The sequence below is a fragment of the Urocitellus parryii genome, chromosome 3 (assembly GCF_045843805.1).
Source record: "Urocitellus parryii isolate mUroPar1 chromosome 3, mUroPar1.hap1, whole genome shotgun sequence".
NCBI lineage: Eukaryota > Metazoa > Chordata > Mammalia > Rodentia > Sciuridae > Urocitellus > Urocitellus parryii.
Window position 1 is genome coordinate 181,334,489 of NC_135533.1, and position 144,179 is coordinate 181,478,667.

The 144,179-nt window shown below is 38.5% G+C and overlaps 1 pseudogene; it reads left to right on the forward strand.

The window, feature by feature from the left end:
* The first annotated feature begins 20,773 nt into the window (after positions 1–20,773).
* Positions 20,774–21,496, forward strand: LOC113194391 (GTP-binding nuclear protein Ran-like; annotated as a pseudogene).
* The last annotated feature ends 122,683 nt before the right edge of the window (positions 21,497–144,179 follow it).

Below are 144,179 nucleotides of genomic sequence, written 5' to 3' on the forward strand. Positions count from 1 at the left end.
TATCAAAGTACATGTCAGAATTAGAAAGGTTCAGTAATAAATAGAATCATGACACATATGTCAATTCACCAAGAAGACGTGACAATCCTAAGTAAATGTGCACTTAAAAAGATAGCTTCCGAAAGTGAAGTTAGAGCCAAAAGGAGAAATTGACAAATAAAGAATTACAGTCAAAACTGTAACATTCATGACCCGGTATGGTAGCACATGCCTGTAATCCCAGCAGTTGGGGAGGGTGAAACGGAAGGATCACAAGTTCAAAGTCAGCCTCAGCAAAAGAAAAGCATTAAACAACTCAGTGAGACCCTATCTCTAAATAAAATATTTAAAAGGACTGAGGATCTGGCTCAGTGATTGAGTACCTCTGAGTTCAATTCCCGGTATTTAAAAAAAAAAAAAAAAAAAAAAAAAACTAACTAAAACACCCTCCTTCAGAGTTAGTACACAGAAAGTCAGCAAGGATATAAAAGACCTTAACACCTTTAAACAGTTTGACCTCATTGTCATTTTGTAAACACTTGTTAAACAAAAGCAGAGTACACATTTTTTTCTGGTGTACATGAACCATTTACCAAGGGAGACAACATGGTAGTCCATTAAACAAACCTTAAAATGTAAAAGAATAGCAGTCCTACCAAGTGTATTCTCTAGCTACAAGAAATGCATCCAGAACCCAATAACAAAAATATCAGGACATCCTAAAGTATTTGGAACTGAATTATACACTTCTAAATAACCCAGGGATCAAAGAGGAAGTCACAAGAAAACAGGAACGTATTTTGAATGGAATGAAAATGAAAACAACACATAAAAATCTGAGAGACACAGCTAAAACAATGCTTAAAGATAAGCTCATAGCATTAAATGTTTATGTTAGAAAAGAACAGTGGCCTCAAATCAATAATATAACTTTCTACCTCCCTAGGAAAAAAAAGAGCAAACTGAACTCAAAGCAAGCAGAAAGAAAACGGTAAGAACATAAATCAGTAAAATTGAGAGCAGAAAAACAATAAAGAAAGTCAATGAAACTAAAAGCTGCTTCTTTGAAAAGATGGATAAGATTGATTAACCTCTGGCAAGACTGACAAAGGAAGAGATGACACTCATTTCGATTCTGGGAACAAAAGAGAGGACATCACTGCAGATCCAAGAGGCATTAAAAGAATAAAGGGATATTTTATGTCAAACAACTATACAACTTAAATAAAATCAAGAAAGGCCTTGAAAGAAATCAGCTATAAAAGCTCACTCAAGCTGAAATAGATAACAGGAATAATCCTATACCTGTTAAAGAAATTGAGTTTGTAGCTTAAAATCTTCCAACCAGATACCTTCCAGTACTAGATACCTTCACTTGGGAATTCCCCCAGACACATTCAGGAACAAGTCACTCGGATCTACACTGACCTTTCCAGAAAAGAGAAAAAGGAAGGCACACTTGCCAATTTAGTTAACGAGGCCAGCCTAACCTTGATACAAAAAATAAGGCAAAAAATGTCACACACACACACACACACACACACACACACAAATAAAACGACAGACCAATACCGTTCCTGAGCATTGACACAAAATTTGCAAATTGAATCCAGCAATGCATAAATTTCAAGGGAGAAAAATAGAAACTCTGAAATTGTAAGAGACATAAGATATATGTCAACTAGAATCTCTGTGTGGATCATGTTTGGATCCTGGTTTAAGAAAAAGAAGAAAATCAGGAAAGAGAGATTTGGACTCTCTCTCAATGTGTTGATAAGGACTAGTAGGCTAATGGTATTGTGATTATGTTTTTGAAGAATGCTTTAGAGCTACATACTGAAACAGCTTTGCTGAAAGAGCAAAGATCAAATGATATAACCTCTAGAATTTTCTTGGAAATAATCCACATAATGACGGTCATGAGAAATGGGCAACGATGTGGGGGAAACAAAATTAGGTTTATGTTAATAACTGTTGAAGCTAGGTCTGCTATACTATTCTCTCTACTTTTACAAATGTTTGAAAAGTCCATAAAGTTGAATAAAGTAACTTTTAATAAAGTTACTTTAATAAAGTAACTCTAATGATAAAGTTTAATAAAGTTTTTTAAATAAGGTAATAAAAGTACTGCTTCTTAATACATCCCCAAGAGGTGCTTTCCACTGAAGAACCACCACAGGTCTGCTAAGCTAAAGATCTTTTTATTTTTTTCCTGCTCCCATGAAAAGAAGCCATTTGAAGTCTAAGCACCAAGCACATGCTCATCCTCCTGTTGGTTCAGTAAGGAAATAGTTAATAGCCTTCACATTTCAAGGCTTTTTGATATACAGGAGGTAGAATGAGACTTACTTTGTTACTGATAACTTGCTTCTTCTCCTTTCCTAGGCAAATCATTTCATAGTTTTTTTTTTTTTTCTTTCATACAAGGTGCCAGATACTCTGCAAAGTTGCAGAAATACCAAGCTGAGAAGAATGAAAAGCACCTTTCTATTCAGTATCTGCTGGGCAGCAAACTCAAGGACATCTCTCATTTCATTGGGAGATAGTATTGTTTTCAATTTGTAAATGACAAAACAGGTTTAATAACATGATCAGTGGCTTTCAATACGTGTCATTGTTCAAACAACTTGTTTTTCAAGATAGATAGGATGCCACTTCATTTTGTTGTTTGGGCTTTTTTCTGCATTGTGAATCAGTTCCATTGTTTCAGGAAAAGGCTTTTAGTAGATAGTTTACACTTCGAAGACCATGTGATCTCTGTCACATGTTCTCCTTTATTTTGTTTGTTCACAACCTTTTAAAAATGCTTTTTAAAAAGAAGAGAAAGCCAGGTGCTGTGGCACAGGCCTATAATCCCAGAGGCTCAGGAGGCTGAGGCAGGAGGATCACCAGTTTTAGGCCAGCCTCAGCAATTTAGCAAGACCCTACGCAACTCAGTGAGACCCTGTCTCTAAGTAAAACACAAAAAAATAAGGCTGGGGAAGTGGCTCAGTGTTTGAGTATCCCTGAGTTCAATCACTGGTACCAAAAAAAAAAAGAGAGAGAGAGAGAGAGAAAGAAAAATTCTTCACTCTCAGTAAAACACACAGGCCCTGGGCTGAATTTAAGCAACAGGTCACTGTCTGCCAACGTCTGGACTAGACCATAGTATGTTTCATTTTATTTCTTTTGAAATATCTCAATTAAAATAATTAAAAGAATATACTACTCATACAGTACTAATCATAAAAGGCCCATCATGAATGTATTATGTTTGCCATTTGATTGCTGATCTTCCCTAAAAATTTATTAAAGGACTGCAAATGTTAGAAGCAAAGTGATATCAAGTTGTAACCTGCCCCATGAAGCATGATTTGTGCTATGGTCATGCCTGTGGCTGTCTGAATTCTAGGACAACTGCAATCAGGGAGGGAGATGGAAAGTTAGGAATCAGTTCTCCTATTCAAGTACTCCTGAGGCCCATAAACTAAGTCAAGGTTGTGTGTTCTCTTGTTGAACTAACTGCATCAAAGCAAAATGGATGCTAAATTAAAATAGATGCAGCAAAAATAAGTAAGTTCTTCTCTCTTCCCTCAGGTTCTCCTAGCCCCACCTCACTGCCCTCAGGCCTCACTTTTTCGTAGGAGGATCAGGATCGCTCAGCAGGAGGGCAAAAAGAAATAGTGCTCAGGTTTTTCCGTTTCAAAATCAATTTTAAAATCCATAGCAGACAGAGTCATCTTAAGACCAAAGCATTTTATTTTTAAAAGCCAGGCTTCCCAAGGGAAGAATGATTCGAAAATCCAAAGTAAAGTAAACCTAGATTTTTATGCCTGGAACAAGAGTTGTTGGAATAAGGAGAGAAAAAGATACAGATGAAAGAAAAAAGAGAGTTGCTTTAGCAACTCAGGAGGTAGGAGAAATGGAGGGGCAGCTATCAGGAAGGAAAGTGGTGGGGTGAAAGGAGCGGGATCCATTTATTTATTGGTGCATTGTAATTATACAAAATAGTGGGATTCGTTGTGATGCATTCATATATGCACATAATTTGGTCAATTTCATTTGCCCAGTAGCTCTTTTTTTCTCTTCTCTTGCTTCTTCCCTCCCAACCCAGACCCTGGATCCCCATCTTCTAGTGTCCCTTCAATTCTCATAAACACCTCTTTTTTTCTGTAGCTTCCACATGTGAGAAAAAAAAACATATGATGCTTGACTTGGAGTGTCCAGCTTATTTTTACCTAATATGATGTACTTCAGTTCCCTTTATGTACCTGCAAATGACATAATTTCATTCTTCTTTATGGCTGCATAAGACTCCATTGGTATTCTTGCCACATTTTCTTTATCCAGGGTATCCACATTAAAAGAGTATGAGCCTCTCCCTGCACAGACACTTCCTTTTCTGCAAGTGGTATATTCCCATGCCAATGAGCCCTGAGAGTGAGTGCCACCAACAGCTGTGCATACTTTCCATGCACAGGGGCCAGCTGGTCCTTTGTTCACCCTATAGTAACCATACCTGCTGCTGTGCTGAAAATCTGCTTAGCACCATCCAAACCAACCAGGTGGGGCAGACTAGAACCCACCTGAGGCTCACTCCTTACTCCAGTCTGCATGCCACCTTCCAGCAGGGACAGAGTTGAAACCCTCAATCCAGACATCACCACTGAGGTTCAGAGAGTGTCAGATACTTGAGTAAGGACACACTTCTAGCAAATGACAAAACTGGGACTCAACCCCACACTGATTTCACTCCAAAGCTGCTTCTCTTAACCTCATCATCATCCTGCTACCCAAAATTCATTCATTTCAGGCCTAAACTTCCATATGATTTTTTTTTTTTTAATGAAAGTCCATCTGCCTAGAACACACTTCAGGAAAAATCTCATTTGTATCTACACCTGAAGTTCCTTATGTATATCAATAGTATACCCGAAGTTGTATAATCTACTAGCTCACTGAATTCTCACAACCACAGGCAGCATAAACATTGTTGGGAATGGGAACAGTGTTCTCAGGCAGGTTAGTTAATTTAACCAAGGTCATGCAGTCAGTAAGTAGCAGAGCCAGAAATGGAGCCCAGATCTGACTGATATAAAAGACTCTTTATAGCTCTTTTCTACTAAAGCAAATCTGAAAACAAACATGTATATTAAACTTATGAAAATAAATTGCATTATATTTGCAAGTGTGTTGTTTATTTCAAGTAAAACAAACTGTCTACTGAAACAAATGTCTGTCCATTAATTATCCTTCAGTTTCTTGGCCTTCAACTAAATACAAACTTAATTTGTTCTGCTTACACTGCTCATCTTTTACAAATAACTTATCTGATTAGATTTGATTCCAGACTTTAAATATTTATTTGCACTAAATTCCCAGCACAGGATTCAGACACATAAATAATAAGAAAAAAGTGAGAAGTGAGTCAGAGAAAGAAGAAAAAAGTCAATGATTGAATTAGGAATAAAACAGATTAGAAATATCTGCCTAAAATAGGCTTCAAAAAAAAATGTTCAATAGTGGCTTAAGATTTCAAAAGTAAATTTGTAGGATCTTTTTGCAAGGCAAACCCTCTATACTGTCTTCTGTGCACAGTGTCAGCTTTACCTACGACTGACTTAACTCTAGTTAATTTCAAGACCAAGTGCAATTACCTTTAGTCACTTTTCCACGGAAGGTGAATTGGCCTCCAACAGCTCCCCCAAGTGGCCACACATCTAGAGCTCTACAAAATTTTCCAGCTGATCTTCATTTTGTTCAACTGATCTGAAAATTATTTTTTAAGGAATCTTCCTTAGCATTATTTACAATCTCTTGTCTGTTAAATAAGTACGGATTTATTACATAGGAATTTTTCATCTTTAGCAATGATGGATATGATTTCTGTTCTTTGCTGTTACAAGGACACTATCAATGGGCTATCACATTTTTTTAAAGATTTACTAGTTTATAATGTATGCTTTTTCTTGGCCCCAGCCACAGAATATTTACTGGAGTAACTAATGGCAAGCACATGAAATGGGAGGGCAGAGAAAACCTAATTCCTCTCCAGGACAAAATGAAACACATTTTCTGCATCTGAGTTCACTAAATCTACTTAACCAGATTTCCACAAAGCCATGTAGTGATTACTAATCCAGTGCAAATAACAGAAAGCAGCCTTCATGCTGGCAACCCCACTTAGCAAATTGCTTATCTGGCAAAGTCTTTAAATCTCCCCCGTAGGACCATTTGCCTTTTACCCTTGGGGTGAATTTGTCAGGGTCAGTACCAGGGAAAATTGTAAGAAAAGAAAGCTGCCGTTCCTGTTCCAATGCTTCTATTTTCCACTCTAGGTGACTTTATCCCACCTCCTGTATCAACCCTCCCCATCCCATGCCAGTCTATCTTACCTCTTACACGTGGTTCCCTTCTCAGTCTTAATCTATGATCAGCTCCATTTTAATCCCACACAGGCCCTGGCTGTTTATTAGTAAATGTGGAAGTGGGTCTGCCTCCTGCAGTATTTGAATGGGAGAGAGGAACCTTTAAAACCTTAAGTGTTCATTAGGAATCTCAAAAGCATTTCACTGAAGGACTGGGGTGTTTTTGTTGTTGTTTTATTTTTGCTATTTTTTTTTAAATCACCACTGAGAGGTACAAGAGGTTATAGAAATCAAGATACAGGAGCTGTTCTCCTCAAATGACCCTCCCCCTCTCCTCCCCCCTCCTGTCTGTGCTTCATGCTGGTGATGCCCAGGCTGACCTGGCCTGAGCAAGCTGATGGTAACTCACATCCAGTAGGATTCCAAAGAAGGACTACGGTGCAACCCAATTTTTTCCTCACAGAAGTTACCTACAGATAAAACTGTAGTCTGAGCTACCGAATGCAAAATTTCAGGTAAATTCTGACCACACATTTTCAGGAACACAAATCAACATCATCTCTGGGTTTTATTGCTCCCCACTTTAAAAAATTGTCATCCAGAGCCTATATACAGACTTTTCATAATTTCACTTCCTATTTCAGTTTGGTATGTGCACACACTGTTTGAACTCACTGTCTCATGAGCCCATATACAAGGAGACCAAGATAAGAGTCTCCCCGATGAGAAATTTGTCTTTCCAGGTAGACACAGTGAGCTGCAATCTTCCCTCTTCTGTTTGTACCTTCTGCTTTTGCACGTGATGAACCAGAAAACCGTCCGACCTGGGTGAATCCAATACTAAAACACGGTAGAAGCTACTGATGAATGGGGACTTCCAGGGTGGTCCTTGCCTAGCTGCCCTCAACCCTCTGCTGTAAGAGCTGGGTTAAAATCCCATGTAGCACCACCGGGCAAGTGACACTTCCTTTCCAATTAAGAAAGGACATCAGGAAGCTTCTTGTGATAAGCTCACCCTTTATTTCTTTATGTTTCTATCTTTTCTGTGAAAAGCCGTAGGGGGTTTGTGAAGGTGAGGAGATGAAATTTTAATGTTAAGCTTTAGAAATGTCCTCAATTAAAATAATGGCTGGATGTCAATGTCTAAGTCTTACTCAACCATCTGTGGGTTAAGACTCTCCTCTCTAATTCAGTTCATCGATCTCTGGGTGTTCACACTGGCCCACTCCAACCTCCCCGGACGAGGCCAACAACAGAGAGAGTGATACTTCAACATTTCATTTTTGCTCCCAAACTGCTTCTCACATATCCCAAATTTATACCAGCAAGTTCTCAGATTAACCAGGAAACCAGAGGACAGAGACCACACAGAAAGGCCTCGTGATGTCAAGTCCATTATCATATGCCCTCCATGTTCTGTATAACACACTAAAAACCGTGATGTCAAAATGAGATAGTACCCAAATGTCTCTTTAAATGAGATGACCTCTGACTGTCCAAAGGAAGAAAAAGGAATTATTTGGAGTTAGTAATTAATCATTTGAAGAACAAAAAAAATTAGTTCTGGAAAGCATTGAGCTCACTGGTTAAGCCACCATGGACTGACACCTGGATAAATTGTCCCTAAGGAGTTAACTGACGTGGTGTGGTGCTATAAACCAAAGGTTCCTACTAGGACTGGGCTCAAAAATGATTTTATAGCTCCATCTGGATTCACTTCCAGGAAAGTCAAAGAAGACTCAAGGCATATCTGATGTGATTTTTTCCACTCATGAAATTTTGTGACTTTATGAAAGCAATGTGAGAGTATTACACTGAAGTTTAATATAATGCATGCAGGGAAACATCATGGAAAATTCAGCATGTCAAGTACAAGACCTTCAGCTTTACCACAAAAATCGACAGTATCCAATTTACATAAGATTAGGACTGTTGGATGAAAGATGACAAAATTGATCTTCTATCCAAATATGTACACTGGCCTGAAAGAGCCCTGTAATTTCATACCTGCTTATGTGCGACTTCAAGACATCGCATCACAGAGTTATGAGACATCTGAGATAATCGTTTCTTCCATCCTTTGGTGAGATGAAGACACAAGCCCCAGAGGCTCATCCAAATCTCCTTTCCTTAGCTGCCGCCACAGTGTCCTCCTCCTCCTCCTCCTTCATCCAGTACTGGGTCTAAATTTAGACTCCCCCAATCCCACCACCACCACCACAGGAATTTTTTTTCCCCAAATGACATGACTTTCTATTCACTCTGCCTTAAAAATTCTTTTCCCTTTACTTACAACAAACATTTCCCTGGTTTTTTTTTTTTTTTTACTATCTCTGATGACCTTGTCTTAGAGCACTTTCCTCCCTTACATGCTAATGGTGAGAAGCCCTTCTCCTTCTGTACTCGCCATTAAACCAACTCTTTTCAAGATGGATCACCTCCATTCTCTGTCTTCCTCCAGATCTCTCTCCATGGAGAGAGTCAGTGTCAGCCCATGTGTCTCATGGCCTTCTTGAGCTCTCCACCTGCACATCCCACAGATTTATCAAACTTATTATATCCCAGACTAGAGGGCCATATCCTTCCTAGAATAGGGAATGACACCCTGGTTGTCATTCCAACTAACATCTGGCATATATCCTAAACTCTGCCCTCTCTTTCTCAGCATTATATCTAATGAAGAGATAAGCCTGATAGATCCTATTTATAAAATGTTTCTCTAAACTGTGTATTTATCTCCTCTCAATAGCCTCCACCTTCGCCCAAGCCATCACACTGCTGACCTCCTACCTAGCCGTCTACTCAGGTCTTTTCTCAACATATTTTCTTCAGAGCAGCCAAAACAACTTTTCCTGTCATGTCTCTCTTAAATCCCTTAGGTATCACCCCAGTCCTCCTGAAATCAGCCCAAATTCAAACAAGTGGCAAGATTCGACACAGTCTTGCTCCTCTGACACCCCAGAAAGCATAAATATTTGCCTCAGTAGTTCTCAAGTGTAGCTTCATTTATGCACCACGTTTTCCTGAGAATCTTTATAAACACATATTTTTTAAACATTTGCAAATGCTTATACACAACCTAAAATTCAGTTATGGGTTGGAAGTTGGCATGTTTTCTTTTGCTGTTATGCCTTTACTTGCTATTAATTCTGCCATAGCACCAGGATTGAGCCCACTAATTTCTGTACACATTCTGAAGGACCAGAAAAATAATTACTGGTTTCTAGAAATATAGCCAGCCGCTATTTATGTTTTCTCTTTCAACACTTCTCTGGATGCCCAAGTTTTATGGAACAGCCCCTTCCACAGAAGGGAGCTTTTTAAGCAAAGGAAACATCTGGTATCTTTTTTTAAACTAGGAAAATGCCACAGTGGAATAGGGAAGAGGGGGAAGATGAAAGAAGCAGGAGCTGATGCTTCTGGTGCATGCCCTGCCAGTGGCAGTTCTAAAGCCACAATTAAGCAACCTCAGATTGCCAATGGTTTGCCAAGTGACCTTGGAGTTGGTGGGGTGGTGGGGTGGGGAAGGTTTCCATTGTTAAAATACACCAGAGGCTGTAAAAGACCATGGTATTTTCAGGGCCACCAAAAAAAAAAGTGTTTGTAAAATACAGATGGTCTGGTAAGATCCCCGGGTCCCCTGGTTCAATAGTTCCAGATGATCCTGAGCTCACATTTTTAAAGCCTTCCAGGAAATTCTGATGCACAAAACAACAAGATGAGATGCAAATTGGCAATGAGATCCTGGAGTCTTGCGGGTTGCTAGGTCTCTGCAGTTGCCTTAGGAATCTTTACGGGAGAATTCCAAAATCCCAACTGGGAGGTGAGGAAGATTTTCAGGGGTCCCACAAAGCAGCAGAATGCCAGTCTGACCAATCAATACTCTCAGGCATAAAGATCCCCACTCAATCCCTTCCTCGCCTGTAAATAAAAGACCAGCTGTAACTGTATGAAGCCAATAAAAATCTAGGCTAACGAAAAGAGAAAGTACATCAATCAAAATGGTAACTGTCTTTGTTTCTGTTGACAAGGATAAATAGATGACTTTCTGGCTTTTTTTTTTTTAAGCATACAGATATTTAAAATCTACATTTAATCTATATTTAGATTATAAATAACATATAGTATATAAAATATATGTCTATAAATAATAGTATAAATATATCATTTATATTAATCTATATTTAAATGTAGATTTGAAAGAACGGTATAGGTATTTTTCAAAAATTTTTTTCCCTTTCACATTTTTTATTGGTACATTATAGTTGTACATAATGATGGGATTCGTTGTTACATATTAGTACATGCACATGATATAAAAATATAATTTGGCCAATATCAGTCCCTAGCACTTCTCCCCTCCCTCATCTCCTCCCATCCCTGGGTCCCTTTCCTTTTCTGATCTCCCTTTGATTTTCATGAGATTCCCCACCCCTCCACCTTTCTTTTCCTTTTTCCTCTCTAGATTCTACATATGAGAGGAAATATATGAACCTAGACCTCCTGAGTTTGGATAATATCGCTTAACATAATGTACTCAAGTTCCATCCATTTTCCTGAAAATGACATAATTTCATTCTTCTTTAGGGCTGAATACAACTCCATTGTGTATTTATAGCACAGTTTTTTTTTTATCCATTCATCTGTAGATGGACACCTAGGCTGACTCCATGGTTCAGTTATATATGTCTATATGCTATAGACATAGGTGTGCATTGAGAATATGTTGCTTTGTAGTAAAAAGCAAGTCTCCAGACTCATGCATATTTAGGATCACATCCTTGCTTTTCTGCTTACTAACGGTGTGACAGTTGGTAATTTGCTTACTTCTTTTGAAACCGAGGTTTCTCTGTATTAAAAACCAGGAGAATGATAAATAGAGAAAGTTCTTAGTGAATCTAATTGGCCCAGGGATGTCTGTGGAAAGGAAGGAACTTACTGGAAAGGGAGGAGAGTGGTGGGTAAATCAGAAGTACAGATGGGTAGAGTCACTTGTGGGAAGGCCAGGAGATAAAACTAGAGATGAAAAAAACAAATATTATAACAGCAATTCAAGATTATTGAGTCTCTGATTTATACAAATTACCAAGACTTTCCACCAGTCCCACCTCTGTCCTTGGCACAAAGTTTGTGTGACAAGATGCGGCAGGAGGATGGGAAGTAGGAAATGTTTCCAAAGCACTTAAAAGCACTGGTGAGATAGATGCTCAGATTTGATTGAGAGGGGCTACCTTAGCAGCCTGGAAAATCAAAATGCTAAATGGGAACCAGAAAACTTGAGTCTGAAACCCACCAGGGGCATCTCCTAATACACATATCCATCAAGTTTGGGCCAAAGACCACCCAACGGCAGAGAAGCTGGGGAGACACTCTGCAGCTGGTGCTGAGCCCTGAAGTCAGTTTTCCATCAAACTGATCAAATGTTGACAAGTGTATTCCCTAGGTCTATAAAGCTTCTATCACATTTAAGAATATCTACTCAACACTCCTCTTTTAGGAACTGCCTCTCTCCTCTTCAGCATGATGGAATCCAGAGCGACTATCTTAATACAAAATGATCTCATATGGCCCCAGGAAGAGGCAAACCTGGACGAGGGTCCCTTCTGCAGGACTTTGGGATTTGGAACAATAAAAAGCTGGAGAACAATTTCAGGTTCTTCTGACATTTCATGTTTCCAACTCTATGAGATGAGCTAGTGTGGAGTGAGCCGCAGAGGTAGGGACCTAGCAGCATCCAAGCCCCTGGATCCAGGAGCCTCAAACCCAGCTGCACACCTGCTCTTCCCGTGACTTGACTTCTCAGGTCTTCCTCCGCCTCCATGTGACCCCCTCCCCGGAGTTATCTTTCCTGTTGTTATTTGAGCCAGCCAAAAGTCAGTTTTTGTCACATGCATTCTAAAGAATCTTAACTAATGCTTAAATAATAGTTGCACTTGCTGTCTCAGCAGTTATCTAAGTCAAAAATATACTACGTAAGAATCATGCAGTCTGGTCTTATTTTTAATCTCCTTCTGGAAATGTTTCCAACCATCTGACCGTATGCATGAGAACTATTTATTGTTATTTACGTACAACAATGTACCACAGTGTTTAAGAACCTGAACCCTAAGGCCCAAGGCCCTAGTTCTGAATCCCAGCTCCACTTTCATAGTAGACACCATGACATGTCACCCCCTTTAGAACTAAAGAGGATTTCTTTCCCCAGCTCTTGGGAATGTTGCCAGCAGACTGCTGTTAGCTGTCAGCCCTCCCCAGAAGCTATCCTCTACTGAAGAGAGCTGCCTCACTCAAGGTCACAGCCCCAATCCAGGGATGACTTGCATAAGATAAAGGCAAACCTACTCATCCCAATTCTGGAAAACAGTGCAAGGCCACTGCTACTCCAGAACTGCCCACACGGTTGACAGCAGACTTTGTTAAAAGTGTATCACACCCCAACTTCTCCAGCCCATTCCTGATTCCTTCTCCTCCACCCCATGCTGATACTAGGAATGCTCCCAAATACACTCCCTGCATGCAAATCTCCACATCCCAGGGTGCACAACCTGTGACAAGTCACTCCAAACATCTTACAAGTCACTCAACTTCCCTGTGCCTCATTTTCCTCATCTATAAAATAAGGATGATAATATGACCTACTTTATTGTAATTGTATAAAGAGTCATCTGAGTATTATAGGTACAGTGTGGAGAGAATAATAGCATCCTGTATCTGCCAAGTGCAATTTTCCTTTTCAGTTATTTTTACATCTAGTGTTTTTAGCATTATTTTCATTATTACCATACAAATAGTAAATTGACTCTTAATTTCCTTTTATGCAACTTAAATAGATTATTAATATTAGACCATGGGCTGGGACTGGGGCTGAGTAGCACAGAGCTTGCCTAACATGTGTGAGGCACTGGGTTCGATTCTCAGCATCAGAGAAAAATAAACAAAATGAAGGTTCATTGACAACTAAAAAAAAAAAAAATTTAAAAAGAAAGATTAGACAAGTTTCCAATGGAACCTAACTTGGAAAACACACACAAAAAAGTTGAGTCTTTCAAGGTCCCTGAATTGAATATTTGCCTTCTGACTCAGTTCATTAAGAGTCCAAGGCCTGTGGGGCTTGCAGAAGGGAGGCTCATCTATTGACTCAAGCATGAGTTGGAGTCAGGGCGCTGGGGGTTAGCACGGAGTCTGATTTTTGCCAATCTGTTGTTTTTGTAAGTGGTGCTTTGTACTTGTGCCCAGAGGTGATAGTGATGAGTGTCTTGCTATAAAATGACACATAAAACATGTGAAATGAAGCCTAAATCACAAATAACGAAAATCCTAACAGCAGGTTAGATTTTATTGCTCTCATTTGTCTTAAATTGACATACAGCATTGCTCCTGGCATCCCTTCGAGTGGCGTATGCAAATCAAAGGTAAATATGTGCCCAGACAATCCAATTTAGTTCTATGATGAGGTCAAACTTGATAACTGAGCACTAGCCATTAACTCTTGATGAAGGGGAAAAAGTGTTCTTTTTATTATTCCGTTAGGGAGATAAGTAACATTATACAGTCGTGTTCACCTAGAAAATGATGAGTTGAATATCTTGACAAACGTTCCCTATGACTTCAAGGCAAAAAGCAAAAATGGGGGTGCTGTTAGGGAAAGAGATAGGACCTGGTCACCCAGAATTTGCATTCTCTGTAAGTTAATGACATCTTTAGCTGAGAGTCCTGATGTAGTCACAAGCAAGGGGGAGGCAAGGGAGGTAGCCTGGCCATGGCTTTGAGGAGGAGGTTGTCCTTGGCCCATTGCTCTATCTAGGCTCTCACTGACCAGCAGCGTGACTTTAAAGGCCATCTCTATGGCCATCAGTTCCAAATCTGCATCCATGTCCTCTCCCAGGAAATAGGAGTCCCCTGTGTAAAGTTCCTCTTGGGTGTCTAAGTATCTCAAATAATGCATAATAACCCATGTATCTCCAAGATTTCTCCATCTCAGTAAATGTTCCCAGCTTTCTTGCCCAAATCAAAACTCTAGGAGATATCTTTGATTTCTCTTTTTCCCTACACCCAGCTCATCAAATATATCCTGACTCCATCTGTCACTTTTCACCTTAACCACCATCCATCCCCCCAGTGCAACCCCCCACCCCTTCACTCTCCTCTCCTATGATGCTTCAGCCTCTCCTGCAGTGGTTTGCTATGTTCTTTAACTAAAGGTTCTCTGCCCTGCACATGAGTCATTCATATCACTCCCACTTCCATGCATTTGTAAGAATTCTTTCCTCAACCTAGATTGCTCATACCTCTGATCCACACATAGGCAGCTCTTCTCACCATTCAGATCTTAGTTAAAGTGTATCATCCTCAAAGATGCTTTCCTGACCGCCCCCCAAACCAAGGAAGATACTGGGAATTTTTATCAAGCCATATCACTTCTAAATTTGTTGTCGATTCCTCATCACTGCTTAGAGAGTTTTTATGATTTGTTTATCCACTGCCTGTTGTGTGTCTTCTCTACCAGCATATGTCATTAGAGAACAGAGACCTTGCTGGGCACAGTGGCACATGCCTATAATCCCAGCAGCTGGGGAGGCTAAGGCAGAAGGATCACAAGTTCAAAGCTAGCCTCAACAATTTAGCAAGGCTCTAAGCAACTTAGCGAGACCCTGTCCCTAAATAAAAATATAAAAAGGGCTGGGGATGTGGCTCAGTCATTGAGTGCCCCTGGGTTCAATCCTCAATGCAAAAAAAAAAAAAAAAAAAAAAAAAAAAAAAAAAAAAAAAAACAGAGACCTTGTCTCTCTGTGTCCCCAAAGTAGGTGCTCAGCAAACACCTGTTGAATAAATAAATGAGTGGCTGTTACTGATGATTGGAAAACCAAGTCTAAAACAAAACCAAAATGGTAAAGGAATGTATGCCTCAAGTAAAAGCTGGCCATCTTCCAAGCATCATGCTAATCATTTTGATATATGTTTTCTTATTTAATCAAATCCACATCTCTCTAAAATAGACTGCACTGTGATAATCTCAAATTTTTAGGTCAAGCAAAAAAAAAAATGAAGGAAATTTTCTAAGTCCTAACTGCTAAAAAAAAAAAAAAGAGTCTAAAACCAGACTCATCCTACAATCGCATCACTTTACTATCTGATATCAGTTCTTCGTTCATTTCTTTTTTAATTGGTAATGAGATATAGGCATTCATGATTAAAGTAGTTTTTTTATTTGTTCATACACTGGAAAAATTCCTGATTCCAGTTATACTTTATGCAAAGAATATACCAAGAGAGTATGTCCTCCACTCTAATCCAATAATAAATGGATTTGCACATAACAGAAGACTAGGGGCTGGGAATACAGCTCAGTTGGTAGAGTGCTTGCCTCACATGCACAAGGCCCTGGGTTCAATCCCCAGCACCAGAAAAAAAAAAGAAGTCTAACAATAAAATATATTTCATAGTCACCTTTAAAACAGAGGTACATACATACTTAGCTCCTTGGATTAAACTGTTTTTTTGATAGAGGCTTAACAGTGGGTAGATTGAACAAATCCCCCGCCCCCATCTCTCTCTCTCCAAGTTTCCAAGCATATACAGACACTTGCAGGCATGCATATGTTATAATAACTCTTGGAGTTATTATCCTATCTTATAAATGATGGCTTTATATAAACTAGTGATCCATGGGCCATAGCCTTAGGATATCTGTGTTTCACTTTCTTTTTTTGCAGGTAACTAAAGTGCCCCCAAGTTATTCCATCCTCTGGGGGGGATAGTAAGGAATAAAGAATATTTGTAAACCATCCTGGACTTTCCTAAAGTAAAAAAAAAAAAAAGGTCATTCTCCAAAGATGAATTTCGTTGCTTCCCTGGAACGCAGATTTTTACAAATAGTACCATTTTTATCTTTTGGCTCACAAAATATGAAAAAAAGGGGATTGTACCAGATGGCCGCTAAGCTCCGTGCCAGTGCTAGCCTCCCAGGAATCAACAAGCAGAGTGGAAAGAACACAGGCTTTGGAGTAAAACAGACGCAAATTGTAACCATGAACCTCACTAAACCTTTGTGATTCTGTAAGATTGACATAATAAATTTACTTCTGAGTGGTTGTAAAGACTAATAAGGCACTTAATACAGAGATGCACACACACATATTTTTAAATGGTGACCATTATGATCCTTATGGGTTAGATTATGTTCTCCTAAAAGAGACACATTGAAGTCCTAACCCCCAAAACTTCAGAATGTGCCCTTATTTGGAAATAATGTCTTGATAGAGGTAATGGAGTTCAAATGAACTCACTAGAGTGGGCTCAAACCAATACAGCTGGTACATTACAAAAGGGGAAATTCGAACACAGGCATATGCCCAAGTAGAGAGTGGTGTGAAGGGGAACACAGAGATCACAGTGATGTTTCTACAAGCCAAGGAACACTACCGATTGCCAGCAAACCACCAGAAGCTAAGCAAAGGCATGGAACAGATTCCACTCACCTCCCACCGCCCCCCATTGCTCTCAGCAGGAGTTAACCCTACCAGCACCTTGATCTTGAACTTCTGGCCCCCAGAATTGTGAGATAATAAATTTCTATTGTTGAGGCTACTAAATTTATAGTACTTTGTTATGACAACCCTAGCAAATTAATTAAGACACAATTTTGAATCATTCATTGCTCTTGGTATATTTGTAACATAGAAGTCAATATTTGTCAAACTATTTTTTAAAAGAGAGAGAGAGAACTTTTTAATATTTATTTTTTAGGTGGACACAACATCTTTATTTGTTTTTTTTATGTGGTGTGAGGATTGAACCCAGGCGAGCGAGTTACTGCTTGAGTCACATCCCCAGCCCCTGTCAAACTTTTTTTTGATAGCAAGTTCAATAAGAAAAGTATTTTACTTAGTCATAAAATATTTAGACATGTATATTTACACACACATATATATACATACATACAATAAACAGATGGACAGATTAAAAAATGGTTTTCTATTCTGCTATTTTTCAATCTGTTGGTGATCCACTAACTTGACTTCATAATCCCCAATGGGTGTCAAGAAGCACTAGGCTGGACTACAGACTCCTTCAGAGTATGAACACTCGACCTGTGGTAACCAAATAAACATTTGACTCCTACGATCAACCTATGCCACCACTTTGAGTTTTGTTAATAAATCTACGCAAATATACTACCTTTGAAAATTTTTAAATTAGAAAATAATTATGAAGACAGTATATGTCAAAGACAGCTGAATGGCCTCAATTAAACAGTATTATTATAAAAACACTGATACACAATTAGCTCTATTCTGGATGGTATGAACTCTCTCCAAAGGTGCTGAGGTTCCCCATGCTAGTTAAAAGCCCCAAATATAGTATATGTGAGTCATGATTTCTTGTAATCATAAGGTAACTATTGTGTGTTTGAATAAATATCTCACTGAAGAAACTGCTTCAGTCTCTCATATCATTCTGCCATATGTTAATAGGAATTATATAAACCATTAAATGACCAGAGAAAAACATTTCTCCCAAGTAAAATATACATTAGTCAAATGGTGTGTTGTACTTTGAGGATGCTTGTGGGTTTATTCATTATCTATGTTTATTCCCTTCATTTAAAACTCAAAAAAAAATATGGTTCAATACCAAAGCAACAAATAATTATCCAGCGCCTACTACAACTGTAAATAATTGTAACCATGAACCTCTCTAAACCTTTGTGATTCTCTAAGATTGACATAATAAATTTACTGCTGAGTGGTGGTAAAGACTAATAAGGCACGTAGTACAAAGATGCACACATACATGTTTTTAATATGTATGGTTACTATGGAACTTGATGAGACAAGACATCCACCCTCTGGAACCTACTTAAAATGGAATAGACCTTGCAGAAGAAAGGGATGCTAGGTCAGGTGAAGAGTAACAGTAGGTCCATCCCTGCCTCCCCATTTCCATCATCTCCCAAACCTTCAAATGAATTCCCAAGGGAATGGGTAAGACAAGTAGAGAGAAACTTCCACTGGCATTAAAACTAGGGCTTAGAGTTAGCCACCTCCCGAGAAATTTCAAAGCCACCACCCCTCTGAGTACATCCAGTTAAGGCCTCAAATTTTGCTACTGGTGCTAGCAACCACACTAGGAAGAAAATAACCTTTCCTTCTCTCACCCCTCTAGATAGATACAAAATTCAAAGAAAATTAACTGCACATGTCCCTTCTGACTTTCCTACATCCCTATTTCCACCAATGTATAATAGTGTGAGAGTGACCCTGGGCAATCCTAAGAGCCAAAGAAAGGAGAATTGGGGATTATATCTGATTTGGATTTAGTGGGATCCATCTGTGTGATTCACGGTCAATTCTGAGATGGTCAAGTTCATCTCTGAATGGGAAAATACCTTCTGGGAATTCTCATGGTCATTGTACTGGCCTCCCTCCCCCAGTGTCATAGCATGAAACTCCAGAGCCAGGATTCCATGTGATAGGACAGGTTCTACCATACTCATCACTATTGGGGGCCCAGAGTTTCAGAGGACTCAGTCCATAGATGGGCTGGCTCCCTTCCTCGGGGCCTGAGGAGAGGCAGGACATCATGGTGGGAGAGGGTGGTACAAGAAACAGAGAGAGACCAAGCTTAGCTCACAAGGACAATATAATATTATTAATATCATTTATGATAATAAATTATATAATAAGTTCTAGAAAATGATTTCTAACCTTTGCTCACTAAATTTAATGATATTTCAACTTTGTTGAAATATTCGCAGAACTGAAAACTTGGGATTTCGTGGGTTAAAAGAAAAAAAATCATTCTATTAATGAGAAAAAAATTAAAATGAAAACAAGTGAGAGTAAATGTTGTGAAGAGAAAACAGATGAACGGATTAGGAAAGCAATCAAAATAAGACAAATAAGGAATTTGAAACCTGCAAAACAGTGCTACGTAATGTTTATGGATAAATCTAGAATTAAAATTGAGAATGGCTACCTAATGTGCAGTAGGGTAAAATGAAGCTGAGGAGCTGTAATCTAATAGTTCACAAATGCTATCTTGACCCAGTTTTGAAGTTATGGCTAAAAAACTCAATTTCCCTTAATTTCCAGTCACCAGCAATTTGCTAAGTCCCCATTCTGTCCACTTCCCTTATCAGACTCTCCCTATCAGGGCCCCCTCCCCCACCACATACACACAGCAGGCACCTCCCTTATCGGGGACCAACACACCTAAGCCAGATGCCAAACAATAAGGGGCAAACATAGAACAGGTTATATTATTCAAATTGGCCACTCCAGGAACCAGGGAAACCTAGCTAGCTCACCCCACTTGCTTTACACAATCTGTCTTCTACAACTCCAGTTGGCTGTTATTTCCTTGCATGGAGGGACAAGCCCCTATGTGGCCCTATATGACATCCTTCTCTCATTTGCAGCTGCATGTAGAGCACAGGAGTTCTGCTTTTCGTCTAACCTGACATCATTGTGCTAGATCCCACCCTCCAAAGAATTGTTCAATCTTACAAAACAGGGACCACTTTCCCTGTTCAAAAATTATTAACATTTCCAAACATCGGCAGAGCATTTAAAGTAACTCAGTACCATTCTAAACATGGGCCCTCTGCAACTGAACAGGTTACAGGCTCATACACCTGGCCTTGATAAAAACTTGGAAACACAAATGACCCATAAACATGAAATTCAGAATAGTGTTTACCTCTGGGGACCGAGGGGAAGAAAATTGCACTAGCAAGCAGAATTGAGGATTTCAACTCTACCCAGGGCCTTGTACTGTTCCATGTTTAAAAATCTAAGTCCAGTATAGAAAAACATTAAGATTTGATAAAGCGAGGTGAGGGATGTGTGAATGTTTGTCATACGTTCTAGCTGCTTCCACTATTTTAGTTTTTGAAAATCATTAATACAACAATGTTTAATTGCAAACTTAGAGTGAACAATTTGCAACTAAAAGCTAAAACATTCAAAAAAGATTTGGGATGGAATTTAGCAGACACAATCCTTATATTGTTTGATGTAAAATTAAATATGTTTGATGTAACATATTTCGAAAGCAAATTAAAAGTTAAGGAAAATGAGTTTGGAAGCATTGGAACATAAAGAGGAATGATGGTTGCCAAGGGATGAAGGAGGAAATAAATGGGTAGTTGCTGTTCAGTGGGTAGGCTTCCGTCGTGCAAGGTGAAAAAAGAGATTTGCTGTACATTACTGTGCATTTGGACAGTACATTTAAAATGTTAAGAGGGTAGATTTCATGTTATGTGCTTTTTACTATGGTTAAAAAATAAAATAAAGTATACCTGAGAGATTAGCATGTGCAGCTAAGCTTCAATATTCCCATTTTTGAAATGGTATTAATATTCATTAGGCATTTTTCATAGCATTATGTTGAGAATTAATGAATATAGATTTGGATGTATAGACACTTCTGGAAGAAATGTCATAATGGTTGCCCAAGGAGAATCCCAAGTTCAGTTAAAATTGCTTTGGCTAGTGATGGAGAACTGGAAAAACTACATTCATAAAATGGCATTTGACTGGTGAATTTGAGAAGCATGTGGCCACCTTGGATGCTGAGTTCCATTCCCTTGTGTTCTGTCCCAACAGGACCTTTTAGGTTCAATGTACAGAATACAATTATGCAGGAAAAATTTGGAGGACTTTCATACTCAGCCCAGTGTGCCATTTATAGTGTGTGATGTAATAGTTACTTAACAAGAATATGCCAGCTAACTCAGAGATCTATTCTGAGTACATGAAAACATCTTCATCATGTGGTGTTGCAACAAAGATGTCAAAAAGGTCAAGACAGTGATGGTAAAATCTATTGTCTTTCACCAAAAGAAGGATCTTCTGTACTGTAACGTTTCTGCCAAAGTCTCAATAACTTTGACACACCCTTTCTCTGGCTTGCTAGAAAGGTCACTGGAGACCCGAATTTGGAGTTTGTTGTCCGGACTGCTCTTACCCCATCAGATGTTATTGTGGTAACCAGCTTTAGCTGTGCAGTATGAGCATGAGAAAAAGTTCCCTCAGACAGCTAATTGCTCTCCCACGGAGGCTAGCATCAGTGACAATGAAGCTAGAGCCCATGGTCAGAGGTCTAGTCCGATGAGTGACTGCAGTGTGGGGTCAGGGGTAGAGTGTGTTTCCCATTTGATTACATAGCTCAGCAGAACATGTGTTTCTTGTTTGGGAAGCAGGAGGAGATGCATGGGCTTTGGATAGAATATGGCAGTTAAAAAAAAGCTTCATTTTTTGGACCTGCATATTTAGCTCTTTTGTAAAATAGCTGTTCATTTCTTGAGTTTCAGATATCTAAGATGGCTACCATCAAATAATAGTGAAATTGTGTTTACTACTGCTGTTCCCATTCCTTTTGTTTAAAGTCAGAATAAAGTTGTATTTCTAATATCTAAAAAATAACCAAAGAATACAGGTTAATCACAATATGGTATTAAGATTCGTCATCAACATATTACAATCACTGGGAATATTGGAAATAATGTTATTTTCACATCACTCAAAAGTAGAAGAAAGTAGAGATGGTTACCAATGACAGACACACACGCACGCACACACACACACACACGCACACACACACACACACACAAAAAAAACTAAGAAAGTGAGAATATACAGTACCATGATATAAAGTATAAGGGAGGGTGGATTAAAATTAATGATAAATTTCATCTAATTTTTTAAGGAAAATGCATTTACTTGTACCTCTGTTTGCTTTCAAATGTTCTCCTTTTCTAGTATGAAAAGAAAATTGAGATTAATGATGTCTCTGCATAATTTCTACTGCCTATTCATTTTCTTACATGTTTTTTCCTTTTCTTAAACAGCAATATTAATTGTCATCTAACGACTCGGGAATATTCATCAGTGTCAAAATTTATAAGAACAATATAGATAAGACTGCTTGATTAGGAAAAAAGGGTAAGACTTAGTAAATTAACTGCTATCTTCTCTTTCTCTAAAGTCACTATTTTTATTAAATGCAAGTGGAGAGAATGTCAGAAACTCTCTTTTAATATCACTGGTCACAGGCCTGGCTGCAGGAAGTAAGAATGACTGGCAGATTGCAAAGAGGTGGGTCTCACAGCCACAATCCCACCAACATCATCTTGCTCTAGGGCCATTTGGTTCCATTTGGATGCTTTCCCATTGTCCTCTAGACCATTCCATGCCCTACCCTTGTAGGCTTTGTGCCCTGAAGCTGACCTGCATAGCTTCATCAACAGGTTCCCTTTCTCTCTTATGTCAATATCTGGATGATTTTAGCCAACTAGGGACAGCAGCAGGAGATAGGAAGGAGGGTGAAAATAAAGTCAGGCATTTATGTTCCACAAGTGACTCAGCCACCCACTTCTACTCTCTACCATCCTTAATGTCTCTATTTCAGAGAAAAAAATAGTATTTAGTAAATGCTTTGCAGTTTAATGTACTGGTTAGTATAATCATGATCATTTTAATTTTTCCATGCCTCTGAAATGTTTGTATTTTGCAAAATGTTTTGCCCAGTGTATTAGTCAGCTTTTTAGCACTATAATGAAATATCTGATGCAGCTACCTTTATAAAGAAAAAGTTTTTGCTTAGTTTTGGAAATTCCAAGACCAAGATTGGATGGCCCTATTGGTTTGTCGATCCAGATTCTAAAGGGTCTAAACTACTACCCACAAGCTTTTATGTGCCTGACTTAACACTCTTGCTATCTCACAGTGTCTTTCATTTCCTGATAACCTATATTGTAATGGAAGAGGTGAATTGAAATTGATCATATTTCTTCAGAGAAAAGTTTGCTTCCCTGTCATTTCTACTTCCAATTACACATTCTGGGTCAAAGGGAGATCTCTAGGGGAGTGAAAAAATGTCAGTCCCTGAAGTTTTTATCTTCTTCCTTTCCAAATAGAGCCCAGAGTGTCCTACTGTATACACAGTAGAAAGAAATCCCAACTTACCAAGTTATGTCTGAGTACTTACATAATTTTGGTGACAATATGACAACTCTCATGCTTATTAAGTTGTCATACTGTTTGTCATCCTCACTTTGGATTCAAGCATATGTACTATTTATGGCCGAAGTTTCAGGATCTCAGGAGTAGTAACCAGTCCAACACCAGTCTTGTTCATTCTAAACTGAAACTTATGAGAGCCGCGTATCTAAATGATATTTTTACTTTACAAATTATTATAATTTCAGATTTAAAATAGCTACTGGAATGTTCAAACATTTTAAAATGTATCATGACAAGGTTTACCAGCCCTCACAGCGATAGTCAGGGCTTTCCCTCCTCAAGGTTTTCACCTTAATTAATTTGCCTGAGACGCCTCCTTTCTGTAGCAAAGAGTACGCCTGCATTATTTTCTTTTCCATCAGCCTTATGAAGTTTTCTATTTTCAAAAGGATTATCACACAAACCAGTTAAACAACCTGCCAATGATTCCACTTGTCAATGAAAATTTGATGAAGGTTAGGCTATTAAGCTGAATTTCCAAGCAAATTCCTAAATAAGCATTCAGGTAACTACAATAATTTATCCATTTACGTTCTGAGAAAGTGCTCCATCGTTTTTCTAATATAAATTACAACTTTTGAAAACAAGGAGCAACCCATGATAGAATTTGTTTTTCAATGAAAGTATTGATAAGCAATCACTTTTATAGCTGGAGAACAATTAGATTTAAATTGGGAGAGCAATTTGTCTGATTTTTGTGCTGAGAATTTAAGTTACTTACATATGCCTACATTCTCATCTATTTGTTGTGTTCTAGTGTCCTCCAATGGATATTCTTGATAGTACTGGTACCGCAGAAAGTATTTGCTCTTAGAATCATCAAGAGGCTAGATGGTACATGAGCTTTGTGAGTAAAACCATTTGAAAGAAAGTCAGTCGTCCAAGTTTTAGCTGAAATCATGTAACATGTAGGGCACATCCTAAAATCATTCTCCTTTGTAAAAAATGGATTCCAGAATCATTCAGACTAAAACCTATTTTTTCCCTTCTCTTATCATATTGAACTATCTTGAAAATAGTAGGCTGATATGTATGAAAGTGACTGTTGAAACATGAAGAAAGTCTGAGTTGATGACTGGAACTTAGAGGTGCATGGCACAGCAATAGACTCTGAATATTAAGTAAAACACAATATTATTTTATTAGCCCAGAGAACAGCAGAAATATTCTAGAGAAATAAAGTTTGGCTCAAAAGCAAATTTGAAAATTTGCAAAATTTGCAAAAAATAAAGAAAAAACTCTCCCATTGCTTTAATGGAAACATCAGTCTGAATTATTGGGAAGTCTAAATAGGAACCTGTAAAGAACTGTTTTTTTTATATTCTCATGCTCACAATTAGGATGTAGTTTCAATTGATAGTCCAAGTAAGTATGATCAAACGCGGGGCTACTGTAAATTGATTGTGTACAGGAGAGATTGGCAACCATATCTCCCAAATTTTATTGTTATTTCCACTTTAAATAATCTCTACTGTTCCCACAGTAGGTGTTGGATCTTGTATCAGATCAAGCATCCTAGTTTTGATCCAGAAAACACTCTGACTCAAAAGAGGTCTGTTGGCTGTATGAAAATAACTTATTGAACAGATAAGAATGTGGACTGTGCTGCTTCCTCACAGAGCTAGGGGACTGCTCAATTATGATGCTGATATTTCACAGGTTTCCCTTAAGCACATGGTGCTATATCGGTATGCACATTCGATATTCCACAGGTGTATGTTTTCCCAATGCATATAACCTATGGATGGTTATATTGCTAGAAATCATTTTAAATAGCTGCAATGTACTGTAAATGCCTGTAGGGTCAGATGTGATTCTTTCATCGACCCCACTCATTTCATGGGAAATCCTGATTCCAGTTCTAAACAGAAGGTTCCAAGTCCTACTGAGCTGTCCCATCAAGAAGACAACTGAGGTCCCTTGAAGACATCCCTTGTCAGTGCCTTCCGCCATGCTTACTGGCAGATGTCAACAGCAGAGCACGTGAAGGCCTACGTGTGGAAGGGTCCACAGGTGATTGAAAACAGCTGTATCCATAACTGTCTGAGGTCTGTAGAACCAGGCACCCCTAAAAAAAATTCACCCAGATTTTCCAAAGTCTATGTGAGATAACTAACAGAATAAAAAGAACAGCTGATGTTTCCTCAATGCACTCTACCACTATCTCTAGCTGTACATCTTCCATCATCAAGATGGGTTAGGCAGTCCTCCTGCCATGGGGTGGCAACCAGCACACATCCACAGCAGTTACATGGCCCAGCTCTAGATGGCCTGGAGGCAGGGACTGAGCTCCCAGAAGTTTTGGTTGCAACCCTCACTCCACCCTGGCATTATCATTTGCAAGTGTGCTCTCTGGCACTACTCTTGGTATACAGAAGGTTATAACTCTTGGAGAATAAAGCTGATCTCTCTGCTAAGTAGCCTAATTATGTGGACGTCCTTTCTTGGTCCTTTGGACTTGTAACCTTGGTTGACTCATTTGTGTGCCTCTGGGTTCTCCATCATTTGGAATCTACTATTTTCACTTGTTAATGCAATGGTCCTACGATAACTCAAGAAAGATCAAAATCCACCAAATCCATTTTTATTATGAAAATGCCTTACTGTCACTGTCTCCTGTGATGATCACTTTCACTCTGGTGACTCAATAACCACACGTTTCAGAAGTCATTAGAAAAAAAATCACAGCTCCAAATAGCCAACGAGTCACCATACATATCATTGTGAATGTCTTGGTAGGGTGATCAGGTGTCTCATTCTCAGGCCTGGACTGGAGGACAAACGGAACTATATCTGTTTCATGGTAATGGAAGAAGCTCAAAAAAGGCACACCCATATGTGCAGGGAAGTCCAACATCCAAACTTCAGGTTGAAGGTCAGGGAAATACATGCTGTGCATCAAGTGACAGCAAGAATATAGATGTAGAAAACATTTACAGGGAAGTAAAAAAAAAAAAAAGTGTACTAATGACTCGATCTACCACCGTCACCAGGGTAAACACGCAAACAGAACTGTACGGAGAAACAGAAGACCTGGATCAAAGTCTCCCTCACCCTCTATGCCATTCACTACCCTCTTGAGCAAAAATGAAACCTCTCTGGGTTCCAGGTAGGTGGGAAGCAAGTAGATTAGATGATTTATGAAGATTTATGCAGCCTCAATATTCCCCAAGCTCTTTATCTCTCATCTCAAATCAGTTCCTTCTCCCTTTGTGACTATAGCTTTCCAAATTATGGGTCTCCTACTCAGAATTAACAGACTGACCCTTGGTTTTTGTACCTGAGCAGTGACACTCCCGTTAATATCTCCCTCTGGTGTGTTTTTTATAGGCACCTCCAATGGCCCCTCACATGTACTTCTTCCAATCCTCAACATTTAGCCTTAATGCTTCATTTTGATAGACTGTCCCAGAAGGTCCCATAATACTTATACTACCTAAGCCTAATTAAGCCCATTTTTAATAAATCCCTCCCCACCCTTTCTTACAGGTCTAAATTCATTCACCTACCCTTCAAAGATCCACCTCTCCTCTGTGTTCCTTTTCATTCTATTCCCTCCACTTGAAGAAAACAAAATCCCAAAGTGTGCTGACTTCCTACTATTCAGAAAAATACTACCCAGAAGCTGGAAATAAACCATGTCCTTTCAATGTCACTTGGAATTATTGTTTAAAAGAAAGGTCCATCCCAGGATTGCTTAGAGACATCAACTTTGCTCAACTTACTCTTTATCATTAAATAAAGACCCAGACATAGTGAAGTCTTACACTGATGTGTAGTTTTTGTTCATATGCAAAATTTACAGAACAACACTCAGTATTCTAACCCAGCAATCACGTCCTTACTTTCCTTTTTTAAACTGCTAAGAACACTGCAAATGCTCTTGGAAACAGCCCCATCTTCATATGAGTTTACTCATTAGTTAATGAGATGAATAAAACCTTTGACAGATGTTCAGTTTAAAACATAGCTGACAAAACAGCTATGTTTTGAATTTTTATAAACTGTATGACTTCACCACTAATCTCTTCTCGAAAGGTTGCTGCTCGTTCTTCCCTCCATATCTCAAACTGTTGCACCTACAGAAATGTCTCCCACTTGTCTGTGATAATCGAATCCTACATCTCATTTCCTTGAAAGGACCTTTGAAGTGACTGGGTTTTTTATAGTCTGGATTATTACGTTTGCTTCTTTGTGATATTATTTATTGTAAAATGTTTATTTTGTTTTCTTAACTAAATGAGAATCCAGACAGCAACCATGCTGCTGAATTTTAATAACAAAACACATTAAAAGTCTGTTTTAAGCATGATGTTGATGCATACACGAAAAAAATAACTATTGTGTGACAATTTGCAGGACTTTTAGAAGACATAATCATTGGCATCTTTGTATCTCAGTACAAGTACGAACAAGGGGGCCGGGGAGTTGAACAAGAAGCAATTCTCCAACAAAAATGTATTGATTAGGAAGTTTACTAGGCCTGCTCAGACAATATCTAGGAAACACTCTAGATAAGCAAAGTCTTTGCATAGTGAAAAAAAAAAATGATCAGCACAGACAGAAAGAGGGTGCCAGACACAGCTGCAGCGTCAGCCTTTTGTGAGAAATTCACTTTTAGAGAATCACTTGTAAATTTATGTAGCACCAAAATCACTTTCTTCTCAAAAAGGAAAACATTCTGCAAGCGGAGGTGGGAGTGTAGGCGATTCCCTGCACTCACTCTCCAGTGGATCAAGGTCCTTCTGTTCAAGTATCTGTTTAAGATACTGAACTTTGAGACAGCTCTACGCTGTCCTTCAATTCTGAGCCCATCATAGATCCCCTTAAAAATTATTTTCATCATTAACTAGCTGTTTCAGCTGTAGACATAATTTAAAGGCAGTATCCAAAATAAAGTCAAGAAGCTGAAATTCTATATTTTTCAAGTTAATCTAGAAAGAGAAATAAATATCCTCACTCCCCAACCCTTTAGCAAAGTTAGCCATTCAGGAGAGTTCCTAGAAATCTAGGCTTATGGGTAGATGAAGAGAAACATTAAAATCAGGCTTCATCTGCAAATTGGTGCAGCCAATACGGAAAACAATATGGAGATTTCTTGGAAAATTGGGAATGGAACCAGCATTTGACCCAGCTATCCCTCTCCTCAGTCTATACCCAAAGGACTTAAAAACAGCATACTACAGGGACACAGCCACATGGATGTTTATAGCAGCATAATTCTCAATGGCTAAACTGTGGAACCAACCTAGACGCCCTTCAGTAGATGAATGGACAAAAAAAAATGTGGTGTGTATATATATATATATATATATATATATATATATATATATACACAATGGAATATTACTCAGCAATAACAGAATAAAATCATGGCATTTGCAGGTAAATGGATGGAGTTAGATAAGATAATGCTAAGTGAAGTTAGCCAATCCCAAAAAAAATGTGGTGTATATATATATATATATATATATATATATATATACACAATGGAATATTACTCAGCAATAACAGAATAAAATCATGGCATTTGCAGGTAAATGGATGGAGTTAGATAAGATAATGCTAAGTGAAGTTAGCCAATCCCAAAAAACCAAATGCTGAATGTTTTCTTTGATATAAGGAAGCTGATTCATAGTGAGATAGGGAGGGGGAGCATGGGAGGAATAGACAAACTCTAGATAGGGCAGAGGGGTTGGAAGGGAAGGGAGGAGGCATGGGGTTAGAAATGATGGTGGAATGTGATGGACATTATTATCCAAAGTAAATGTATGAAGACATGAATTGGTGTGAATATACTTTGTATACAATCAGAGATATTAAAAATTGTGCTCTATATGTGTAATAAGAATTGTAATGCACTCTGCTGTCATATATACATAAAAATAAATAAAAAACAAAATCAAGCTTCATGAAGCAGGAAATGTGGATAGCTTATCGCCAGACTATGGCAACAGCCTCTTGATTGTCTTCTAGATTGTTGTTCTCTCACTTCTTGCTCCATATTTCTAAAGCACCACCTGATAGTGTGCTCAGAAACTCACTGGTTTGAGCTACTCACTGGTTTCCAAAGAGAATGTAAATTTCTCATTCCTGCCACTCAATCCCAAACTACCTCTCCCCCATCTGTTGCCCACTGCACTTATAAACCAAATGCTTCAGCTCCATCAATATCTTCCAACCCTCCTTTCATCTCCTCACATCTCTACTTATTCCTGTTTCTCCCTCTGCTTGGCACACCCCTCACCAGCCAACTCTGTTTATTATTCCAGGGTCTGCTCATACGCTACATCATCCTGGAAACCTTTCCTCATCACTACCCAAAAGTCACTTCCTTTTCTCAAGTAGTGTCATTTTTTTAAAAATTCTGTTAGTTATTTAAAAGGCACATATATTATCCCCCTTACAAGAGGAGAAGGAAAGCAGCCACACCTTACACATCTCTCTCTCTCTCTCCCACAGCGTAAGAGACCCTCAATAATGACTCACCGAATTAAATGAATCAAACAAATTGTAACCTCCCGTGTTTGGTGTTGGTTTTACGGATTCAATTTTTAGGAGCTTGGGATTGATCTTTTAACCATTTTTGAACTTTTTCCTCCATCATGAAGAAAAGAATTATAGCAAATAAAGTCCACCAGAAGGTTGACAAGCCTGGAAAATGCTAGTAAATTCTTACCACCCTCTTAGTTTGACTTAAGCATGAACCTCTAAAAATGTGGTGACAAATTTGGATAACACCAAGTACATGTCTGAAGACATGAATTGGTGTCAACATACTTTATATACAACCAGAGATAGGAAAAATTGTGCTGTGTATGTGTAATAAGAATTGTAATGCATTCCACTGTCATTTATTTTTTAAAAAAATCAATTTAATAAATTTGGATAACACCAAGTTTCTCTTCTGAGAAATATGTATAATAATTTCATTTGAAAGCTAAGTTCAGTTGCCTAATGAACCTTCAGAAAACCTAGGAGGTCAGAGCCTCGGGTACAGGTTGGGTTCACCACCCTTGTTCAGGATGTTGATTAGGAGTGGCAGGAGAACAAGACCTTCAGGGGTAGCAAAGGAGGAAGGACAGGGCAGTGGGAGAAGCTGGACAGCGCTGCAGTCATGAGGAACCCCTGCTCCCTTGAGGGGCTCTGGGTCTACCATGTCTGTTCATCCCAGAAGGGAATCAGGCCTCCATACACCTGAACTGGTCAGTGAGTGGCTATGGGCTTCCCTGGCAAGGAAGCAGCCCTGGGCACAGTGGCTCTCTTCAGTGGAGGCAACTCTCAAAGACAGCCTAAGAGATCTCAGGAGACAACCTTCCCAGCATCCAGGAGAATAAATCCTTTGGCTCTGAAGTGGGGAGTTTGGCCAGCACAGTGCAGTGCCCACAGCTAGATCTGAACACCAAGATGGCTAGCATCCTTTCCATTAAGCACTGGGAAGTTGGGTGGGGTGGGGTTGGTGTCAGCATGCTTCACATCTGCAAGGCAAAGGACAGTGTGACGTTCCTCTGTCTCCCGTATGCCACTCTTGTACAAGTCTGAAACATGTAGATGTCGTGGTGATTTCTCCCAACCCCAACGGTTTTTATTCTCGAATATGTGTTGTATCTCTTCCTCTGCTCTCAGGATCATATTACGAGAAGGATGATAAATGGGAAAACATATTTAGAAAGCAATGAGGGGAAAAAAGAGGAAATGTGTCAGAGCCACTTTGGGAAATTTCTTTCGACTACAGTTAAGAATGAAACTGAGGCGATATTTCATGATCCAAAGCCTTCCAGAGTGTCAGCACATATCTTGCAAATTTGGACAAAGAGGATCATTCAGTCCTCTGTGGATTTATTTGTCCATTTAGACCAATGGCCTAGTTTTGGTGTCTTTGCATGAGAGTCTATAAAGTACACTCATATACATTATTTTGTCATTTTGTCAAGGATTCTGTAAAACAGTTGAAATTTTTAACTTTTTTTTTTAACTTTAAAAGGTACCAACTATGACCCAGAGAGCCTAAGTCATCTTTTCCCACCTCACACAGCTGGTGGGCAGAAGAGCATCTCCTCGGCTAGCCTCACATCATCAGTGGAAGTCACCACCACACTGCCACAAGTCATTAAATGGAAATAACAGGTGGAGCTTGCCCAGATTTGTTTTAATACATCAGGCGGGCTTGTCCGCGTAAAAATATTTCCTTGGCATTTGTGTTCTGAAATGCTTTTTTCCAGTAAAAGGAAATGACTGTTGAAGGGACAGTGAGGCTTTGATAAGCCCACAGGAATGTGTCTGGCACACGGACATCATTTGTTAAGTGAGTCCTGGTGGCACATGGCACTGTATCACCCTGTCTCTAAGATGCATGACCATGTCTGCTCTTTCACTTTGGACTTTGCAGACAGCTCCTGAATGCTGACCTCCCTTCTGGAACTCTTGTTCAAGAGAGAGGAAACCATATGTTATTTCTCATCAAAATATTCATTAGCCACTTGTAGCTTTTTACTGGGGATTGAACCCAGAGGGCTTTACCATAGAGCTATACCCCCAGCTCTTTTTGAGACAGGATCTCACTGAGTTGCTGAGGCCAGCCTAGAACTTGCAATCCTCCTTCCTCTGCCTCTCAAGATGCTGGAATTACAGGTATAAGCCAATATACCTGACCTCAATGTCAATTCTCTTCCACCTTATCATGCTACTGTAATTCTTCTGCATTTGCGTGGCATGACACCATTTCATCAGTGAAATGTTTGTAAAGCTTGGAGGACTATGCTAAAAATAGCAATGAGAATTTCTGTCTATTAGTGATTGTAGAATCCCACCCACATATTAAAGTCCAGTGTTTCGTCTGCACAAGGCAGTAACAGGAATCAGAGAAAGGTCATAGCAATTGTTAATCAAGGTCACTACAACATATCTAGAAATACATTAGTCATATTTTACACACAATAGTACTTTTAAGAAACATTAGAATCAGAAAGAAAAGCAGACGTCCAGCCAACAAATTCCAATTGTTCATAATAAAGTAGAGGCTGTGTCATAGTTTATATTAGAGTAAGAAGTTCTCAGCAAACTATCCAAGCATCCGTTCTTCAGCAGAGATGCACATTTCCTGCTTACATCATCCTAAAAATAAATCACACAGGACCCTGATGCTGTTGCTCAAAGAGAATGAAGTGGCATTTTAACGATTCCAAAATCCAAAGGAATGGATGGTCCCTTTAAAAAGAGTCAATATCAGAGAAAACATTTTGGCCTTTGGTTTTGGAGGATTGGCTTATTTTGCTTAGCATGATATTCTCCAACTCTATCCATTTACAAAGCAAAGGCCCTAATTTTATTCTTTAAAGCTGACTAATATTACATTGAATATATATATATATATATATATATATATATATATAGCACATTTTCTTTATCCATTCACCTATTGAAACAGACATTATTACTTTGTGTACATATATGACTGTATGACCAATGTGATTCTACACCCTGTACAAACAGAAAAATTAGAAATGATACCCCATCTATTATATATGATATATCAAAGTGCATAAATTCATTCTACTCTCATGTATAACTAATTTAAACAATTTTAATTTTTTTAAAAAAAGAAGAGTCACACAGAGGGCTCTCCAGTAGTAACTTAGTAAAACTACACAAAAAGTTAGTCTCCCCTTTGTAGTCTTATCGAGGGCAATTATGCCTTTGGGCTAGAACATTGGGTAACTAGTATTCATGAAACATTTCAAAGCAAACCGCAATAACCATCAATCACTGAGCCCTGACACCGAGCCATGTACTAAACAAACTATTTGATGCATTGTTAATATAATCTTTCACAAGCCTGATGTTCCAGATAAGAAACACTGAGGTTCACATAAATTACAAAATTTTAAGTGCCAACAGTCCCGAGCCACAGAGTTGAAAAGTGAAGGAGCTGGTACGAAGTTTTTCTCCTTCAAAACCCCTTCCCTGTGTGGTGACAGAGGTCACAAAATGAAATCAATCAAATTCATGACTTTGCACAGTAACAGCCTCACGGGTCTAAGGGTAGGAGTGGGGGCTATCATGTTCCAGACACCAACTAAGAGACAAAGAAAATAAGATACAGGCTCTCAAAAGGATCATAAACTGGAGAAATCTGTTCTAATTAATAGCAGGGTCTTTCCAAAGGATAAATCCCCCTGCAAAGAATAAAGCATTGCCTCTCCTTGAGATGATTGAAAAACAGAGGAAAGGAAAAGGTGCAAGGAACCAACACTCAAAAGAAAGTGCCTCAAAAATCAATCACAAAATGTGCTGAGGAGCAACACCAGCATCACAATGTCTGAGGAGTCTCCTGAGGTCAGATGTGAAGCAGGACCACACTCACTGAAATCTCCATGGAATTTGTAGAAGTCCTGTTGCCCTTATGCTCCTTAGTTTTCATGGATGACAGTGACTTTTTTCTTTTCTTTTTATCAAAACAAGTCTGGATTTTTTTTTTCAAAGCAGGATCTCAGTTTATTGAGAAAACACACACAGCTAATATAATGCACAGGAGCCAATCAGGATAAAGGTCAGCAGGGTGGGGAGAGTTCACATGTACACCCATTCTATAGGTAGTAATGGGTGACACGAGCTGTCCATGAGGGCAGAAAGGTTCTGAGCCTGTCCTAGAGGTGGTCTGATTTTTCGTCACAACCCATTGTAACTCCTTCTGGCTGATCGCCAGGCACCATCCTAGCCATGTGCGGCCCCAGGACCAGGGAGTGGGTAGCAGCCTGCAAGTTATGTTTCCTCTTTTCTTTCTTTTTTTTTTTTATTGTTGGTTGTTCAAAACCTTACATAGTTCTTGATATATCATATTTCACACATTGATTCAAGTGGGTTATGAACTCCCATTTTTACCCCATATACAGATTGCAGAATCACATCAGTTACACTTCCATTGATTTACATATTGACATACTCATGTCTGTTGTATTCTGCTGCCTTTCCTATCCTCTACTATCCCCCCTCCCCTCACCTCCCCTCCCCTCTTTTCTCTCTACCCCCTCTACTACTGTAATTCATTCCTCCCCCTTGTATTATTTTTCCCTTTCCCCTCACTTCCTCTTGTATGTAATTTTGTATAACCCTGAGGGTCTCCTTCCATTTCCATGCAATTTCCCTACTCTCTCCCTTTCCCTCCCACCTCTCATCCTTGTTTAATGTTGGTCTTCTCATGCTCTTCTTCCCTAGTCTGTTCTTTATATCAAAGAAGACATTTGGCATTTGTTTTTTAGGGCTTGGCTAGCTTCACTTAGCATAATCTGCTCTAATGCCATCCATTTCCCTCCAAATTCTATGATTTTGTCATTTTTAAATGCAGAGTAATACTCCATTGTGTATAAATGCCACATTTTTTTTTTATCCATTCGTCTATTGAAGGGCATCTAGGTTGGTTCCACAGTCTTGCTATTGTGAATTGTGCTGCTATGAACATCAATGTAGCAGTATCCCTGTAGCATGCTCTTTTTAGGTCTTTAGGGAATAGACCGAGAAGGGGAACAGCTGGGTCAAATGGTGGTTCCATTCCCAGCTTTCCAAGAAACCTCCATACTGCTTTCCAAATTGGCCGCACCAGTTTGCAGTCCCACCAGCAATGTACAAGAGTACCCTTTTCCCCACATCCTCGCCAGCACTTGTTGTTGTTTGACTTCATAATGGCTGCCAATCTTACTGGAGTGAGAAGGTATCTTAGGGTGGTTTTGATTTGCATTTCTCTGACTGCTAGAGATGGTGAGCATTTTTCCATGTACTTGTTGACTGATTGTATGTCCTCCTCTGAGAAGTGTCTGTTCAGGTCCTTGGCCCATTTGTTGATTGGGTTATTTGTTTTCTTATTGTCTAATTTTTTGAGTTCTTTGTATACTCTGGATATTAGGGCTCTATCTGAAGTGTGAGGAGTAAAGATTTGTTCCCATGAAGTAGGCTCCCTATTTACCTCTCTTATTGTTTCTTTTGCTGAGAAAAAACTTTTTAGTTTGAGTAAGTCCCATTTGTTGATTCTAGATGTTAACTCTTGTGCTATGGGTGTCCTATTGAGGAATTTGGAGCCCGACCCCACAGTATGTAGGTCGGAGCCAACTTTTTCTTCTATCAGATGCCATGTCTCTGATTTGATATCAAGCTCCTTGATCCATTTTGAGTTAACTTTTGTGCATGGCGAGAGAAAGGGATTCAGTTTCATTTTGTTGCATATGGATTTCCAGTTTTCCCAGCACCATTTGTTGAAGATGCTATCCTTCTTCCATTGCATGCTTTTAGCCCCTTTATCAAATAAAAGAAAGTTGTAGTTTTGTGGGTTGGTTTCTGTGTCCTCTATTCTGTACCATTGATCCACCTGCCTGTTTTGGTACCAATACCATGCTGTTTTTGTTACTATTGCTCTGTAGTATAGTTTGAAGTCTGGTATCGCTATACTACCTGATTCACACTTCCTGCTTAGCATTGTTTTTGCTATTCTGGGTCTTTTATTTTTCCATATGAATTTCATGTTTGCTTTCTCTATTTCTACAAGATATGCCATTGGGATTTTGATTGGCATTGCATTAAACCTACAGAGAACTTTTGGTAATATCGCCATTTTGATGATGTTAGTTCTGCCTATCCATGAACAGAGTATATTTTTCCATCTTCTAAGATCTTCTTCAATTTCTCTCTTTAGGGTTCTGTGGTTTTCATTGTATAAGTCTTTCACCTCTTTTGTTAGGTTGATTCCCAAGTTTTTTTTTTTTTTGAGGATATTGTGAATAGAGTGGTTGTCCTCATTTTCATTTCAAAGGATTTGTCGCTGATATACAGGAATGCCTTTGATTTATGCGTGTTGATTTTATATCCTGCCACTTTGCTGAATTCATTTATTAGCTCTAATAGTTTCTTTGTAGACCCTTTTGGGTCTGCTAGGTATAGAATCATGTCACCTGCAAATAGTGATAATTTAAGTTCTTCTTTTCCTATTTTTACGCCTTTAATTTCTTTCGTCTGTCTAATTGCTCTGGCCAGTATTTCGAGAACTATATTGAATAGAAGTGGTGAGAGAGGGCATCCCTGTCTTGTTCCAGATTTTAGAGGGAATGCCTTCAATTTTTCTCCATTCAGAATGATGCTTTTTACAATGTTGAGGTATGTTCCTGTTATCCCTAGTTTTTCGAGAGTTTTGAACATAAAGGGATGCTGTACTTTGGGATGACAGTGACTTTGAAAGCACTTTGGAGTTCATGAATGCATCCTTTATTAACCGAATTTATAAATTAAACTGTTAGAAGATTCTGACTTCCTTGTGATTTTATTAACCATAAGTACTAACTGCAAACTGGGCTCACTTATTCCCCCTTCATGGAAGTTTAATTGTAGCATATTATTTTTGAATGCATATTAAATACTAATTGCTGTATACATACTCCAAAGAGTTGACTTGATAGAAGTTATGAAATGATATAAACTGTTGTTAGGTTTTCTTTTCAAGCAAACTGTAAGACAAGTGCACAGATTTTTAACCTAATAAACTTACTTATTTAGCAACTATTTTAAGATTCGCACCCATTTTAGTAAAAGAACCCAACTAGTTGCAAAGCACACTCTAAATGACAAAGACCTGATTTGAGTATAAACTGGCTAAGTTCATGGTTGCATCCTCTAGGAGTCTTAAGAAAAAGAAGTAATCATTCTTCAGTAAGATAAGACTTTTGATTTCTACAAAATCATCAACACTTTCCAGAATTTTATAGGTCACAGAATCCTCTCTCTTCTGGAATTAGAAAAATCCCTGAGAATTTGCATGCTAGCTAGAGAAAAATCAAAAGTAAAACAAATGGATTTGCAAAAATCACAACCCAAATAAAAAGGTAAGATACTTTTCCTTAACTCCAGCAATAGGTGATGCACATATTTCATTGTACAATGTTTATAGATTTGTCTGACATTTTTAGGTGTATTAGTTCTAATAGCCCAGGGCCAAGGGAATGGTTTCTCCATTTTCATTTTTAAAGTTATGCCCAAAAGTTCACGTAAGAGTCAATCCGTGTCGTCTCTACGGCTGAAAAATCAGTTGTATTTTTTTCCCCCTTAATGTCACTCAAAAAGATCACTCAAAGGAATGACTCAAAAAATGTGAATCCAAGCTATAAGAATAATGGAAAGCAATTAAATTGGATAACTAAATTCTAAAGTTTTAATCCTCCCAATGCAGCTCCACAATACAATAATAACTGCTTGTAAATTAGTGAAATGCAGTACAATCATTCAAGAATGACCAAGTATATCCCTTTAAATTAAGGGTAAAAGAATTACAATAAAGCAATTTTAAAAGTCAGATAATTTTACAGATTTTTTTTAAATGAGTTATATACATTGTGTAGTTTTCTCAGTGTTTCCACACCTAATTATATTTACATTGCCTCCCTAGGGTAAATATTTTATCTCATTTTACAGAAGAAATGGAAATAAGAAAGATCATAATTTTCCGAAGTTTACATAATTTCAAAACGCACCAAGAACTGAAAATTAAATAGGCAAAACAGAGTTGGGATGACTAAAGGAGAATTATTCAAGCTAGAGACATTTAAATCCCTTGGTACAGGCACATTAAATTCTCGGGCAACTAAATAGTTGTTCAAAGTCTTCAGATAATCACTAGCTATTATTTTAAGTGTCAGTGAAATTAATACAGGATCTGGAGACTATAAATATTTAAGAAATAATTCATACACACACTTGAAAAAGAACTCCACTAATTATAGAAATTTTGCTTTATTTTATAATTCATAGAAAATGGTGGGCTATAAAAAATTAAACTCAATGGGCAAGATTTTTCAAAAATCCCAAAGTACTTGGAAAAAAATAAGTTTCTTTGTAAGTAACAAGTTAGCGCAAATAAATATAATTTACATGTAAATTATAAAAAATAAGAACAAGGAAATAAAAAATGGTTTTTAAAACGTTTTACTTTGATGGTTTTTCTTACTGCTATTTCGTCTTATATGAAGAAACATATGTACAGGAAATATAATTCAAATTAGACCACTAGGTGGTGTTCTAAAGTTTGGAAGACTTCTCCTTGGTGCCGGAGAAGATACCAAAATGATGGCCTTGCTATATCATTACATTTCTTGGATTTTTAAATTGCTATCATTAAAAAATATGCTCTCATCACTCATGTGATTCATAAACTCATCTAATTGTAACAAAAAAATACTCATAGACCAGACATAAGAAATAAAAATCTTTATTCTGTCTAATTTCAGGGAATAATTCCTATTTTTCTGGACATAGGAAAAAATAACTCTTTGTATTGCGTAATTTCAGGGAACACAGAGGGTTAGGTGAGGAAAGCCCTGGCTAAGAATGAATATGATCAAGAAAACAGCTATTTCATAATGCAGCCTGTGCTTTCTGTGCAGAAAGACCTGTTACTCATGGGCAGGCACTGGGATAGCTGTTTTGTACTTGTTCAAACATTAAAAATACTTTGCTACCAGCTTACAGATAACTCCTGTGCTGGCTGTCCCCTTCCCATGTCCTTCCATAGCCTACTCACTATAGATTCTCCCCTAGCGTCCCCCTCAGCTCCAACAAGCAAAGTGTTAAGCCTGGCTCAGCATGAAAACTCTGACTGCTTCTATCTGGTTGCTAAATATTTTTAATATCCTCTATACATAGGTGCCTAAAGAAAATTGATTTATTCAAAGTATTTTAATAGCAGGGATTTGGGGGGTTTTGTTTGTTTTGTTTTGGGTTTTTTTTAGATCTGCAGAATTTGGAAAAAGTGAAAAAAGAGCAAAAAGAAAGGAAGGGTCCCTGAGCAACATAAATTTGTTGGTATGAGGAAGAAAAGCTAGGTTAAAAACTTTGCCTAGTGAAAATCTCTCTATTGACACAGTGATGAAGGAACTTGGGAGGAAAATCATATTACTATTTAACTTTAAAGTTTGATAAACTATGAGATAATCATCCACAGTTACCCTCCAAAAAGTTTAAACACTGGTTTGTTGCAATGCATTGCTGGTGTTTGGGAAATAGAATGAAATGAAATGATGTTCCATGGCTGGGAAAAATATAGAACCAGTGATGAGGGAAGAGGCAACAAAGTAAAGTAAGCTACAAGAGAAAAATCACATTGCCAACAAGAAGATTAATGAACTTGAATACATAACAACAGAAAATTTCCAAAATGAAAGAGAGAAAAGAAGATAACTCAAGAAAGTAAAACAGCTATAGGACAACTCCAAATGGCCTAATAAACATGAATCTATATTCCAAAAGGAAAAGCAAGGTAAGGCAGAAAAAAAATATTTAAAGACATAATGGCAAAAAAAAATTCCAAATCTGATGAAAATTATAAACCCATCAGTCTAAGAAGCACAGCAAACCCCAAGCACAATGACCATGAATAAAGTTACACAAACGGTAAATCATAATCTATTAACTCAAAAACAATAACAAAGAGAACATCTTAAAAGCACTAACAGAAAAAAAACCAACACAATACATACAGGAAAGCAAAAATAAGAATGACAGGGGATTACTCATCAGAGAAAAATGGAGCAACATGAAGATACTCAAAGAAAAAAAATGGCAACCTATAATTCAATTCCCAATAAAAAAATATCCTTCAGAAATCACATAAAAACTCTTAAATAATTCATTGCCAGATTTGCACCACCAAAAAAAAATTTTTTTAAAAACAGTAAAAACAGTTAAAGCATATCCTTTAGGTAGAGCAAAAATGATACCAAGTGGAGATATGGATCAGCACAAAAGAAGAGCATCAGAAATGGCAACTACATGAGCCAATATTTATAATGCTTTCTCGTTGTTTAAATATCTTTAAAAGATTTTAGAATTTGTTAAAGAAAATAGTCAAAATGTAGTGTGGTTTATAAAATATAAAAGTAAAATGCATAACAAAAATAGCACAAATACCAGAAGATGAAAATTTAAGAATCTTATATGAAATGTGAAATTATTTAATATCACTTAAAAGTAAAAATGTAAAGACCTACCAATGTATGCTATAAATTCTAAAACTAAAATAATAAACCAAAAGTTACAACTAACGAGCCCTCAAAAAAAAAAAATAAATAAACTGAGGAAGAGGACGAGGAAAGGAGAAGGCGAAGAAAGGGGAAGGTCTTAGGGCAGAAAATTGACCAAATGATGGTGGAATGTGATGATCATTACTATCCAAAGTACATGTATGAAGACACAAATTGGTGTGAATATACTGTGTATACAACCAGAGATATGAAAAAACTGTGCGCTATATATGTAATAAGAATTATAATGCATTCTGCTGTCATATATAAATTTTAAAATTTACATAAAAAAAGAAAATTGACTAAAATTATATTGTTATATTGTGTGCATGTACAAATATGTAACAAGGTATTCCACTATTATGTCCGATCACAATGCACTAATAAAAATGTATTTCATTTTTTTAAGATGAAATAAAATCATAATAACATATTCAATTAATTCAAAACAAAGAAGAAAAGGTGGAAAGAAGGAATAAAAAACAAAAAAGGCAAATAGAAAATAAATAGTATGACAATGGATTTAAACCAAATCATAAAAATAACCACAGGATATTTAATTGGTCTAGATACCCCTGTTAAAGAGAAAAGGTTGTCTATATACCTAATAACAAAGCCTAAAATACATAATACAAGAACATCATACAGTTGCATGGAGAACAGCTATGATCCCCAATTATATCCAATAATTGATAAAACTAGTATACAGAAATCAGTAAGAACGTGGAACATAATCAACATTGTGAGCCAACCTGTCCAAACTGATGTGGATCAAAGAAATAATCAAAATGAAAGTCAGAATTTTGAACTGAATTAAAATGAAAACATGACATATCAAAATTAGACAGCTGCTTCTATGGTAGTACATTATATCACCTGTTGCCTACATTAGAAAAGAAAAATGGTCTCAGACCAACAAACAAATCTCTACCTTAAGAAAATAGCAGAAGGCCAGGCACGGTGGCACACGCCTGTAATCCCAGTGACTTGGGAAGTTGAGGCAGAAGAATTGCAAGTTCAGTCAGCCTCAGCAACTTAGTGAGGTCCCTGCTTGGTGAGACCCTGTCTCTAAATAAATAAATAAATAAATAAAGAGCTGAGGATGTGGCTCAGTGGTTAAGCACCCCTTGGTTCAATACCCAGTACCAAAAAGAAAGGGGAAAAAAAAAAAACTACCAAAAGAAAAACAAATTAAATCCACTATAATAGAAAAGAGGACATAACAACAATTAATAAAATAGAAAAGGGAAAAACTATAGATAAAATCAACAACAGTAATAGTCGATTATTTGAAGTTAATTAAATTGGTGAACATCTAAACAAATTGACCAAGAAAAAGAGAGAGAAGGGCTGATGATATAACTCAATTGGTAGAGTGCCTGCCTCACTTGCAAAGGTCCTGGGTTCAATCCCCAGCACCGCAAAAAATAAATAAATAAATAAACAAAAAAAGAAAGAGAAAAAATAAATAACTAATATCATCACAGATTCTATGGAAAATAAAAGGAAGATAATATCATGAAAACTTTATGCAAATAAATTAATCAATAGAAGAAATGGACATTCCACAAAAGACAAGCTACCAAACTACATTCAAGAAGAAACAGATAATAGATACAATGCTTTTCAGCTTAACTAAATTGTTTGTAATGTTAAAACCTTCCCCAAAATAAAACTCCAGGCCTGTAGGACTTCACTGGGGAACTCTACCAAATATTTAGAAGAGAAATAATACCAATTATACAAACACTGTTTCAGAAAATTCAAAAGGCTAAAATACTTCCTGACTTATTCTTTGAGGTCAGTATTATCTGAACACAAAACAAAGGCATTATTAAAAAAAACTTTATAACCTAATATGCCTTATGGAATGAAAATAGAAATTCTAAACAAAATTTTAGCAAGTTAAATTGAAGAAGATACAAAAAGAATGATACATTATGACCAAATGTAATATTTTATCCCAAGAATATAAAGTTAGACTAACATTAGAAAAATCAATATGAATATTACGAAATATTACCAAATATTACCAAACTTTTAAAAAATTCATTTATCTCAATAGATACTGAAACTATTTTACAAAACCTACTATCCATCCGTGATAAGAATATTGAAAAAAAAATGTAGTAGAAAGGAATTTATCAATCTGAAACTTTAAAAAAGCTTACCTAATATCACATATAATCATTAAAAAACTGAATTATTTTCCACTAATGTAAGGAACAAAAGAAAGATTTTCCCCATCATGATTTTGGTTCAGCATTGTATGAAAGTTCTTTACAGGACAATAAGGCAAGAAAATTAAATAAAATGCATCCAGGTGCAAAAGAGAAATGTAAAACTGATTTTCCACACATAATCAGAGTATCTTTATAGAAAATCTGGTAGATTCTACCAAAAAAAAGTTACTAAATTAGTAAATTTAGCAAACTGGCAAGGTATAAGGTCAATCAACAAAACTCAGTTGTATTTATGTATGCTACCAATGAACAATCAGTACTGATTTCTAAAATCTGCCATCTAGAATTCCACTTTCATATGTGTAACTATAATGCACCCATTTAAGAAGTAATAAATAAATGAAAAGAAGACCTGTTGGAGTAGAAGAAGCAGGTAAGGAGGAGAGGGAGGGGAAGTAGTGGAAATTGAGATGGAGCAAATTATCTTATATGCATCTGTGAATGTCAAAATAAATCCCACTGTTATATATTAAAAATGTATTAATATATTAATAAAACATTTTAATGTCATTTATACAGATTTAAAATATAGTAAATAATCAGGGATGCATCTTACAAAAGATACAACAGAAATATTCACTGAAAATCACAAATAATAATGAGAGAAATTAAAGAAAACCTAAACAAATGAAATATAACGAGACTTCTGTTGAAAGATTCAATATCAGACCCATAGATCTTAACAGCTGCCACATCTTGATCAAAGATATGATCAAGGGTTGAGGTGTAGCTCAGTCATAAAACAGTTGCCGGGGCTGGAGATGTGACTTAAGCCGTAACGCGCTCGCCTGGCATGCGTGCATCCCGGTTCAATCCTCAGCACCATATACAAACGAAGATGTTGTGTCTGCCCATAACTAAAAAAAATAAATAAATATTAAATATTAAAAAATTCTCTCTCTCTCTCTCTCTCTCTCTCTCTCTCTCTCTTAAAAAAATAAGTAAAAAATAAAACAGTTGCCTAGTCCTGGGTTCAGTCCCCATTAGGATAGCAAGTGTCATCTATGGGTTTTTATTACTGACTTGTTAAATGACATGAGTGTTAGCAATGGTCGTCAGTAGTGAAACAAATGTTAAAGATTGGCTCAAGTTTTAGAGATACTCTGTGTTTCTTGAAAAAAATAATAATAATCTAGCAAGGTTTTTCTGGTAGTCTAGGGATCACCATGCAATCCTTTCTCCCCAAGAGATCCCCTCACAACCATGGATTAAGATGATTTCTTATAGCCTGATTCTAGTTATTAGGATATATCATTTCTTCTAGGAATGTTGTCATATCTACCCTGAGTAAACTTTTCATTCAAGGTCATCTAAATACAGAGGAAGCTGGGACTTCTTTAAGTTTATAAGACAAGCTGTGGGAACAGGTTCTGGGAAGATTGTGTCTGGTTTCTAACTGGAGTTTGTTTATTTAGTATCTAAAGAATCCAAAAACTAGCATCCCAGAATGGCACCAATTCCAAGAGTTCTCTTGAAGTCCAGCTTCTTCAACCCTCCTAGAAAAACTTCAAATTACTACTTCAAAACCCCATTCTCTTGTGGGGCTTCCCTTGTTCCAGAGATGGTAGCAACCTGCCGTGGTTCATTCATTAAGTAAAGAAATGTGTACTGAGTGCTTGCCATTGGCTAGGCACTGTGAGTAACAGAGTTGGTTGGTCATCTAGGTTGGGACTAGATGAGGTAGTAATGGTTCATATGTCCATCAAGATCCTCCTCTGGGGAAGAACTAGAAAACCAAATGAAAAGGTAACTCACTTTTATGCAAGAGGATCTATGCATCAAAGAAGCCATAAAGAAGAAAAACCAGACTCCTAATGCCTTGGGCCTATGATTCTATCAGGAAAACATAGCAATGGGAAGCCTGTCTTTAGCATCATGTAGACTGCAATATTACCTATTAAGCAGATATGCTTGGCCTGGCCAGCATTCCTGCATCTACAAACACAGATGCCTCTTTAGATGGCTACCAGTCATTCAGATGACTATACCAAAATTCCATCTTCAATACATTTCTGGCACTATACTATTTCCTTGAATTTTGTGTGTATTTGAAAGTTTTCATAATAAAGTGTTTTTAAATCCCTGGATTGCAAGGAATCATCAAGCTTACCTTGAACTTTCAAACAGGTGAGAGGTTAACTTCATTAACCATTTCATGTAGTTAATACCAAGCTAAAACTGTACTCTCTGTAATGTTCTCCAATTGATCAAACCCTCTCCTGTGGCATATATGGAAGTAGTTCTTTACAGTAAATTTCTCAACAAGGGAAACTTCCAAAAAGATGGTTATTGGTAACTATATAATTTACTATCCAAAATGGGGACAATTTTTGAAAGTAAAATATGGCACTAAAATACTTTAAATAATTTTTACATTTGCATTGATTAATTGAATATTAGGTTTTGGTACAGTGGTGGATCTACTTAAAACCATAATACAAAAACTTTTTTAAAAATAAATTTCTTTAAAAAAAATAAAGAAGACATATGGGAAAGATGCTAAGCCAGAAGAGACACTTGGCAGGGGACATGATTAGGGAATGACTCAGGTTAAACCAAACATCTGGTCACCACAGTTACCTGTCTTCTCATCACTATGCTGATTTAGGTTAAAACATCCCCTGTTCTTTGAACAGTTCTGACTTCTTCAGTATCCAATTTTCTTCATCTAATGATATATACTTAAAATACAGCATAAAAATCACACACAATATTCCTGACAAATTCTGACCAATGCACATTACAATGAAGCCATCATCTCCATGAATCCAACTTCACTTTTCCTACATTCACTTCAGACTGCATCAGCCATCCGAACAGCTGCATCCATATTTCTGGCTCTTATCCAGCCTGTGATCAACTGAAATTTTTGCACATGAAGTGCTGCTAACCTCAGTCTTCCTCTTTATGAACATTCACAAAAGATTTAATTTTTAAAACCTAAATTCAGAAATTATAACTTGTTAGTTTCAGGTGATTATTATAGACTCTTAATATAGTTTTCACAAACAGCTTGTCATACAATACATTATCTGTTCTAATTTTTTGTGACATCCAAAGTTTGCTAAGCAAATTATATGTACCTTTTATCCAAACTGTTAACTAAAAGATGGAGCAGAACCAGGCCTAAGTTGGACAAACATGAGCAATCTGGTGGGTCCACTTAGTAATATTTCTTTAACCAGGTTAAAAAAAATATATCTAACCACCCTCACATTGAATGCATACTTCTATCTCTAATCCAAAAGAACACCATCAAAGATATCCAACAAGCCAGCTACTCCCTTTAGAATGGAAAATGATAGAATCCTCAAAGTAATTTTCCAAACCATTTGCCATGACAGATAGTCTACTCATGAGTTTGTCTTGTAAAGCAATCTGAAGGTTTTCCAATAGCAAAAGACACCAGTTGTACAAAACTCACCACACAATCTAACAGCTCATCTGTTAAATGCTGCCTGATAAAAGCACAATCCAGAAAGAAAAGTGGGAGGCAAGTGGAGTATATTTTGACAACCATTATCTCTGACTCAGTACAAATGTTAAATCATCCCACACTCTTCTTTGGAGCATCTTGGACTCGCTAATGGGGCACTGACTTGTTTCCTATCCTAGGGTCACACCCAAGCTAGAATGAAATGCTGTGGCAGAGAACCACCATGACTCAACACAAGGGATGAACTTGAGCCAAGAATGAACAAGCAGAGTCGGAGATCAAGACTAATCTCTGATAGGTGTGGCAAAGTATGTGAGTCCACTGGCCAAAAAACAGAAGAGGAGATGCTGATGATTCCTTTAGCACAGGTCAACAACGACAACAAAACTCCACTGATAAAACTCAAAATGTCTATACTCAAATCACTGTCAAGATACAATAGTAGGCTCCATAATAATTTTTCAGAGCAAACTACAACTGTAAAGGTATTATGGAAGAAGTGTGATTCACAGAAAAGGTACATCAGGTTTGGAAATCAGGTTACCACTCTTCCCAGACCTCAGTTTTATTACCTGCAGATGGAGCCCTGACATTCATGCCATGTTGGTACAAATAGATCTAAGCCAGCTAAGGAAAATCCTCTTTGCTACGCCATCTTCCCAGAGTAATTATGGAGACCAAATGTGGAAAAATAAATGCTCCATACTGATATGCATTCATATAATCATTGGTTATAATATTAACGCCTGGATGTTTTTGTGAATTTGATGAAATGTTACTCTGCGAAAGTTGTGATAAGTAGAGAAGTAGGCAGGTAAGTAAGCAGAAACATAAGAGCAAGAATAGAGAGATTAATGAGAACAGTGAACTATATTTACTACTGGATGATATCAATGAGATATTCTTCTAGAGTAACAGAGGTTTGAATCTGGAATAGAATCTTTCTTCGCAATATGATGTTACCACCCCCTGCCACCTCTCTGCTTCCTGTTTGCCCTCTCCTGAGCTGTTTTCCTCTGCCATACCATTCCACCATGATGTTCTACCTCACCTTGGACCCAGAGCTATGGAGTTGGCTACCTATGGACTGAGACCTCTGAAACCATGAGCCAAAATAAACTTTTCTCCCTTTATGTTATTCATGTCAGATATTTTGGTCGCAGGAATGCAAAGTTGACTAAAATTCCTGCCAAGATACATCACCAACATATCTTGGCGTGAGATTTCATTGGGTAATATAGAATTGGTAAATGAATACATAATCATCTCTATTCTCCTGTTCTTCCCCATGGGCCAGAAAGTAGCTTCATACTCTTAAGAACAACAGTCTAGACAAACACTACTCACTAGAGTTGGCACCTCAGATGAAAATTATCTATAATTCTTAAATATATTGGAATGATAGTGTAATAAGAAGCAGGACATGTGAATTCTGGTCCAATTGGTGAAACTCCCTGGCCATGTCACATCAGGTAAGCAAGTTACAGGTTATTTCTTTCTCTGTGAAATGAGGGGCCTGGGTAATTGACCCCTTTCCAGGGCAAAGTCCTCAACCTCTATGAATAATGTCTGTAGTCAGCTGAAATTAAATGAAAGAGAAATAAGATTATGAGTACTGCAGATAAACATGTGTCCTGAGAGAAAAGAAAATCAGCTCAACATGTGTGCTTTCAATTTGTGGCACTTCCTTATTTTTCAATTAGCTGATTACCAATAATATAACAACTAATGGGATCTATATTAGAGTAGGCCAAATATCCATGACAAATCAATACCAAAATACAACAGCACAAATACATAGATGTTTATTCCTTTCTTGAAGAACAACAGGTATTTCTCCTGCATGTGGTCATTCATTGATCTAGGCTCATAGAAGCTCTACATTTATAATTTCCAAGGTCAATCGAGTCATTGTCTTTCCAGCCCAAGAAAGAGTATGTATAGAAAGAATATTCATCAACTTAAGTCTTGTCTTAGTAACTTCCTTATGCATTCCACTCAAGAAAAATTAACTATATGGCTATACATAACACCAAGGAGGTTTGGAAATTTTATTCCCTAGGTTACCAGCCCCTTCCTAGGTATCCCTTCCAAAGGAGAACAAATTTTGTTAGGCAACTAATAGTCTCTGCCACAATCATTTGTTCACTTAAGGTGTTTCAATATAATCATTCTACAAAAATAATTTATTTAAATCCAGGCAATTAATTCAGGAAACTGTTACTAAATGCCTGAATTTAGAAGTTATTAGTTTTCTTAAATATTAGCAAGTGAAATACATTCATTGAGTGCCTACTTTAGGTCCTATCCATCTATAAACTCCATAGAGACCTGGAAATCACAAATGTATTCAATTTAATCCAAAGAAGAAAGCTTTTGATTTTGATTTGTTCTAGTAATCCATCCATAGCAGGTCCTTTTGACACAGAAATGGTATCTATAGTTTTAAAGGAGATACCTTCTCCTAGTAGTTGAAGCAGAGCAGTGAGCAATCTGACTGGCTAAGATGGAGTGATACTCAATAGAAGTGTGTTCATCTGTTACTCTTGGCAAGGTTGCTGATGCAGTGATGTTGTTATGTCTTCTATTTAGCTCAGAAGTTAAAAAATAAAAAGGAAGTCATAGGATAAAACAGAACCACCACCACTCCATTGCATCAGGTCCCTCTTCACTAAGCATCAGCTCTTTTACTTGCAAAATGCAGCAGATGGAATGTTAAATCCAAACTATAATGCCTCTTTCATTCCTAGCTGTCAAAACAAACTATGTGCCTCCTGTTTCTCGACTATAATCCACCAAAAGCAAGGAGACTATTTCAGATACCAGAACATGTACAACCAAGTCTATTTTGGGTGATTCTTTTTAAGGGTATGTGTTGGAAGATGAATGGGTGAGCTTAAGCAAAAAAAAAAAAAAAAGAATAAGTATTCAGAGTCCATGACTATTTATTGGCATTTTAATTATGACTGCTGTATGACAAATACACTGTCTTGCCAAGACCAGTGAAAGTCAATACTTCTCAGTTGTGATCTAAGCTAAACGCTGATATATATTAGGGCCATAGTAGTCTTTATTCATTGTTTAGAACAATATAATGCAAGTTATTTTAAAAAGGGAAAAAAACAGGGTGGATTAATTTTAATAATATTTTAACCCAATCAATGGAAGGGTAACTGATGTGATACAGCAATTTGTATACGGGGTAAAAGCGGGAGTTCATAATCCACTTGAATCAAACCGTGTAATATGATGTATTAAGAACTATGTAATGTTATGAACGACCAATAAAAAAAAAAATATTTTAACCCAATATAACCAAAATATTGTCTTTTCAACATGCAGCCAAAAATCTAGAATAAATTCTTTTAAAACCATGTTATGTCATATATAAATATATCACAGTGAATTTCACCTTCATGTGTTAAGTAAAAAGAACCAATCAAATATAAACAGGTAGACAAGCGGGAGGTAGTGTAGTAGAGTATAGGAAGGAGAACAGGAGAGGGGAGGGAAGACAGGAGGAAATCAAGAGATCACAAACTGAAATAGAATTCCATATATGTATGGGTTTGTCAGGATGAACCCAACTACTATGTATAAAGCTCTACTTTAAAAATAAATAATTTAAAAATGGGGAGCCAATATAAAAACACTGAGGTATTTTATATTTTATTTTTATAGCAATTAAAACCTGGTATGTATTTTATATTTACAGAACATTTCAATTTGAGCTAGCCATCATTCAAGTTCTCAATAGCTTCATGTGTCTAGTGGCTACCTAATTAGTGCAAACTTAGGAAGTTTTAGTTTTTATTTAGTACATGGTGCTTATATGAAAATTACAATGATAAGGAAGTAGGCTAAGTATCACAAATAATTGACAGCATCTTTATACTGACCTCTTCCCCAAGAACACAGTGATTAAAATGCATCAAATCAGAAGTTGCCTATAATATTTTGAAAAAAATCCATGGCCAACCATACCAGAGGCCCTCACCCCACCCTTACAATACAGATCTGGGTTGTTAATAGACTAACTCCAACACTAACCCGTCAATTCTGCAGGAACACTTTGGTTACAAATGTTGGACCCAGAAAAGAAAATGCATCTGGGAATTTTATCTGATATGATTGAATTTTGAGAAATCCCAAAACATGACCAGTTGATAAGCAAGCCAAAAAATGCACTAAGTCTTTGACAAAGAGAAAGTAGGGGAGCCGTCTTCTGTAAACTACAGGTCATTCCTGGATGCACTTTAGGGGCCTAGACATGAGCTGTTGTTCAAAAGGGGGTGGGGGGCAACAGGGATTAGGCAGCAGAAAGGCCCCATCTACACACTGAAAATTTGTAAAACACTGTGCAAATTCTTGGATCTTACAGGTTTTATGGGTTAAACTGCCTCTTTATGACCCCTGATAGACTCTCATAACCACCTAAAAGAAAGATTTCCACATTATACAAGAGCAAGGGACATCAGCCAAGATCTTGGAGGAAATAAAAAACTGCATAAGAACCAATTTCTATTTTAGCACCTCATTTTTTAACAATCTGAAAAATGAATAGCCAACTAATTTCCCAGCCCTCTTTAAGATATCTCATGTGTAAATAGTGGTAAATGGATCTGACAAGTGCTGGATTGTGTTACTTACTAAATGAACTCAAAGATGATTTTTAAGAGACCCACTTCACGAGGCATTCTCACCTCAATTGAGCAACACCAATAAACGAAAATTAAACACCAGCACCTTGTCCAGAAGACTTAAAATGATCCTTTTGCACATTAGTCATGAGCTGCTTCTTCAGCAGAGTACAATTTTGGTCACAGAAGCAAGATGTTCTTGTGAAGAAACAGCTTTTTTTAAAAGTATTCAATAACATTCAAAGAGGACAATAGGTCTATAGCCAAAAACCACATTTATTCAGCACATCCTTGAAAACGAAATTATCCACATTATGAGCATCACTAGAGAAACTAACAGGAAGCATCTTGAGTACCTCTAAAGATGTATTTTGCCCATGTAGCCAAAAGTATGTATATTCTTCTTGTGAAACTCCATGGGAAATGATGTAAGCTGAATCTAATTTGCTATTCTTTAATATAGAAAACAAAAAGTTCCTCCAAAAAAATGCATGAGCAAAAAAAATCATATCAGAGAGATTCTCTAATCTTCCGGAGAGAAATATGACTTTGATGGCCCTGAAATCCATTTTTCTGACACTATTTAAACCTTTGATGCTTCAGTTTCCCCCTGTGTAACAATGAGAATAACACTTACTCCATGAGTTTCTTATAAAGATTGTAATAATTCATGTTAAGTGCTAAATAGAAGGACTGGCAGGCACATAGAAAATTTTCCATAAATAATACATATTATTTAACTGTACTTTTTCATATATTTGTATTTATTTATAGGATCTAGCATTATATTTTGATACATGTATACAATGTGTAATGATCAAGTCAGAGTAATTAGCATTTCCATCTCCTCCAATATTACTTATTTCTATATGTTGGGAATCTTCAAACTCTTATTTGAAATGTACAATTGTTTATAGACTATAGTTGCCCTACATTAGAACAACTTCCCTTGCTCACTAACTCCACTTTCTCCCCTTCTTAGTCTCTTATGACTTACATCCTTGACTTGTATGTGATCAACTGTAATATAGTCTCATGATTTTAAGATAAAGTGTCTCCCCAAAAGCTCAGAAGACAAGGTGGAAATCAATGTTCAGGGGTGAAACAATTAGATTGTGAGAACTGTACCATCATCAGTCCATCCTAGTTTGAATGGACTAACTGTGGGGTAACATAATAGATGATGTGTGGCTGAAGGAAACAGGTCACTGGGGGTGTACCCTGAAGGGTTTCAAACTCCCTGTGGCCCCTCCCCGCCCCTTCCTGCTTCCATGAGCTGAGCAGCTTCCCTATTCTATGTCCTTCTGCCATGAGCAATTAAGTTGGCTGATCACGGACTTAACCTCTAAAACTATGGACTCAGAATGAACTTTCCCTCCTCTAAGTTGTTCTTCCCACATATTTTGGCCACAGCAATGAAAAACCTAACAAATACACATAGACTATTTTCATAATTAATTACAGAATACCATAAAGGCTAGACAAAGCAACCCAGGCAAAATCATACAGGTATGGCCTAGGGCCTAGGACTCTAGATTCTCTATAGATCCTAAAAGAATTCATTCTATTTACAGGATAAATCTTAATTTGGGGTAATAGTTCCTTACTCCAGAAATTATGTTATTAAAATATCATACTGATGCTTTGGTTTTACAAAGTTGATCTTCAGAAGGAAAATAGGACTGCCCTTGCTGAATTTGATTGGGGATTTCCCAAATATGTACCTGGAGAGCTGGCCAAAAGGAGATACAGCCTTTAAAAAGAAACAAATGAGGATCAAACTTCTAGAAACTAAAGAATGCAACTTTTTATTCAGGTAGACTATGGTGAAGTGAATAACCAAAGGGGAGAAAAAGAAAAATGTCCACCACTGAGATAAACAGAGAGGTGCTTAAGAAAACAAAGGAACGACCCTCTTTTCTCTTGAGCACTCCAGCCCTAGCAACACTGTTTTCTGTTTTATTTTGTTTTGTTTTGTTTTTTTGGCTAAATTTCAGCTTCCAGACGCAGTGAAGAAGGAATGAAAGATAGGAATTCATGTCCCACTGGGGGTCTAAATTGTATAATTTGCTTCCTAATGACATTCAGACTGCTGCTCTCGTTTCCAAAAGGCTCTTTACCTCCGTAACTATTAAGCCTTTAGAGCCTCCTTTATCCCTCTCCCTGTCCAAGCCACCATCATCTCCCATCTGGACCACAGAAATCAGTTCCTCATTGAGGTCTCATTCTCGATGCAGTCATCAGAATAAATTCCTGCTTAAAACCCTCAAATGGCTGATCATTGGCTTGCCATTCTCTAAATCCTGGACATGGCTTGCAAAGCTCTCCAGGATCTGGCCTCTGCCTACTACAAAATCATCTCTCTCTACCTTCTCAGTCATTCCACTGCAGCCACTTGAACCTAAAACATTTGTTCCTATCCTAATAGGTTAGTACCTGTCTTCTCTGTTTCCTCCTTCAAATGCCATCCCCTAATAGAAGTTCTCCTGGAGCCCTCCATCTAAATTAGTGGTCCACAAGGCCAATGCCTATCCCATTGCTGGGTTTTATTTTCTTCAGAGCATTTATCAGTATCTAAAGTCATCTCATTTTTTTTTCTGAATATCCCACCCCACCCCATCTCCAGTGTAATACACAATCCATATGAATGTGTCTTGCTCATAGTCCAATATTTGCTCCATAATATAGCCTCAAAGGGATATGTTAGTCAGTTAATGAAAACTACAAACACACCTTCCCCAGATGCATTCACTCACAAAAAAAAACTGTGCATGCAATTTTATGGTATTATGAAAAGTTATAAATAGGCTCCCTATGTATCTATATGCCCTAAGTTAATAAGCTAAGAAATCAAATATTACATAGACGGAACAGAGAGATGAGTTAGTTCAAGTTAGAACATGGGCTAGTCCTCCAAACTAGAAGTTCAGACACCTTTAGTTAATACCTTTGTCTTCCAAATATTATTGATTTTCTAATTGAGCCATCAATTATTTTGAGTGGGTTATTGAAGTATTGAATATTTCTCTTCAATTCTGTCAGCTTTTGTTTCCTGTATTTTGGGACTCTGGGATATTAGACTTATGCCTGTTTACAATTGTTGGATCTTCCTGGAATCCTTTTTAACTCTTCTATTATTATAAAATATCCCCAGCACAAGGAGCTGTGATAGTTTTTATTTATCCCATTTAGCATGAATATTTATACTTATCATCTCATATTCCAAGCATTTTCATACTTTGGTCCCTGGGATACAGAGAAGTCAGCTCCAATTTCCCTGTCTTGTATGGACAAACAAGTCCTGCAGCCCAAGAAGATCCCAGTGTCTTCTCCATCCCAAGTGCCTTCTCACATTGCATGGTTCATAGCCAAATAGAACCTCACATACAGATCACCAGTTGGCCTACCCACCAGAAGGGAGCTTCAATCCTATATGCACTTGACAGGACTGGGAACTGCTATTTCTCAAGACCTGAGGCTCTTCTTCTCACCAGAAGGTTAGCATCACAAGAAGTTAGCATGACATGTTGGTTGGCTGAAGTGACTTTTGGCTCTCTGCCAGATGAGGTCAGCTACCCCAATGGTCTAGCAGTTGTCAGCATGACACCACAGCATCACACCACAGCATCACACCAAGAGATTTCAGGCTAAGTTCCATGGAACCCTACTGAATCACAAAGATTCTTCAGCATTCCACAAAGTCTGAACTCAAATTTTATTTTTAAATATGCATATCCATCTATATTAAAGCTGCAATAAAATCAGCATGCACATTTAAGTGTGATATCAAATGGAAACACTTTAAAGAGTGCATGAATTGTGCAAACAAAAAGGTTGATTTTATTAAAAAATCCCAGGGAAAATAAACTCTATCATTTCTAGTGTTTAATTAAGACTTCAACTGTATCAGTGATTATAGAGGGTGCCGCTCTGCAGTGATCTATTTTTTATTCAAGCTTCTACACGTCAACACATGTAAAATTATTAAACTGACTACATGATTATTAAATACATTTGAGTCAGGATTGTCTTGATCTGCACAATCAAAAGAAAATAGAGAAATAAATTGAATGCAGTCATTGTCATTCATAACCTTCAATTTCATACGTTCTTCAGAACAGTACTATGATTTTCTTTTATTAACTTTACCTATTATATTTGTAAATTTAGAAAATAAAATTATGCTAATAAGATATTGCTGTTATCTTTGTACCTGACCTCTAATCTCCATTTTGACAGATCTCTGTGTTTTCTGCTGCCTGCCTCCAATGTGAATAGAAGTGAAAGAAAGAAGGGTATTAGTTACATATTGCCTCAAAACAAATTACCACAAATTCAGCAACTGAAAACAACACCCATTTGCTATTGTATGGTTTTTATAGGTCAGACATCTGGAAACAGAAGTCACTGGGTTTTTTGTTGATGTTGGTTGAGACTCCAATGTGGTCTTAGGCACATTGTTCTATTCGAAGCCCATTCAGACGATAAGTAGAATCAGTTCCTTATAACTAGTCCAGTTTTCTATTGCTTCATAACAAATTATCACTTTAGTGGCTCAAAACAACACCCCTTTATTAGCTCACAGTTCTGTATCAGGATTCCAGGCATGGTGTGAATGAGTTCTTGCTCAGGACTTCTTCACAGGGTAAAATCTGGGTGTCAGCCATACTCCTTGCTGAAGGTTCTGTGGGGGAAAATCTTCCTCCACACTCCCCTTTAGATTGTTGGAAGAATTAAGTTTTGTTTTTTTTTTATGGATGCTAGCTAGCTGTCCTCAGTTCTTACTGGCCACCCTCAAATCCTTACCTTATGTCCCCGTCCACTTTCAAATCCAGTGATTTAGATTCTTCCTGGTCCTGAATCTCTTGACTTCAAATCTCTCTCCTGTCTGCTATGACAGTCATATAACATCATCACCATTTTCCACATAATGTAATCTAACCAAGGGAATCACTATCTCCTATCCACAGAGTGTATTCATGCTCAAGGGGAAGAGGCTCTACAAGATGTGATGATCGACAGTAAATGGGAATCTCAGGGGCCATTTTAGAATTTTACCACCACAAGGTGGCAAGAGGAGACCTCCTCAGCCACAAAGTGAAACTACTTTATATCGGCTAATCACAATGACTCCTTACCAATGATCTCTTCAAAGATAGAGTGTGAGCCAGATGAAGGCAATAAGACACAAAGGGAAGTTCACTGTGGAACTTCTGAGAAACATTACACCCCCGTAAGTTTAGAGCACCTCAAACCCAACTCTGTAGGATTTCCAGTCTAACTAGGTTGTCCGAAGCCACTGCTGCTATCTTGTTCTAGATGAGCTGAGAACATGAGCATCATGAAGAGGAAGAGAGACACAAAAGAACCTGTAAAAGTGTGGCTGGAACTCTATTGCACCCTGCTGAGCCCTTTCCACCTCTTGTTAGGTAAGATTTTTAATTTCCCTCATCCAAGCTAGCATTCATCAGAATTCCATTACTTGCAGCCCAATGTACTCTTTGAAAAGGAAAGTTTTTATTTCAGGAAGAAAAAAAAACAGAATGGTCTGGCTGCTAGAGAAAAAACAATTAAAACTATAGACCTACTGGATAAAGTCAGACAGATCTGGGAGTCCAGCTTAACTTCCAATCTTAATGGGTTAAGCTATCTTATCTGCAAGATCAGAAAAGCAATTCCTATCCTCATGTTCATTATGATGACTCACTGAAGTTACACGCATGTAGCAAAAAGTAACAAGTTTGTTGCAAACAGCTGATTATGACCTGGAATTAGGGAGCAGAATGAAATGCAGGAGGCTATGGACTGCCAGTAGAGAATGGGGAAATATGTGTGATGGAGAAGGGAATGGGATAGGAGAGCTCTGTCTAAGGAATTGGCATCTCTTTCTCAGCCCCAGATTGGTATCTGAACTCTATAAAGAGACAGAGACTGTTTAAATGTGGATTGTGTGCACGCAGCGCGCGTGCGCGCGTGCACACACACACACACACACACACTTTTGCATAGTGTGACTATCACTTTCATAGATACGTACAGAGAAGAGAAAAAGAAGAAGCTGCCACTGTTGTAGGAAGAATAGTTGGCCCACTCTATTTCACGGTATTTGGAAGTCACTTAACCAAAGGTATGGATTTGTAATTTACAGTGTTGGTGAGGGATGTGAGCAATGTTTTGCTACAACACCAGGCCTTATTGGGTATAGAAAAGATACACTAGAGATACTAGAAAGACAGAAAGAAAAGGAGGCAGAATAATGTTAAAGATAAAAAAAAAATCTATTCTTTTCCATTTTGCCCTTAGCCTATAACAGCCATCATCCACACTCCATATAAATAGACACTATCACCTTAGTCTGACATTTCTGCCTGCCCTTTACTTGGGTGAATTACCTAACCTCAAGCCTTGATTTCTTCATCTTAAAGTGGGGAACATAAAGGCCTCACTTACAGCATTGCCATGTGTAAGTGCAAGCATGTCAAGTTACTGGTTTCTAGAAGTTGCAAACAAATGACAACTGTTGTTACACACTTTCCTGCTGTGTCTCCTATAGTGCTGGGAACACTGAAATATACCTGATCTGGAAAACCTTACTAATCATTATCACACAAAATGACAAATAAATCAGTATGATGTATAAGATATTAATAGGCTACTAATATAGTTCAAAGAAGGAATTTACAGTATCAGGGGAAGATGGAAACGGTTTCACGAAAGGTAAAATTTGAATTTGACTTGTAATTTAAATAGAAACACCCTAGTCCAGGAAGAAGGTAAGGACATTACAGAAAGTATAATTTTTGGATGCCCACATCAGTGGGTGATATTGTTTAGTAGTATATATGAGGAGGCATGTCAGCTCCCCCCATTGATGGTAACTTTGCCCTCATCTGGAAATTGATGGTAAGGTAAGTGGGTTGAACTTCCCCCTCTCAAGAGCATAGTTGGAACAAGTCTAATGGGAGATTCTTCTGAGTCACTTGAAGCTTCTGTTAACTTACAAAGATTAACATCTGTGAATGTAGATATTATGAGAGGAGAAGCTTGCAGAGTTTCAAACAAAACTAAGTGCTTTCTCTCACTGAAAGAACTTTACATGGGGCCACAGACGCAGAGAACACACTGCTCTCCCAAGAGAGAGCTGTCTTGTTAACTTCACCACAAGTAAATAGTCCTTTTCTGTTTGTTTTTTTTTTTCCTTTTTTTTTTAAATTCTTTTCCAATAATAAACCAAACAAGCTAAATGAGAGTAGGATGTTCCCCTTCCTTCCTTAAAAGCAGATGGTATTTTTCCCACTGACTTTTTGAACACTACACTTAATAATGTCTCCACTGGGAATTTAGAACAATTAAATATATGTGAATTGCCTTTGGAAGGAAACTCTGTTCATGTACATTCTTACTCCCTTCATTAAAGAATCCTTCCTAGGTTGCGTCTTTCGATCCAAAGTGGGCATTCGCTAACCCTACCCAGATGGCCTGGAAGATGCCCTCAGCAACACTTCTTGTCTTTGTCCTGCAGTTGCGACATTTTAATAATGCCACCTCACACTCCCACAGTGCCCTGCATATGGCCAAGAGCTTCTGCGTTCGTTGCCCATTTTAGTTCCCAAAATAATCTTGGGAAGGAAATAATAACATTTTTTAGATGTGAGTAAAATGAGCCTCTGAAAGTTACAAGACACATCAGCTGGCAAGTCACATCAGAATTCAGAACTTAGGTCACAGACTTTCCTGTATGGATTGGAAACAGAATGATCTGGAATCACCTCTACTCCTGACCCAGCTAAGAGGACCACTTCATTTAGAAGTTACACCATGGACTTTGGACACTCTACTTCCAGCTGTACTAACTACATGTCCAAGAGGAAGTTAGATGTGTTAAGTCTGTTTCCTCAACTATATTACACACTAGTTTTCTAGGGCTGACATAACAAAGTACTACAGATCGGGTGACATAAACAGAAATATTTCTCCTTATAGCCCTAAATGTAGATGTGAGTAAAATGAGCCTCTCCTTTTCTCCTTATCACCTAGGAGCCTCTCTTATTTCTCCTTATAGCCCTAAAAGCTACAAGTCCAAAAAGCTTCAAGTCCAAGATCAAGGTGTCAGCAGGGTTGGTACCTTCTGAAAGTCTCTCCCCTGGGCCTGTAGATGATCGCCTTCTCTATGTGTTTTCATGTGGTCTTCCTCTGTGTGTACCCTGTCTCTAATTTCCCCTTGGTGCAAGAACACCAACCATACTGGCTTCAAGGATCCTTGATTACCTCTTTGAAGACCCTCTTTCCAAATACAGTCACATTCTGAGGCACTAGGGATTAGGACAATGAAGTCCTAGTTCAAGGTCTTAGCATCATAAGTCCTATGATCGCCTTAACAAATGACCACAACATTAGCAGCTTACCACCTGCTTATTATCTTACATTTCTGTAGGTCCAGAGTCCTACACAGGTCTTTCTAGATTAGGATCATGTCATCAGGCAGGCTGCCTTCCTTTCTATAAGTCTGAAAGAGGATCCCTGCCTTACCCATTCAGGTTGTAGGCAGAATTCAGTTCCAGGTGATTGTGACACCCATGTCCCCATTTTCCAACTGGCTGTCCACTGAAGGCCATTCCCTGCTTCTAGAGGCCATTGTATTCCTTAGACCATGTCCCCAGTCCTTCATCTTGAAAGCCAGAAACAGTGCCAAGTGCTTCTCAGGACACATTTCCCCAATGCCTCTTCTGAGATCCTCTCTCTCCCTTACCACAGATTACAGGGACTCTCCCTTTTGAACATTGATGTGATCCAACTGGGCCCAACTACACAATCAAGAATAATCTCCCCATAACAAAACCCTTAATCATCATGTCTGAAAAATCCTTTCTGCCATGTATGTGTAGTGACCTACTCACAGGTTCCTAGGGGCTCTCAGCCTGCCTGCCATGGAAGTGCTTGCTAAAGGACAACTATTCTGACTTTAAAATTTCAATATAAACCTTTGCAAACTTATAAGCCTATTTAAAACTAAGTTAATTACTTTAACTAGGTCACTCCAACCCAAAGACACATGACAAAGTCTGGAGACATTTCTGGTTGTCCTACTGGGGGATGGAGGATGACACTTGTCCCTCTTGGCTTAAGGCTAAATATCCCACAATGTACCAGAACTCCCCCATAGCAAAGAATTATCTAGCTCAAAATAACACTAATGCCAAGGTGGAAGAACCCTGGTTTAACTGAAAATTTGGGGAAAAGTTAATTAACCTATAGTTAAAAGTTAATTAACCTATATGGGAATCAAATTTTTATCATTATCAAGTAAACTCACCAATGCCATAATCAAGGGACATCTTTTGTTCCATAACAATAAAAAATTATCAGTTGGAAAAAAACACATTTAGTATGTTTGAGACATGGAATATTTAGATGACTATATTCTTATTTTAATTTCCACCTCATCTAAGTCCATTGATTTAAACATCCCCCATTTTATTTATTTTTGAAGACCTAGCAGGGGCCAGTCACTATTGCAGACATATAGATTTATCAGTGAACAAAATATTCCTGTTCTTGTGGAGCTGATGTTCTAGAGAAGAGTCAATGAGCCAAATGAATGAGTGAAAAATTATTCAAAAAGATGAAAAATATTTTAGAAAAATAGCCCAGAATCAGGAGGTCAGGGCTGAGTGAACTGGGGGGAGGGGGGGATCCACAGTGACATTAAATAGGGTGGTCAGGAGAGACCTCCTTAAGAAATGTATCTTGTCCAGTTATGAAGACTAGATGCCGTCTCATTTTCTTAAGCTTATTTGCAAAGTATCTGCAAATTCTATTTGTGGTACATAAACAGAGAGAGCTTTGCACTTTTATTTCCATTGAATGAGAAAAAATCAAGTGGAAAAGAGATGAACCTATATTGGCCCTTCATAAGCAAATGGTCAAGGCTAGGAACTCAGGGCCCTGCGTTGCAAAATCATTTCTCTTAAAGTCACTCAGACTTCTCACTATACTCCAGTGCCAGGAACAAACAGGCATATAAGTATAATGAAGTTCCAAGATATAGAATGACCTGCCTCCTCCTCTACCTACTTCTTCACCTCACTCCAAAAAAAATAGACTAAGAACAGGTTAGGAGAACTATGGCTGAGCATGTTATTTGCTTATTTGTTGAAATCATTTAATATGCATTATGTCAACTGCATTATATTTATCATATAACATGAATAAGATGAAAAGTGAACAACATTTTATTTAGTGCTTTTTTATACCTTGAATCCCTTCCAAAAAAAAACACAATGAGATGCTACAGAAAACAACTTAAAATGTTGCTAAATGCTTCTTTTGTACACATATTGATCCATATCATAAATTCTAATTCTTGGCTTTAAAAATCAAAATAACCAAAGACTTCCTAAATAAAAGCCAGGTCCTAAATGTAGTGTGTTATGCATGCCTAGAATGTGCATCCCTACAGTATTTTTATGTTATTAATCTTTCTAGTTCTGCACTCAAACATTTGGCCCTCAAATATTTCAAGGAGCACCAACATTTAGTCTTCTAAAATGAAGGAGTCAATTTGGAATACAACTGTGTTCCCTGCTATAAGCTGGGTCTGGTCATGATCATCCTATGAAAATTCAAGTCAGCAAGTTAAAACTTGTTGTTGAATTTGCTGCTTAACAAATCAAGGAGGCAAATCAATATTTTCCTAATACAGCCTGGGGGAGGATTGAAACAGAAGGAGAGATGGTATTCTCAGTTATCTGGGCAGACTGCAAAACACAGTCAGAGCATACATTTAAAAATTAACTTTCCCAAACATCCTTTTATGGCCCATTTTGAAAATATTTCTGGTTACATATTATCCCACAGTTTGGCTATTTTTTTTAATACTCTCCCTCTCCAAAATCATTCCAGTGGGAGCTGCCCGTTGGCAGTGTAGGCCTGTGATTATCTCACTGCGTATAATTCATTTAGCAGCATAATGTGCTTTTTGCAAGTGCTGCTGCAGCACCAAGAAAAACTGCCAACATTAGCATTCTAGGGTCATGCAACCTGCCCTACTAGGCCTAGTCATTTAGAACAGACCCCACCAACAAGCTTTTTCACACCCTTTGCTGCACTAGGACACTACCCTTCTGCTACTGAAATCTCTCTGGGAGACAATTGCTCACACCTCTTCCTTAAGAAAAGGAGATGGCTAAAAAAACCCTACAGTCATCTGATCCTCTACTGCCTTGCTACTCAATGTAAGTTCCCTGAAACAGCAGCAGAGACATCTGAGAGCTTGTTGGAAATGCATACTCTCAGGCCTCTCCCCAGACCTATGAATCAGAACCTGCATTTTTAGCAAGATCTCCAGATGCCTTGCATACACTTGAAAGTTTTGAGGAGCTCAGCTCAGCTGGATGAAAGCCAAAGATGTTGGAATTCTCTCTCCACTTTTTTTTTTAGTTGTGTTGGTCATTGCTGATTTTTATAAACTCTAGATTTATGCCTTTATCGTGGTATTTATCATTCTTCTCTCTGATTATAATTTTTTCCATATCTGTCTCCCCCATACTTCATCATGAATTAGATACTTCTAAACCTAGGCCCTTGTGTTTGTCTTGTCTTCTCTGATTTTGCACCTTTCAGTGGCTTATGGATGATCAAGAAGTATTAAATCAGGGCAAATAACTAATTTTCTTCTTTCCTCCTAGGTGCCCAGGGACACTGCAGTAGACACCGACTGTTTAACCCTCCCAGCATTCCTCCCTCTTTCCCAGGATCCCAGCTTCCCCTAGCTCTCCAATCTCAGGCTATGAGTTTAAAACATTCCTAGCTGCCTGCTCCTCAGGGACCACAGGAGAGCTTTCATCACACTGCCTCTGTAATTGCTCAGGAAGCCATGCTGTCCAAGCCAGGCCAGCGAGTGTTAGCCACAGCACATCCGCTGGAATAGAGGGAAAGGTGTGCCCTCCCTTCTGTGCGTAGTCAGCTGGTAAGATGGAGGTCAAAAGAGAAAGTGGCCATCTCTGCCTTTACTGGGGAAAGCCTGGCTGAGAGTGAAGTCAGTGCAAAATTGAACAGAGCCTCAAGATGAGGACAGATTCCAGAGGACTTTGCGTGAGCATTTGATTCTTCCTGACCAGATCCACACAGCCTGTCTAGGCCAGAGGCAGGCATTCATGGGAGGGAGGCCAGGTCTTCTCTAGAGTCTCCCAAAAGAATCTCCTCCTGTGATTAGAAGCCTTTCTGAGAGGGACCACAAGTTCCCAGTTGATTTTCTTCATTTTCCTATGACTAGCCTTGGGATTCCTGAGAGTCCCATGTTTTGAGTGCTCTTTGGTTTTAACAGGGAATGGTCAGCACTGCCAGCAACATAATTACCTCCAAAGTCTTAAGTTTTCTTCCCAGAAAAATCCCTCTCCAGCTTTTCTGTTTGTCAGATACTGGATGTTACAGCTGGACAAGATAGGTGGCCTGTGGGTACTGTCATCAATGCACTAATACCATGGTGTGGAATCCCCAGGTGAACAGACACCCTGTCACCTAAACTCCTGGTACACATCTCATGCATGATAAATCACACCCAAACATAAATGCACATTCTGAAGGAGCATCTGTTGTAGAATCCTCTAAGGCCAGAGGATGTCTCAACTTTCTCAGTAGCTGGACCTTTGGAAAGAACACCAAATCTGCAACACTCATTGAAGATCTTTGTAAGTTCAACTAAACATTTGGACTCCACAACTACCATAGACCATACCTGACATCCATCTAGTGACTATGGACAAAGAGCAATGCTGGCCAAAACAAAAGCCTCAGGCAACTGTTTCTGTAAGGGTCACTGCAGCAGACTAAAAGATCAGAAGCTTGAAGATCAGACCCACATCACGAAGGTGTAGAATCCATCCTAGCCTAAAAGCTGCATGCCATAAAATCCAAACTTTTGAGGTTCCCATAAGACACATGCCCAGATATAAGAGTTGCACCTCAACCGGGAGCCCGGAGCATAGCTTTATTTATAGTCCATTATAGCCCCCCCCCCACTAAGTTCAAATGCAGTTTGCCAAAGTTCATTTTTTTTGCTACAGGAAATCCTACCTAGAAATATAGTTGACATTCTATCATTTCAAATTACCCAGGGGAACTGAGCTAGAAAGTTAAGCAAAGGTCAAATTCTCATTCAAAAAGGAAAGGCTTTTGTTAACTATTTATCCACAAAGTTAACAAAGAAAATATCCTCAGAAAACCTAGAGAGAATCGGACAGAGATCCCAATGCTCCACAGTTCAGGTGGATACACTGGCAAAGCAATGATGTGGGAAACAAACACAAGCATAATCGTTCTCTTTTAGAAGAATGGTATTGTTTCAGGAATAGGACTGGGGTTTTCCTGGTTGGGGCACCACATGGGGACTGTTGCATCTACTGAAGAAAGGTCACGGGACTGTCCCTCATCCCTTGCCAAAGAAAACAAGTGGTCAGCTACTTTCCCACCAGTTATATTAGTCCATTTTGTAAAGACTGAATTGAGCCCTAGACAAGGTGGGTGAGGTGTCTAGAAAATCATGACAATAGGTGTTAAGAAAGTGTTCACTTCTAGCATCTATGCTAATTTGACCCAGATTGGCAAGGTCAAGGCTAACCTTCCCACTCAGCACAATAGCCAGGAATCCCTCACAAACTTTCTGAGTGTGCAAGAAACCCCCAATATCTAACTGCCCCAGTCTAGCAAGAAACGAAGAGCAATATACATTCAGCTTCCTTGGAAACGTATAGGCATTTAAAGCTGTCATTTAGTTATCAAACTGTGACAAAACCTAGCAGAAAATCTGAGTTCCTCAACATAACACATGGGTAGTTGTACCAAGTATAACAACAACTACAACCACCTAAAAGCACAAGGACCATAATCATCAAAAGCTCAAGTATCATCATTATCAAGGCCACCAACATTAAACACATTGTCATGAATACCCTCAAAAGGCATCATTCAGCTCCAAATGCCTGGAACCACAAGGCTACCATTATCTAAAACTATGTAACTGTAGCCAAAGCTACAAAATAACCCATATCTAAGACTACATATAGAGCTATCACTCTCGCCCAGAAATATGTGTCCAGTAGTAAGTCTATTATCACAAAAATGATGTGAAGCCAACCACAAATTAAGTAGCTTTAAATAATAACATATATTGTTGCTCATGGTTCTACAGAATGACCAGGCAGTTCCTTCAATCTGGCCCAGGTTTGGCTGTCTAGGAAGTCCTCAACTGAGATGACTAAACTCTGCTGCAAGTTTTGTCACAGGCTAGCCTAGTCTTCCTCATGTTGAAGGAAGATGGATACTAGCAAGAATAAAAGCACAAGCCAGGCATGGTGGCACACACCTGTAATCCCAGCAGCTCGGAAGGCTGAGGCAGGAGGATCGCTAGTTCGATGCCAGCCTCAGCAAAAGTGAGATGCTAAGCAACTCAGTGAGACCTTGTCTCTAAATAAAATGCAAAATAGGGCTGGGGATGTGACTCAGTGATCGAGTGCCCCTGAGTTCAATCCCTGATACAAAAAAGAAAGGGAGGGAGGGAGGGAGGGAGGGAGGGAGGAGAGAGAGAGAGAGAGAGAGAGAGAGAGAGAGAGAGAGAGAGAAAGAAAGAACAAAACAAAAAGGCTAGGAATTGTCACAATGTCATTTCAGCCACTTTTTGCTGATCAGAGGAAGTGACATGATGAGCCCAGATTTGAATAGGAGGGGACAGGGGAAATAAAGTCCCCTTTTGACAGCAGTTATGTAATGTCCCATTGCAGAGGTCTGTGTACAGTGATGCATAGAGAATTAGGGTCATGTTTTTAATAAGCCTATCACAGATATTTTGAGATATAAGTTACCTTGACCACAACTCTCTTGGTTCTGTTTTCACTGACCCCTGCAAGCAACTTAGCTAAGAGGCATTTTACCCATCCCCAGCCAAGACTCACTCCCACTCCATCCCTGGCAGCCACTACAACTGAAGCCCTTGGCCATCACCCCATCCCTAGCTGTGCAAACTGGAGGGGAGCTGTCAGAGGACTCAGCACCAGCAAAGAGAAATAACTTTTGCTGCTAGCAAACCTCTGCAGGTCCCCTGCATCAATCACCCCTGCCCCTTGTCTCATCACACACTGCTGACGAAATATAGTGTGAATGCCACAGAGGGGATGCTGTGACTCCTGCCCCCACCTTCCCCATCACGCTGGACCTGAACAAGTGTCTAATAAGAGGACAAGTGTGAATATGGAGAAAAAGGAACACTTCTGTACTGTTGGTGGAAATAAAAATTAGTATAGCCACTATGGGAAAAGCAGTATGGAGGCTCCTCAAAAAATTAAAAATAGCATTACCATATGACCCAGCTATCCCACACCTGTGTATACATTCAGAAGAAATCAGCATACCAAAGAGATACCTGCATGTCCACTTTTATTGCAACACTACTCCCAAGAGTAAGATGTGGAATCAGCCTAAGAGCCCATCAACAGATGAATGGATAAAGAAAACATGGTATTTATACACAATGGAGAGGATTCATCCAAGGAAGAACAAAACCATGTCAAAATCTGCAGCAAAATGGATGGAATTGGAGCACATTATTTCGCAGAAAGACAAATATGGCATATTCATACATAGAAACAAAAGCAAAAATTCGATCTGAACGTTAGAGGAGGATCACTAGGTACTGAGAAGAGTACTGGGAAAGACAGAAGGGGTGGATGGACATCATCAGTGCACGTCGTATGCACATGTGGAAATGACTGAAGCATCCAAGTCAAAGAACTCCCTGATGGCATCCTTCTTCACAAACCATGCAGTACCTGTGTGCAACCTCTCTTCCCCACTAAGCCGAGACCGATGGAAAGAATCTACATTCTACTTCAATCGTGGTTGGATTTTTCCAACTCTCTGAGAAATAACAAGAACATTTTTAAAACCACATCCTGACAAAGTGACCCCAGAGAGCAATCAACAACATGTATACACGCACTCGCTTCTTTGGTTATTCTGCAAATTATATATATATATGTAAGTGTGGTTTGGGGAGTGGTTATCCCAACAGATAGTATGTCCATTTCCTGACTGTGAAAGGATCAGATACAGTTCCTCAGGGAATCTTCTGCAAGTACATTTCCAGAAAGCAGTGATTTATTTTCTTGGTAAATAAATGTACTGCTTTGGGAAAGTTTCCTAGGAAGAAAGAGAAAATGAGCAAGGTTGAATATCAGTCATTATCGAAAAAGAAAAGAGAAAATTTTTATAAAGCCTAAATATAAAAGGAAACATACGATACCTGGGGAAATAATAAACTTGGAAGAAACAAACCTTACTGAGTTTTAGGATATGGTTTCAGGGCAGCCAGGGACTTTCTGTGCACACGATATCTGGTCACACTAACGCATGCTTACCCCTCCTCAAAGATGAGCTCCTGGAGGAAGAAAGACACTAGGGCCTTCTTGCGTCCTTTATATAGAAGGATGCAGCTGCAAACCGGCTACCAGATATCCTCATCTGACAGAGAGGATCACTGATAGCAGGGGCACCTCCAAACCATGATCTGTTGACACTACCAGAGGTCAGGATAAGCTACTCCTCAAAAACAAGCTCACATTTTCCTAGGTCAAAAAATATAGGTGGGCACAGTGGAGCTACATCTCAGCAGCTCAGGAGGCTGAGACAGGAGGGTGGCAAGTTCAAAGCCAGCCTCAACAACAATGAGGCGCTGAGCCAATCAGTGAGATCCAGTCTCTAAATAAAATACAAAATAGGGCTGGGGATGTGGCTCACTCATCAAGTGCCCCTGAGTTCAATCTCTAGTACATACACACACACACACACACACACACACACACACACACACACACGCATACATGCAGATAGCAATGGAAGATGTTGGCATTTTTTGCTTAAGTTTAACTATTTGTCCAACAATATCACTAGTTATCCTTTCTGGTGGCCCTTTAGATGTCATTGTGGAACATTTTCTGCCTCTTTGCAGGGGCAGTAGGAATAGCACATGTGCTGTTGTGGGTCAAGAAGAGACCCTTGAAGCTATATGCAAAGGTCACTGAGATGGAGACTCAGTGGTTTAAAAATCATTTCTATTTCTGATATTCTGGGACACTCTGGTCCAAGGCACATTATGCAGACTCCAATTAAGCGATGAATTCGTTCAACACATATTTACTGTGCCTCTACATTGTGCCAGGAACTGACCTAGACAAGGCAGATACTGAAGTGATTCAAAAAGACAGGTTTCCTGCTTTAATGTGCTTTACAAACAGAGAAGCTAGGTCATAAATGAGAAATACAGAGTGAACCAAAGAATTACGGCTTGTGATAACTGCTAAGAGGAGTGACAGAGAACAGGGATGAAGACTAATTGGAGGATCAGGCAGGCCAGCTTCCCTCCAGTATGTGTCAGGAGATGCCTCCTTAGAAGGTGACATTGAGACTGAATTCCAAACGATGAGGAGGAGGCAAGCAGGCAAAGATCTGGAAGGACACGGGGAAACCAGAAGTGTGAGACCCCGACACCAGGAAAGAACTCCTTTGAGAACCTGGCAGAAGGCAAGTGTGGCAGCAGCAGCAGCATAAGAGTCAGAAAGGAGTGTAGGAGCCTGATGATCCAGGGCCATTTAGGCCACAGTAAATAATGCACTGTTCATTCTCAAAGAGAAAAAGAGGCCATTGCAAGGCTATAAGCCAGGGAGTGGCATGATCTCATCTGGCTTTTTTAAAGATCCATCTGGTTACTAGTTAAAGAATAGATTATGCCTCTATTATCATATTTATTTAAATAGATTGATACACACAAGCATATCAACATAGACTCTCCAGAGTGATATTAATTTGGACAAAAGGCCTACAAATCATTTCGCCTCCACATAAGAATAAATATTGCTTTAAGGCACTGCCAAAAGCAGCACACAACAGACTTTATTAGTTTGTGTTAATTTTTAATTTGATGCTTGAGCTCCTCCTTGTGGCTATACGGTTGCAAGCTCCTTGGCAATGCCAATTTCCATACAGCGACCAGCAATTTTTTTTTAACCTATCCTTGTTAATAAAACACACAAAGCCTAAAATATGGGTTTGAAATTTAATTGGGGCACTTGAAAAAAAATAGGCCTCTTATTTGCTATTCCATATACACATATGCATTACCCACACAGTATAGGTTTTGAGATGACCACATTCCACTGAAACCTGTTGCTTTCTGTAACATTCTTGCCAACACCTGGGACAAATTAGAGCAAGATATAAAGTATTTCTGCCTCCCCTCACAAATAATTTCATTAAATAACAATGTCTTCTAATAAACCTAAAACAACAAACAGAAGAAATAAATTTTAAATGTCCCACCACCAAAGTAAAAAAAAAAAAAAATGAAATAGGATATATTTATCTACTATGGAAGATGTGAATAAAACTCATCTTTCTCTTCATTAATCACCACCTATCTAGGCTGTGACTGACAATCTGAATTAGAAAGAAAGTCAACCAGTTGGGCATTAGGGACTTTCCAACTGTTGTATCCCTCACTTAATAAGAATTACAGCTTTGGAAAATTGCTCTCAGAGGGCACATCCACTCCCCGCAAATATCTCATTTTCAACCCGTTTTGGTATGTAGAATGCTTTCGTACCATGGAGATTAGAGGAAGAAAGGAGGAGAGCCTGCTCAGCCCCAGAGAGCTGGGGCATGTTGCCTGAGAACGAAGCGGAATCCTTACCACTTTAATTCTCTTGAATCTCTTTTCTTAGCTCTGCTGATTATCCCCATGCATTTCCAGAGGTACTTTGGATGACATATGATAAAGAACACTGGAAACTCTGTGGGGCCAGGGGGCCAGAAGGTAACCACAGTCATGGGGCCTTTGCACAGACGAGCAGAATGTCATGAGAGACAATGTTTGAAGCCCTAATGTGGAGGCAAGGATTATTCGAGGTAGAATAACACATCATTAAACTCCCACGGATGTCACGCTGTTTACACTTGGACGACACAGCCTCTGAACTATCCTGAAGGTGATTCCTGTAGAGAAATTGTACTTGACCACAAAAACTTGATTGAAATAGCCATGAGGCAAACTGAAACCGATTCTTCTGTTGTTTCTGGTCACAACTCCAGCGGGTGGCAGGAACCTAAGGCAAAGTGCAATGCCTATAGTCATCTGTAACAAGTAGCCATGACCTTGGGAATGAAGATCCAAATTCCATGATGCAGCATTTCTTTAAAAAGTCTCAGGTGTTACATGGTTCAGCCACTTTTTGCTGTTACTGTCTAAGAAAGTCTGGCTGTGGTTTGTCTCCCAGGAGTTCATGCATTGGAGGCTTGGTCATCAGGGTTGAGGTAGAGGGACTTCTATCAGGTGAAGCCTTGTAGGAGATCCATCATTGGGAGAATGCGCTTGGGAGGGATTTAGGTACTTCCCTTTGGCTTCCTGTCTGGTGAAGTGATCTCTACCTCTCCCACACACTACCACCATGATGATGCCATCCACCATGGGGTCCTCTGATGCCAGTGCCATGCCCCTGAGTCCTCAGAGCTGTGAGCTAAATGACACTCTTTTCTTCATAAAGATACCAACCTTCAGGTATTTTGTTATAGTAATGAAAAATGGCCTAAGATGCTGTCAAAGTAGTAATAGCTCCAGCTCACTAAAAAAAAAAAAAGTAAAGAAATTTTGTGTAGTGTTTGTTCAGACAATAGATTCCTAAAATGTAAAAATATTTTCAACAAAAATAAAAATCATAAATAATAAGAGGAAATGAAACCAGGTATGGTGATGTATACCTGTAAGCCCAGGAGACAAGGAAGAGGATCACATGAGCCTCCAAGTTTGAAACAATTTTGAGCAACATAGGAAGAGACTGTCTGAGAGAGAGAGAGAGAGAGAGAGAGAGAGAGAGAGAGAGAGAGAGTATGTTTTGTATCTAAAATGCAAAATAACTTAAACCACTTAAAAATATGATAATAAGACAAGTAATATAGATGGCTGAAAAACATTTTAAATTCTTCTTAATAATGATGTACAAAAGGATGTAAAAATCCCAACAATTGGAGGCACCAATATGATACTTGGGATGCTGGTCATGCAGTAGGGCAAAGCAAGGTAAGCTGATGATGTCACTGCTTCTGTGGCCTAGATCATGAAACCCCTCTCCCTGCAGTAACCAGTGCAGAAGTGAGGGCACTCCTGAGAGTACATGTGCCACATGGCCAGCAGCCACCACCAGGCATCATGAGGGATGGAGGTGCTGTCTGTCCAGCCTGCCACCACAGGACCTTCCATGAAAGCATTTTTCAATAAACCTTAGGTCTCATTCACCATCACCAGGTACAATCTTTAGACTCTTGCAATCTTTTCCACCGCTCTAGTCCAGCTGGGGCTGTGAACAGCACCCTCTTCCATTATGTGAGGACACAGTGAGAAGACAGCTGCAAACCAGACCCTGAAACTGCTGGTGACCTGATCTTGGACTTCCAGCCTCCACAGCTATGAGAAATAGAGTTCTGTCGTTCATAAGCTGCTCAGCCCATGGAATTGAGTTACAGCTGCCCAAACGAACTAAGACCTGACCACAGACATGCCTAGTCATAGGGTCCAGAGGACAGACAGCACCTTTCACTTATAGTGTTCTGTATTAAATCTATAGGAAGAACACCAAGGTGTTCAGTTTGGGGCCATACTCATCTCTGAACCAGCCTCCAAAGCCTAAGCCTAATGGGTGGGATATTATTATTATTTTTTTTAATTATTATTCTTTTTTTATTGGTTGTTCAAAACCTTACAAAGCTCTTGACATATCATATTTCAAACATTAGTTTCAAGTGAGTTATAAACTCCCATTTTTACCCCAAATACAGATTGCAGAATCACATCGGTTACACATTCACCTTTTTACATAATGCCATACTAGTAACTGTTGTATTCTGCTACCTTTCCTATCCTCTACTATCCCCCTCCCCCGCCCCATCTTCTCTTAAGGGGAATTGCATGGAAATGGAAAGAGACCCTCATTGTTATAAAAAAACTACATAAAAGAGGTTGGGAGGGGAATTGGAAGGAAAAACAAGGAGAGAAATGAATTACAGTAGATGGGATAGAATGGGTGGGATATTATGATGGACCATCCTGATCCACTGTAGCCATAAGGGATGGGGGGAGGGTAGAGAATAGTATATGGTGATTTCTAGTCCTATATACAAATGCTCCAGAAAAGAGAAGCCCAGAAAGGACTGGAGGGGAGAAGCTGAGCAGCAGATGTGGGGGTACAGAGGGTGCAGGTGTGGGCATGCACTGTGCTGCCAATAGGTCAACTGATCACCTACTTTAGAAAACTTGTTATAAGGTATCAGTCTACTCCCATGCACCTCCATGTGGGTAAGGGTAGAAGCAAAGCATAGGAGATGGTACGTGAAGGTAATTTCACTTCAAATACAGAGAGGACTTCTAACAATTAGAGAATACCAAATACAATAGGTCACACCCTGTAAAGTGGTGAAAGAACTTAGGTAAATTCAACATTTACCTGCAAGACAACTCGGCCGAAATGTTGTAATGGGAATAAAAGTTCCAGGTGGGTGGAAGGTGAATCCAAATAATGGCAACCCTGAACATTTGTGCTTAGACAATTTATGACATGTCTATGGTGATAAGATTATCCATAGGGACATTGTTGGCTATTAGACATTTTTGGTTCTCTGGTGACCAACTTGACCATAAGCCAAACCTGGACGATCATGTATTCTTTTAAATATCTGAATTCATTTCTAATATTCGGAACTCTTGGAAAAGTCATGAAATTTGATTTTATAGGCTGCTCTTGAAAAAGTTAGGTCTGTCTTAGCTGGGGCCAAACGTGACTTAAGGTTTAAGTTCACCCAATTTCCAGAGTCAAACCTAGCACACTTCATTTATTTATAGTGCCTCTCTTTCTCTTATTTACATTTCAGTTTGTGACCGCTGTGTAAAGCACACTTAACACTATCATTTACTTTTTACCTTCTTTCTCTTCTGACAGATATCCTCTACCACAATCACACACACTAATAATTTTAGCAAATTCAGTTTACTCTGTGCTAGCTAAGCAGTGTACTAAATCTGTTAGATACTGTATCAGTCAATATGGACAAGCTTCCACTACAGTAACAAATAGTTCCCAGTCTCAATGACAACACATGTTTCACATCCAGTAGGGAGTAGCAGTGTGTTCTAATTCACATGGTGGTTCAGGGATCTAGAATGATCAAGTTTTTCCCATCTTGTGGTTTCCTTTTTGTACTTCTCAATGATTTTTTTAGACTTCTATTTTATTTTCCCAAAATTCTATGGACTAATTGCTTTACCTCATGGTTCTTCATGAAGTATGTTCTTAGAAAACATTCTGTTTTCCAGGCTTATCTCCTAGAACAAAAGGTTCATTAGAATATGATCTGCAACTCAAGTTTTAGAAGATGATGGTATTACCAAATATTTTGCCACTATATAACATGGACTGCTTTTCTTCTGAGTGCTGATATCATGATCCCCAATACTTTTTGCTCAATTGTGAAGCCATTACAAAATATTTTAAGTTTTTATTGTAACAGCACCCTGCTTCCTATAAGATTAATGTTATTCACAATAGCCTAGCCTTATTCTGCAATAACAAGCCATCCAAATTCTCAGTGGCTTGACATCATAAAAGTTTGTAAGTCCTTTGTGTTACCTAATTCACATTAGCTAGGGCTGCTCTGCTCCACACAGTCACTCAGGAATCAAGACAAAAGTGCTGCCACCTTATAACAGTACCACTTGTAACATGCTATCATCTCAATTGCTATAGTAGGAAAAGAAAATTTGAAAATTACTCATTAACTTTTTAATGCTTTATTCCAGATGTGACACATGATAACTTCCATATTTCTCTGGCAGAACTAGTCACATGGACTGCCTAATTGTAATTGAATAGTACTCATTTAAATGAAGAATGGGGGGAAAAAGAAGAAATCAGAGTAGAAATCAAATTCTTAGAAACAAAGGAGAACAGAAATACAACATATCAAAATTTCTGGGACAGTATAAAAGCAGTTCTAAGAGGAAAACCTATTTATTTGGGATCTTTTTAAAAAGTTTTTAAATATCCCAAATAAATAGGTTTATGTTCCTCCTCAAGATCTTACAAAATTAAAAATAACCCCCAAATCAGTAGAAAATAAGAAATAATTAAGATCGTAGCCAAAAATTAATAAAAATTCGTGTGTGTGTGTGTGTGTGTGTGTGTTGTTGGGGATTGAACCCAGGGCTTTGTGCATGCAAAGCAAAAGCTATAGCTCCAGCCCAATAAAATTGAGAATAAGAAAACAATACACAAGATCAATATAATGAAGAGTTGGTTCTTTAAAAAGATAAATAAGATTGACAAACCCTTAGCCAAATTAACCAGAGAGAGAGAGAAGCCTCAAATCAATAAAATTAGAGATGAAAAAGGAGACATCACCACAGACCCTTCCAAAATCCAGAGGATCATCAGAAACTATTTTGAAAATTTATATTTCAATAAAATAGAAAAGCTAGGAAATGCTGACAAATCTCTAGACACATGTGATCTGCCCACATTAAACCAGGAAGATATAGAAAATCTAAATAAACCAATATCAAGTAATAAAATTGAAAGAGTAATTAAAATCCTCTCAACAAACAAACAAAAAAAGTCCAGGACCAGACTGATTCTCAGCAGAATTCTTCCAGACATTTAAGGAAGCACTAACACCAGTCTTTCTCAAATTATTCCATGAAATCAAAAAGAAGGGAACATTGCCAAACACATTATATGAAGGTAGTATAACCCTGATACCAAAACAAGGCAAAACACATCAAGGAGAGAAAGCTATAGACCAAAACCCATGATGAACATAGATTCTGCTCGATGTCTCAGGCCTCAGGAAGAATGAGGAGCTGTAGGTGATCCAGTCAGATACCGGAATTACCTGAAAGCCTCTTCTCTCACATGTCTGGCTGGTATGACTTAAAAGGGGACCTCAGTACTGGTGGCCAGGTTTGGTCTTTTCACAACATGGCAACTGAGTCCTGGAGAGTGAGCTGCCAAAAGAGCCTGGTGGCCATACATGGTCTTTTAAGATCTATCTTCAGAACCAAACGTAATGGCATATGTCTGTGATCCCAGCAACTTGGGAGGCTGAGGCAGGAGGCACACAAGTTTGAGGCCAGTCTAAGCAACTTAGCAAGGCCCTACGCAACTTAGTAAGGCCCTACGCAACTTAGCAACATCCTGTCTCAAAAGTTTAAAAATAATAATAATAATAATAATAAGGACTAGGGATGTGGCTCACTGGTAAAGCACCCCTGGGTTCAATCCCTGTTCAAAAAAAATTTTTTAAAAAGACAGATCTATCCTTCTATCCTCAGAAGCCACATAACATCATTTCTGCCACACTTTATGGATCAAAGCAATGATGATAGACCCACTCAGATTCTAAGGAAAGGGACCCAACTTCTTGATTGAAGGAACTGCAAAAAATATGAAACCATGTTTGAAAACATCTAATTTGGCTTTACTATTTCAAGGACTGCTGGACCTCATATATAGCAGACACATAATTGTTTATTGACACAACGGTGCCTAGCATGAGCCTGAATAGTTTGTCAGTATACATGAAATGCCCATTGGGTATCCTTAGAAATACTGGAGGAGTACCTAACAGGGACCTAAGATCCTATGTGTACAAGAAGAATAAAACCCCGAGAAATCATCTTATTCTTGACTAGACACTTCCATTTGTAAGCCCAGGCTGGAGAAATCAGGAAGAACATGGTTTATACATAAGAACAATCAGATAAAACAGGGCAACAGGGAATAAACCCACTGGGACTCTAAAAGACAAAAACTAAAGTATCACTTCATGCAATGCTTCCCAATTCTGGGTGGCTGCAGATTGCAAACTAGATGAGCTATTTTGTTCTGTTGAAATAAGGAAACAAGCTGTGCTTTTCAAGCCAACTCTTTAAGCCAACCTTGAGTCTTCTAAAAAGAATTGCAAGCATGATGTTCTTTGAAATGCCAGCCATGAATACTCATGGAAATGCAAACTTCATGAGCCGAAGAAGACTAGGAAAAGACTTAACTTTAGGAACTGGCTTTTCAATCACACCCCCTCACATCTTCAAAAATATAATAAGCCACACCAAAATTTATTTTCAAGCACTTGATCATTCCAAAAACATCAGAGGGAATTTGAGCCAAAAGGTGGGGGGAGTAGTCCCCACACACACCAATGATAAATATTTCACCCATAATTTAGAGAGAATTCAAATCATCTAAGCAGCCGTCTATTGGCATTGACTGCTATTTCGTCTAATTAAATGGTTACACAAGCTGCAGAATGCCAAGTCTCCTGCCAACTGACCCTATTCTCATGACCTTCCCTGCACAGAGTTCAGAATGGGATACTTGAGAAAGACACTGCATTTTTAACCTAGAAAAAAAAATAGGGATTTTTTTTTAACATGAAATGGAGTTAAGTGGTAAGGGCTTTTCCTTTGATTACTTTGTGCCATGAATGCCTCTTAAAGAAAAAATGTATGAAAAATTTAAGCTCCCCTGTTTTTAAGGGAGAAAAAAAAAACGACAACAAAGGACAGTCAGCTTCATCACTTTGTCATAGTCAGTGGAGTTAAATTTTGCATGCAAAGTGTGTCACTGTTTAGGCTGTTTTGTTTTGTTTTGTCTTTTAAAATCCAGAGCTCAGCACTTTCTAAGCTTGTCTTTGCTACTAAAATCTTGACTCTTGAGCAACATGAGCCTCCTGAGTTTTCTTTGGGCACTAGTTATGACTGGTGACGAGGCTAATTAGGTTTCTGAAGACACATGGGTGAAGTCTTAATGGAAAGTTTAATGCTGACTTACCTTGCGGAGCCCCACGATGATGGGTCCATGCAAGATCCACATTAAATGAATCTCCACTGTCCAAGTGCCCTCCCACTTCTTCTTCCCACCCCTATGATCCCTTTCCTTTGCCATTTTTTTTATGAACTCATCCATGATTTTTTACAATATTTTATTGGGTTGTATCAACTACAAATGGAGAAACGTTTATACATATGTACAGTCATGTGACTACCTCTCCAATCAAGATAAATATTTTCAATGCTCTAAAGGGCTCCCACATGCCCCCTCCCAGACAAAAGCCTCCCTTCAAAGGTAATCATGATTCTGACCTTAATCACTATTGATTAGTTTCGCCTGCTCATGAAATTCATGTAAATAGAATCATGCAGAATATGATTTCTGTCTCTTGGTTCTTTTTTTTCATCATTATGACTGTGAGATCCAGTTATGTTCGTAGTAAGTAGTTCTCTTTCTTATATTACACACTGAATATAAGAAAGTTTATTTGGAGACCTTCCACTACTGAAGATGCCTTCTACTGCTGATGGTAACTCAGTCTTTCTTTTCTCCACTTGTTTTTCTCTTGGTTCTGTCATTAAGTTCTAGCTAGATCCTTCTAGAAGTTATGAGCCATCCCAGGCTTTATGAGGTGGGAAGGTGAAAATATATTCAAACCTTTGATGTCCTCTCCTAAGGAGATTTTAGGTCCTTTAGAGTCTTCTAAGTGCACAAAAACAGGAAGAGGGGGAATAAAAAGAGAAGATGTGGAAGAGAAAGAAGAAAAATCACTTCCTTGCTAACGCCAATCCCTTTTAAAGTTTCACTTTGTATGTCCAACTAATAGACTTGGTTGTGGTTTTTTTTGTTGTTGTTGTTTTGTTTTTTAGCACCTAGATAGGAAGCATCAAATAAGATAGACAAAGACACACTATTCTTCTGAAGCTAACCTTCAAAGAAAATATCGGATGTTGATAAAAAGTTATAAAGAAAATTAAAATAGGACAGTATACAATGAAATGGCCAGGAAAAGCTCTTCTGAGGGGCACACAGAATGACAAGAAGACAGCCAGCTGCAGGAGGGTCAGGGGAGCCATCAGGAGGACACACATTCTCAGCAGGTAAGACAACTAGGTCAAAGCGAAGTCAAGAACAAATCTGATCTTCTTAAAGGACAGAAGGCAGGCTCATGAGGCGACTACCACGGACTGGTAACTAAAGGAACAGAAAAAGAGAACCGGGAGGTTATTAGGGATGGCAGGGGGCGCTTAGACTTTATTCTAAGTGTGTTAGGAAGCAATTGGAGATTTTTAAGTAGGCAAGGAAACCTCAGAAAGTGGCTTGAAAAGAGCAGGAGTACAGGCATCATGCCAGAAAGAGTCCACTTCCCTCAATGATGGATGGTGTGTCTTGGACTAAGATAATAGCAAAGGAGAAGAAGCAGACAAGAGTTCAGTGTTTCAAAGAGAGAGTCAACATAATATACTCTGGACAAAGTGTGCCATTGTACTCAACAAGTTTCTGTCTTCTTGTATGTCTTACTCAGGACCCCTCTGCCTACGAGGATGGTGGAGGAAAGAAGAATAAATATTAAAGGAATATTTATATAAAAGAAAATCCTGTCTCACAGTAATCACTTCTGTTGGCCTTTGACGGGCATAATTCGTTTCACATACACATTCTCATTTAATGCTTACAACAATTTTATAAGGGAAGGGAGCAGACATGATTAGTTTCACAAATAAACTCAGGATTTCAAGATCATCATGGACCAACCCAAGGACACACATTTGTAAGTTGTGATTTCAGTACTGACACACATCCTCCTGACCCTGGGCCCTCCATATTGTTGTCCAGAGATATTTGCTTTAATGATGATAATAAATCTTAGCTTTTATTGAGTGCTTTCTCTTTGCCAGACATTATAGCAATTCACGATATATATATATATCACCTCCTTTAATCCTACAATATAAAAACCATTACTGCTAACTTTATTTTGCAGACCTATAAATTAAGTAAATCTCCAAAGCTTTCATAAATGTTAAATGCTGGAACTAGACCATCAGCCAAGGCACACTCACTCCCAAACTCATTTTCCCAGTCATACCACAAAGCTGTCAGAGACAGAGGAGGCAGAATCTGCTGAAAAGCCCATTTACCACCTCCAATGGAACAGCACAGAATAATTTCAAATACTAATGCTCTCTCAGACCCTCTGTAAGCCTGTACTGGTAAATAAATACACAAAGTTTCTGGACATTTTGCTCCTCGTCCATGATATTGAGGAATATATTTGTCAGTTTCTCTCCCTAGCCTCTGAAAAATGTCTGAGATGTGAGATCTGATGATCTGCCCATTTACCATTTGATCCCTCGCAACATCCATCTATAGCCACCCGTGTAATTAGAGATGTGTCAAAATATCAGAGCTGTTGGCAGGGTTGACTTTATCATTTGCTCAGAAAATATAAAACATCCATTTCAGAGCCAGCCCTACATGGTTATAAACATTTCTGAAAGACAGAAGTTAACAATGGAAATGCCAGCTCACCCAGATAAAGACACCTATGTACGAGATCACCTTCAAGGTGTCACCTATTGTTGAGCCAAATATTACATTATTTAAAAATCATCATGCATTCTGATGAAAATAGTTTTGGTTTCACAAATCCTGCATCTGTTATTCAAATGCCTTCTATTAAATTATATAGCATTTAGAGTTGGAAGAGACCCGGGAGGGCTATGTAATCTAATGGCCTCTAGTTATAGACAGAGATACTTAGTTCCACAAAATTTACTGTGTGTCCAGGGTCCCCCGGTGAGTTGATGACAAAGCCAGGTCTGCAGCCCTGGCCTCTGACTGCCAGCACAGGGAGGCCACCTTGCCATCTCTCTTTGTATGTTACCTTTACTAGCATGCTAACAGCCTCCCTCTCCAATAATAGTTGAGTAAACGCTCCAGATCAAGTTCAAATGCAGCTGCTTTGACTCCCTTAGAATAAGTCTTTCCGGCATTGGGTTTCCAGATAGGTCTGTTCCTCTCTCAATAATTACGATGTTGTACTCCAACTTTTCCATTTAAACATCTGCCTTCCCTCTCCGACTATGAGCTCATCGCATTGAAGATTGCCTTAATCCAGCTTGTATCCTTCAGCATCTTTCCTGATAGATGGTGTTAGCTTCTCATCACTGTGACCAAATACATGACATAAGATAAATAACTTATAAGGAGAGAAAGACTTTTTTTTAATTCACAGAGTTTTCTGTTCCTGGTTGCTTGGCCATGTTGCTGCTGGGTCTGTGGCAAGGCAGAACATCCTGGGTGGGAGTGTGCAGCAGAACAGGTCTCCTGGCAGCCTGGAACTAGGAGGTGGGGGAAGACAGAGAGAAGTGAACAGGGTCCAATAGCCACTTCAAGGGCATGTCCTCAGTGACCTCACTTCCTTCCACCAGGTCCCACCTCCTAAATCTCCACCCTCTCCCAGTAGTCCCACAGGTTGGGAACCAAAGCTGTTAACAGATGGCCTTTGGGGGACATTTCAGATCCAAACCGTAATAAATATACCCTCAGTAAAAGCTTTTATGAATAAATATGTCATTGAATGAATCAGTTATTAGAAATCACCTTATCCGGGGCTGCAGATGTGGCTCAAGCAGTAGCGCGCTCGCCTGGCATGCGTGCGGCCCGGGTTTGATCCTCAGCACCACATACAAACAAAGATGTTGTGTCCGCCGAAAACTAAAAAAATAAAAGATTAAAATTCTCTCTCTCTCTCTCTCTCTCTCTCTCTCTTTAAAAAAAAAAAAGAAAAGAAATCACCTTATCCATTCTCTGAGCTCAGAGAATAATAATCAATGTATTGGTATCATAAAAAAAAAACCTTTGGGTAAATAAGTCATAAAGACTGCAAAGTAAATAGCTAAAGAGATTACCATAGGAGAGGAGAAGAATCTTATTTTATTGATCTGGGTCTAGTCAGGAAATGAAGAGACAAACCACAATTAAACAAAGCTTATCATAAAAAATTAAGGTATGATAGAATAACTGAAGATGGAAAAAAAAGACGACCCAAGAGCATCCTTAGAAGGAAAAAGGACTTGGAAGAGGACCCCACTCCACAAGTTTATTTCAGACTTCATCAAAGGTGTGGCCACACATTATTAAAAGGTGAAAAATCTGCTGGGTTGCCAGGGCCATGGCTCGTCCAGAGTTGTTAGGCAGGCAGCAGCCCTTCCGTGAGTCATGGCCTGCAGAGCGTCACAGCAGTACTGTACATGCAAGGTCTAGAACACATGGTACCCAGAACAGGGGAGACATAATAGCAAACTTCTGGGGCCAAAGCCAGATGAGGTTGCTGGAAGCACACAGAGAAGGAGTTGGCGTGCCATTGAGGAAATGAGGCCAAGAGTATGCACCGCCTTGAGCAAGATGGTATCCAGGACCAGGCTGGAGGGGACTAAGGGGTTTACCCACTCAGGAACCCAGCTGGGGCAGAACACCACCCAGTGTCCCCCCTACCTATGCTCCACTGAATGATCTCAGCCGTTGAGAGCTACCTTGGGCTCTCAACATCCCAGCCTAATAATAGGAGAATCTGGTGTCTGGGTACTTCCAATGGACATTTCGTCTGGTTGTGACTATCCGACACCTTGTAAGCCTTATTCAGCTCTGCCCCAGGTACCACACAGCACCAGAGATGGGAAGACCTGCTGTACCTCTGCAGTCCCTCTGAGATGAATGTGACCTGCCAAGATGCCAATCACCTGCTGACTACAAGACATCGTGAAGCAAAATTCCACCCCATAACCTTATCCCTGCCTTTGATGTACCCCCTTAAATAAACTACAGGAGCCATTTTTAGTTGTCTAACTCCAGCTCCTGTGTGAACTGGACTTATCAGGGGCTCCAACTTTTTGAAACTAACTTTCTGACTTTGTCTTTTGTTCCTCACTAATCATTCTGGACTTCAATTCCTTTTCAGGGGCAACTCTAAGTAGGAACAGATGCCCCCGTCTTCCTACAAGGTCCTTCCAATACCCTCTATTGACAAGTGTAGCATCATGCTCACTGAGAAGGAGAAATGCAGAAAAATCCAGTCTAATTCTTTTCCCTTATCTGTTAAATGAACACACTAGTAATACCCACCTTGTATGTAAATAACAAGGAGGGTAACAGGGGCACTTAGAACAGCGAGGACATATGTGTAGATCATAGAACAGTCACTACAATCACTTTCACTTCTTGGAAAGCACAACTGAAATCAGGAAACCCAAGTTCTGTTTCTGACCCTTTTGTTCAGGACTCTGGAACAGGGACAGGCACTCACCCTGGGCCTTAGTTCCTGTTGATATAAAGTAGTCCATTCCCACTTTTAACCTCCCATGTCCCCGTCTCACATCCCTGATGGACACACCTTTATCTCCACATTAAGGAAACCCTTAGGGTATATGGTGGACCTAACCCTCAAAGCTTACGTTGAAAATCAGGAGAGTAAGGTGGGTTGGCTACACTAAGAAGACACAAGACAAAAATAGCCATTCAACTTTATGGTTTTTCAAAATCGACACATTTAGAAAATCTTCCTTGTACAAGTTTTTAAAAACTTTTGCTAAGTTTTTTTTTTTTGGTTTTGGTTTTTTTGGGGTTTAGTTTTGGTTTTGTTTGTTTTGTTTTTCAGAATCAGCCTTGGTTAGCAGCAACAGGAAAACTGGGAACCATTCACCCATGCTTAGATTAGATGATCTCTTTCAAAAGATGGTGAGAAAGACATGGAAAAGGTTCTACTGTCTTAAAATTATTATCCCCCTCACTCTGCACCCACACTGGCCTTCACTTACTGAAGGGAAGAGGGCCTTACTGGATGGCAAGTGCATGTGGGGAGAATACTGCACTAAGTGATAACTTGCCATATATATCTTAGTGTGGATTATCTTATCAAATGCCTCCCAAGTGGTCCAGAATCCAAGGGTGTACCTTGATGCCACAGGCAGAAAATAGCTTTGGTCACCTGGTAAAAAGGTGGGAACACTGCAAGGGAAGCTGCAAGAGCCTGAGAAACAGCTCACCTCAGAGTTCTTCCTGGAGCTGGGACATCCCAGAAGGAGGATCACCTAAAGGAGGAGACCCACGAATATTTTCGTGCCACAACAAGAGTCCAAAATTCCATTAATTTTATTGCTTGGGTCACAGATTTTTTTTCCAAAATTCACCCAATACTCAAAATCATCTAGGGTGCTTGTTAAAAATACAGACTCTGTTGTCCCATTCCCAAGTACACTGAATTGCACGCTCCAAAGGTAAGTCCTGGAGACTGGCAACGGCTCCTCCGGTGGTTCTTATCATCAGGAAATAGTGAGTTGACAGAACATTTGATTCTAATCCCCACTGGGTGGACTGTACAAATAGTTCATGCATGAATGCCTGATACTGGTTGGAATGTGCTATCCTTTCCCAGGTAACCTAGGGATTTTGGACGAAGCTTCACGTACATTATCATTTAAACCAGGGTTTTCAAATGCCAACTGTCACACGCACATTATGTGTCTCTTCCCCAAGGCTGTATTATCTGGAGTTAGGATCTTTGGAAACTAAGTAGGTTTTGATGAGGTCCTGAGGATGGGGCCCTCATGATGAGTTGTGCCCATGTAAGAAGGGACACTAGAGAGAGAGAACCCACTCATCGAGCCTCTCAAGAGTGCCAAGTGCTAGTTACTGTCAGCGTCTCACTCAGCTCAGGCTGCCACAACAATACCATTGACAGGGTGGCTTTAAAAACATGATTTCTCAGGGCTAGGGTTGTGGCTCAGTGATACAGCACTTGCCTCGCACTAGTGAGGCCGTGGGTTCAATCCTCAGCACCATGTTAAAAATATATAGAGATAGATAAATAAAATAAAGGTTAAATTTTAAAAAGAAAACATGGTCTTTCAGAGTTTGTAGTTCTAGATTTAAGATCAAGGTGCTAACATGGTAGGTTTCATTCTGAGTCTTCTTCACTGGGTTTATAGGTAGCTGCCATCTTGCTGTGTGCTTACTTCCCTCTTCTTGATTTTCTCATTGGTGAAGAGAGGGAAGGTGGGTTCTCTCTAGTGTCCCTTCTTACATGGGCACAACCCATCATGAGGGTCCCACCCTCACAACCTCATCAAAACCTACTTAGCTTCCAAAGATCCTAACGCCAAGTAATACAGCCTTGGGGAAGAGACACATAATGTACGTGACAGTCGGCATTTGAAAACCCTGGGTTACATAATAATTTACATGAAGCTTCGTCCAAAATTCCTGGGTTACCTGGGAAATGATAACACATTCCAACCAGTATCAGGCATTCATGCATCAAGAAGCTGTAGTTGAGCTGGGAGATGGTAAGATCCAAAAGAAACAGGGCTCAGGGGAAGTATTTTTTTCAACACACAAAGGGAACAGGAAGGCTAGATTGTGTTGTGAGTTGTGGAACAGCGCCTCTCAAATTCTAATGTGCGCATGAGTCACCCCGAGTCCTGATACAAAGTGAATTCTGATTCTGCCTGTCTGGGTGGGTCCTGAGGTCCTGCATTTCTGAACCACTGGGCCACACACTACACTGAGTAGTGGAGAGCTCCACAAAAGATAGGCTTTTTCAACCTAAAAATGCTTGCTTGGAGTTGATGATCTAACACCACGGCAGAAGGCTAACTTGCAAAGAATCACCTGGAAGAAAAGAGCTTCAGAAACCTAATCCCTGAGCTTTGCTGCTTTGCTGCTTTCCAACTTAAAAAACAAATAAATAAATAAATTCAGAAGTACAGAAACCAAATAAACGTAAGGTCAGAAATTATTTGTCACCAGATTATAACAAGGGCTGGTTTCCCAAATTTTTTTTTTTTATTCAGAAACGTTAGTGCCTCCATAATCTTTTCATAGGACCCCTGTTCAAAACAAATACCAACTGCTCTATTAGTTAAGCAGTTAGGTCCACACAACTTAGTGCCACAAGTTGAAGTGTGGGACTATCACACAACTTCTCCAAATTTGGAATGAGATTGGAAATCACCAATCTGATGGCATTTAGAATGGGAATGGCTATTTGTCACAACTACTGTTAAGGATCCAGCTTCAAAAAATACATGATATCATTAAAAGGAATGAGGACAATCTACTGAAGAAACTATGAACTATCTCAGGCTAATAGTTTATGTGGTGTCCAACAAATATTAAATATCTCTGTACTTCCCTCAAAAACGGAACATTTTCAGAGGTACCTCCAAGGTACCTTGGCTTGATTTGGGAACTGCAGGATCAAACCCTTTCAGAGTACCAATGGTGATCAAAGGCAAAGTAGGAATTCCAAAAGAACACAGAATGTTCCCAAGGAATAGCTACAAACAACAAAATTTCCCTTAGATATTAAAGACAGTTATTCTCTGGCTTGTGAGAGAAGAGGCATCTCCTGCTTACACCAATATTAGGATTCTTCCAATCAATGTAATGATCTTTTGAAGGAATATCATGTTCCTAATATTTTCCCGGCAATAATACATCCCTTTACCATCAGAAAAAAAAATAAGACTTAGCATCGAATTACTATTGTTCTTTTATTTTCTTACATTTACCTTCTATTTCCTTGACATGAGATTTCAAATTAAACACAGAACAATTTCAAACCTTCAAGCCTCACCAAAAAAAGGAAACTTGATTGATTCAAAGTTTTTACTTTATGTACCTACAATTTCCCAGTAGTCCTATTTCTCAATCAGAATTTGAATAATCTTTACAACATGTATTCCCCCAAACTCGGATTTAATGACTCAGTAGGTTCAGAAAGAGAAATAACAGCTGCAGCTCATCCCGCTTGCTCTTCAGTAATGACAATGTTATACCACATTAGCAATTGTGACATTAATAAAAAGAAGCCCATAGGATTAACCAAAGACAGCTGACTTTAGTCAAATGTAGGTCAGGCTTTGTTTGCTCAGAAACCGGTAATAAATTCCCAGGTAAGTGCTCTCATGTGTCACACATATATGTCAGGAGCATAATTTCAGCCTCACTAAATGATTCACATTTTTAAGTTTCTGTAAGCCGTTTTTGAATTATTGTTAAGCATTTAATTCCACTGCCAGGCCTAGAGGCTCCTTAAAATTATTAACTCATGTGACATTACAGCGTGTTTTTCCTTTAGGCAACACTTAAGAACACCTTGGAGGGTTTCGCAATCACCTTGCAGATACTGAAGTTCTTACTAGAAGAGGCTCAGGGGTCACCCCTAATTTACAACATAATTATGGAGGAAGTAGTGTTGATGCTAAGATCGCCATCTGCAAGCACAAAGTTCTGTCACAGGAAAGATCACGGCCAGCCTATCGTTAATGCTACAGTCTTAATCAAGTCTTACGACAGGCTTTCTGCAAACAGAAAGTCCAGAACCGCGCAACCCTAAAATATACCTTAAAATATGAACACTTTGAAAAAAAAAAAGTTTAGCAGTTTCTTAAAAAGTTAGATTCCTTCCATATGATGCAGTCATTGTTCTCCCAGGTATCTAAGAAGTGAAACCCCACGTCCTCAAAGCAGCCCTGAACAAAAATATTTACAGCTACTCTTTTGATAATGGTCCCAACCTGGAAATAACCCACATCAACAGGAGAATGGGGAAACAAATGGGGTTGTTTTATACCTGGGGACCCTACTTATCAAAAGAAAGGAAGGAGCCACAAATTCTCAAATTCTCCATTTGAGAATCATGGACAAATCTCTAAAACCTGTGGTCAGTGAAAGTAGCTAGACCCAAATAGAATGCATTGTGTGGCCCGTTTATGTGATATTCTAGGGCAGCCAGAACCACTTCATAGTGACAGGCCAGAGTGGGACAGAGATTGTCTAGTAGGAGCAGGAGAGTGCTGCTGGGGTGATGAATGGTCCATTCCTTTTTGGAATGATGTCATGTGCATGTGCATGTTTGTCAGATTCATCAAACGCTATATATAAGATTTGTACATTGAGATCCACATCTAAATTATACCTCAAAAAATAAAATGCATGCATGTGTCCTGAAAACCCTTAAATTTTATACTTAAGCTATATTAAGTCAGCTGCCTTTATTAAATCTTAATACATTAAATACCTGGTACTTTATATATTTACTATAAAGCATTATGAAGTCTTTTAGATGTGAGCAAAAAAAAAAAAAAGATATTACCTAATGAGTTACTAACACCATTTTACCCAAGGAAAGATAATAGGCAACATATTTAATGACTGAAATAAACAGATAATTTCAATTGACTTGCATTTTAATTCCTTCTACATGCAAATGGCATAATTTGAGAGCTCTGTGTTTATAAATTGGGAAGATTAGAAAAATATGAATGGGCATTAATGCAATTAAGTACTTAAAGTGAATTTATATTAATGAGGAGGAGCAATTGCAAGATGAGGGAAACCAGTAAATGATACAAAAATCATTTGCATTTCTAATATTCAGCAGAGCTCAGTTGACTCTTTCAATATAAACCTGGTCCCCACTACCCTTATGATTCAGACCTTGTCACCAGCTTTTAATTACCCCAGACTCATCACTGGTTTTCCTAATTGTACTGTTATCACCCCTCCATCTCCGCATCCCCCTCCACTTTTGTGTGTGTGTATGTTGGGGGGGGCGTGTACAGGTTCAAGGAATTGAACCCAGCTCTACCTCTGAGCTACATTCCCAATCCTTATTCAATTTTTATTTTGAAACAGGGTCTTGCTATCTTGCCTGAGCTGTCCTTGAACTTGCAATCCTTCTGCCTCAGCCTCCCAAGTTGCTGGGATTACAAGCATGGGCCACCACACTTGGCTTGACTTCCCCCGCTTTAAAGCCACTAGATTAGTCTCAAAGCACAGTGTGAGCATTTCCTGGCACTCTTAAGAATCACAGTCCACAGCGGTTCAAATCATACCTGGTATTCAAACACCCATGTCCATATGACCGAAGTCAGCTCTGTATTGCACCTAATCTCATGGCCACTTTCCCCTGGCCTCCCATGAGTCCACATGTCTCTGCAAAAGTCTTGGCTCCCTTATGCCTGCCACTGGACCTTTGCTCATGCTGCCTCCCATGTGAACTTCATGCCAAGTTCCATTCATCCAAAGCTTTCAAGGCCCACTTTAGCTCACTTCTCTGATCATAATCTCCCCTCCTATCCTCCTGTCAAATGGTTTGAATTCTAACTTCAGAAATAAACATGCAGCTTCAAAACTTAAATCCCCAGCTGTCAGAATTTAGGCTAGTTACTTCTCTCTATGCTTCTTCCATTTCTTCGAATGTCACAAAATTTAAAAACTGTCCCTCTTTGGTATGACTGTTTGCACTGGGAACTTAGATATTGTACACCAAGTGCTTAGTCTGACACACATTTAAGTGCTCATTAATATTTACCTCCAAACCTGCCATCTAAAGCAAATTCTCTTAAGTGGACAAATTATATTCTAAGAATTGAGAGAACTTGCAAATAGGAAATTTTTGAGAATATCACAACATACCAGAAGGTTGGAAGTGGAGGTAACTTTTGCTGCTATTTTCAAAACTGAGCAGCAGTTAGGTTTTTGAAACTGCAGGATGGTGAGATTGATGTTAATTCGAGGCAGACGGCATCTGGCTAAAAGGGAAAAACAAAAACAAAAATAAAGGGGAAGTCATCCAGGTAGCAAAGAGAAACAAAAACACATGTCTGCATCCAGATTTATACATGAATATTCAAAGCAGCCTCATCTGTAATGGCCAAAATCTAGAAACAAATGTCAGCCAGAGTCCCAGCCAACCATGAAGACAGATCAACAACACGGATGGATTTCAAAATCGTTATACCGAGCGAAGGAAACCAAACACACACAAAAAAAGACTCATACTACCTAATTTCATTTAGTGAAATTCTAGAAAATGCAACTGGCCAGTCCCGACAGGAAGGAGGTCAGCATTGTCTAGGGAGCAGACAGGGAGGGCAGGTGCAGTGTGGCCGTGGAGGGGCGCGAGGCAGCCCTAGCCGCTGAGGGTGATGTGCTGTGTCTCCATTCTGGCAGTGGTTTCAAGGATATGTACACAATTCTGTCAAAATTCATCCAATTGTATTCTTTAAATGGATGTAATTTGTTCCTTGTTTAAAGTCAGTAAGAACCTATAAAATGAAGGGCTGCTGACTGGGATGCGGAAATGTCTACATGTGACAAATTTTCCTTCCTCAGCAGAGCCATCGGTGGCAGTGTCTGGGACATACAGCAAATGCAAAGTGGCTGGGCCTCAGTCAGATGCCGGAAGAGATGGCTCAGGCCACACTGTTGGATCCAATGAGCATGACAGCCTGGCTGCAAGGACACTTAGGGAGTTGAGAAAAGATTCCCGTGTTGTCCTAGATTTCTAGTGGCAGATCACTGGCTTCTGCATGCACCCGTCTAACCTTTTCATCAATTATTTCAATACCTCAGGGCTCAGCCGTCCACTCTGTGCTGACAGAACCCTAGTGCATTGGATGAGAGATGGGAATCCAAATCATCCCGACAGCCTAGCACCGTCGTTCAGATCTAACCAGGTGAAACCTCATGAAGACAACTGTTCAACAGCTGAACTGAGTCTCAGATTTAGCTTTCCAAGTAGGAGACAGAGATATCACATCTTAACATGATGTCTCTAGAGAGAACAGCCTCTAGAAAGAATAGCATCACAGTCAATGATGAACTCAGGGTCAACCAACAATGAAATGTTACAGGGTTTTTTGTTGTTGTTGTTGTTGATGGACCTGTATTTTATTTATTTATATGTGATGCTGAGACTCGAGCCCAGTGCCTCTCACATGCTAGGCAAGTGCTCTATGGCTGAGCTACAATCCCAGCCCCAAAATGTAACTCTTAAAGAAGTTAGTAAGACCTTAGGTTATAGCAAGGAAGATATAAGCTTGAATACAAATGAAGTGACATTTTTCTTTGGCTCCGTAATAGACTTTAAAATATTGCTTGAAGTTCTTGGAAAATTGCTTAATGGAGGGAAATAGTAAAATTAGATGAGAGGAGAAAAAAACAGTACGTCTTTAACCTGTAAGCAACGTAAGGACAGAGTCCATGTCTTAGTTATCTTGCCATCACTAGCACCTATTTTGATTCCCAGAGTAGTCATAATTATTGTTATCACACTAAATGGTGTTCTATATTGATAAGGATTGAATTGATGTCATATCAGTAGTGGGAAAGTAACAAAGGTTCTTTTAGCCCAGGGAACAGAGGACTGAAGGAGAGGAAAGAAGGAGAGAAGTAGGCAAGTTAGCCCAAGATGTATCCGTGGTCACTGTCATGGCCTACCATGGCTACAAATTTGTGATCACTTCCCTCTATTAAGCAGTGGGACTGGACTTGCCAACCCTCAGAATCTAGGCTGAATCTGTGACCACTTTGACCAAGAGAGTCAAGGAAAAATTATACTGTACGGTTCCAGGTCCAGTCTTTAAGAAAACAGGCTTCAGTTTAATACGGGAAAAAACTTTCTTAGAGAAGCATAATCCCCTGAGTACAAAGTCCTGAATTATCAACCAATAAGGGATCTATAGAAAAGAGGCAGTCATCTGATAAGAATCACATCAAATAACTTAAGTTGCCTTTCCACCTGAGATTTCCTAACAGATATGCAATGTGAGGGCCAACTCTTTGCAGAGAACAGGGGTGCTCAACAGAGATAGAAGGAAGGACAGATGGAAGGAAGGACAGATGATATATTCTGGCATTCTCAAATACTCAGCACCACCTGTGCATGGCCACATTAACTACAGGAAATAAGCCAGATCTCAAAGAAAAGGAATTCAAATGTATTTGTGCTTCCAAGAGTTTGCCAAACACCTTTCAGTAGCAAAATACATGCTGCATATTTAATACATTTTCCTAAGAAAATGAGAATCTCATATGAAAATCTCTTCATTTGTTCTGACCGGCTGGCTCTAAGCAGGGGTGACTGTGCCTCATGTCATTTGCTATATTCAGTGTCTGCTCTGACAGTCAGGAACCCAAGCTCCAGTGCAAAAGGAAGACCTCAGCACCTGGAAGGCAGTGCCAGTCGGTGGCCACAAGTCCTGCTCCCCCCGCCTCCCAGGTGACTGCTCTCCCACATGTGGCTTTACTTGCTCACACCTATTTTCTACCCATCACTCCTGTCACCTACTCCCCAGTACAAGACATTTCCAAGGCTCCCAACATGGCATACACCATATTCTCAACAGGACTCTTTGTGCCCAAGGTTTCACTTCATAGACTTTCTAACACCATCCTACACCATATTCTCCAAAGCACAGAGTCAAGTGTGAGTTTTAGGGAGTGGTTTGCAAATTTTTATAACCATGACCTACAGTCAAAAAAAAAATTGACATCACAACCTAATACACAGAAGACAGATAAAATTATATTTGCTTTCCAATATGCTATGAATTTCAATATTTTCTATTCATTTTTTTAGGCTGTTGGTGAGAACCCACTACTCTGCCTTTAGGGTACCCTAGTACAAAGGGGCTGGCCATCTGAAAACGGCCTCAGGTTCATTACCCACAGTAGTTTCAGAGAGTGTGGCAGTGGCCAAGTACCCAAAACCAAGTCATCAACTTTAGAAGTAAAACCCTGAGTTCCCCAAACCTAGAAAGGCCTAAACTAAAAAGAGTTCATACACAATGGATACGATTAGCTAAATGTAGAAATTAATTCAAGAATATGTGGGGCTGCAGGGATTTGAAAATATTCACGTCCAATCAAGGTGTCCAAGATATATAGTGTGATGATAGTCTTCCTTAGATTATAATTCTAATAGGAAAAATTTGAGACCTGGAAGTTTTATTTTGTCTTGTCTAAAGAAATCCTGTTAATAAGCAAGCTCTGATAGCACTGGAGTCTTATAAGTGGGAAGTCAAAAGATAAGGACTTATCTGTAGGCCCCCCACCCAGGGGGAACACGACTACAGCTCCTGAATACAAATATCCAGCCTGTTTGGCAGCTTTGAGAAAACAGAGAAGAAAGTAGAACATGAGACTCTCATGGCTCAAGGACACTTGTCCCCTTTCTTTCCATCCAGATTCACTAAGCAACTTATGATTTAAACATTGGTTTTCCATATACGTTTTCTTAAAAGGATAAGAACGCATTATCCAGCTAGTACGAATTTTACATCCACTTGCCAGTTATATTTCTCCCTGTGGATTCGCAGATCAGGATCTCGATTAATAGACATCGGTCTCATGGGTTTGGTTACAGGACAGTGTCTGCACCAAATAAAACATCAAGTTCGTGGAAAGCAAGCAACCAGCCCTAGAAAAGGGCAGATCTTCTCAGGCTGATATCACTCTAGAGAGAGCCTGCCCTGGCAGCCAACCAGGCTGTCTCAAAGAAATCGCTCTCTCTGTCACTAGACCTCTAACAAGTTATTCAGAGGTTGATGGGTGACAAACCCAATGAAAACGTATTGGTTTCGTGGAGAAAAGCATTGACCTAGCCTCCCTTTAGCCAGCTGGAGTGAAGGAAAATCATGGATCCCCCTGTCAAATTTGTTTTCACACACCAAAGCTGGGTAGAGTCCAACCTTCCACAGACTGAAGTTAATATTTTTAAGGAAAGATAAAACAGTTTGTGTCATAGAGTCTGATGGCCATCTCAAGACTTTGCACTTCCAGTGAACTGCTGGGTCTGGCTTTTCATTGCATTCCAACACCATTGAGTCACCCCACACATATTTTGTAGCACCCAGATTCAATGTCACCAAGACTCTACCCTCAAGGGGCTGTAAGTCTGGAACAGAAGGACCAATGATTATGAGTCAGTGTAAGAAATAGTGTTACATGCAATATAAAGCTGTGACTCAGTGGTAAAGCACTCCCCTAGCATGGGTGAGGCACTGGGTTCAATCCTCAGCACCACATAAAAATAAATAAATAAAAATAAAGGCATTGTGTCCACCTACAACTAAATATATATATATAATGAAATAAAATAAAGCCGTGGCATCACAGAATTAACACAGTCAGGCACAGTGGTATATACCTGTCGTTCCAGCTACCCTAGAGACTGAGGATCATTTGAGGCCAGGACTTTAAGGCCAGGCTGGGAAGCAGGGAGACCCCATCTCAAAGAAGAAAAAAAAAATTAGTTGAAATAAAATGAAGAGCAGAATCAACTCAGATTGAGAGAGAGAGACCGAAGAAGATTTCACCAGGGAGATATTGGAGGTAGGTTATGAGGGTAAAACTGGAGGTCACAAGACCCCCTAGTGGAGAAGGATCCTGGTAGGAAGAGGATGTGTGCTGGAGCCTGGAATGTACAAGGAATGTGACAGGGCTGGTCTTGGCAGCTCCCATGAGTGTAAAAGGGACATTTTTGTCATTGCAAATCTGCTTTATTTAAGGAACAGAGCATTATGACCAGGCTTGCCTTTTTAATGACCCTCTGACAGAAACATTAGGAACTGGAGGAGTTCGTTGGCAATACTAGAATCAGCGTCCAAAAGATTCCTTAGCCTCACTGATGCTATTAGTGGGGGCTGTTCAAGAGCAATGCATGAGCCTAAGACTGTTTGTTCTGTCATTTGTCTCAGTTTTGTCTTGCTTTGTGTTGTTCTCTAACAAAAAATAATGGAAGTAACATTAATGTAAACTCTTGCCACAGAAAACAAATAGTTTTACGGATTTCTTTTTTTTCTTTTTTCTTTTTTTCTTTTCCCAAAGCCACCTAAAATGACAGGGAAATCTTTTAAGTAGGAACGTAGTTCACTTACAGCTAGTGTTTTAACCACACAATTTGTCTGGTTTTGTATCATCTTAAAACATGTAATTGTGTGAAAGGAGGCCTCATTTGCCAATGCCTAGCAACTTTCTACTCTGCTAAATTATGCATAGGAGGAACAGTCTCTGCAGGTATCCAATTCTCACTTTTAGATTAACCAGGGCCCAGAGCACAAGAGGTGGGGAAGGATGGAAGATACCAGACAGTCCAGTCGGGTCCAGCATCAGGGATTAGCCAGAGGCAATGGACATCTCAAGAAGGTCAGTGTGTAACTGGGAAGGCCATCCAGCCCAAGCCACACACCAGAGGAGAGAGTCTAGGAATTAGATTGACAGGTCAGAGGCAGGGCTGATGGTTCCAAGCACCAACAAATGAACAGTAGAGGCGCCAAAAACATACATGGGAGAAAAGATAGCCTCTTCAACAAATGGTGCTGGGAGAACTGGAAATCCATATGCAGCAAAATGAAACTAAACCCCTATCTCTCACCATGCACAGAACTCAACTCAAAGTGGATCAAGGACCTAGGAATTAGACCAGAGACCCTGTGCCTAACAGAGGAAAAAGTAGGCCCTAATCTTCATCACATTGGATTAGGCCCTGACTTCCCTAACAAGACTCGTAAAGGGGAAAAAATCTCATTTTTCCTAATTTTCATAAATGTGAGAGTTTGTAATTTTTTATGAATCACTAATACACATCGAAATAAACTTGAAGATAACATCAATTCTATTATGATGTCAGGATATGGTCATATTGCCAATTATTATCTAAGCTAGCATTTATTTCTTTGCTTATATGCTTGTGTACACATGTCTTATTCCAACAAGAACTGAAGGTGGTTTGTCAAGTGAGTAAACACAAGACTGTTTGCATACCTCTTCCTGAGCTGTATACAGGCCGAGTCTCTCTTATCCAAAATGCTTAAGTATTTCAGATTTGGGATTTTTTTTCAGATTTTGGAAGATTTAAATAATGAGATAGCTTTGGGATGGGACCCAAGTCTGAATATGAAATTCAGTTATATCTCATTTCATACAATATTTTAGTGCAGCTGTGACTGAACGCATGAGGTCAGGTGTGGAATCTTTCTCTTGTGCCATCCTGTTGATACTTAAAAAGTTTGACATGAAAGCATTTTGAATTTCAGGTTTTCATATTAGGGATGCTCAACTTGGAGCAAAGGCAGAGCGTAAATGCACTTAAGTATGTTTAAATATTTACATTTAAAAATAAAAGTATTGCCAGAAACAATTTTTTTAAAATGGAGGACAGTCACCAAACTGAACACAGCACATAATTGCATTTCCACTGGTACATTTAAAATGAAAAGCATATAGCCTAGGGAGTCAAACAGAGGATTTTATCAGTGTACTTCAAAACTAGATGAATCAATAGAAACAAAAGATCTAGAACTTCCCAAATTAACGCATTTCTCAAAAAGTCAAACTCAGGAATATAAATTATTTCCTGGTTTTTTTAGGAGTTTTAAATAAAAACATCAGTCCTAATAAGTATCGTAAATTTTTTCTCATTTCAATTTTATGCCTCTCCTTTGCCTCTGTTTTCTGACCATTTTTATGATTCTGCCACCACACACACATTCAACTGCCAGTTAAGCACGTGATATCAGCAGAACAGTATGACAGTGAGCTTTGGGTATCTAGGGTTGGACAGGCAACCCTGGCCTCTCTGATTTCACTCAGAGAAGTAGCTTCAAAGCAGTTTAAAGCACTCTTCTAAAGAAATTCAAGCTAATGATGAAAAAAAATGGATGAGCTTTTGAAAACGCAGACATAGCAAGGGAATTGACTGTACTAATCATATGTCCATGGATAAGGCTATTTGAAAATTAGAAATGTTACATTTGATTCAAAGATTTCTTAATGATTTAACATAAGAACTCCTCATTTTTTAAAATTTTTTTATTCTAATTTGTTATATATGACAGCAGATGTATTGCAATGCATATTATATAGAGAGAGCACAATTTTTCATATCTCTGCTTCTATACAAAGTATATTCACACCATTCATGTCTTCTTCATATATGTACTTAGGGTAGTGATATCCATCTCATTCCATCATCATTTTTTTTACCCTTTTCCCCCCTCCTTCCCCCAACCTTTGCCCTATTTAGAGTTTGTCTAATCTTCTCACGCCCCCCCTCCCAACCCCACTATGAATCAGCCTCTTTATATCAGAGAAAACATTTGGCATTTGGTTTTTTGGGGATTGGCTAACTGAACTTAGCATTGTCTTCTCCAACTCAATCCATTACCTGAAAATGCCATGATTTTATTCTCTTTTATTGCTGAGTAATATGCCATTGTGTGTGTGTGTGTGTGTGTGTGTGTGTGTGTGTGTGTGTATATCACATTTTCTTTATCCATTCATCTACTGAAGGGCATCTAGGTTGGTTCCACAGTTTAGCTATTGTGAATTGTGCTGCCATAAACATTGATTTGGCTGTGTCCCTGTAGTATGCTGTTTTGAAGTCCTTTGGGTATAAATCGAGGAGTGGGATAGCTGGGTCAAAAGGTGGTTCCATTCCCAGTTTCCAAGGAATCTCCATACTGCTTTCCATCTTGGCTGCACCAATTTGCAGTCCCACCAGCAATGTAGTAATGTGCTTTTTTCCCCACATCCTCGCCAACACATATTGTTGTTTGTATTCTAAATAGCTGCCATTCTGACTAGAGTGAGATGAAATCTTAGAGTAGTTTTGATTTACATTTCTCTAGAGATGTTGAACATCATAATTGTTACTAGAGATGTTGAACATTACAATTGTTGATTGATTGTATATCACCTTCTGAGAAGTGTCTGTTCAAGAACTCCTCATTTTTATTGAAAGAGTGTACCTATAAATTTGGGAATTCATTTTTAAGAGCTCATTCTATAATAATATCACATTATTAATTTTTTTGCCTGTATGACATTATGTTAAAAAGGAAGAGCTTACAAATATGTCCCCTGCTATAGGTCTTTTTTGGGGTTATAGATGGACATAATACCTTTATTTTATTTTTATATGGTGCCAGGGATCAAACCCAGTGCCTCACACATGCTAGGCAAGCTCTCTACCACTGAGCCACAACCCTGCCCCTGCTGTAGGTCTTTTGAAAAATGTTTGAGATTATTGTAACCAGGTGTAGCCAGTTAGTAATTAGTCATGACAAGGTTGAGGAGCAAAGCCACCTTCTTTTAAGAAAAAAACCACTTTAAATAAGATTACCCTGCACCAAAAAATTCTAGCAAATGTAGTTGCTTATAAGAAACACAAAGCTTTAAGACTCCAAATCAACAATGATTATATCTATTAAAGAGCAACTCTCAAGATTTTAGAAGACTTTCTGCCATTCTTAGTAAGCATTTTAACATGTGAATACAAAGTTAACATTAGGATAACAAGATAAAGAATTAAATTAACTTAAATATTATGACAAATGATATACAAATATTCCCTATCCTTTCTAAGCCTCTCTCAAGAAGGGACAACGACTAAATCAATTCTTTTCAATTTTAAAGTCCTTGTGTTAATGGTTTCTTCAAAGTTTTCATCAAATAACACGGAAATTATTTCAACTGCAATTTTAACCAAAGCAGAAAGAATCTAGAGCTTATAATAATTCATTTCTGCATTAGCAAAGATTTTTCTTTAGTCATAAAACTCAATTGAAAAGGGCATAGTAAAACAGCTATTCTTATCTATATTTGATGAGTGAATCAATTTGTATAACCTTTTGAAAAGACAACTTGAATGTATTAAGAGCTTTATATTAGTTACCTATTGTTACATTAAACATTATTCCAAAACAATAGACACTGTTTATCTCAGTTTCTGTGAGTTGGGAATTCAGAAACAGTTTAGCTAGGTGGTTTCAGGGTCTCTCATAAAGTTGGAGTCAGTACCTTGGCCAGAGCCGAGTTCGTTAAAAGGCTTATTTGTCTGGGGCCACAACATCTGTTTCCAAAGTGACACACTGGTCTAGATGTTGGCACGAGACCATGGAGCAAGCTGTTGGCATACATCACTACCTGGCTCTCTCTATAGGACTGCTTCAGAATCCTATGTGTCAACTGGCTTCCCTAGGGCAGGTGCCACGAAGGGACACAAGATATTAATTGCAAGCTTTTTATTACTAGGTCTCCAACGTCATACACCATTACTTTTGCCATAGTCTATTAATTAGAAGTCATCGATGAATCATCTAGTAAGAGCCCCTCTTTGAAGGAAGGAGTACAAAGACATTTTAGACACATACCTTAAAACCACAATAAGTTGGGCTGGGATTGTGGCTCAGTGATGTGCAGCCCTGGGTTGGATCCTCAGCACCCATGTAGAGATAAATAATAGAATAAAGGTATAAAAAAACACAATAAGCTTCTATTATAATGTAATGTGACAAAGTATCATATGAAAAAATATGTATGGAAATATTAAGATGTTAAATAGAAAAAAAATAAAATGCTAAAATCAGTTGCCATTCTATGTTAGAACTTAAAAGTTCATATTCTCCACTCTTTTCAAAAAAAAAAAACAAAACCTGCTTTTCAATGTTGCACACAAGGGGACATCCACTTGCCTCTATTCTCAGCTTGAGGTCTATGTACAAGCAGCCTCTATGCTGTGCTCTTTTAAAATTTACAAGTATTCTCTCTTATGCAACACTTCCCTAATATTTAATAGGAGAATTTCTTCTTTCTACTTTAAAATGATCAAATTCATGATTTTTGAAAAGCTCAACCCAAAAGACACAGCAAATTATCATTTCTGTCCATGCCAGTTATGGGCAAAACTCCTACACCCCACCCCCTAAAGGATCTTGCTATGTTCACAAGAGTCCTGTCAGGTTGCCAAGACAAAATATGTGAGGTGAAAGGCATTTGCAGGACAGGACTCTGAAAGCAACCAAGTTGTATAGCTGATCCCAGAAAGTCATTCCTGGACCCAGAGGCTGGAAACAGGACTCCATGTCAACTCACGATGTAATCCCAATAGTTGCCTTCTCCCTGCCAAGAACGTTCCAGAAAACAGATCTGCAAGGAACCTCTCTCATGTATGGATATAGGAGCCTGATCATCCCCACTTCTCTTCACCCTCACACACAGCCTCCAATCACCTGTTCCACCCTGCATGTTCCCACTGGGACACTCACCACAGATTCTGTCTGTGCTCTGCCTAGTTTCTGATTGTTAAGCCCCTGCTTGCTGAGTGTCGTTACTAAAAACTTACACCTGTAACACCAGTTGGAGATTCCTTCTGAGTTAGTGGACTACTTTTCGGCAATCACAGAGAACTTAAAGTGCTTGGGAGCTCACATCTCACCCGCTCACACCAAATCCCTCCACACACACACACACACACACAGAGAGAGAGAGAGAGAGAGAGAGAGAGAGAGAGAGAGAGAGAGAGAAGAGAGGGAAAGGAACAGTGATTTTTTTTTTTTTTTTTTGGCTAGGGATTAAACCCAGGGCCTTGTGCATGCAAGGCAAGCACTCTATCAACTGAGCTATGTCCCCAGCCCAGGCACAGTGATCTTTAACCAATGAGGTATTGGAAGTGGGAATATGAAAGCCCAGCTCCCTGTGGCAAGCCAGGGCCAAAACAAGAGTAAGTCCAAAATTTAGATTTGGTGGTGAAGGATGTGGCTAATGATGCCAAAAGAGAGTGGCCAGAGCAAGAGGAAGAAACTAAGAAAACGTGATCAATAGAAACCAAGGTAACTGCCACCAAAGAGAAAGGAGTGTCAGCCATGTTTGATGTCACGGAGGTCACATAAGAGCAGAGAACTGGCTTTGCTCTGTGGAGGTCAGTGGTGCCTGGGACTAAAGCAATGACTAAGGAGCATGAGAGTGAAGTCAGCTTTCAATGCGTTGAAGAACAAATGGACATGAAGGAGGAGGAGCCACCTGTGTTGGCCTTTGCATAGGTGCAGAGTGGCTGGCAAGGAATTTGGGACTCAGGACATTTTTAAAGAACATAGAAATGATTCGGTAAGGAAGGAGCAGAGCATAAGAGAGAGGGTAGAGCAAAAAGGGCATAATTTAAGCAGGCAAGAAGGGATTGGACCTAGATCTTTCAAAATGTAGTTAAGATTCTCCAAGGATCCTGTTCTTAGAAATACAATGCTCATCCTCCCTGGAAGCCCACCTCTGTTCCTTCCTTAGGGACAGTGATTTTTTTCATAAAGACTCACCCTTCCCAAACAACACATTGAAAGACACACACACACACACACACACACACACACACACATAATAACAGTGCACAGACACACAAGCACATGTTTAGTTTTTATGCCCTACATGGTCTTGAATAACAGAGCAGGTGTGGGGGTGACCTTGACATTCAAAGAGCACATTCCTCCTCCCCGGTCTCCTGTGAACTTCTGCGGTGGTAAACCACTCAAGTATTTCAAGAGCTGCATCTTTGTGATGCACCCAGTATGCATTTAAGGTCACCTATGTCCAGGTTGCTCCCTGCCAATGACAGCTTGGCAGGGATACAGGCGCTGGGGGAGTCCTGCTCAGTGTAGGCTTCCCCCAACTGTCATTTGCTCTGAAGCACCCCATCACCTGGTCTAGGCTTTCTTGGAGCTGCACTACAATCTGAGGTGCTTTGAGGAATCCTTCTTACGGCCCTGTTTCCTTTCACTCTGTTCAAACTCACAGCACGGTCTGAACACTCTGTCTGCTTCTGTGACCTCTCCCTTTATCGTTCACAGATATTTACCACAATAAATCTCTTACACTTCTAATTCTGTCTCAAAGTCAGCTTCCTGGAGGACACAAACTGACATGCATTCCTCTCCTTTCAGAGACAGCATGTGCCCAGCACTGAGATCTTGTTAGTTGGCCAGTATAGATCTTGATTTTATACATATATAATCTTTTTTTAATCAAGAACTTGGCATCTGTAGAAATATTAAATTAAATGTGTACACTTTTCAAGAAGCAAATCATTAATAAATTGTTGTCATTACTGATAGCTGTGCTGGTTTTATAAATGATTGTTGGAACTTCTGAAAGTTCCAGCCCTGATTGGTACTTATCTGCTCCCTATTGAATGAGTGTCATTCAAGAGATTGTTATTCCTCTTGCTTGTTCTTTTCCAACAAAGAAATCACAGTGTACAGTTGCCAAATGAATAGACTAGAATAATGTCATGATACAAATAGAGCCCAGAATGCCACCCAGGCATTCCCTATCAATAAGAGGGTCCTTGATTACAAGCTATAGCTAAACTTAAGCAGTAGGGAATTTGTCAACATGATGTAGGGCGAGGAGAAAAGGACGGACAACAGGAGGCCAGAACAAAGCTGGAAAATTGATTAAAAGGACCAAGGAGTCTTTCGGGGCTAGGAAGCAAGAAACAGGACTCAACAATCATTTCATGACTGGAAAATCCTAGGCAGACTTATGCCACCATTACTGTCACCCCTCTCTCTGACATTCCCGCATCCAATTGGTTCAGCTCAAGTCAACATCTGTCTCTATAAGGGAGGGAGAAGAGGGATCCAGGAAGATCACCTTAAGTGATAGGAAGACAAGTGTCTCTAGTACCAAGGCCTTGGACAAAAGAGGAAAAAAATTATTTCAGAGGGAATTAAGGAAGATCATGATATCAGGTATCGCCTGGGTCCTGAGAAGAAGAAAAAAATAATATAAATGACATCACTTATTTCTATATCTAAAACCAGTTCGTTTCTATTATTTGAAAACCATGGAAAGTTTGTTTAAAGAAAATATGACAGCAGCTATTCTTTACCAAGGCTACTGGAAGTGTTGCCTGGGGAGATTTCATGAATCTTAACACTCGGGCACAAACTCAAACCAATTAAATAAGAATTGGTTTGGTGGGACTCAGGCATCAGCACTTTTTAAAGCTTTCCTGATGATTCTGATGTGCGACCAAAGTTGAGAACACCTGTATTTGTAGAAAGCACAATACCTAAAACAGACAAAACTAAGCTGCTCCAGTTCAAGAGGGAAAGTCGGCACCTCTCCCATCCCCATCGGTCCCTGGTGCACCTCTCAGGAATCTACTTCACCAGCAGGTTCGATGGTTTGTAATTGTACATTTGTTGGCTCCTCGATTTTTCTCCTACTCCAATTCCAATCTGTCAGGATGACTCATCTTTCAAAAGACTATCAGAACCCCACCACCACCCCTCTCCCCCTCCCCTGCTACCATCCTGGTCCAAGCTATCTTCATCTCTTAGATGGCTGCAATAGCTTTATAAAAGAGCTGCCTACTCCTATCCTAGCTCCCTGCCATCTGTTCTCAACACAGCAGCCAGAGTGACTCTTACATAAGATAAAGCAGATCATCTCCCTCCTCTGGGAGGAATGAAAGGACAAAGGAAGAACAAATAAAACAAATGAAAGAAAGAAGTGAGACCCCATGGCCTATGCTACTCTTCTTCCTTCTAGCTCCCCTGCAATTGTATGAACTATGAACTATTCACTAACAATAGAACCAGGAACACACGATAAATTGAGTCCCGTTAGGTAATAATGTAACAGAATCAAACCAGATAGCCCAACGATATATGCATGTCTTATGAAGGTACGTTTATGTTGATTAGAATACTCTGCAAATGGGTAGAACATAGTAATATTAAAAATATAATAAAGCGGGATTACCAAGAAAATTATCCAAGTGCCAGCAAATATAAATTTGTCATTTGAAATCTTTTTAAAGGATGATGATGTTTCATGCCATTGTTGTTTATTTATTGAGCAATAGTAATATAAAGTTAAAATTATTCATTTAATAAAGGCAATGACAACAAAGAAATGGATAATATAAAATATTTTATCTGGTTTTAAAATATAATGTTTAACTTTTTCACAGTCGGTTTTAGTTCTGATTTTAACTAATATGGAAAGGAGATGGCGTTTCTTAGCACCTTTTTATACGGGACAGTGATAGTCTAAAAATCTGTCCCTGTTTACAAAGTAGACAACACCCTTCTTCAAACAAAAAAATTAAATGTTCTGTGGATACAATAGACAATGGAGGACAAAGAGGAAGGCTGGGTGTTTCTGACACATTCAGAGCAGGGCAAAGAAATTCCCAGAAAATCCCCAACCCACTGCCACATTGATTCTGAGCCAAGGTCAAATTCAGAAGGGAGGTAAATCATACACCCTAACACTCCCTAGAACATATTTCTCAGAACAAAGTTATAGGCTTTCTCTAGACTTCACCCTCAAATCTAAGAACAACCTCTTATTATGTAAAAGATAGTCCCGTATGTGTGAGTTACAAAAAGGTCAAGGTAAAACACACACACACACACACACACACACACACACACACTCACACACACACTTGCAAACACCAAGGTTTGTGATAAATTCATTCTGGAATTTGTCAAATCCACAATAAGAGTATCTAGAATGTTCCTGGGTCTGTCTTCATGTTAGTCTCTAATCCAGAACAAGTGTCATTCATTTAGAGCTTCTGGGACACACCATTCAAAAGTGCCTTTGCTGGTTTTCCATTCGCTCTAACATGGGTAAAAGCAGACGAGTTTGGTGTTGATTATAACACAAAACCACTCTCTATGCTTCAGCTAAGTCCCCGCCCTCTTAGAGCACCCTGTTTCCACCTGGGGAACAGCTCTGCTTAGCAGCCAGCTTCAGACATTGACACCCATGGAAAGCAAGAGTGCAGCTCCTGATTAAGTCATCACCTCAAATGTTTTCTCTGATATAAGGTAACTGACTCATAGTGGGGTAGGGAGGGGGAGCATGGGGGGAAATAGATGAACTCTAGATAGGGCAGAAGGGTGGGAGGGGAAGAGAAGGGGCAGGGGGTTAGCAATGATGATGGAACGTGATGGACATCATTATCCAAAGTACATGTACGAAGACATGAATTGGCGTGAACATACTTTATATACAGAGATATGAAAAATTGTGCTCTAGATATGTAATAAGAATGGTAATGCATTCCGCTGTCATGTACTTAAAAAATAACATCAATTAAAAAAAAGAGTCGGGTTATGAATCAGCTTGCAATCCATTTTCTATGAATAAAAAGCCTGATGAGTTTAATTCAATGAATCATGACAGTCCAAAAGAACAAAGCAAAAACATTCAGGAGGAGTAAATCACACCAGTATGAAAGATAGGGGAGAATGTGGTATTAATGGTTAGATTTCATGGCTGACAGAAGCAGGAAAGACATGTTGTCCCTTTGGGCCTGTTGACTCAGGGGTATTGCTACATGGTAAAAGGCACTTTGCCCTCAGAGTGCCCATCACTGTCTAAATACATACTCTGGGAATCTAACCTAGCCCCACTGTGCTTATAATAGTAATAATGACATGTATATAATGAACTTTCATTCTACTTTGCAATAATAGAAAATGTGTTTCTTTACTTTAACATGCAGGTGCAGGCAAAGACTTCCTGAATAGGACTCATATAGCTCAGGAAATAAAGAGAGGGGAAAATCAATAAATAGGATAGCATCAAATTAAAAGAAAGCTTCTGTACAGCAAAGGAAACAACAGAGTAAAGAGACAACCCACAGAATGGGAGAAAAATCTTTGCCAGCTACTCTTCCAATAGAGGATTAATATCCAGAAAATATATAAAGAAAAAAAACCCCTCAACATTAGATAAGCAAATAACCCTATCAATATATGGGCAAAGAACTGAACAGAAAATTCTCAAAAGAAAAAGCACAAATGGCCAACAACTACACACACAAGAAGTGTTCAACATCTTTAACCATCAGGGAAATGCAAATGCAAACTACTCTGGAGATTCTATCTCCCTCCAGTCAGAACAGCAATCATTAAGAATATAAACAACAATAAATGCAGGGGGGATAGGAACCCTCACTCACTGGTGGTGTGAATGCATATTAGCATAGTCACTGTGGAAATCAGTATGGAGATTCCTCAAAAAGCTAAAAATAAAACGACCATATGATCCAGCAATACCACTCCTTAGTATTTATCCAAAAGAATTAGAGTCTGCATACTTTAGAGATATATGCATTCCCATATTTATCGTGACACAATTCACAATAGCTAAGTTATAAAACCAGCATAGGTGTCTATCAAGAGATGAATGGATCTAAGTGTGATATACTTACACAATGGAGTTTTTTTCATCTTTAGGATGAACAAAATTATGTCGTTTGCAGAAAAATAGATGGAACTGGAGGACAATTTTGAACAAAATAAGTCAGACTCAGGAAAATATTGTATATTTTGTCTCATCTATAGACACTAAAAGGAAAAAAAGCAACACCATGAAAGTAGAACATCACCATTAGGGTAGAAGGAGGGGGAGGGGGTTGGGGGTAGTAATGAGAAGTGAAATTGAGTGAATTGTAGTCTTATGTATGCATGACTATGCCACAAAGAAACCCACCATTCTGTGTAATTGAGATATACCAATTTTTTTTTTAAAGCATAAAGGGAACAGAAATTTTCACTCTCTCCTTCTAAATTTTCTGCTTTACCCAGAGATAGGAGAAAAATGGCTTAGCTTCCTCTAAGCACTGGCCTTCCCCATTTCTCTAACTTACTTTTATATACATGGTGAGAATCCTATTCTCATTCAGCAACTACATAAAAACATGTATACTATGTACCATGAACTTTGGACAAACATATATAGCCTACCCTGCCAAATTTATGATTTGTTTCTGGCATGTTCCTTTGGTTTAAAACCATATTTGTAACAATTCCTTAAACTTAATTTATGTGTCATGTGGATTTAGTTTTGCACTACAGAGCGACTTTCCCATCACTGTGTTCTCTGGATTAGCTAGCTTACCTTGAAGAATTTTGTTTCAGGGAAATACAGATACAGACACACACACACACACACACACACACACACACACACACAGAGTTCTGTTGGAATAAAATTCTTATACCAAATATTTGCCCAATCTATCCCCATAGTTTATGCTCTTCTACATTTTAATATTGTTGAAAGGCTATCAGAGGGACATATGACCTCCTCCCCACCTTCTCCCTGGATTTTTTTTGAAAGTTTTTGAAATTTTAAAATATCATAGGCCCTATCTGACTGTTTCCATTAATATAGATAGATGCTATGTGAACATTTTCTGTATTCAGACTCAGATCTCCCAGAGTTTAAGCAAAGGTTTTTTTTTTTTTCTATTATATATTTGAATGTCACTCTTATTCTTTTTGCTCTGGTCTCCTTTTTAGAAACATCAATTATCTCTGTTTAATCACTACCTTCTGCTCCTAAGCTATCCATTTGTCATTATTTTTAACTCTTGGTCCTTTTTCCTCTAGATCCTGAAGCGTGTGTTCTCCATTTTTCTACTTTAGAATCTTTTCATCTGCTCCTCTGTTTTTTGGGGTGGGTTGTTCTTATTTTTTTTCCCCTATTCATCCTAGAATAATAAATGCCAGGCTCCTGCTGCCTTGGTGTTTGCTCCACAGACTGAAAGGCTGGGTTCACTGGTTTCTCCCAATGTCCTTGGAATACACCTCTCAGATGATGGTCCAGACTATACTTGATATAAACATCTATTTCCCATTCAACTTGAAGTAAATGGCATGAAGGGAGCCAAGGGCATTCCCAGCAGAAAAAAATGTCTGTTCCTAGTCTCTTTCCAGTGTCACTGAAGCTGCAAAGCCTCTAGCTTTCTGCTTCCTCCTATTTTCTGCCAGGCCTCCATGCCAGGTGACAGCTGTGCCTCTGCCCACTCCTTTCTTGGTCCTCCTGCCAACAGAATCAGGCACCATCCTCACTGCCCTGCTGGATACCTTCCCTGTCACTGCTGTGTGAAGCCAGATGCTGCCCATGGGGTGTACATGTTGGCTTTCTGGGCTGTGGGAGGGGAATGGAAACCAAACAGGTGTGTTCTATGTGACTCTACAACCCACCTGTACATCTTCAGCCAGGATTGGCTAGGCTGGGGGAGTTAGGAGATGTCCCAGGGTCATCTTCACTGACGGCTCCCCAACAGCTCCCCTTGTCTTTTTCTGTGATGTCTCCCTTTGGGACTGGGAATGGCATACACACACCCTGGAGATTCCCTCTGCCACTAACCACTGTGGATCAGCAACTGCAAAATGAAACCCGCCATATGTATTTTAAATCCTGTATCCAGTCGGTCACCTAGAAACCACAACACAAGACCCTCATCTTGCCGTGGTGTTGCTTCCTTCAGTATACTTGGATGGTCTCACTTCAGGACATGTGAGGAAGCTGGAAAGGTATCTAATCTCTTTCTTCACTGAAACAACCTCTTTAACTTCCATAGATTCCTGAACCCAACAGAAGTGTCCTGGGTCAGGCTGCTGTGAAACACGGATGCACAGATTCACCTTATCCAGCATGGACACACATGGTAATTTTTGAAATGTAAGTCTCCCCTTATGTTTTTTTTATAATATTTACTTTTTTTTAGTTGCAGTTGGACACAATACCTTTATTTATTTATTTTTATGTGGTGCTGAGGATTGAACCCAGGGCTTTACACGCACTAGGCGAGCGCTCTACCACTGAGCCACAACCCCAGCCCTCCCCTTATGTTTGCAAAGAACCTTTGCACATAGGGTCTTTCACTTGCTCCCTATGAGATCCATGGGACAGAGATCATTATTATGTCTGCTTCATGAAGAGCAGGAAAATGCATGGCACCTCTTCAGCTCCACCCCCTCCAACACCTTTGTGCTGGACATCCTCTAATAAGTTCCCATTACTTGAGTCTCCACAGACTCTGGCAATTTTTCCAGTCTGTCTTCCAGACTTGCTTGCTCGGTTTTGCAGGTCCTCTGTTGCTGATCCTTCACTTTTTCACTTTGGATCACTGGATGAGAACAGGGCACATGAGACCTCCCCTGCTTCCCACTGTGCCCTACCTTGGCCTGCAGCCATATCTCCAATCACACTTTGCTCTGAGTCCTCAGCTGTGAGCCAACCCCTCTCACTCCCACTCCAAGTCTGGAAACTCAGTCTGGACAGAGCCCTGGAATCCCCAGTTACCTAGGAGAGGAAGTCAAATATAGATGAGGAGATGAGACCCGAGAAGAGGCAGACTGTACCATGAACTGTGATCTGCCAGACCAGGCAGCCCAAGTCTGAAATATACCATCATCCAAGAATGTGACCTTGAACAAGTGACTTAAGCCTTCTAAGTATCTATTATTCAACTGTAAAAAGGATGTAATGATAGCATATCTCCCTCCCAAATGCCTTTTGCAAATATTAAATGGGATGGATGTAAGTTACTAAGCATAACGCTTGGGACCTAATATAAGCTGTCATAAATATTAACTGTCATTATTACTATTATAAGGTCAAAGAATAAGTAAGTGGAAGAGCTAAGAATTGGACCCTTCCCTGTCTCTTCATTTCATTTTTAGTAGCGCTTAATTATAAAAAGCTAGTATATATGGGGGGCTGGGGTTGTTGCTTAGTGGTTGAGCACTTGCCTCGCATGTGTGAGGCACTGGGTTTGATCCTCAGCACCACATAAAATAAATAAATAAAACAAAGACATTGTGTCCACCTACAACTAAAAAAAAAAAAAAGTTCTTTTTTAATTAAAAAAAACTAGTATATGATGGTGTACAGAAATGGCCACTAAATCGTTTACTAAATAGCAGTTTGATTAAGCACTAACTCAAGTCAGAAAAATATTATTTGTCATAGGTAAATAATTAATAGCAATTTCTGTCAGACTTCCTATTTTATTAGGCTCCTCTGACAGGGAGCTCTAAAGGAAATACCCTGTTGATAGGGGAGATGAGACACATTATCTTGGTCCTCCTTGTTATAAACAACACACGTGATTCAATCCAGTGGCTTTCTCTGTGGAGACTACAATAACACACTGCCAAAAGTTTCCTGGGTGGTATTCTTCCCTCTCGTAGGCAAGTTCTGGAATCCCTGCAGTGTAATCTATGCAACTGACAATGCAATTTAGCTGTAGCTTCCTGGGAAGCTGAGTGTGGGATAAAGAGGCAGTAGTATCTATGACGGCCCTGGAAATAAGGGCTACTTCAGGATCTTTCCTACAGTAAATGAATCCCATTGAAGCACATGGTCCAGAGGCAGGCTTTCAAAGCAACCCGCAAAGCATGTGTCAAGGTCCATCAGGTAATTAATTATGTGTGTTCCAGTGGAACCATCTTAACACTTCCATTTTTTCGCCATAACACATCTGCAGAAGATTTTTTTTTATTGGATTTGATGGACAAATTGGCCAAAGTGCTTATTGTGAGCCACAGCCTTTATGGATTTTGACAGATTATCTTTTGAGAGTTTCCAGCAGTTGCTGCTCCATAAGAGATGTGTTCTCACTCAGATGATGTACTTATCTTACATTTTGCAAGATTTTAAGGCATGCATCCAGATTTTCTGGCAAGGAGATAAACTCTGGGGGTAGCTAGAGTTTTGAATGGATCCAGATAATCTCTTCATTTAAAAAAAAAAAAGAAGCTTAGTTATGGTTTCTCAGGGTTTATCAGTGGTGGTTTGCACTTCATTGTTCCCAGGTTGTAATACTATCCTGCTCATTCTGACAGTGTTCCTGAAAAGACATAAAATCCATGGCAAATTGAACATTAGCAAACAAACCTAACCTAGATGAGAGAATAACTACACTGGACCAGGGACTGTGATCCACACTTTGCATCCAGGAGCTCCTTTGATTCTGATTACAACCCTGTCATGAGTGCATAAATAGTTATGTCTATTTAATGATGAGAAAACTTAAGACTCAAAAGGATTAAATAACTTGTTCAAGGTCAAACTGTCAGCTTGTTCAAGAAGAAGGCTTTACCAGACTCCCTTGTCCTAGAACCCCAACTGTCTGCTAATGAGAGCCTAGCCATGTTTGCCCTTCTCTTTTTTCTGTTTCTGGAATATGCCAAAACAAATCCTCTATTAGGGTCTTCACCAACCCATCTCCTCAGCTGTGAACACTTCTCATGGATAATTTCTTGTTGTCATTCACAGCTGCACATTAATGTTCCCTGCTTGGATAGGGCTTCTCTGTCACATGGCATGCTCAGAGTAGTCCCAAGCAAAGGACAAGCGAGCTGAGGCCATTATCTCTGGAGCTTTGTGGTCAAGGACAGCTCCCGGAAGCTCTCTGGCCTTCTCCGTGCATAAACAGAATCTGTGGCCCATGCAGAAATGACTCGTGCCAAGAGCAGGCTTCCAAGTTCAGTGAGTCTAGGGGTTCACTGATACCCTTAAGAAACAGACTATTTTCTTCTTTACTCTCATCTATCCACAGGATAAAAACCCATTATCAAATCCAACGGTTCTTTTTCTGTGGATTCATGGTAACACACTGCTAAAAGTACTTGGGGTGGATTTTTCCCTCTCTCAGACAACTTCTTGAATTGCTGCTCAATTAACATGTGCAATTTAGCTGTAGCTTCCTGGGAAGCCGAGTGTGGTTAAAGAAGCAGCAGTATTTGTGACAGCCCTGGACATAAGGGCTACTTTGGGATCTTCCCTGCAGTACTGAATCCCATTGAAGCACATGGTCCAGAGGCAGACTTTCAAAGCAGCCCACGAAGCATGTGTCAAGATCCATCAGGTAATTAATTATGTGTGTTCCAGGGGAACCATCTCAGTACTCCCAGTTTTTCTCAGTAGCATGTCTTATCAGATTTCCTCTCAGGAGTGTTTGCCTCCTGGCGCTAGGTCAGCTGTTAGAACAACTGGGACTGCTTGCTTCTTTGTTCACATCTAGTAAGACAGACCATCTCCTCCTATCAGGAGCAGAAAATTTCCTAAATATTTCCAGAAAACTCCCCTGTACATCTCATGGGCTGAAATTGAATCATGTGCCCATTTCTGAAACATTCTCTATTGATAGGAAAATACTATGGGTTAGGCCCTGATTCTTAGACCAATCACTGATGAGGAGGAGAATGTTGCTATGCCTGGGAAACATTCATCAAAGCCAAAAGTGAAGCCGGGTCATCGAGTTGTCTGGGGCACTTGACAAGTGGTTCATTTAGAATGGATCAGGGGGAAATGGATGCCAAGAGGCCATGAAGCTTCCAGTGAACATAATAATTGTGCGGCTCTTTCAGGATTTTCCTAGGTCTTTGGCTGTTTTATTTGCATAGACCAAAAACTGCCACTAGTCCTCAGTCCTCCCACCCCATCCTAGTCAATATCTCATGCCCTAATTTTATTCACACCATAACATTTATCACTCCCTAATTTACACTGGTTTGATTATTTATTCTCTTAGTGTGTTTTCTTCACTAGGAAAAAAAATTCCAAGAGAATAAAGATATTGTCCGTCATGTGTGCCACTATAGCCCTCATCTATAATGTGATGCCTAGAACACAGCACATGCTCAATAAATGTTTGCTGAACAAATTCATGAATGAGTGAACCCAGTAACAGTGGCTTTTGCTACATAAAGCCAAGAGGTGAGAGAAAGTTAAGTTGAAGCCTTTGTTCTTTGGTAGTTGTGGGTGATAGTGAGGGACTGAGAGAGGGGTGAAGGAAAACAAGTCATGCTCTCTGGTACCCTGGGTCAGATACCAACAGTCATTTTCATTTCTATTAGATGTCCCTGGTGGAGTATGACCAGAGTAAGGGTGGGCAAGGCAGCGAGGTGGTTGTCCCTTGTTAGGAGAGATTGAACAGCAGGGGAACAATACTAGGTCAACAGAAACCCAGTCCCAGAGAGCCTTCAAGAGCCCCAGGCACATACCCAGACACAGACATATAGATCCTCAGACTACTTTTCCCCCAAAAAAATGCTAGTTTTCATTTAGATGAGATGCCAGCTTCCTAGAAGACACCAGCAGTCTGTTTCCACCGGCACAGCTAGGATGAGCCATCTATTTCGTTTTTCAACCAGATCCATTATCCCTGTAGCTGGATGAAATATGTCCAAGATTCTGGCAATAGGTTGAATAACAGTCCCAGCTTTGAATGCTTATTTTCCCTTGGCTTCATAGGGATTATGGAGGGACACAGGCATGGGTTACAGGAGAATCCATTAGTCTTCCCAAACCAAACTCTTTGATACAAAGGGTACTTAAAATGCTTGCAACTTTCATTATGCAGAGAGAGTCTCCCTAACAGTCTTCGGGTCCTTCGCCCTTTTCCTTTTAATCTTTCCCATGATATGCTCTCTTTCTCCCAAGCATTTTGGTTGTGAACTGAGCCCTAATTTCAATACTGTGAAGTGCAAAACATAACAGCTCTGTTCAACAAAAGTTAATATATGTAAGTTATAATCATCACCTTCATCATGACACAGACTATTTCAATCACCAGAGAACTCCCCCTTAGTGTCCCCTCTGCTAATATGACCTCCCTCCAAAGTAACCATCATTTTAACCTCTAGCACCATAGATGAATTTTGAACCTAATGCCCCTTTTCTAATTTTTAATAAGGCACCCCAGGCTTCAGGGCATTGTGATCCATTCTCCCTTGGCTTTTGCTCATAAAAGGTGAGAAGAGAAGGTTCAGTGATGATAAAAACAGAGAATGGAGAGAGAGGACGCACCAGCATCTGGATACTGGTAGGTCTGGGCAGAGGTTCTGAGCAAGGGCTGTTTGGTCCCTCAAGGAATATGTAACTATGTCTGCAGACAATTTTGGTTATCACAACTAGGGTTGAGGATGATGGTACTGCTACTATCTAGTGGATAGAAACCAGGGTGCTGCTACCCATCCACAGTGCACACAAAAAAAGAAGTACACAGTTGATGGTGCCAGATGGCCATAGTGTCAAGGTTAAGAAATCCTGATTTCAAAGATGGCTGCCTTTAGATAGGGGGTGATGGAAGAACATCATCTTTGAGCCTTTTCCTATAGTATGATGCAAAGAGTAGGCAGAGAGGGTGTAGCCCAAGCATAGGATAATCAATTTATTTTCATCAATGATAGTTTCTAGAAATTTCACCCAAAATTTGGCATGCTGTATTTCTTTAAGTTTCTTGCTCTGTTGTCAGTTTCTTGGGGGGGGGGGTTGTTTTGGGTTCTTAATTATACATGACAGTAGAATCCATTTGGATGAAATTATACAAGCATGGGATATAATTTATTCTAATTAGGATCTGATTCTTGTGGGTGAGCACAACAGTGGTATTCACTTAGGTATATGTATATATGTGTACATAAAAAATTATGTTAGATTTATTCTACTGTCTTTCCTCCTCCTATCCCCCCTCCCTTCCTTTGGTTCCCTTTTGTCTACTCTACTGAACTTCTCTTCTTCCCCTCCCTGCCTTTATTGTGGTTTAGCTTCCTCATATCAGTGAAAACATTTGACCTCTGGTTTTTTGAAGATTGGCTTATTTTACTTAGTATGATATTCTCCAGAAACATCCATTTACTGGCAAATGTCATTCTTCTTTATGGCTATCCATTCATCTCTTGAAGGGCACCTAGGTTGATTCCATAGCTTAGCTATTGTGAATTGAGCTGCTATAAACATTGATGTGGTTGTGTCACTGGAGTTGGCTGATTTTTAAATCCTCTGGATATATGCCAAGGAGTAGGATAACTGAGTCAAATAGTGGTTTCATTCCTCATTTTTATAAGGAATCTCCATACTGCTTTCCAGAGGGGTTGCAACAATCTGCATTCCCACCAATAATGTGTGAAGGTTCCCTTTTCCCAGTTGGAGTCTTTTCTGTGTATCTTCTCAGGATACTATAATGGCAGCTGGGAGAAGAATTATCAGACACACTTAGCCTGCTATGATATTACCTTAGAAGTCCCCGTGTAATTTTAATATTAACAATGCAATAAACAACAACATTGTTACTTTAAATGAAATGTTTTGTGGCTATGAAATAAGGAGTAATTTTACCTGATGGGAATTCCAGCAGAATACATGGGATTGAACAAATTGTCCTCTTGATTGTCAACTTCAGCTTTTTCTAAGGAAAGGCTGTTAGCAAGGTCCTTTTTTTAACAGTGCATTATTGATCAGGTTCCCAGGGAAATTTGCTAGCTCTGCAATGTAGGTCAGACTCACGATTTATAAGTGATCACTGATGCTTTTTCCCTCTAATATAACAAATGCTGCAGTCAAGGGCGATGTATTCTCATTTCCCCTCCTGGATTTTAAGAGGATCTCTTAAGTCTCATTTTCATTAAGATATAAATTGTACAAGAGGGGCGAGATTGCACAATTAGAAAAGGCGTACAGAGCCAATGACAGTTTTGTTTTATGGCCATTTAGTTTAATCAAACAATAAAAATTTTATAGGAAAACATCCATGGCCTTTTATACCCATCCCACTCTTGAAAATTCTTCATTACATCTCCATTATCAGGCATTATTTTTAAAAAATGAGATATTTCAAGTAAGCAAACTTTCCATATAAATGAAACATAACCTTTCAAGGAGGAAAACTATCCCTTATCTTTGTAAAGCATGGAAATCTCTCCTATCTCTGCCGTTAGCAATTCTAAAGACCCCTTCTCCTTCTTCAGGACAAAGTTTCTCCTACTGACCTCATCAGAAAGATTCTCTTGCTACTTGGGGTTCCTGCTGTATTCTAATCATGTTTCCATAGGTCGTGTCTATATTGAGGGTCGCTTCAAGAGCGTATAAATAAAATAAGTGAGTTTGCTCTCTCAGATAAACTATCAAACCAACACATGATAGACAAAAATACCAATAGAAGAAGACACTTTGCAGAGGATTAAAAGAGTCAATGTATTTAAAGCACTTGGAACTGCTCCTGGCATGTCATAAGCCCAAAATAAACGTAACTGACTGCAATTATTGATTTCATTATTGGATTTAAATAACATGGATTGCTCCTGCAGAATAGTAGTTGATGGTAGTGAAAAATAGTGTGCCCCTCAGATGGAGGACTGTCCATATTTCAAAGTCCAGAAATGACAGAAAAGACACTAGAGGCAAATATTAACTGGGCCACCCCAGCTTGTCCAAGGGAGTGTCTCTGCCTAGCAGAGACCCTGTCTGACTGTGACAGGTAAAGCCTGTATGGTGGAGGTGCGGCTTCCTGTAACTAACCCCACTCTTTCCCCCTTTCTCACAAATTGTTTTTCCCAACTAAGAGGCTTCACAAGTACTATCTGCTATGCGGATGCATCTTCTAAAAACTAGATCAGCTGACATTTAAATAATTTTGTTTTCAGAGTTGAATATACACAGGTAAAAGGTGACAGAGCTCCTTTCTGGGACTTCTAGCACTTTTTATGGCCTGTGCATTAATAAATTGGTGTTGCCCTTCAGGTTTTACAAGTTTGGTTTTTGTGAGCCTGTGCTTTAAAAAAATGAATTCACTGATTGAGTCAACAAATTGGGTTTATGAGTCTGCTCTTTGACCAGACTGAATTTACCAAGGCATCCTGGAGATCGGGTAGCATTTCTTCCCATTGCCAAGCACTACAAGCTACTATTTCTACAAGTTCAGCTATCCTAAGACTTTATATTTATTTTTTTATATTACTGCTCATGTTCTTGATTACATGCATTTGTAAGCTCCATGAAAGCAGTAATCATTCATTCTTACCATCACCCATGATTTTTTAATACTTGTAGTGTTAATGAATATTTTTATACATCTTTGGCAAGCATACCAATTGGGAAAAATATCTGTAGGAAAGATCAAGCAGTATTTAACAAGATTAAATATGTGCATACCCTTTGACTGATTCCATAACTCAAAATCTACTTAAAGAAAAACTTGGAGGTGTGCACAAGCAGATGTCTATAAGGATACATTTGACACTGATAATACTATAAAACTTGAAATAATCTATGTGTCTAGCAGTAGAATGGACAAACAATCCATCATCTATCCATTCTATTGCATACTAATAAATAATTTAAGATAATGAAGCAATTCTAATGTCCTAACATGGAAAGATCTGTAAGCCATGTTATTGGGGATGGCGGGAAGAAAAACAGACATTCCACCAAAAAATAGGGATTATATGGTACTATTCATGGATATAAGAAAATCATGAAAAAATCAAGCTGTCCTATGTATCCTCTGGGCACATTTACACATATGTAGATGCACAGACAAGTTTGGACACATACACTCCAGATAGATAACTGTAGATAGTCCTGTGAAGGGAAAAATGGTATCTCTAAATTTGGAATGATAGACTTATTTGTAATGTTTGAATTTTAACAAGGATGTATTTACATATTTGTGATTATAACTGAGTTTTTAAAATTACAATAATAAAAATAAGAGAAGATTTAAGTGAGGATACCACACAAAACTGGAGAAGATAGTGCTAAGCAAAGTTAGCCAATCCCAAAAAAACAAATTCCAAACATTTTCTTTGATATAAGAAGGCTGATTTATAGTGGGATAGGGAGAGGGAACATGGGAGGAATCGACAAACTCTAGATAGGGCAGAGGGGTTGGAGGGGAAGGGAGGGGGCATAGGGTTATAAATGATGGTAGAACATGATTATCATTATTATCCAAAATACATATATGAAGACATGAATTGGTGTGAATATACTTTGTATGCAACCAGAGTTATGAAAAATTTGCTCTATGTATGTAATAAGAATTGTAATGCATCCTGCTGTCATATATAAATAAATAAATAACTCAAAAAAAACAAACTAATTTTAGAACTTGTATTGCCTAATCTAAAGCCCTCATAAAGCTATAGTAATCAAGACAGCATTGGAAAAATAAAAGAAAATAAATAAATAAAATAAAATAAATGGAAAAGACATGAGGGTTCAAAATAGGCATATATTATACATGCCATATATATGTATGTGAGTATATATAAATATATATATTCAAATATATTCAATTGATATTGACAAAGAGGCCAAAGTAATTTAAAGGTGAAAGGTTAATTTTTTTACCAAATCATGCTACAAAAAATGGTCATCTGTGCTAGGCATAATTCTAAAGATGCCTTCTCTAGGTTCTATATTCTGGTTGTTCAACAATGCAGTTATATAGGAACTATTGCAAAATGGACATTTCAGAAGTAATTAAGGTTATAGACATTAAGATAGAAAACTATCTAGGATTATTCACATGGGCTCAGTCTAATCAATTGAGAGGAATTTCTCTTGCTGGATTTAGGATGTATGATGGAAGAAGACAGTAATGGAAGGTCAAAGAGACTCAAAGTGTAAGGATTCAGTTGACAGTTGCTGGCTTTGAAGACAGCCATGACCAAGGACATAATGGTAGCCCCCTGGTATCTGAGGTCAACCCCTGCTGTAGAATGCTTGTGTCCAACCACCTTTATATTTCTATGTTGACCTTTTAACCCCAAATGTGATGGTATTAGAAGGTAGTGTTTCTTGTACTTAATTTTATAATGGCACTAATCTTTTACAGGATAATAACCCAGAGAGGTCCCGCACTCCTTCTTTCATGCAATGACACAATAAGAAGATGCATCTATGTAACAGCAAACTCATCTCCAGCAGAAACCAAGATGGATGTCACTTTGATCTTGGACATCCTAGCCTCCAGAATTGTGAGAAATAGATTTCTGTTGTTTAAAAAAAAAATTGAGAAAGATGTCAATGCCCCATAAATTTATTTGTAAATTAAAGTAATAAAAATCTTAGTTCTTTTTCTTTTGGAAACTTACAAAAATGAGAGAAAATAATTTTAGCTGTTTTGAAACAAAATTACAAGAGTAATATTTTTGTAAAAAATTTGAATTATTAAAGTGTATTATAAGACAACAGAATATAAAGGTGTGATAAAGGAACAGAAATTCAAGGATAACCTAAGGGAAAAAAAAATCACAAAAATGTGGGGTAAAACATCCTCTATTAGGGACAGGAAATTCTAGTATACATATCAATGAATTTTATTGGTGCAAGAGAGAGTTGTTTGAACAGATCTTACTTTAATGATTTCATTTAAGTTCAAATCAATGTTACAATTGAAATCAAGATAAAATTAATATTTCTCTAAGTTAAATACTTGTCTTGCTTTTTTTGGTGGAGGGGAGATACTGGGGATCAAACCTCAGGGGCACTTAAACACTGAGCCACATCCCCAGCCTTTTTTATTTTTACATTTTAATGTTTTATTTTGAGAAAGGGCCTTGCTAAGTTTCTTAGATCCTTGCTAAGTCACCGAGGGTGGTCTCTAACTTGCGATCCTCCTGCCTCAGCTTCCAGAGCTGCTGGGATTACAGGTGTGCACACCACCACACTAGAGTGTCTTTCACTTTTTAGGAGGTTTAACATGTGTACATGAAATCACATAAATCACAAGTAGACAGCTCAAAAAAAAATCACAAAGTGAAGAATTCCAGGTCAAGGAGGAGACTATGAGCAGCGCTCAGAAATTCCCTTCCTGACACTTTTCAAATTACTAGTACCCTTTACTCTCTAAAATTAACCACTAACCTGACTTCAAACACCATAAGTTATCTTTGTCTTTAACTTTACAAAATAGGGATAGTATAGTATATTTTACTTTGTGTCTGACTTTTGTGATTTAATATGTATCTTGTTAGTTCATGTACATTGTTACATGAATCCTATAGTTCATTTGCACTGCTGAATATTGTTCCACTGTGTACATACACCCCCTGCTATGGACTGAATGTTGGTGCCCTCAAACATCTGTGTGTGAAAACTCTAACACACAATGTGATGGTATCTGGAGATGTAACCTTTGGAAGGTGATTAGGTCATGAGGGTGGAGCCCTGATGAATGGAATTAGTGCCCTTACACTAAGAGGTGAGCTCCCTCACCTCTTCCACCTTGTAAGGATGCAATGAGAAGATGTCTATGAACCAATAAAGAGGCTTCATCAGACACCAAATCTGTGGGCACCTTGATCTTACACTTGCCAGCTTCTAGAACTATGGGAAGTAAATGTTACTGAAGACACCCATCCAAGTATTTTTGTTATGGCAACCCAAACTGACTAAGACACCATCACTTATGCATCTGCTTTACTGCTGATAGATATCTTTTGTTGCCAGTTCTTCCCATTAAAAGAAGACAGAGAACAGACACCCTCAAACACTGATAGTAGAATTATTAGGTGCTTTAGCCATTCTGGGAAATGGTTTGACCTTCTCCATCAAAGATCACTTATGTTCCAGCAATTTTGCTCCAGGAATATATCCAGAAGAAATGCATGCACTTGCTTACCAAGACTGCTTTAGGCATTCCTGTATGAGTCTTTGTGTGGGTGTGTGTATTAATATCTATTGGTGGAGATTCCTTCTGGGAGGAGTGGAACTGTTAAGCTGTGTGGCCAATTGATGTTTGCATTAATCTCAAAGTCTTAAAAGCAGAACAAGTTATACCATAGCTTTATTTTGATAAACTGCCATCCCCAAATAATTATGATTATTTGCAATTAAGTATAAATTTATAAATCTAGCTTTTGTGACATATTTGAAATTTTAACTTACTAGAATAAGGAATGACTTACTGTAATTTCATAATAATTTCTATATGCACATAGGGTTTTTTTCCTAATGCTCAATTTGTGGTTTGATTAAAAGTATCTTGAAAATGATGATGTTCTCTAAATTACTGTTTGAGCACACTTAACATATGGAGCTGTTTCTCTGTCTTTAAATAATCTTCTATGAAACAGGAGGCTTGAAAATCACAGAGTGAATATCTTTCTTCTTTGTTATTTCAGCTGCTGACATTCTTAATTCAATTTAACAGTGGCCTTATATTTTTAAAGTTAATGAAGTGGATTTCAGGTTCAGTTAGCAGTAATTTAAGATGACAATTCAATCATTAGTGAAGCTAATTATTAAATGGAAAACTCACTGTAATACTCAAGCTCATAATGAAATAAAATCTTAGGTCCAAGTGCTGTGCAAAGACTGTGAGCCCTTTTAACAAAGCCCAGTAATAAGGTTAGGCTATGGTACTACTATATACAGTATTATTTTCAGCAGGCTGAGGTTTAATATTTAGGTTCAGTTCTACTCAGGGCTTTCTTTCCCCTAAATCATGTAGCATATAAAGCACTTTGTTTCACAGCACCTCCAACAGTGTTTTTAAACATAAATATATCCATTATGTTTATCTCATTTATCTGAAACTCATGACAGGTATAGTAACTGCCACATTTATTATAATAAAATGAAATAAGATTGATGCTGTTGCTTTATTATAGTAAGCAAATACATGCCTTCTTTTGGGTATATACTTGGAGCAATAAAACTCATATGTCTATCAACCAATGAATAATAAGCACAATGTAGTGTATCCACATAGCAGAAAATCATTCAGCAATAAAAGCAATGAATTACAGATTTATACCAAAATGTGGATGAGCTCAAAAAACATTATTCTAAGGGGGAAAAAAAAAGCTGGACATGAATGGTCAAACACTGTTGGAGTCCATCTCCATGAAATGTCTAGAAGAGACAAATTTATAAAGACAGAAAGTGGATTAGTGGCTGCCTCAAACTGGAGATGGGAATGAGAAGTGACTGCTAATAGGCACAAAGTTTCTTATTGGTGTGACGGGAATGTCCTAAAATTAGAAAGTGGTGAGAGTTGCATAAGTCTGTAAATATGCTAAAAGTCAATGAATTATTCACTAAAACTGGATGAAGCTTATGGTATGTAAATTATGCCTCAAAAAAAAAACTTCTAAAAAAAAGATTGAATTTTGAAAAGGAGCTGGGCTATTATGGATTGGTTGTTCTTGACATCACTGCATATGATTCCTTGCTGTTTTACTTCTCAAAAGTTCCAATGTTGGACTGAGGTTGTGGCTCAGTGGCAGAGTGCTTGCCTCGCACATCTGAGGCACTGGGTTTGATCCTCAGCATCACCTAAACATAAATAAACAAAATATATTGTGTGCATGTATAACTAAAAATAACAATAATAATAAAAAGGTCTAATGTTGCACCGTCTGCATATTTAGATATTTGAAGCTGATGATGCAAAAACTAATAAAACATAAAAGGCAAAGACTTTCCATCAGCTAATATAACTGGTCACCCAGGAGGTGTTTAAAAAAAGAATTTAACTTTTCAAAAACTATACCCATGAGAAACAGAATTGTTCATGAGGATCTACTTTTTTATCTTCTCCTTCATCTTCACAAAGTCCCTTCTCCATGCAGGATCCAGAAAACAAAAACAAAAACAAAAAAAAAAATTTAACTTAATGCAGATCCCATCACTACTGTTGAAAGCCTCCAGCAGTGAGAATAATGCATTGCTCGCTCTTGATCCCAGTCTGAAGGGTCCCCTGTGTTCTCACCTTGGCCTGCTCTCTGGACACAGCTCATATCACACTCTTCATCCTTAAACACCAGCCATGTGGTTTTGCTGCCAACCTTCCACAAACCTCACATCTTTTTCAGCCCCAAAGTCTGCACCCTGGCCACACCTGGAAAGCCATCAGAGGAGGGTGGTGACGTGTGTAGACTGGCCCCTTGCTGCCTGGCTCTCTGCCTGTGCTCAGGCTGTGAGGCTTAAAGTGCCTTCATTTCCCTGTGCCTCAGTTTCTTCATCTGTAATCATGAAAAGAATAACCATTACCTTCATTTTGGGGTTGTTAGAGGATTAAATCCATTCATGTTTGAAAGTAAACTCTTTTTTATTTTTTTCTGTTGAAAGTGCCCTTTCCCAATTCTTTTCAGAGGCCTGTCACTCAGAACTCACATCCCCACCTCAACCTCCTCACTAGAAATTCCCAGCCCCCTCCATACAATGCATATTTACGCAACGCTAGTTCCTCCTTCCCAGGAACTGTGTTGAACACTGAGCACACATCATGAAGCAAAAAGATCCTTGCCCTCGTGGAGCTTGCTTTCTGCTGGGGTGAAACCGATGGTAAATAATAACCACAGCAAACACAGCATGTCAGAAGCAATCATTGCTGCGGGAGAGAGGAAACAGAACAGAAGCAGAGGGGTGGGTGTGGGAAGGAGCATTTTGAGTCACTCTGTGGGGAGGTCAGGGACATGGAGAGTTGAAGGAGGTGGAGGAGCTGTCAGAAGTCCTGGGGAGGGGCCATCTGAAGCATGCCTGGCCTGTTTGGGGACAGCCAGAGGCCTCTGGGCTGCCGTGGAGGAAAGGAGACAGGGTGGTGGAGCAGTGGCCAGAGAAGTAGGAGGACAGGGCCAGATGACAGGAGGCCTCCAAGGGCCATGGAAGGGCTTTGCCTTCTTATCTCAGTGACATGGGGGAGGAGTGGCAGATAGACTGAGAAGGCACCCAATTATCCCCAATTCCTGACCCACTGAAACTGTGAGATAACAAATGGGTGTTGTTTTAAGCCACTGGCTTGTAGCAATTTGTTCCACAGCAACAGATAATGAAGAGGGAGCCACAGAAAGGTTTTGAGCCCTGGGCTCTGACTTGTGTTTTAGAAGCTCTGCTCTGACCACCGCAGGGAGAATGGACTGAGGAAGACAGGGCACAGTGGGAAACCATCGCAAGAAGGAGGAACACGCCAGTGAATGGATGGATGAAAACAAATTCAAATCCCCTTTTTAAAATTGGTTCTTTTTAGTTATACATAACAATCGGATTCACTTTGACATAATTATACAAGCATGTAATATAATTTGCTCCAGTTCAGTCACCAGTACCTCCCCTATCCTTCCCCTCCTCCCTCTCCTGATCCCTTCCCTCCACTCTACTGGTCTTTGCTATTTAAGTTTGTTTTGTTTTGTTTTGTTTTGTTTTTAGTGTTTTGTACCCTTTTTAGAATATAGATAAAATTTTTAATATATGATAAATAGAACCTTTTGGATTAATGAAAGGGCTTTATTTTTATGACTATTGCTGAGATAACTAACAATTTAGAAAAAAAATAAATTAGATGCTTACAACATACTAAAATGCATGACAGATGGTTTAAAGAGCTTAATATAAAAAAGAAATCCTAAAAGAATAAGAAGAAAATATAAATTATTTCTATGTGAAAAAAGACTCTCCAAAGACAAAAACTACTTCTAAAAGATTTATGGGTTTGGTAACACAAAAATTCTTAACTTCTGTACAGAAAAAAAATCATTATAAATAAAATTTAAACCCCTATCAAAAAACTGAAACAAATATACAAAAGAAATGTCACTGCATATGGGACAGTGGGATATATCCTTCATATATAAAAGACACAATTAAAGGAACAATCCCCCATAGGAAAATTTGCCTAATGTATAGGAAAAAAAATAATTTACAAGGCATATAAATGTTCATAAATAGTATTTAGCCCACAAAGAACTAAATGTATGCAAAACAAAGCATAATAACATTTCATCTATCAAAAAAGTATTGATTTTTTTAATGCCAATATAATATAGGCTAAGCAACTGGTTAATGGACAATATATATTCATATGTTCATATGAATATATATGTTCATATGAATATATATTGATACACACCAAATATCTTCAAAATGTCTATAGCTATTGTTTACCTGATTCTATTTTAGGAAAATTATAAAATATGCGCACACACACACACACACAGGTGTATGTCTATACCATTAAATATTAGACATTTTTTTTTGAGAGTGAGAGAGAATTTTTTTTTAATATTTATTTTCTAGTTCTCGACGGACACAACATCTTTGTTGGTATGTGGTGCTGAGGATCGAACCCGGGCCGCACGCATGCCAGGCGAGTGCGCTACCGCTTGAGCCACATCCCCAGCCCTAAATATTAGACATTTAAAAATGCTATCTTTATAGAAGTGACTTAATTGTATTAGAAAAAAACATTCTCTATTTAGCATTTTGGTAAATCAAAAAAGTTATAAAACAGGGCTGGGGGTTTAGTTCAGTGGTAGAGTGCTTGCCCACCATGTGTGAGGCACTGGATTCTATCCTAAGCACCACAAAGGAAAAAAAGAGAGAGAAAGAAAGAAAGAAAAAAGAAAGGGATTCTATCCTCAGCACCACAAAGGAAAAAAAGAGAGAGAAAGAAAGAAAGAAAAAAGAAAGGCATTTTTTAAAGTTACAAAACAGAATACAGACAATCACCTCAATTCTTAAGTGTATGCATAAAATTTTTACGTGTGACAAAAATGATACAGAAGTTAGGCGTGGTGGTGCACACCTGTAATTCCAGTAACTCTGGAGGCTGTAGCAAAAGGATCACAGTTCCAGGCCAGTCTGGGTAACTTAGTGAGACCCTGTTGCAAAATAAAAAATAAGCAGGATTGGGATGTAGCTAAATGGTAGAGTGCTCGCCTGTCATCTCTGAAGCCCTGGTTCAATCCCTAGTACTGCAAAAAAAAAAAAAAAAAAAAAAGTTTGACAGAACTATATGCAATTCTATTCTCAAAGCACTATTTCTTCTTCATGTCATTTTTAATGCCACCGAATGCATTGCTCCAGTGTGAATTTCCTGGCTTTTGATATTGTACCATAGTTACATAAACATCCATTGAGCATAAATGGATACACAGGACAGCTCTGTGCTATTTTTGTAACTTCCTGTGTAGCTAAAATTATCTCAAAACAAGGTTTTTTTCTGTATATAAATAGCTTAGAAGTTAGAGAAATTCAGTGAAATGCTACTAATCATTTCCACGGGTTTGTGAGATTTGAGTGATTTTTACTGGTCACACTTTTAAACTTCCTCAATGAGCAAATATGCTTATAATCAGAAAATGTTATAGTACTTTAAATAATATAGAAACCTAAAATGCATAGGTTTGAGTGTATCTTTATGCATGTGTGTATGTATATTAGATATGCATATGAGGAAAGATGGATGACCAATAGATAGATGATAGAGCCATTTGTAAAATATCACATACTGCAATAAACTATCAAAAATGCTTCTAGTAATGCAAAGAGCATGGTATGTGAGAAACAGCTTTCATATTAACTTGTAGTCAACTATTATGTAATCAGTTCTTATAAATCACATCTATTTTCTATTAGATATTAAACTGTGATTGCCTAAAAATAACAAATATCATTATTAACAAGTATCATGAAAGACTTGTTTTTTTCTTCCCCCTTTTCCCCATCCTTTGTCTCCTTCCCTTTCCTTGCCCTCAAGTATCATGATGAAACAGTGTGAAATAGAATAAGCTGCAATTTTGAGCTTGTTTCTTTTATTTAGCATCTGTGGTGGTGGGCAAATCTCTTACCACCTCCCCCATCAACCCAAGCCTCAGTTAATTCCTCTGTTAGATGGGAATGTGAATATCCAAAGAATGATTGGGAGAATTAACTGAGAAGATAGTTGCAAAGCAACTAGTTCTAGTGGGTCCTCAACAGATGTGAGTTTCCTCCTTCCCTTTCTTCATTTACTTCCCATTCCTTGACCCCTTCCTTATGGCCAATCCCTCTCCCTTTTCTTTCTGAGAAAACACAATGATTTTTTTTTTTAAGTTGCATAGATTGGAACACTAATTTTCTCAGCAAGGTCCCATTTTAAGAATTAAGAATCCATAAAGGCTCTTTTCTTTTGAGAGAGAGGAGGAGAGTTATGGAGAAAGGAGCAGAGGCAGACAGAGACAAATATTTTTCTGTCACCATGAAGAGCCCAGTGCTACATGGAGAACAGTTTCTCCCAATTAAAACAGTTATTGGAGATCTCGCTTTACTGAATCAACCAACAGTACATTTGTCTGGAAGAACTCCTCTGAGCTCTAAAAAGAGCTGAGAGCAATTCTATTCTCAAAGCACTATTTCTTCTCCATGTCATTTTTAATGCCACCGAATGCCATTATGCAATGATTTCCGTAGAAGCAGCTTTTCAAAATGGCATATTTTCTCACCTATCACCAAGAATTCATCCCACATTTCAGATGGCCTAGTTTCAAGCTGTTTATGTCAACCAGACTAACACATGGTCTCAGACTTCCCAGTGTAGGGGAAGGGGGATGAACGGCCTTGATTTGCCACTATGATACAGCATAGCCCTGAAGTCCTGAGGATTCTCTCACAGCTAGGTTCATCTCCTCTGCTTTTCCACGTGGACACAGACTCAATCTTTCACACTGAAGCTGTTCATCCCATTTCTAGCTGACTTGCACAATCCTCAGGGCAGACCACTACGCTCATTTTCATCATTCAAATACGTAACAAAAACAGTGTGCTCCATAAACAGCAGTAAGTGAAAAATGCAAACCTGCCTGTCCTGCATGTGGCTTATAGTGCAGGAGCTGGGAGATATTTAGCATATAGATCTCATTATATAATAACCCCTTTGGTTCTGATCTGCAGGAGTCCTTCCAATTTATCAGTGTCTGAGCTGTTAATCTTTTACCATTTTGGCCTCTAGCCCACATCTATTTTCTCTTAGCTCTAATCTAAGTGAATGGAATAGATTCTGCAGAAACAAGCAGGTAGGATTCAATTTTTAAACCACTTATTTAAGTAGAATATTCTAGTGCTTCATTACAGTGGGCGTTTGTTTTTCTCATTTTCAGAGCCAAGTTGGCTGTCTTCTCTCCCATCCTGGGAGCTACCAACACTTCCAGTGAACTCCTTTCCTGTGAAATTTGTCCATAACCATTTTCTATTATCTGTAATCAAGAACTCAGTGATACAACCTTCCAGTCACCATAACACATTTTCACAATAATGAAAAAAAAGATGATGGGGAGGGAATATATATAATATATAATATATAAATTCATATAACATGAGTATTAATAAAATGTATACCTGAAAGAAAGATAGTAATGAAATACTGTTGGGGGGGAAGAACAACTTACAAAACAGTATTTATAGTATAAGAAAAAAAATACATATATATATATATATATATATATATATATATATATATTTACATGTCAAAAAATACTTGAAGAGTATTTGTCACAATGTTATCAGACTGATCAGAAGAACAATTTGCCTGTGGTTTTTATCTAATTCTTTTTGCTTCTCCATTTTCCCTAGAGTTCCTACCATGAATACATATTCTTTTTGCAATATGAAAAATGTTATGTTAAGGAATGCATGCTCAAGGATGAACTTTGAGGATAATTAGTGGTTAGCTACTGATTGAAAACTATGTGAGCAATTAATGAAAAGTTATTCCAAGGACCCGCCTTGGTAGCTGTTCTTGAATCTTAATGATAACACTGGAATATATCACCTATTGTTCCCCAGTTCTCAAAAACTAAACATGGAAAAATATAATGCTGTTCCTAAAAAGCTATAACTAAATACACCATCGATATATGCCTAGAATTATGCCACTACTTTGAGAATCCAAGTTTAAAAAAAAAATGATTACTACACTGGCTTGACATTTGAGCAGCCATTTTTTTCCTGATTATCAGTTTTAAAATCCACTATAATTGCCAACAGACAAAACAAAAACATTAATAAAGGAAATTCAACAAATATTAGTTGATTCAGTGCTCAGAACCAAATGTATACAACCCCCCCTCCCGCCCCACCTCCACAATGCATATTTTAAATTCCTAATCCTCACTGTGATGGGAATAGAAAGTGGGGCCTTTGGAAGGTAATTAGGTCACTGAGGGTAGAGAATGGGAAAAGTCCCTTACAAAAAGCCAGGGAGCTAGCTAGTTCCCTTTCCTTGTGAGGAAACCCTGTGACCTTGACAGTCTGTGACTCAGAAGGGAGCCCTCAGCAGGACTTGACCATGACCCTGATCTTGAATTTCAGGCCTCTAGAACTGTGAGAAATAAATTTCTTTTGTAGATATGTCACTCAGTCTATGGTCCTTTTTCACAGTAACCCAAGGTGAAGAAGACAGTTAGCTAGAGATCGATTCCAGAAAGTTTTCCCCCTTTGTAATAAAAAAGATAAAATAAGGCCAGGCCAGGTGGCCCACCTCTGTAATCCCAGCAACCAGGGAGGAAAAGAAAGGAGGTTCACAAGTTTGAGGCCAGCCTCAGCAACTCAGCAAGACCCTGCCTCAAAATAAAGAATAAAAAGGGCTAGGGATACAGCTCAAGGTAGAATGTCCCTGGGTTCAATCCCCAGTAAGGGGAGAAAGAAAAGAAAGTAAAGAATATAAATTTTTCTACGTTTCAAAGTTTACCAGTTAAATTCAAACTTTCCCCATGTATTTTTAAAGACTGCCATTACACAGGCACGGTAATTTATTCACCTCACATCAATCCCTCTCCTACTAGAATTCTTTAGAAACTTTTTTTTTCCTTTTTCATTAATTATTCAGCACTGCATCTGGTTTTCCTTAAAAGGTTAGAGGCAAACTTTTAAGTGCTTTTAGAATTTATTTATTCTCCTAGTGTTTGAAAGAAAATGTTCATAATAATCTGTTAAGTACCAATTGATCATGAGAAGTTCTACATCTTGACTGTACCATGTCTAGGGGTAAATCTAGACTCTCCTTCTACATCACTGGGTTCTCAAACTTTTTGGTCTCTGGGCTTCTTTGTGCTTTTGGATATTCTCAAGGACCCCAGAAAGCTTTTTGTTTACCTGGGAGATATTTATCAATATTTAACTACTTGAAATTAAAACAAAAATCTAAATGTTATTTATTTATAAATAATGATAAATTCATTGTTATCATTAACAGCATACTTTTTGGAAAATAACTATTTTTTTCCAAAAAAAAAATAAATAATAGGAAGAGAAGAGCATTGGTTTTTTTTGCAAATCTCTTTAACCCTCGGTTTAAGAGATGACAACTGATTACCCTATCTACTCCTACATTCACTTTGTTGCAGTATCATACATCATGTAGCCTCTAGAAGACTTCATTGTACACCCATGAGAAAATGAGACTTAAAAAGGCAAATGAAGGCTGGGGATATATGGCTCAGTCAGTAGAGAGCTTGCCTGGCATGCGCAAGGCCCTGGGTTCAATCCCCAGCACCACAAAAAAGGGGGTGGGGGACAAATGATATCTTAGTAACATTACTAAAATAGATTTCACTTCACAGTCTCCTTCACAGGGTCTCTGGGTGCTCTTTCTTCAGGTCTCCTCAGACCACAGACTGAGAACCACTGCTCTGTATAAAGCCACAAGAGACATAAATGAATTGATATCATCTAATAGTTGTGCAGGAGCTAAATCAGATATCTAACAGATGACACTAAATATTTTCTGGGTCAAGGAATACTTTCCTGATGTCAGCTGTTGGTGTTTTATGCCACAGCAATGGATGAAGACCTCCTTGGACTTTTCACTGAGATATGAAAGACTGACCCCATCTTTTTTTAACAGATCCTACCCACACCTCTATCTCAGAGAGGTAGTGTCCCTAAATGACCCAGAGATCCCAAGTATCAGAGAGAAAAGGAACAGACTTTATCACCATCACGGACTGTCCCAAAGATAGCTCTTGAGGCTTCCCCAACTTTGTCACTAGTCTTCAAGGAAAACTGTGTATTGAGTCAATTAATCACAGTTGGACAGCTACGGTCTGCCATGCACTATGCTAACCAGTTTAATTTAAGGAGGCTTCTGACCTTCCTCTATAAAACATTACTGTTAGATAGAAACACTTCGTTGGCCATTCTTTGATGCAATAATAGTTTCACAATCTATCCTGGTCAAACAATCATCCAAGCAAAGAGACTGAAAAAAAATTAATATAGAAAGTCAATATGGAAAAACTCCATATAACTGTCTTCAATTCACACATTATGCTTTTCCGGTCCCTCCAGAAGATATAGTGACTATGCATACAATATGTTGACCCTCATGATCAGTACATATACACACCCTATTTAATGACAGGATTACACCAATTAGATTATATTTTAACCAGAAATAGTTAGGTTTGTCTGTGAATTATTAATTCCAGTGTACTCACTATAATTTTGTAGTTTAATAGAATATTCTAAAAACTGATAAGTGGCCAGGCACAGTGGCACATGCCTGTAATCCCAGAGGCTTGGGAGGCTAAGACAGGAGGATCGTGAGTTCAAAGTCAGCCTCAACAAAAGCAAGGCACTAAGCAACTCAGTGAGACTTTGTCTCTAAATAAAATACAAAATAGGGCTGGGGACGTGGCTCAGTGGTCGAATGCCCCTGAGTTTAATCCCCAGTACCCCCCAAAAAATCTGAAAAGTATGAGGATAAAAAGGAAGTTGTTCCTATGCTATCTCAACCAGATGCCTTTGGAAAGTTACAGTAAACTCAAGTCTTAAAAATATTAGAGGTGAATCAGGTCTGGAGATAACAAGTTTTAAAGGATTGGAGAAAGAGGTAAAAGAATAAGAGGATTTTGTTCTCAACTAAAAGTTATCAACAGAATGTCTAACATCTTGCTCAAGAAATTGAAGTTCACAGATGATTCATAATGGATGAATTTAATACAAGGAAGACAACAAACTAATACTCTATGAAAAAATTTTGCCTTACAATGACAGTTTGAAGAATAGTGACCATTAATATTTCAAATAGAAATGTTTGAGATATATGTTATTATTTATGTATTAATATATATTTATATACACTCATATACAAACATTTTTAAAAATGGTTCTTTTACCAATTTTGGAGCACTCTTTATATGGTAATGACTGTTGAGTCTACAGAAATATATAAATAAAGTGTAATCTTTATTGGGAAGAAGTCTTGCTCATAAAACAATTAGAAAATAAACAAGTTGACCCCAATCAAGTGGTAGTATTGATTGCAGTATTATAAATTATAGTGTTTATTATAAATGCAATCAAAACAGAAAGCAAACACCAAACGCACCAACTGTGCTGGATTGATCAGGAAGGCTTTAGGCAGGGCGTGGGACATGAACTGGGTGTATAGGATTGTTGGTACTTTTTTTTCCTACTATTTCTGACTTTCCAAAGACAAGTTGAATTCAGTGAATCACTCATGAAAATCTGCCATAAAACCTGCTTTATGATCATATCTTACCTTCCCACCTTCCCACTTCTCTCTATATATCCAACTCACCGAAATCTTGCAACTAACAGCATACTTTATGGTCGCTGTTTATTTCCATCTTTGACTTCTCAAATTCCCACCTAATTGTCTCTGTGAAAATTCCCCTTCCTTACATCTTTAACAACTTTCACTTTGCCAATTCCAGAGGCCTTGACCTTTGGCCATTCTGCAACTTGGATATTTCTTTTCTAGCCTTTATTAGTTTTTTGTTTGTTTTTTTTCTTTTCCTGATTACCAAAAGGTGCAGAAATGGCAGAATGACTATTCTAAAGATTTTGTGATGCAAATTTTTTAACTTTTTCTTTCTTTTTAGTTATACGTGACAGTAGAATGTATTTTGACACATTATACACACATGGCATATAACTTCCCATTCTTGTAGTTGTGCATGATGTGGAGTTAACACTGGTCATGTATTCATATGGGAACATAGGAAAGTGATGTCTGATTCAAGTTACTGTCATTCCTATTCCCATCCCTTCTCCCTTCCTTTCATTCCCCTTTGTCTAATCCAATGAACTTCAATTCTCCCCTACCCCTCTTTTATTGTGTATTAATTATGATGCAAATATTTTAAATTACATACCTACTCTAGCATAATTTATTTTTACAAAGCTATCCCTTGAATCCATATCCCTGAGCCTCTTCATTCAAAAAAATTAAAGTGTTGTCTGTGCATATTCTTTTCATTTCCACACCTATATTATTCTCCTCCTGGCCGTTCAAGAGCTAGCTCCTTCCCTTCTTTCAAAGACAGGTTAAATATTACTGTCCAAGAGGAGCTTTGTACAACCTACTAGCACTAATCATACCTGCCTCCACTTTATTCTGTGCCAGTATCCTCATATCCTTCTTATCACCAATCAATGTCTAATCAGTTGTTATTTATCTAAATGTGTTAAGTATTTTCCAATAAAATTTAAATGCTGCTAGAATAGGGAACATGTCTTATTCAAAAGTACCTATCCAGAGCCCTACACAGGCCTAGAATGTAATAGATAATGAATAAATTTGGAATGAGTGAATTCATACTGTTTGTAAGAAGTAGTCACTTTTAACTCTGTTAAGTAAATTTCCAAAATTCTTCCCATGGCAGCACATACATTTTTTTTCTTTATAAAAAATAGGACCATACTACGTGTGCTGCTCTGTTATTTATTTCGTTCATCTAAAATATCTCATGAACATCTTTCTGTGGCAGAAATTGCTGATATTTGTTTTCATTTTAGTGCAGTATGATTTCCAATAGGGGGAAGCCATGTAATTCACTCTTCTGGACATTCAAAATGATTTGAAACCAGTTCAGCTACATAGAACCTGTTTTCTGAATGTGAAATAAGGATTGTCTTTTGCTTTTAAGACTACTCATTCATTAACTGCAGGAAATTTGCCATACTTTTTTTAATTATTTCATCTAAGACTATTTGTTTTCTGCTCTTTCTGGCAAAATTATTGCCCATTCCATTTTAGCATGGCTCTTCTATATGGTGCATCGTCTCTATTATTACAACAGGGGAAGGAAAAATAGTCATTTTTTCTCCAAAACTGCAAGAATTTTCTACTCAAACTGCAACCAAACAGCAATGATTTATATTGACATTTATTCTACATACCTCTCTTTATTCTGCATTAATCATTACATTTTCTTTCTTCTTCACCTTTCAACATTCCCATGGAAATGTTTGATTTTTTATATAGTATTCTCCTTCACCTGGCTTTTCACAAACATACTAAGGTGAGTGTTATATTTATAATAATTTTCTTCCTCATTATTTTGGCATACCATTATTTTTCCAAATGTAGCCAATAATTTTTCATTGTGTGCTGTATCAATTGATCAATTACCACTTAAGTCAATATTTCTAAGTCCCAGATAAGTGATTCATTAATTTTTTTAAATACTCAATTAAACCCTCTGACATTCCTCTGCTCCCAACTCTCCTCTGTGATTCAGTTCTCCGTTTCATACATACTGTTTTTCTTATGTCACTTCTATAATTAGAAAGAACACTGAGGTTACAAAACATGGTCTTTAAACACCCAAAGGGCAAAAGCAGACATTCCATGAAAGCCAAAGGGAAACCAAAGCACCAAAAAAAGAAAAATGACATCCGCATTAAATCCCCCAGGAAATTATTCAAACTCTTCTGAATGTGTTTTGCACGAAAATATGGTAACCATAGAAAGCAAAAATAAAATGCACAGATATTCTGATATAAAGTTTAGTTAGATGCCTAATTGAGATAACTAGATGATAATTATCAATATTAAGAGATGTCATTATCCCCAAAAGCATGCAGAATTCTGGCCAATTTTGAAACACAAAATGCATTTGATGCAATAAAACATTGTGTGTTTTGTCCAGTTGGCAAAGATTTGTTTAAGCTCAAAAAAGGTAAATGATGTCACATACCCACAGTTGAGGGGAAAATCACCTGCTGTGAAGCATCAAGGTGGTAAATCCAGCACAGGAAGCAAGGATGGCTCCCTTCACAAAAGTGCTCCATTCACTAAGAAATGCTTCCAGAGAATCACTCAAGGGAAACTCTCTCTTTTCTATACTTTCTCCATTTTGACCAACACAACAAATTTACCTAATTGCTTGCTTTTTTTTTTTCAGACAATTCTCTCTCATTAAGTTTCATGCCAAACATCTGTTATGGATTTTTAATTTTACAATTTTATACACACACACACACACACACACACACACGGTATTAAAATAGCTACCATTTTTTTGAACACAAGCATTTTAGATAAGTAGCATTTTATTATCCACAGAAAAACTATATGAGGCCAGCCTCATCCTGGCCTCCTAGGCAGTAAGGGGCAGAGGAAGACTTGAAACTGAGGTCTGACTTCCAACATATATACACTTTCTACATGATTCTGCCTTGTCAGGAAAGGTGATGTTTTAACATCACACCAGCTAGACATTCATTCACCCATTAATATGAAAAGTAGGTTTAATTCACTTCATAATTTGAACCAATTCAAAACAGGTACATAAAATTTAATGTAAGCTGGGTGCGGTGGTGCACACCTATAATCCCAGCAACTCAGAGGCTGAGACAGGAGGATCTCAAGTTCAAGGCCAGCCTCAGCAATTTAGGGAGGCCCTTATTAATTTAGCAAGTCCTCGTCACAAAATAAGAAAAAGGACTGGGGATATGGCTCAATAGTTAAGTACCCCTGCAGGAAAAAAACTAAAACTGTAAGGAAAATATAAAATTTTTATAAAGAACAATTTTTACCTTTGGAATGCACAGGGTATTATTAATAATGATCAAGGTTTATCTGAATTTTAAATTTTGCCATTTTTCTGTCTGAATCATTTAGAGCTAAGAAGTTTAAACCAAATTTTATTTTAAAAAAGAAGGAGCAAAAACTTCAGCTATGTTCATTAACCCCTAAAGCAGAAGAAATTGTCCCTTCTTATTGATCCATTATAGGTTTTTAAAAATAATTTTCTCTTCTATTTTATCAAAATAAATTGGGGATTGCCAGCAGCTATGGACTCTGTAGCATGCCCACTCCCCTGGATATTCTCTTGGAGGTAGACAGAATTCATATGCACAGTCCTTCCAAAGATAGTTCCTCATTTACAGTTAGTTTGCTCTGAAAAGTGCTAATCCAGACCCAATCCTGTCAGATTGCCTTTTTCTCACAATAGAAAGAAATATTATTAACTGGCCAAATTATTATACCTCCCACTGGAAAAGCGCTAGTGAAATTATTCCTCCTGGTGATAACAAGACCTGGAACCCATTCCAGTCCCCTAAAATGTTGATCACAATAATCCAGCATCAAAATGGTTACACAAAGTTTGTCTTTATGAAATAACACAAAAGTAATATTCTTCAAATTAAACCATGGAAAATTTCCATCACAACCATTCACAAAATATTTATGATGAATGTCTTCACTGTATTTAAGCTGGTTAAATCCCTTCTCTATTTAGAATAGCTAACCTAATCCTAAAATAAACATTGGCCTGTCATTAAAAGAGTAAACTATTTAAAAATAAAATAACAAGCATGCTCAGAAATACTAAAAATGACACCTATAAAATGATCTCAATTACTTAATGAATTCTAGATTACTCAAATAAAAACCAGGAAAATCATCCTTTTCATATTTTTGTCATAGAGCAGGTATGTGGTTAAGAATCATGGAGAGGGGGAAAATAAATGAGTGTGCATGAAATATTTGCTGGAGAAAGTCATTTACACCTTTTTCCCCAAAATAAAATTATTAATGGAAACATACAACTTTATTTACACCCAATTAATTTCAAGACAATAGTCCAGCTATGGCTAATGTCAACATTGCACAGTGAATCTCAGCATAGAAACCACCCCTGAGTTCTACCATCTGTGATGCATCAGAGCTGAACACTACCAGGTCACACAAACATAAACAAGACATTCTACCTGCCCTCAAGGTGTCTGTTGAGTCAAGGATTCTTAGACACGGGCACTAAAAGTTATTGAATGTCTAAAAGTAGCACAGTGAGAAAGATGGAGGGGCGAATGAAACAATATGCAAACAGAAGGGGAAATGACAGGTTCCTTCAGAGCCTACAGATACAAAAGGGACAGACATAGCAACTACAAATTCAGACATTGTAGGCTCACTCCATAATCCTATGAAGCTTTAAAGGTCCTCATTTCTGTTTGAAACCTTTGAGCAAGAGGGACATACAGACTTGTCCTTAGAGAGGTCATTGTACAAGGGCCAAGATCAACCATCTGGAGGGACGACAGACTGGCAAGGAGACTCTAGCTAATAGCATAGAAGCCAATGGTCCAAGCAACCTGAACTAAGGCAATGACCAAAGGCATAATAACACCAGCCACTTAAAAATCCCACATCTAAGTTTACCAATTTGTTAAATATGGATAGTATGTATATTTCACCCCACAGACCACTGCAACATTAAGCAATAAAAAAAGACAAGTTCATTAACTACATTCAGGAATTCAAAACCATGCATATAATACATATTTAGGTATATGGTTAAAAAAAAGCTGCTTAGAAATTTAGTTCTGGTATCTATAAAGATTTTATAACCTGAATAATTTTCTACAAATTTTGAAAGCAAATTAGAAGTAACTTTGTAAAACTTATATACTAAGTGTGCTTAAACTCTCTATATCTAAGGTTTAGTATTCATCTTATTATAGTAAAACTTGTTCCCTCTTAGAGCTCTGAAAAATCCAGAGCTGTTCACACAGCACACTATTTTTTTTAATCATTGTTTCTCTGCTGAAAATTTATGTAGAGTTTTTATTTGTATGGATAATTAATTTGTATATATGGATTTCTTTCCTCTTAAGACTATTGTGGGATGCCACAATTGTTTGGTAAGATTTAAGTTATAAATATTAAAGTACTGCCTGGTCTTAGAAGTGGAAGCTCATTAAACATTAATGAATTAACAATTACACTATATAACTATAGATTAATGTGGATTTGCTAGTTCAATTGCAACGAGTACAAATATTAATAAAAAAATTGAAATGCTTTACAAAGTAGCTTATAATGAGTTTGAATTTAAATTTGCTACTAATTTTTCAAAACACAGACATGAATAATTTTTTGTCTCCCATACTGTATCTTTCCATAACAAGAATAAAAATTCCGCAATAGCAATGACATTTTATTTTTAATATAAAAATAAGTAAGAATTGTACAAAGTGTATGAAGAGTTTATTGAGCCATTAAAAGACTTAAATATACATTAGCCATATTCCGTTACTTTATTTTTTGAGAGGGAGGTGGTCCCGGGGATTGAACTCAGGGGTTACTTGACCACTGAGCCATATCCCCAGCCCTATTTTGTATTTTTTATTTAGAGACTGGGTCACACTGAGTTGCTTAGTGCCTCACCAATGCTGAGGCTGGCTTTGAACTTGCAATCCTCCTGCCTCAGCCTCCCAAATCACTGGGATTATAGGTGTGCACCACCATGCCCAGCCACATTAACCATATTTTGGATTGAAAGACCCAAAATAAAAAATATATATATTGATCCTCTAAAAAATAATATGTGAATATAATACAATACTAAATAAAATCCTAGGACAATTTCGAGGAAGGCAGGTCTTGAAAAAACAATTCTAGGTGGGTTTTTTGGGGGAAGAATAAACATGAAAATTGAATATCTTCGAATTTTCTGAAATAGAATGATGAATTGAAACCTACTGTACCAGATTTTTTTTGTACCAGATTTTTAAATAAAATTTAAATGACAAAAATGAAAAGAGCAGGCTGGGGTTGCGGCTCAGTGGTAGAGTGCTTACCTAGCACGTGTGAGGCACTAGGTTCAATCCTCAGCACTGCATATAAATAAATGAATAAAATAAATGTTAATCAACATCTAAAAAAACATTTTAAAAAAATGAAAAGGGCTTGACAAGGGAGCCAGAATATACATACAAATCAATGAAACAATAGAATAAATAAATGGTAATGATGATAAGGGGAGGCCCTTTGAATCAGTGGGGAAATAGTAGGTATTCAGCAAGTCTTATTAAGGAATTGGACAAAAATCTGTGGTTAAATTTTAAAAGAAAATGTTGTCCCTAATTCATACTTTAATTCAGAAAAAAAAATCCAGATGAACTAAAAATATGAACATTAAAAATTTTGGGTTATAAATATAACCAAAAATGTAATTATAAGCACACAAGAAGAAAATTCCCCATAACCAAGATAGGCAAAAATCTTTCTGAACATGACATAATATGGAAAAGGCCAATAAAAGACATAAAGCTATCTAATAAAACTGTAAAAACGGCCTGGGGATTTTGCTCAGTTGGTAGAGTGCTTGCCTCACATGCACAAGGCTGTGAGTTTCATCCCCAGCACCACAAAAAAAAAAAAAAAAACAAAGTTAAGTGAGATGGGGGGTAGATTGGAGGAATTGGTAACATATCAAGCAAAATGCTACCATAAAAAGTGAGATTTTTTTTTATGCTTATTAGGGTTCTTGCAGAAAATGAATGGCATACTCACAAAAGTTGATTGGGGGAGTTTAATAAGGAGATTTCTACAAGTGTGGACAAATGAAGGGAAAAATCAACCAAGGGTGGTGAAGGACCCCAAAACTAGCAAGAGCCCAGGAAGGATCCATTTCTCACCCTTGGTCAGAAAAGATGAGAGAGAGAACAGCTGCTGGAACCCAGAATGAGTAGAGACTACAAATAGGAACTGTGGCCTTTGGTAGGAGGACAGAGCTCACCCACCAGGCAGAGAGGGAGCAGAAGAATAAGAAAGCCTTGACCTCAATCTGCTCCCATCTGTCCATCTCCTGCCAATGGCTCCAGTGGCTGACCCATGAAGAAGTCCGAGGGCAAGGAGCCCACTGACGCTCCAAAGAGCAGGGTGGAGAAGGGTGGAGAGTAAATCTGGAGGTGAAAATAGAAAATTTGTCATTGGAAAATATTAAAAGAATTATTAATATCATTGCTGAGGAGGGTGTGAACAATTAGAGATTCAAATAAATGCTTATGGTCGTGCAAATATTTCCACCCTTCAGGAGGTCAAGTTGACAACATGAAATATAAACATCCTGCAGAAATTCTACTTCCAAGGATCTATCGCTCAGAAATGGTCAAAGAACCAGTATGTCTACACATCTGTATGTGTACCTACGGATACATATGCATACACATATATGAATATTCTTCAAGGCATTGTTTATTACAATGAAAAATTTTAACCTAAAATCCATTTATAGGGAACTGGATAATTATTATATTTATAAAACTGAATCGTATGCTGACACTGAAATTGATTATTAGGCTTATATTTCTTACTGAGGAAAGATGATCATAATAAACCATTAGGTGACAACTTAATAAGCAGGAGTATATACATATAGAAAACAAGCCAAAAATGATATATATCAAGACAAAATGGGGAAATTATAGATGATTTTTGTTACTTTTTCTATTATATGTTTTCCAAGTTTTCAAACAAAAACATGAATTATTGTTTATAGCGAGTGTTCAATTTATGGAAAAAAAGGAACGTGTTTAATGTAGAAGAAGTAACTCTAACATCAGATATTCTGGGCTCTTTTTCAGTTCAGTTCCTTATTTGTTTCAGAAGAAAAATGTGTGTCCTTTCCTAACCAAAAAAAAAAAAAAAAAAAAAAAAACTAGATAGAGCTCTGTATCAGGGTAAATGAGGGTCTCTGTAATAAAAAGCCTGGGGAATGGAGAACTATAAATATTTATGAGAGAATTGTATTTGGTGAGGAAAGGAGATGTTTTTAATGATAGAAAAAGGTGCATTATAGAGTTGCTTCAGCCACAAAAATGACAGGATCACCAGTCATCAGACTCATCTTTTTCTCCAGCTTCTAAAATAAAGTGTCAACCTCACAACAAGAAGCCCATTATAAATGGTAGTCCTAATTTATTTTAATATCAAAATAAGACTAACAAAATTTAAGTGCCAAACATGCTGCACATAGTATTGTTTGTATTTCACAGATAACCTGAAGTTTTAAAAAAAAAATCCCTCAATAGTAATTTGATTAACTAGTATTTCTTAGTAATTAAGGGAAGGGAATTTATTCCTAGAGATAATCAGAAAAACTGGTCTATGAAATAAGATTCTTGGAGCTGCATTTAAAAACACATTCTAGCTTCAAGTTACAAATGATAGGTTGACCCAATGAATTCCACCTTTATGTATATATATATAAAGTACCGGTTTTAAAAAATAAATAAATAGAAAGAAGACCAGTAGAGTAGAGGGAAGGGGAAGGAGTGGGGGGAGAAGGGAAGAGGAGGCTAAAAATGGAGCAAATTAAATTCCATGCATGCATGTCTATGTCAAAATGAACATAACTCTTATACATAACTATAATGCACTAATAAAAGCATTAAAAAATGATACGTTGACCAAATACATTTATTCTTCTTCATCAAATCTAATAACTACTGTATTACCTACTAACAAGAGTGAATAAATACTACATATGTAGGCATACATTATATATATATATATATATCCTGTTCATCTCTTTGCTGTTATAGACATATATATATGTGTGTGTATATATATATATATATACACACACATATATATATATGGAAATTCTGAACAAGGAAAGAGCACTAGGGAAGAAGGCAGAGCATAACACACACACAGAGGCAGCTACAAAAATAAGGGCACAAACTTGCCTGATTTCTTGACAAATCCCAGAAGGGCTTAGAATTGGAAACGGAATGACACCAGGAAGTGGGAGCAAGACGTAAAGCTAAGAAACAGGAAGATGCACTGGAAATCAGTGTGGTAGCCCTTTTCTAAGATGGCTCCAAATCTCTTTGCCCCATGGTATTTACTTGTTTAGTCCCATCCTATACTAAAGGAGGGATGGCCATAGGTAGCCCATAGAACAGAGCGTAGGTGACAACAAGTGTCTTAAAGGCTTTGCAGCTTCCACTTGGTTCTCTCAGACTTGTCACTCTGGAGAAGCCAGCTGCCCTGACGTGAAGGCAACCAACCAAAGGCTTTTCAAAAGAGAAGGGAGGAGACGGGAGGGAGAAACCCAGATCACACTCAAAGCAACAGGAAGGTGAACTGAATCAGATTTTGCCAAGAGCAAGCAATGCTGGATACTAGTCCCAGGAGGAGGAGGAATGTCCACATTGTGGAGAGAACAATGGTATGGCAGCTGTGAACATGGACTGTAGAGTCAGACTGCCTGGGTTGAATTCCTTATGTTTCCAGGGACCTGTTGACCAACCTCATTTTAATTACTTTTACCTGCCTCTCAACGGCCACAGGCAATCAGATCCATGATGGACCAAAGAAGAAGAAGGATCAGGAGTTCTGGGTGGGGTTAGATAGGAAGGTTAATGGAGGAAGGCCTCTCCCAGTACTGACTTCAATTACCACATGAGGTAGAGGCAAAGGAAGCCACAGCCAGGCTGTGGGACAGTGGCCAAGAGGGATTGGGAAATTGAAGGGGACCTTCAGCCCTTTCCTCCTGGCAGAAAAACCAGACAGCAGAGGTGGGAGGAGGACCAGTTTGGCAGATCAGCTCCACCAGGTAGGAGTCAGATTACAAAACTGATACCACACCAACCCCAGACAGGAGCACCAAAGACTGTCTGCCTACACCTCACTTTCCAGAAGGAAAAGCAGCAGGATGATCACATCCAAGATTTCCTGAAGAGGAGTCATAAATAAATCCTGCTGTCATCATTAAACTGTCATGAATTTCTTCACCCTAAGCTATAAGAGCTCTGGGGACAGAGGTGACATTTGTTCATCCTTATCCGCAGAGCTGGGCACCTGGTCAAGGCTTGATAAATAAAGGAAAGAACATATATACATTTGTTCATTTATAACTCTATAAACAAGGTGATTTTTAGTGTTAAATTAAAATGGAGATCAGGTCTGAAGAATCCTTGAACAGAGCCAAGGAGGCCTCTTAAATGACTTGAACCTCGTTTGATTTGCAAACACGTGAAACTTAACATGGGCTATTTTAAATGCCTATATTTTAAAAAAAAAGAAGAAGAAAAAGAAAGAAATTTAAGGCTAATCAACCGGAAGCCACCAACTAACTTTTAAGTAGGTAACTAGGGATTCCCCAGCAGGACAAACCAAATAAGGCAACTGTATAACTAACCAATCAATCATTTTTTGGCTACTTATGCATTGATCCCATGAAAAGTGTCCCCTTTATGCTCCTTTGGCAGAATCTGGTTTGCTGCTCCCCCATTCATGAACTACTGAAATAAATGCTTTAAAATTTTAATATTTACCTTTTAACATTTTAGACCACTGGCTCCAAGACTAAGATTTTTAAGATGGATATATACAGACTCAGAATTATTCTAGTGGCCACTTACAGCCTCTCTTTGAAGGCACCACGGCCCCTCCTACCCTGGTTTCTCCCCTCACAGGGAGTATCTCCCTCTGGTCAAAGCCAGATCATACCTTCTGAAGGTGTGGCCCTAAAAGATGCTGGTGATCTACCCTGACCCAATCAGTCAAGACTGCAAACCTACCCTCAGTCCCCGTCTCTCTTCCCCAGATGTGGAGATTTATTCCACTAGAGGAACAAACCTATTTTGATCATCTTTTCTAGAATACTCCAATTCCCTTGATTCGTCCCCGGCTGCCCTCTCCTCTCAGGTGTCCCTTGTCTTTTCTGGAATTCTCAGGAACACTGTCCAAACTCACTGCCATTAACTTCAGGAAGAAACCTGCTCAGTGACATACGGATAAGCAAACTGAGTCTCAGAGAGGATGGATAACGTGTCCTGGGTCACAGAGGTGTCAAAGATAAGACTGAAATGAAACTGTCTCAGAGGAAACAGTTTGTACACTGCCATGGAACACTTCAAACCCTTTAATCTTCTGGGAACAACCTTCTTGCAGCCCCACCTTCAATCTCCAGGCAAGTACAAACAGCCCCAGGCCCACCCTGCTGACCTCCATATGCACTTTCCTCACAGAGGGAGGAAATGGTTCTGTTGGGGTCTGTAGGCCCCATCAATTCTGGACTACATTTTTGTTTCATGAAGGTCACATCCAAGCACAGATCTCAGAAACACTTGAGGTTTTGCATTTATCCTGAAAATATGGCCTTTAGTTTCAAGGGGGGAAAACAAAAATACCAGGAATTTGGAACAAATTCAAAGGGCAAGTCTGTCTGCAGCAGGGCGAAATAATGCAATCATGGTGCATTATTTTCAAGGAAATGAGGCTTTGCCAAGGTCATATTCGTGTACTAACTAGAACTGGACATAGCAATCATACTTGGGAGAAGACCCTAATTTAATGAATAGATAAGAATTACTTGAATTAGCAAATCAGAGCATCAATCTAAGTAGCCACAGGGCCTCGCTTACAGGGTCATTTCATTTTGTCTATATAAGATCAATTACTGAAGTTCATGAAATTATTTATCTCCAAAGTATACAAATATCTTATACTCACATGATTCTCTCATTTATAAATATTCTCTCTCCCCGTCAATACAGCAAAGAGGAAACTTGGAGGCCTTTCTAAATTATCACAAATTTTGAATAGGTAACACTAAGGACATTTTCCTATGGTGACTAAATTAGCTTAGATTTTTAAAATAAAAGTAACACCATTGTAAGTGGTATTCACCATTACCATGGTACAACAGTAGCCAGATACTTGCTAAAAATAAAAAAGGCAAGATATATTTCTACTTATTGAATAAAGTTCCATTCTTTGTGTGATTATATAGTGAATTCAAACCTATTTTGGTCATCTTTTCTTGAAGACCTATTTTTAAATATAATTTACTACCTTATTTTCAAAAGAGGTTATTCTCAATGTAAGTTATAATAGCTTATTATTGATCATTTGGTTTATTAGACTCCCTTTTTTAAAAATGTTCAATGTCCATAATACTAGTTAAGAAACTTCCGAGAGCAAAAGGGGCTCTACTAATAAATACAGCAGCCACAAACTGCCTCTGTTGGTAAATTGAGACTTGTGGTCAGCCCAACACAGTAGTCTTCATCCTGAGAATATGTCCTGAGTAAAATTTCTCAAAGGATAAAACTAAATACACAAAGACTTTTATTGCTATAGAATATGCATTAGTAAAAAATGAGAAGCAGCATAATAAGAGAAAAATTAAGTTAAAGTATGGACATATTAGCTGTAGATATTATTGATTATGTAACGCATTAAAATTGATCATCATGAAGGTGGTGTAATAGCATAAAAAGAACACAAATTCATATGTGCATCGGCATCACAACCACATTAGATTATATGCAGATATACTAACATAGATACATGACCAGCTACATAATTTGTGGATCCAGTGCAAAATTAAAATGAAAGGGGCCCTTGTTAAAAAGTCACTGGAGGGCTGGGATTGTAGCTCAGTGATAGAGTGCTCGCCTCGCACGTGTGAGACACTAGGTTTGATCCTCAGCACCACATAAAAATACATAAATAAAATAAAGGTATTGTGTCCATTTACAACTAAAAAATTTTTTTTAAGTTATTAGGAATCTAAAGACAGTATCAGTAGATTATTAAATTAACATGGGACCTGCTTAGCGTAGGATCCTGTGCCCCTGCAAAGGTCACAGACCCATAAAACCTACAGAAGGGTCAAATGGAAAGAGAAAATGAAAACAAATGAGTCAACTATAAGGATGATGGAACTATTTTATTTTTGGTATTGCTATTATAAAGTTGGTTTTTAAATAAACTAAGTGAAAATTTTTTTCAGTTGTGAGCACATTGTTAGGATTTGGACGTGAGGTATCCTCCAAAAGCTCCTGTAGGGATATTTAGAGGTAAAATGATTGGATTTTAAGAGCCTTCACCTGATTAATGAATTCATCCATTTATGAATTGACAATGTGAATGGACTACTGGGTGGTAATTGCAGGTAGGTAGGGCATGGTTAGAGGAGGTAGGTGCCTAGGGACATGTCTTTGGGGTAATATTTTATCCCTAGTTCCTTGTCTTCTCTCTTTGCTTCTTGACCACCATGAGCTGAGCAGCTGTCCTTCACCATGCCCTTCTGCCATGATGTTCCACCTCACCTCAGGTCCAGAACAATGAAGTCAGCCCACCATGGACTGAACCTTTGAAACTGTGAACCCCAAATGAACTTTGCCTCTCAGTAAGTTGTTCCTGTCAGTGACACGAAGCTGACTAACTCACACATCATTCAGCAGATGTAGTGAAATAAACTTTGTTTTAACCATGTGAGCATTTTCTGATTCTCTGAAAAGAGACACACCCTAGGGCCCTCATCCTCAATCATGCAGAGCACCATCCACCGGGCAGCTTCATACATTCCAAATGTCCACTCCTCACTTCTGGAGAGTTTGGTGAATCCAGTCTGAAACCAAGCAACTAAAACATAGCTATGAAGCATTCTCAATTGCCTCTTCCAACAGAAGAATTTCAAGTGTTGACTTTGGCCTTGGGAATCTTACTCTCCTTCAAAAATAACAAATTTTTTCATGACTTAATCAT